The following is a 130,453-nucleotide window of genomic DNA, read 5'->3' as shown; positions in this document are numbered from 1 at the left end:
AATAATGTGTTCAACACAGATCTTTGATAGATGACCATGATTTATAGTGGAAGCTGCAAATATATCTATATTGGAAGAACAAGAGAAAGCTTTTGGGGAGAATTGTAGGATAATGAATTAAAGCTTTAGTGGTAGACAATGTCAAAGACTTATGTGGATTTCAAATATGAGATAGAGTGTATATATAGATGAAAGGGCTGGTAACTTTTCTTTTGAGACACAATACCTTCTGAAGGATCATGCAGCTCTGTCTTCCTACTCATAATGTTGAAACACATGATGCCCCACCATTTCTTAGAGAACCACCCACACAGGATTTCAGAATGAACACCACCCACATCTTGATATTAGTTTGGAGGCAAAGCCATGTGAACCCTTGTTGTTGAATGTCCATAGATGGACCCCGTCAGAGACTTCTCTCCACCACGAACCCCATTTGAGAGTACTGGCCATACAGAATTTGCTTTCTCTATATATTCTACTCATCCTATGGATATGGCATCATCCCACAACCAAATTTTTTTTGTTCTAAGAGATCTTAGAGTACAATTTTCCTTACCATTACTTCTCTGAATTCATAGAAGTCATGGGTTTTCGTTTGCCTGGGATGTTTGCTGCTAAGCAGGGCGCAGAGGCCAAAAATGTGCCTAAAGGCTATTTGGCTGTTTATGTGGGAGAAGCCCAGAAGAAGAGGTTTGTGGTTCCAATCTCATACTTGAGGAATCCTTCTTTCCAGCAGTTGTTGAGTCAGGCTGAAGAAGAGTTTGGATTTGATCATCCAATGGGTGGTCTCACAATCCCATGTACAGAGGAGGCCTTCATTGATATTACTAGTAGTTTGAACAGCTTATGAGGGGAAAATGTGAAATCTCTAACACCATTGACTTGTAAACCAGTCTCCATTTTTGGATTAGGAGAACTGGGTTTTTTTCATCTCCACTCATTGTACAATTTCTTCATGTATACATTGTTCCATGGAAAGTAGAGTGCCAATTATCTCCATCCAAAAAGACCAAATGGAATCTCTTGCTTTTCCTTTGATTTAATTTGTTTCCTCTGGTCTACAGTTTAATATGAGAATTGCCTTGCCTCTATGCACATAAAATTTGATCTAAGCACCCAAAAAACCAAAGAAAATTGAGCAAAGGGTTGATAAATAAACCATTTGGGAATCATCATAATGCTTAGTTTTCTGCTCAAAGTTCACCTAAAGCTAGAGCCTCGATCAAAGATTGCTTTTCAACTATCATATATAGATGATAAATAAACCAGAAGCAGGTACTGATCTCTTCATACTTCCTTTCTTTTTGTTTTTATCTTCTCATTTTTCACTTTCGAAGAGGCTATCCAAGAGATCATCTAAGAGGCCCAGAAAGCCTCACCATAAATAGTTATTCTCCCTGGAGTTATCAAGCTTTCTATGTTGGGTAGGCTGCAGAATTGGAGAGAGATGTTCCAAGGCTGGTGATAAACCATAAGCCTCTAAATAAGAATTTAAGATGGATCAGGTGTTCAATCCCAGACAAGAAAGACTAATGAGATAGACTTCATTATGCCACAATCTTCTCAAAATTTGACATGGAGTCTAGGTGGTACTGGCAAATCCAGGGTGCAGAAGAGGATAAAAATAAAACAATATTCACAGTGTCTCTCGGACATTATGAATAGAATTTGATGTCGTTTGGATTAAAAAAATGCCCCATTAGAATTCCAAAATATTATAAATGACATTTAATCCATATGTTTTCTCTGCAATTGTTTATATTGATGAACTCCTTATTGTTTCTGACTCTTGTAGATTAGCATTGAAGGCTTTTGAATGTGTTTCTCAGAGTAGTTATATGCATATTTACCGTATTTAACTTATCTTCATGGGGCTAAGCCTGTTCTTTAGTTTTATTCAAAAAAAAATGGAAAAGAGAGAGATGAGGAAGGGCCATGTTAGTATTAACCCTTTCCGATTCAACACTGTAACCCATGATCTTGTGGTTTGAAATGGATTCTACTGTCTTGGGCCCTAGTAAGAGGCACTTCATGTGGGTGTCCCTCGCAAGTTGGCATACTGAAGTGGCTCATTGCCAGCGATTTTTGTTGAGGACATGTTAATTTCTGTTCTCCTTTTGCCTCCAGCTGTGAATATTCCCGAAATATGTCTTCTACTTTTCATATGGATGACAACTTATGTCTTTCATGTTTGTCTGAAATTTTCATTCAATATCAGAGCCGAGTGTTTTACAAATTAGAATAATGGTGCTTTAGACAGAGGGAGAAGTCAACTGTTGCATGGATGTGATAGAAAGACCAAAAACCGAGAAAATGAAATAACATCTTTTTGGCTTGTAAGGAATCACAAGGGAGAAAAGTTATTTCTCAGCGATTAAGATGAAGATTTTTGAATGTCAACTAATTGCTTTACAGAAATATTGAAGAAATGTACATTGATGACACTTCAAAAAGACCTATTTCTCAGTGATACAAAATTGATGGGACTGGATTTTGGGGTCAGTGGTGTTAGAGATGAGAGTGCTTGAGGCCGGCCATTTTGAGATTTTCCTCCTTATGAGCAGTTCAAACTGCAAGTTAGATCAATGAAGGCTTCTTCTCTGCATGGGATAGTGAGGCCACCCAGTGGATGATCAAACCCAAACTCTTCCTCAGCCTGACTTAGCAAGTTTTGGAATGAAGGATGCTTCAAGTATGAAATTGGAATCACAAATCTCTTCTTCTGAGTTTCTCCAACATAGACAGGAACATGGCCTTTCGGCACATTTGTGGACTCCGGAGATGGAAGAATGCGTCTCAGGATCTGCTTGGCAGGAATAATCCTCTGAAAACGGATGGCCATGAGTTTCAAATTTAGTTTCTCAAAAAGAGATGGTGGGAAAGGATTTCAAAGAGTTCGGAATATAAGAAAGCTTTGAAACTTGATGGGTGTATACCCATAGAGTAGGTATATTTATAGAGCAAATGCTGTATGGTCAGTATTCTCAAGTGGAATGAGTGATGAAGAGACTCCTGCAATGGGGTCCCTGCGAGGAGATAACTCACAAGGGGTCACATGGTTTTGCCTCCCAACTAATAATAAGATTTTGATAGCATTCATACTGTGATATATTTTCTGGTTCGTTATGTCCTACCGCTAAACAGAACAAACAGCAGAGTCCCACTTGAAATTATTATTTTTGTAATGCATCTGACTGATTGCAATGTATATCCCACTGATTATTTGGACAAAAGCCTAACTTCAGGGACTAACTTACAGACCAGATTTCTCATATTCAAGGACGAAATGCTTCAAACTATAGTAGGCCACCCCTGCTGTATATCAAAGCAGACAAATTATCTCCTCATGCCATAATGTTTCTTGTTACATACAAGGGAGGCATTTGTGCCAAGAACGAGCTTCAGCCATAATTTGGGAGGATAAACGATTGAACAGAGGCACCATACCAACATATCAAATGGTATTGTTCTATGATGCCTATGTCTGGACCCAAATCAGGCAGATACACCAAACCCCAGGGAACCATGAATCGGATAAAGTCTTTCATCGCAGAGGTCAAGCTCAAATGTTTCAATTGTGAGGCAACACACAACAATCAGAAACCTGAATATTTGGAAACTGATAAATGATTAGAATCCTAAATATCTCTGGCTTTGAGTTAATTGCATGGCCATCACGTTATATACTTCAAAAGATAGCTTATCCATTAGATGGTGTGGTATATATAACAGGGGATTTGTTTCACTGCCATGTTGAAGGACAATACAAGCCCTCTACTGAAGACTTAGGAACTTTTAGAAGAATTAATACTAAACAAATTTATTAGTTATTTTTTGTTTCAAGCACTGAACTGCCTTACAAGTGTTGACATTCAGCATGTTGCAGGCACACCATGAGCCCTTAGTCTCAAGTTTGACCTTAGGGAACAAAAAGATTCATGTTTCCCTATGTAGAAAACATTTCAATAGTGTATCTTGTTTCCATCCTAAATCCTCAAATGAAAAACTTGCTTTCAGTTTCCCAAGTTCTTCTGGTAAGAGTCAGTCAAGTGGTTCTTTAAGATATGAGAAGAAAAGGAATGATAAATTTATAATTTTTTTCTTCAATTTCAGAACTATGTCTCTTTTGAGTAATGTGTGCAACACACATATCTTTGATAGATGTCCATGATTTATAGTGGAGACTGCAAATATATCTATGTTGGAAGGATTTTCAGGATAAAGGAATTAAAGCTTTGGTGGTAGAAAATGTCAAAGACTTAGTGTGGATTTTAAATTTGAGATTGAGTATATGTATAGATGGAAGGGTTGGGAACTCATCTGTTGAGAGACAATACGTTCTGAAGGATCATTCTGCTTTGCCTTCCTACTCACGAACACATGATGCCCTACCATTTCTTAGAGAACCACCCACACAGGACCCACTTCAAATCCAAGAGTTGCAAACAGGAGAAGCCTATGGTCGATTTAAGAACTGTGCAAGAACAACCCGTATATAGTTACTATCATCCTATGTTTGATCATGAAAATAAACATTCAAATAAACTGTAATAAACATGAAAATCACATATATTCAGGGTATATATTTCATCTGAATGAAAAAGTACAGCTGCTGTTAACAACATATCATCAACAAAAATCACTGGCACTGAGCTGCTTTAGTACACCAGCTTGCAACAGACCCTTGTGAAGAGCACATGAAATGTTTCCTACTAGTTCCACGCGCAGTTGGACCAATTTTAATACCTGGGTGAAAGTCAAATGGATTATATCATCGCAATGAAATGACAATCTGGCAGCTTGCTACTTTTCCCTAATTTTTGTTGCCTTTCTATACAATGATGCTGAACAGACGTAGGAAGAAAAACAGGCCTAACCCCATATATGGTAAAACTGCATTGCAAAATATCAAAATCAATAATGCCTGGTTGATCTGTAAGTAGTTTCCAAATGTAGTCTTGAATAGAGTAAGCCTCTAGCTTTAATAGCTACAAGGAATGGGGAAAGCGAGAAGATTGATGATAAAAAGAAAGGAAGAAACAAGATCCCGATGCCCACAGTTGGTTTATTCACTGACCATGGTAATTGAAAAGCAAATCCGGGACTGAAGATTTAGATTTTGGTAGACATAAGTGGAAAATGAACATATTCTGCCCAAATATTTATGACAGGCATATGCACATCAGTATCTGCAGTGACGGAGCTAAAAACCATCAAGCAGGCCTAAACTTCTGGGATTTTTTTGTTACTCTTCTCAAATTTCATGTGCATATACTCGGTGACTACTTATGTAAGAAGACCAGGGGAAACAAAATCAATGAGAAAGAGGAAAACCAAGAGATTCTGTTTGAATGTTTTGTATGGAGACATTTGACTCTCAACTCTCTATACAGAAAACTGTATAGAACAATTTACAATGTGAGGAAATGAAACAACCCAGTTCTCCTAATTCAAAATTGGAGAGACTGGATTACAAGTCAATGGCGTTAGAAATTACATGTCCTACTGACTAGCCATTTGCATAACTTCTTCCCCTCTCATGAGCAGTTCCAACTACTAGTAAGATCAATAAAGGCTTCTTCTGTGCAGGGGATTGTGAGACCACCCATTGGATGATCAAACCCGAACTCTTCTTCAGCCTGGCTCAACAAGTTCTGGAATGAAGGGTTCTTCAAGTATGAGAGTGGAACCACAAATCGCTTCTTCTGGACTTCTCCCACATAAACAGAAAAATAGCCTTTTGGTACATTTTTGGCCTCTGCACCCTTGCGCACTTGCTGCAGGATTTGCTTAGCATTAACAATCCCAGGCAAGCGAAAACCCATGACTTGTATGATCGGAGAAAAGTAATGGTAAGTAAAACGGTACTCTGAGATGAGTTATAACAAGAAATCTTTGGCAGTGGGATGTCATATCCCTATAATGAGTAGAATATATATAGAGGAAGCATATTCTGTATGAACAGTATTCTCAAATGGAGCTGGTGGTGAAGAGAAGTCTTTGATAGGGTCCATATATGGACATTCAACACAAGGGATCACATGGTTTTGCCTACCAGCTAATAATAAGAGTTTGGTGGTTTCAATCCTGAAAATTTATTTGCTGCGACTTGTCATGGCCTACTGCTTAAAATTATCAGAACAAAATTGAGAAGTCCGCTTGAAAATGTTAGCTATTTCAACTAACTTGTAGGGACTACATTCATTTCGCTAACCATAGCCTTCCAGTGATATATGTCTGAAGCTTGTTGGTGTTCTGATAAACATGAAAATCACCACTGATTTATTTCTTTAGACATTAGCAGACAATAAAATTGAATCACAAACCATCAATTCATGTGATGATGTTGCTTGGGATAAATTATCCATATAGGATATCATATTATTTAGATGTCCTCGTCAATGTGTTTCTTCTAGTCAAAGTTTGAAGGATTCCAAGAGAGATTATCCAAATTCTATATGAAGGGCTGCTTTTCTGACAACAATTCCAAGCAAATGAAAACTGGGATGTCATATGACAGCAATGGATCTCTGTTTTGAGCTTCACATAAAGAATATGAAGGATTCCTTTGACTATGACTGTTTTTTTTTTTTCCAAAAAAAAAAAGGAGCCATGCCATTCCCTTGTATTCTTCTCTTAACACTCAGAATACTCAGCCATTGCTGTTTCACAGTTTCTTTGTTTGGAATTGGAAAAAACAAAATGCCTAAATGTTCATAATTCATCGATATCAACTAAGCCAGTATCTGTTTTGTCAGGGGAGAATCATGTTTAAGTTTTTTAGTTGGATTGTTCAAGCAATAGAGAGCCCATCTGAAAATGAATTATTATTTACGTAGCTTAGAATGGTCTAATATGGGATGGCAGCACCTATGCAATTAAGTGAATGGTAATGACCAAGTTATCAATGTGGCCAATGAAGTCCCCATTCTATCTCCTCCCCAAGAAGACAGAAATGAATTAGATTTCTCAGGCATGCTTCTAATGCATATACAGATTGAGCTTTGTACAGTTCTTAAATCAACAAGAGGTTTCTTCATCTCTGGGATTTCAAGTGGGTCGTTTTTTGGTAGTCCTCTACTAAATGGCAGGACACATTGTGTACATACACACATTTGCAACAGCTGCAGACATCCCAAAAGGCTACCTTGTGGTTTATGTTGGAGAGGGACAGAAGAAGCGCTTTGCAGTTTCAATATCATGCTTGGTCCAACTTCCATTCTAATAGCTACTACATAAGGCAGAAGAAGAATTTGGATTCGATCATCCAATGAGTGGTCTCAGAATTCCTTGCAGAGAAGATATCTTCCTCAATCCGACTTCTTAGTTGACTGGGCTACATATACAAAAAGAGCCTACCAAAGAAAATGAAAGGAAAAAACACCAATGACAATTTTGTAAGGGAGGCAATGCAATCTCATTTACATTTGCTTTTCTTTGTCCTCGTGTATAAAAATTTTTTTCTAAGAGAAAACAGGTATCCCTGCATGAGAACAGTACCAGGTTGGTTTGACTGTTGAAATAAAAAGCTTCTTTATCCAATTCATATTTTGCTAGGGTCTGGTCAATATCAGGTTGGTTTGAGCCTAGACATCAGCATCATTAGAATAATACCATATGCTATGTTGGTTCAATGAGTCCATTCGATATTTTGCCCCTCTAAATTCAGGCTGAAGACTCAGACTCAGCACCAATTTCTCACTTGTATGGTAGCAAAAGACATCACGTTAGAAGATAACTTGTCTGCTCTGACATTTGGTTCTGTCATAACCTATAACACATCTGGTACTTGTGGTCTTCTATAGTTTGTAGCATTTTGTCCTTGAATATGAAGTCTGGTCTGCATTTTAGTCCTTCTCCACATGATCAATTGGCAAATGGTAGGCCAAGATGTACCAACAAATATATGAAAGCATCAGGGGCAAGACCATGTGATGCCTTGTGATATATCTTGTTTAAGGGACCCCCATTGCAATTGTCTCTCCACCATTCATTCCATTTGAAAAAACTTGCCACATAGCATTTGTTCTATAAATACATCTATTCTACGGGCATATCCACAAAGTATCAAACTTTTCTTGCTTCCCAAACATCTAGAAATCCATTTCTTTCAACTACTTTAGTTTGTAGAACTAAGCTTGAAATTCATGGCCATCCGTTTTCAGAGGATTATTCCTGCCAAGCAGATCCTGAGACGCATTCTTCCATCTCCAGAGCCCACAAATGTGCCCAAAGGCTATGTTCCTGTCTATGTTGGAGAAACTCAGAAGAAGAGATTTGTGATTCCAATTTCATACCTGAAGCATCATTCATTCCAAAACTTGCTAAGTCAGGCTGAGGAAGAGTTCGGGTTTGATCATCCACTGGGTGGACTCACAATCCCATGCAGAGAAGAAGCCTTCATCAATCTAACTTACAGCTTGAATTGCTCATGAGCAAGGAGGAAAATCATATAATGACCAGGCTCAAGGATACCAAAGCTATGACACCATTGACCACAAAAACCAACCCAGCATTTTTGAATTTATGAGTTGGGTTTTTTTCTTTTTTCTTTTTTGGTCTTGAGAACAATGTAAATTTATTCCATTTTTCTGGAAAAGTTGACAATCAAATTTGTTCATCTTAATTGCTTAGCTTTAACTTATTTTTTATGCTATTTGTCTTTCTCAGGCAGCCATTTAGTAAAAGTTATTGCCATAAGTTTCCAGTGTCCAATGAAACCAAATCTACTTAGTTTAAATATTTTGGATTCTATTATTCTGGTAAGGCCATATTCAGCAACTTTCAAGAAAGGACAACTTATGATGATTGTTATTCATAAAAACATATCAAGTTTTAGTATCCTATTCTTGTTGTTGTAATTGATGGATTAGAAATAGTAGTCAAAATGTAAATGTAATTTCAAATGAATGGCCTTCTTTGAACCTTCCTAATTCAAAGTGGTGCCCATTTTGGAGCTTTAATGCTCATCAGAAACCAATTGACATGCTTAAAGAAGTGCCAATGTTGATTTATATCTTTGATTGAGCATCTAGACAGAATTTTAGAACTTGAATCTATGGAGAAGGATAGAAACAGGATTATGTTTGAATCTGAAAACCAAGTAGAGGCATTTCCAATGGTAGGACAAATGGGGACAGGAGAAGGGCATTGTTTTATTATCAATATCCATTCCTTGCCGGTAGCCATTACATTTTCCTTTGTTTATCTTTGTTGTTTAATACCTTGACAAGGACTTTGAACAACGTGATTTCCCCTATGGAAAATTTATTTCAAGCAACATCATCACATGAGCTCATAATTTGTTTTTTTTAGAACACCAACAAGTTTCTATCATATGCTATGGGTGAGCTATGCTTAGTAGATCAATGAATATAGTTCCCACTTGTTGGTTGATATAGATCAGATTACCAGATAGCTAAAAAATTTGAGTTGAGCAATCCAAAACACAAAAATTTGAGCAAAGGTTTGATAAATAAACCATTTGGGAGTCATAATGTTTAGTTTACCACTCAAAGCAAACCTAAAGCTAAACCTTCAATCAAAGACTTGTTCAATTACCATACATAGATGATAAAATAACATTCACAGTATGTCTTGGACATTATGAATAGAATTTGATTGCCTTGGAATTCCTAAATATTATAAATGACATTTAATTGGTATACATTCTCTGCAATTGTTTATATTGATGATAACCTTATCTTTTCTGACTTTTTCTGATTAGCATTGAAAGCATTTGAATGTGTCTCTCAAAGTGGTTATATATACATATTTACCATATTTACCTGATCTTCATGGGGCTAAGCCTGTTCCTTAATTTTAATAAAAAAAAAATGGAAGAGAGAGAGAGAGAGAGAGAGAGAGAGAGAGATGAGGCACTTGTGTTTTAAAATAATTCAAATTTTCCAATTTAACACTGCAACCAATGATCTTATGTTTTAAAATGGATTCTACTGCCTTGGGCCCTAGTAGGAGGCACTTCATGTGAGAGTGTTCCTTGCAAGTTGATGTACTAAAGTAGCTCAATGCCAGTGATTTTTGTTGGGGACATGTTAACTGTTGTTCTCCCTCTGGCTTCCAGCTGTGAATATTCCTGGAATGTCTTCTACTTTTCATGTTGATTACAGCTTATATCTTTCTTGTTTATCTGAACTTTTAATTCAATATCAGAGCTAAGTGTTTTACAATTTAGAATGATGGTGCGTTACACAGAGGGAGAAGCAAACTGTTGCATGGATGTAATAGAAAGACCGAAAACTGAAAAAATGAAACTTCTTTTTGGCTAATAAGGAATCACAAGGGAGAAAAGAAAGAAAAAGGAACATAGTTATTTCTGTGTGATTAAGATGAAGACATTTGACTGTCAACCTGCTTTACAGAAAAAAATAGAAGAAATTTACATTGTTTTCACTTCAAAAAGACCTATTTCGCAATGATACAAAATTGTTGTCAGTGGTGTTAGAGATGAGAGTGCTTGAGGCCGGCCATTTTGAGATCTTTCTCCTTGCTCATGAGCAGTTCAAACTGCAAGTTAGATCAATGAAGGCTTCTTCTCTGCATGGGATTGTGAGGCCACCCAGTGGATGATCAAACCCAAACTCTTCCTCAGCCTGACTTAGCAAGTTTTGGAATGAAGGATGCTTCAAGTATGAAATTGGAATCACAAATCTCTTCTTCTGAGTTTCTCCAACATAGACAGGAACATGGCCTTTCGGCACATTTGTGGACTCCAAAGATGGAAGAATGCGTCTCAGGATCTGCTTGGCAGGAATAATCCTCTGAAAACGGATTGCCATGAGTTTCAAATTTAGTTTCTCAAAAAGTGATGGTGGGAAAGGATTTCAAAGATTTCGGAATATAAGAATGCTTTGAAACTTGGGGGATGTATGCCCACAGAGTAGGTATATTTAAAGAGAAAATGTTGTATGGTCAGTATTCTCAAGTGGAATGAGTGATGAAGAGACTACTGCAATGGGGTCCCTTAAAGGAGATAACTCACAAAGAGTCACATGGTTTTGCTTCCCAACTAATAATAAGATTTTGATAGCATTCCTACTGTGATGTAATTGCTGGTTCATTGTGGCCTGCCACTCAACAGAACAAGCAGCATAGTCCCACTTGAAATTATTATTATTGTAATGCATCCGACTGATTGCAATGTATATCCCTCTGATAATTTGGATAAAAGCCTAACTTCAGGGACTAACTCAGAGACCAGATTTCTTATATTCAAGTACAAAATGCTTCAAAATATAGCAGGCCACCCCTGTTGAACATCTGAGTAGACAAGTTATCTTCTAACGCGATGATGTTTCTTGTTACATCCGAGTGAGGAGTTGGTGCCGAGTACGAGTTTCAGCCAGAATTTCAGGGGAATGAAAGATTGAACAGAAGCACCATACCAACATATCATATGCTATTGTTCTATGATGTCTATGTCTAGACACAAATCAAGCAGATTCACCAACCCCAGAAGACCATGAATCAGATAAAGTCTTTCATTGCGGTGGTCAAACTCATATGTTTCAATTGTGATGCAACACACAACCATCAGCAACCTAAATATTTGGCAACTGAGATGAGGAATCTTAGTGTGACACTTGTCAAATGATAAATGATTAAAAGCCTAGATATCTCTGGCTTTGAGTTATTTGTATGACCATCACATTATATCCTCCAAAAGATAGCTTATCCATTAGATGGTGTAGTTATATGATAGGGGATTTGTTTCACTGCCATGTTGAAGGACAAAACAAGCCGTCTACTGAAGATTTAGTGACTTTTAGAAGAATCAATACTGCCAGTATTTCTAGGAAAAGGAAAGAGAGAACTTAGCATTTGATATGTAAGCAGGGAAAACAATAGGCTTATTGGTTATTCGTAGTTGCATGCACCCAACTGCCTCACAAGTGTTGACTTGCAGCATATAGCAAGTACACAAAGATCCCTTGGCCTCAAGTTTAACCTGAGGGAACAAAGATTCATTTTTCCCTTATGTAGAAAACCTTGCAATATTGTAACTTGTTTTCATCCCAAATCCTCAAATGACTAGCTTTCAGCTTCCCAAGTTCTTCTGGTAAGAGTTGGTCAAGAGGTTCTTTAAGAGATGAAAAGAAATAGAATCATAAATCGAAAAGTCCATGATTTATAGTGGAGACAACATATATATCTACAGAAAAAGAACAAGAAAATGATTTTGGGGGAATTGTAGGATAAAGGAATTAAAGCTTTGGTGGTAGACAATGTCAAAGACTTGTGTGGGTTTTAAATATGAGATTGAGTGTATCTATAGATCAAAGGGTTGGGAACTTTTCTTTTGAGAGACAACACTTTCTGACGGATCATGCAGCTTCGCCTTCCTATTCATAATGTTCAACGTATGATGCCGTACCATTTCTTAGAGAACCACCCATACAGGTGCTACTCCAAATCCAAGAGTTACTAACAGGAGAAGCCTATTGTCAATTTAAGAACTGTACAAGAACAACGTGTATATGGTTACTATCATCCTATGTTAGATCATGAAAATAAACATGGAACAAACTGTAAAAAGCATGAAAATGACATATATTCAAGGTATATCTCAGCTGAATGAAAAAGTAAAGCTGCTGTTAACAACATGACATCAACAAAAATCACTGGCACCGACCTGCTTTAGTACACCAGCTTGCAACAGACCCTTGTAAAGAGCACATGAAGTGTTTCCTAGTAGTTCCACTAGCAGTTGGACTAATTTTAATACCTGGGTGCAAGTCTAATGGATGATATTATCACTATGAAATGACAACTCAGCAGCTCTGCTACTTTTCCCTAATTTTTGTTGCCTTTTTATTCAATGATGCTGAACAGAAGTAGGAAGAAAAACTGGCCTAACCCCATCAAAGTTACAGTATATATGGTAAAACTGCATTGCAAAATATCAAAATCTATATTAACTGGTTGATCTGTAACTAGTTTCCAAATATAGTCTTGAACAGAGTAAGCTGAGACTCTGGCTAGCTACGAGGAATGGGGAAAACGAGAAAATCGAAGATAAAAAGAAAGGAAGAAACAAGATCCCAATGCTTCACTGACCATGGTAATTGAAAAGCAACTCCTGGACTGAAGATTTAGCTTTTGGTTGAAGTAAATGGAAAATGAACATATTCTGCCCAAACATTTACGACAGGTCTATGCACATCAGTATCTGCAGTGAAGGAGCTAAAAACCATCAAGCAGGCCTTAGCTTCTAGGATTTTTTTGTTACTCTTCTCAAATTTGATGTGCATATACATGGTGACTATTTATATAAGAAGACCAGGGGAAACAAAATCAATGAGAAAGAGGAAAACCAAGAGATTCTGTTTGAATGTTTTGTTGTAGAGAGATTTGACTCTCAACTTTCTATACAGAAAAATGTATAGAACAATTTACAATTTGTGGAAATGAAACAACCCAGTTCTCCTAACTCAAAATTGGAGAGACTGGATTACAAGTCAATGGCGTTAGAAATTACATGTCCTACTGACTAGCCATTTGCATAACTTCTTCCCCTCTCATGAGCAGTTCCAACTACTAGTAAGATCAATAAAGGCTTCTTCTGTGCAGGGGATTGTGAGACCACCCATTGGATGATCAAGCCCGAACTCTTCTTCAGCCTGACTCAACAAGTTCTGGAATGAAGGGTTCTTCAAGTATGAGATTGGAACCACAAATCGCTTCTTTTGAACTTCTCCCACATAAACAGCAAAATAGCCTTTTGGTACATTTTTGGCCTCTGCACCCTTGCACACTTGCTGCACGACTTGCTTTGCATTAACAATCCCAGGCAAGCGAAAACCCATGACTTGTATGATCAGAGAAAATTAATGGTAAGTAAAATGGTACTCTGAGATGTGCTAGAATAAGAAAACTTTGGCAGTGGAATGCCATATCCTTAGGATGAGTAGAATATATATAGTGCAAGCAAATTCTGTATGGCCAGTTTCTCAAATGGGGTTGGTGTGAAGAGAAGTCTTTGATAGGGTCCATATATGGACATTCAACACAAGGGATCACATGGTTTTGCCTACCAACTAATAATAAGATTTCGGTGGTCTTACTACCAAAAATTTATTTGCTGCAACTCGTCATGGCCTGCTGCTTAAAATTATCAGAACAAACTTGAGGAGCCCACTTGAAAATGTTAGCTGTTTCAACCAACTGGTAGGGACTATATTCATTTGGCTAACCATAGCCTTCCAGTGATAAATGTCTGAAGCTTGTTTGTGTTCTGATAAACACAAAAACTACCACTAATTCATTTCTTTTGACATTATCAGACAATAACATTGAATCACAAATCATCAGTTCATGTTATGATGTTGCCTGCAATAAATTATCCATAAAGGAAATCATATTATTCAGATGTCCTTGTCAATGTGTTTCTTCTAGTCGTTAAGTTTGAAGGGCTCCAAGAGAGATTATCCAAATTCCATATGAAGGGTCGCCCTTTCTGATAACATTCCAAGCAAATGAAAACTGGGATGTCATATGACAGCAATGGATCTCTGTTTTCAGCTTCACATAAAGAATATGAAGGATTTCTTTGACTTTGACTTTGTTTTTTGGAGAAAAAAAAAAAACCATGCCATTCCCTTGTATTCTCCTCTTAACACTCAGAAACTTGGCCATTGCTGTTTCACAGTTTCTTTGTTTGGAAATGGAAAAAGCAAAATGCCTAAATGATAATAATACATCCATATCAACTAAGCCAGTATCTGTTTTGTCAGGAGAGAATCATGTTCGAGTCTGTCATTGGATTGAAAGGTAAGTTCAAGCTGTGAAAATGAATTGTTATTACATAGCTTTGAAGGGTCTAATATGGGATGTCAGCACCTCTGTAATTAAGTGAATGGTAATAGCCAAGTTATCAATGTGGCCAATGAAGTCCCCATTGTGTCTCCTCCCCATGAAGACAGAAAGGAATTAGATTTCTCAGGCATGCCTCTAATGCACATACAGATTGAGCTTTTGTACAGTTCTTAAATCGACAAGAGGTTTCTCCATCTCTGGGATTTCAAGTGGTCTTTTTTTGGTAGTTCTCTAATAAATGGCAGGGCATATTGTGTACATATACACATTTGCAATTACCACCTGGGGGGTGGATGATAAAGCCTTCAGGAGCTAATGTTTCTCGTTTTTCAGAGATGAACTGGTCCGTAAGCCAGATAAACATATGAATTCCACTGTGGTCTGTCCATTTACTACTGTGATACATGGAGTCTTTCAACTGAGTTCCTTGATTGAAATGCATGAAAAGTGCTTAAGAGGGAAGGCTAAGCATATGTTCAGTTTTATGGGAATTCAGACAGGAGGGAAGAGAAAGACATTACCCTGTCTAACCAATGGTTGAAATAGGAGAAGCATGAGGATTTGTACGAGTTTTTGGTTGTCTTCCAGCATCTGGCCATGTTCTATTTTAGTTCATGAATCATTACTTCATGTCAGAACCTGGACCGCAATATGATTTTGGGATTGATTTGCACTGGACAGTGAGTTAGAGGACATGATATATTTCAACAATTGGGCAACTACATTCCAAGAGCTACTACATATGGCAGAAGATTAATTTGGATTTGATCATCCAATGGGTGGTCTCAGAATTTCTTGCAGAGAAGATATCTTCCTCGACCTTACTTCACATTTGAATGGGCTACATGTATTAAAAGAGCTTACAAAAGAAAATAAAAAGAAAAAACACCAATGACTTTGTAAGGAAGGAAATGCAATTCCATGTACATTTTTTTCTTGGCCCTTTATAAAAATTCTTTTCTAAGAGAAAACAGGTTTTCCTTCATGAGAACAATACCATACATATATGGCACAAAATATTTTACTTGACTGTTGAAATAAAAGGCTTCTTTATCCAATTCATGTTTTTCTAGGGTTTGGTCGATATCAGGTAGGTTTGAGTCGTGACATAAGCATCGTTTGAATGATGATGTCGGTTCAATGAGTTCACTCAATCTGTCACCTCTCTAAATTCAGGCTGAAGACTCGGACTCAGCACCAATTTCGCACTTGTACGGTAGCAAAAAACATCACATTAGAAGATAACTTGTCTGCTCTTATATTTGGTACTGTCATAACCTATAACACATCTGGTACTTGTGGTCTGCTATAGTTTGTAGCATTTTGTCCATTAATATGAGAAGTCTGGTCTGCATTTTAGTCCTTCAAGTTATGTTTTTGTCCACATGATCAATTCGATTCATTATAATCAGTGGGATGCAATACAATGATGATAATTTTGGGTAGGGCTATGCTGTTTGTTCTGTTAAATGGTAGGCCAAGATGTACCAACAAATACATGAAAGCATCAGAGACAAGACCATGTGATGACCTGTGATATATCTTCTTTAAGGGACCCCCATTGCAATTGTCTTTCCACCATTCATTGCATTTGAGAAAACTGGCCTTATTGCATTTGTTCTATAAATACATCTATTCTATGGCCACAACAACCAGGTATCAAAGCTTTTCTTGCTTCCCAAACATCTAGAAATCCATTTCTCTCAACCACTTTGGTTTGAAGAACTAAGTTTGAAACTCATGGCTATCCGTTTTCAGAGGATTATTCCTGCCAAGCAGATCCTGAGACGCATTCTTCCATCTCCAGAGCCCACAAATGTGCCCAAAGGCTATGTTCCTGTCTACGTTGGAGAAACTCAAAAGAAGAGATTTGTGATTCCAATTTCATACCTGAAGCATCCTTCATTCCAAAACTTGCTAAGTCAGGCTGAGGAAGAGTTCGGGTTTGATCATCCACTGGGTGGACTTACAATCCCATGCAGAGAAGAAGCCTTCATCAATCTAACTTGTGGCTTGAATTGCTCATGAGCAAGGAGGAAAGTCACATAATGACCAGCCTGAAGGATACCAAATCTGTCACACCATTGACCACAGAAACCAACCCAACAATTTTTGAATTATGAGTTGGGTTCTTTTTTCCTCAAGAGAACAATGTAAATTTATTCTATTTTTCTCAAAACAAATTGAAAACCAAATTTGTTCATCTTAATTGCATAGCTTTACCTTTTTCTTATGTTATTTGTCATCCTCTGGCAGCCATTTAGTAAATGTTACTGCCATAAGTTTCCAGTACCCATTTGCAGCTTATCAACGAAAACAAATCTATTTAAAGGCTTACTCCATTAAAATCCATCGTGCCTTGTTTAAATATTTTGGATTCTATCATTCTAGTAAGGCTAAATCTTCAACTAAGAGAAAATTCAGCATCATTTCACGAAAGAACAACTTATGATTATGGTTATTAATAAAAAGATTTCTAGTTTTGGTATCCTATTCCTATTGTTGTAATTGATGTAGAAATAGTAGTCATCTAAAAGAAGTGATTTCAAATGTATATGTAAATGTAAATGTAAATGTAATTTCAAATGAATGGCCTTCTTTGAACCTTAAAGACAAGTGGTGCCCATTTTATCTTGTCTATTACAGTTTGGATTCTTCAAAATCATCAAAAACCAATCTACATGTTTAGAGAAGTGCTAATGTTGATTGCATCTTTGATAAAGCACCCAGACAGAATTTTAGAACTTGAATCCATGGAGAAGGATAGAAATAGGATTATGTTTGAAACTGAAAACTGGGTGGAAACATTTCCAAGGGTAGGACAACTGGGGACAAGAGAAGGGTTGTCTGTTTGCTCAGCCTTGTAATCTCATGGGACTTAAAGATAATGTTGTGCTTGCATGGGAGGTGAGATGGTTGTAATAACCCACATTGGATAATGAAAAAAGTTCTTGACGTTATATTTGTATGGACTCTTCTTAATCCTATAAATGCGTTTAAAGTCATAAGGGTCTTAGTCTAGAGCAGACAATACCTACACAATTAGGAGTGAGTAATTACAAATGGTATTAGAGTTTATTCTTGACCTTGATGTAGAAGTTTGTTTGGCCCCATAAGATGTAGAAGTTTGTTTGGCCCCACAAGAACATTGTATTTATATGGAGGAGGGGGTTGTGATATCCCACATTGAATGGGAAAAAAAATTCTTGGTGCTATATATGTATAGATTACTTTTAATCTTGTAGACACGTTTTAAAGTCATGAGAGTATTTACGGTGCAAAGTGGATAATATTTACATGATTAAGAGTAAGGGGTATTTGTTTGTTTGGTTCTACAATTTTGTGGGATCGATATAATGATAATAATATAGGATATTGATATTCGACATCAAACAAGGAAAACTTTTTCCCTAATACTATCTATGTATGAGCTCCTCTCAATCATACAAATGTGTTTTAAAACCCTAAGGGTTCCTTGGGTGTAGAGTGGATGATATTTATACAATTAGAAATAGGTGTTACAAATAGTATTAGAGTCGATCCCTAATCCTTGTGTGAGAGTTTGTTTGGTTTCGCAAGGAATGTTTGTTTGTTTGGCCCCATAATCCCACGAGATATAACAAATTAAAATATTGTATCTATATGGAGGGTCATTGTAATATCTTATATCAGATAGGGGAAAAGGTTTTTATGTTATATATATATATATATATGAACTCTTAATCCTCTATATCTATTTTAAAACCATAAGGGTACTTTAGTCCCAAAATGGATAATATGTCCATGATTAGTAAGAGTGAGTTGATACAAGTTATATATAAATATTTACCATATTTAATTGATCTTCACGGGGCTAAGTCGTTCATTCAGTTTTATTCAACAAAAATTGAAAGAGAGAGATGAGGAAGGGCCATGTTAATGATTCAACTTTTCCAAGTCAACACTGCAACCAATGATCTTGTGTTTTAAAATGGATTCTACTGCCTTGGGCCTAGTAGGAGGCACTTCATGTGCTCTTCATGAGAGTGTGCCTTGCAAGTTGGTGTACTAAAGTATCTCACTTCCAATGTTAACTACTGTTCTCCCTTTTGCCTCCAGCTGTGAATATTCCTTGAATATATCTCTACTTTTCATGTTGATGGCAGCTTACGTCTTTCATGTTTATCTGAAGTTTTATTTCAATGTCAGAGCTGGGTGTTTTACAAATTAGAATGATGGTGCTTTACACATAAGGAGAAGCCAATTGTTGGATGGATGTAATGGAAAGACGAAAAACTGAGAAAATGAAACATCTTCTTGGCTAGTGAGGAATCACAAGGGAGAAAAGAAACAACATGCTTTCTTTTGAAAAGAAGAGAAAGGAACATGGTTATTTCTGTGTGATTAAGATGAAGACATTTGACTGTCAACTAATTGCTTTACAGAAAAATAGAAGAAAACTATATCGTTGTCACTTCAAAAAGACCTTTTTCTCAGTAATACAAAATTGTTGGGACTGGATTTTGGGGTAAGTGGTGTTAGAGAGACGAGAGCTTGAAGCCATCCATTTTGAGATCTTCCTCCTTGCTCATGAGCAGTTCAAACTGTAAGTTAGATCAATGAAGGCTTCTTCTCTGCATGGGATAGTGAGGCCACCCAGTGGATGATCAAACCCGAACTCTTCCTCAGCCTGACTTAGCAAGTTTTGGAATGAAGGATGCTTCAAGTATGAAATTGGAATCACAAATCTCTTCTTCTGAGTTTCTCCAACATAGACAGGAACATGGCCTTTTGGCACATTTGTGGACTCCAAAGATGGAAGAATGCGTCTCAGGATCTGCTTGGCAGGAATAATCCTCTGAAAACGGATGGCCATGAGTTTCAAATTTGGTTTCTCAAAAAGTGATGGTGGGAAAGGATTTCAAAGATTTTAGAATATAAGAAAGCTTTGAACCTTGGTGGATCTATGCCCATAGAGTAGGTATATTTATAGAGCAAATGCTGTATGGTCAGTATTTTCAAGTGGAATGAGTGATGAAGAGGCTCCTGCAATGGGGTCCCTTAAAGGAGATAACTCACAAAGAGTCACATGGTTTGCCCTCCCAACAAATAATAAGATTCTGATAGCATTCATATTGTGATATATTTTCTGGTTCATTGTGGCTTACCACTTAACAGAACAAACAGCAGAGGCCCACTTGAAATTATTATTTTTGTGATGCATCCGACTGATGCAATTTATCTCCTACTGATAATTTGGATAAAAGCCTAACTTCAGGGACTAACTTATAGACCAGGTTTCTTGTATTCAAGGACAAAATGCTTCAAACTATAGCAGGCCACCCCTGCTGAATATTAGAGCAGACAAGTGAGGATCTGGGGCCGAATACTGTTAGAATTCATGAGAGTTTGCCTTTGAAAATGTCTTAGTTAGACTCAGTCTCTGTTTTGCTCCATAATTTTCAGTTTTTCTGTTAGTAGAAGTAGTCATAGCAGCTGAGAGTTTTTAGTATTTTCAGTTTGGTTGTAAGCCTATAAATAGGCATTCTCATTGGTGAAATATTTGTGTGCCTTTCTCCAACTCAGTACTCTAATATTTTCTGCAAGTTTTAGTTCCTTATTTTTCTCCAGATTTTAACAAATACAACCTTCAGCCAGAATTTGGGAGATGAAAGACTGAACAGAGGCACCATACCAACATAACATATGGTATGGTTCTATGATGTTTATGTCTATACCCAAATCAACTAGAATCACCAAACCCCTGAAAATGATGAATTGGATAAAGTCTTTTATTGCAGTGGTCAAACTCAAATGTTTCAATTGTGAGGCAACACACAACCATCAGGAACCTAAATATTTGGATTCTGAGATGAAGAATCTTAGTGACACTTGTCAAATTTCAAATAATTAGAAGCCTAGATATCTCTGGCTTTGAGTTAATTGCGTGGCCATCACATTATATCTTTCAAAAGATAGCTTATCCATTAGATGGTGTAGTACAAATAATTGGGGATTTGTTTCACTGCCATGTTGAAGGACAAACACTAGCCGTCTACTGACGACTTAGAAACTTTTAGAAGAATTAATACTATCAGTACTTATTGAAAAAGGAAGAACATAGCATTTTGTTGGTAAACAGGGAAACTATAGGCTTATAGCACTTATATGCCTATGGAACTTCAGGAATTCCAAGTCCAAATACAAAGCATCTGTTATTCATAAAGTGGGCATTCTTGGTTTGAAACATATGCTCCCCAAAATCCTAAACAAATTTATTGGTTAATCCTTGTGTCGTGAAGCCAACTGCCTCACAAGTGTTTGACTTGCAGCATATTGCAGGCACACCAAGCGCCCTTGGCCTCAAGCTTAACCTGAGGGAACAAAAAGATTCATTTCTTCCTATGTAGAAAACCTTACAATATTGTAAATTTTTTCCATCTCAAATCCTCAAATGTCTAGCTTTCAGCTTCCCAATTTCTTCTGGTAAGATTTAGTCAAGTGGTTCTTAAAGAGATGAGAAGAAAAGGAATGATAAATTGATAATTTGTTTCTTCAATTTCAGAACTGTCTCTGATCCTCTATTTGAATAGTGTGTTCAACACACAGATCTTTGATAGATGCCCATGATTTATAGGGGAGATTGCAAATATATCTATAGTAAAAAAACAAGAAAAAGATTTTAGGGGAAATGTAGGATGAAGGAATTAAATCTTTGGTGGTAGACAATCAAAGACTTATGATTTCAAATTTAAGATTGAGTGTATATATAGATGAAAGGGCAGGGAACTTTTCTTTTGAGACACAAGACCTTCTGAAGGGGACCTACCATAATGTTGAAACACATGATGCCCTACCATTTCTTGGAGGGGACCCACTCCAAATCCAAGATGTGCAGACAGGAGAAGCCTATTGTCGATTAAGAACCATAAAAGAACAACCCATATGGAAATAAACATTGAACATAAACCATAACAAACATGAAAATCAAATATATTCAAGGTATATCTCAGCTGAATGAAAAAGTAAAGCTGCTGTTAACATGTCATCAACATAAATCACTGGCAGTGAGCTGCTTTAGTACAACAGCTTGCAACGGACCCTTGTGAAGAGCACATGAAATGATTCCTACTAGTTCCACTCACAGTTGGACCATTTTTAATACCAGGGTGCAAGTCGAATGGATTATATTATCACTAGGAAATGACAACCTGGCAGCTTGCTACTTTTCCCTAATTTTTGTTGCCTTTTTATTCAATGATGCTGAACAGAAGTAGGAAGAAAAACAGGCCTAACCCCATCAAGGTTACAGTATATATGGTAAAACTGCATTGCAAAATATCAAAATCGATAATGTCTGGTTGAACTGAAAATAGTTTTCAAATATAGTCTTGAATAGAGTAAGCTAAGCCTCTAGCTTTAATAGCTGCAACGAATGGGGAAAATGAGATGATGATGATAAAAAGAAAGGAAGAAACAAGACCCCAACGCCTACAGCGGGTCTATTCACTGACCATAATTGAAAAGCAACTCCTGGACTGAAGGTTTAGATTTTGGTTGACGTAAGTGGAAAGTGACCATATTCTGCCCAAATATTTATGACAGGCATATGCACATCAGTATCTGCAGTGAAGGAGCTAAAAGTCATCAAGAAAGCCTAAACTTCTGGGATTTTTTGTTTCTCTTAAATTTATGTGCATATCCATGGTGACTACTTATACAAGGAGACCAGGGGAAGCAAAATCAATGAGAAAAGAAGAAAAACAAAGATTCTGTTTGAATGTTATGTATGGAGAAATTTGACTAAAATTGTATAGAATAAGTTACAACGAGTGGGAATGAAACAACCCAGTTCTCCTAATTCAAAATTGGAGAGACTGGATTTCAAGTCAGTGGTGTTAGAAATTACATGTCCTACTGACTAGCCATTTGCATATCTTCCTCTCCTCTCATGAGCAGTTCAAACTGCAAGTAAGATTAATAAAGGCTTCTTCTGTGCAGGGGATTGTGAGACCGCCCATTGGATGATCAAACCCGAACTCTTCTTCAGCCTGACTCAACAAGTTCTGGAATAAAGGGTTCTTCAAGTATGAGATTGGAACTACAAATCGCTTCTTCTGAACTTCTCCCACATAAACAGCAAAATAGCCTTTTGGTACATTTTTGGCCTCTGCACCCTTGCGCTCTTGCTGCAGGGTTTTCTTAGCATTAACAATCCCAGGCAAGCGAAAACCCATGAAGCGTATGATCAGAGAAAAGTAATGGTAGGGAAAATGGTACTCTTATGTGTTAGAAAAAGATATCTTTGGCAGTGGGATGCCATATCCCTATGATGAGTAGAATATATATAGAGGAAGCATGTTCTGTATGGCCAGTATTCTCAGATGGAGTTGGTGTGAATAGAAGTCCTTGATAGGGTCCATCTGTGGACATTCAACACAAGGGATCACATGGCTTTGCCTACCAACTAATAATAAGATTTTGGTGGTCTTAATCCTGAAAATTTATTGAATGACGACTTGTCATGGCCTACTGCTTAAATTTAGCAGAACAAACTGGAGAAGCCCACTTGAAACTGTTTGCTATTTCAACCAACTTGTAGGGACTACATTCATTTGGCTAACCATAGCCTTCCAGTGATGTATGTCTGAAGCTTGTTGGTGTTCTGATAAACACGAAAATTACCAGTAATTCATTTCTTATGACATTAGCAGACAATAAGATTGAGACACAAATCATCATCAGTTCCTGTGATGGTGTTTCTTGGAATAAATTAGCCATATAGGCAATCATATTATTCAGATGTCCTTGTCCATGTGTTTCTCCGACTCAAATTTGAAGGCCTCCTAGAAAGATTATCCAAATTCAATATGAAGGGTCGCTTTTTCTAATAACAATTCCAAGCAAATGAAAACTGGGATGCCACATGACAGCAATGATCTCTGTTTTGAGCTTCACATAAAGAATATGAAGGATTTCTTTTGACTTTGACTTTTTTCCATGCCATTCCCTTGTATTCTACTCTTAACACTACTCGGTCATTTTTGTGTCACAATTTTTTGGTTGGATTGAAAGGTTTTTTTGGAAAATGTTAATAAATTCCAAAATCCATTTCGTCGTCCAGTAGCGACAACCGTTTTTTTTTATTGGGTATTGGAGCAACATTACCTATTGATAAATCCCTAACTTTAGGTCTTTTTAAAATTTAAATTGATTTAATTGTGAAATAAAATATCCCGCATGTGTATCTAGGGAATAGTCGCTTCAAAGTGAATTCTCCCTAGATACATCTATTCAATTAAATTCTGAATCTATTCCGAGTATATGGATTTGGTTAAAGATTCAAAACCCAGTTTTTTTTTCTAAAAAAAATATATATATGAAAAAAATTCAATCTATTTGAGGTCAAGCTATTGAGAACTCAGTCGAAAATGAATTGTTATTTACATAGCTATGAATGGTCTAATGTGGGATGGCAGCACCTATGAAATTAAGTGAATAGTAATAAGAAAGTTACCCATGTGGCCAATGAAGTCCCCATTCTGTCTCCTCCCCAAGAAGACAGAAAGGAATTAGATTTTCTCAGGCATGCCTCTAATGCATGAATAGATTGAGCTTGTACTGTTCTTAAATCAACAAGAGGTTTCTCCATATCTGGGGTTTCAAGTGGATCCTTTTTTCATAGTTCTCTAATAAACGGCAGGGCATATTATGTACATATACACCTTTGCAATTACCGTCTATGAGGTGGAGGATAAAGCCTTGAGGAGCTAATGTTTCTCAAATTTTGGAGATGAACTGATCTATAAGCTAGATAAACAGATGAATTCCAATGCGGTGTGTCCCATTACAGATGTGATACATGGAGTCTTGCAACTGAGTTCCTTGATTCAAATGCATGGAAAATGCTTAGGAGGGAAGGCTTGGGACATGTTCAGGTTTATGGGGAATTCAGACAAGAGGGGAAAGAAGAGAGATATTACATTGTCTAGTTCAGGTTTATGGGAATTCAGACATGAGGATTTGTATGATTTTCTCGGTTGTCTTCCAGCATCTGGCTATACTATCTTTTAGTTCACGAATCATTACTTCATGTCAGAACCTGGTCTGCACTATGATTTTGTGATTGATTTGCCCTGGACAGTGAGTTAGAGGACTTCATATATATTTCAACAATTGAGCTACTATATTACAAGAGCTACTACACAAGGCAGAAGAATAATTTGGATTTGATCATCAAATGGTGGTCTCAGAATTCCTTGCAGAGAAGATATTTTCCTAGATCTTACTTCTTGTTTGACGGGGCTGCATGTATAAAAAGTGCTTACCAAAGGAAATGAAAAGAAAAAACGACAACTTTGTAAGGAAGGAAATGCAATCCCATGTACATTTTTTCTCCTTTGTCCTCCTTAAATTCTTTTCTAAGAGAAAACAGGTTTTCCTAAATGAGAACAATACCATATATATATGGTATGAAATATTTGACTTGACTGTTGAAATAAAAGGCTTCTTTATCCAATTTATGTTTTGCTAGGGTTTGGTCACTATCAGGTATGTTCGAGTCTAGACATCAGCATCATTTGAATAATACCATATGCCATGTCGGTTCAATGAGTCCATTCAATCTTTCGCCTCTCTAAATTCAGGCTGAAGACTCGGACTCAGCACTAATTTCTTACTTGTATGGTAGCAAAAAACATCACATTAGAGGATAACTTGTCTTCTCTGATATTTGGTACTGTCATAACCTATATAACACATCTGGTACTTGTGGTCTGCTATAGTTTGTAGCATTTTGTCCATTATTATGAGAAGTCTGGTCTGCATTTTAGTCCTTCTAGTTATGTTTTTGTCCACATGATCAATTCGATACATTATAATCAGTGGGATGCAATACAATGATAATAATTTTGAGTGGGGCTACTCTGTTTGTTCTGTTAAATGGTAGGCCAAGATGTACCAACAAATATATGAAAGCATCAGAGGCAAGACCTTGTGATGCCCTGTGATATGTCTTTTTTAAGGGACCCGGACCCCCATTGCAATTGTCTTTTCATCATTCATTCCATTTGAGAAAACTGGCCTTATTGCATTTGTTCTATAAATACATCTATTCTATGGGCATATCCACCAGGTATCAAGGCTTTTCTTACTTCCCAAACACCTAGAAAACCTTCTCTCACAACCACTTTAGTTTGAAGAACTAAGTTTGAAACTTATGGCCATCCATTTTCAGAGGATTATTCCTGCCAAACAGATCCTAAGACACATTTTTCCATCTCCAGAGCCCACAAATGTGCCTAAAGGCCATGTTCCTGTCTGTGTTGGAGAAACTCAGAAGAAGAGATTTGTGATTCCAATTTCATACCTGAAGCATCCTTCATTCCAAAACTTGCTAAGTCAGGCTGAGGAAGAGTTCGGGTTTGATCATCCACTGGGGGATCTCACAATCCCATGCAGAGAAGAAGCCTTCCTCAATCTAACTTGCAGCTTGAATTGCTCATGAGCAAGGAGGAGAGTCACATAATGATCAGCCTGGAGGATACCAAATCTATAACACCATTGACCACAGAAACCAACCCAACAATTTTTGAATTATGAGTTGGTTTTTTTTTTTTTTTTTTTCCTTTTTTCTTTTTCCTTAAGAGAACAATGTATATTTATTCTATTTTTCTGGAAAACAAGTTTGCAACCAAATTTGTTCATCTTAATTTAATAGCTTTACCTTTTTCTTATGTTATTTGTCTTTCCCTGACAGCCATTTAGTAAAAGTTATTGCCACAAGACCAAATCTATTTAGAGAGTTACTTCATTTGCCCTTCAAAATCTATTAATCTTTGTTTAAACATTTCGGTTTCTATCATTCTGGTAAAACTAAATCTTCAACTAAGGGCATATTCGGTAACATCTTAGGAAAGAACAACTTATGATTATGGTTATTAATAAAAATAAATAAATAAATTGAAGTTTGAATATCCTATTCCTGTTGTTGTAACTGATGGCTTAGAGAAATAGTAGTCAAAATGTAAATGTAATCTCAAATGAATGGCCTTCTTTGAACCTTCATAATTCAACATCATCTAAAAGGCAAGTGGTGCCCATTTTGTCATGTCTATTACAGTTTGGATTCTTCAAACTCATCAGAAACCAATCAGCATGTTTGTAGAAGTGCTAATGTTGATTATATCTTTGATAAAGCATCTGAACAGAATTTTAGAACTTGAATCTATTGAGAAGGATTATGTTCGAGTCTGAAAACCGAGTGAGGCATTTCCAATGGTAGGACAAATGGGGACAGGAGACGGGCATTGTTTTATTATCAAATCCATTCCTTGCCAGTTGCCATTACATTTTCCTTTGTTTCACTTTGTTGTTTAACACCTTGACAAGTACTTTAAATAATATGATTGCCTATATGGATAATTCATTTCAAGAAACATCATCACATGAGCTGATAATTTGTGTTTTTTAGAACCCCAACAAATTTCAAACATACACTATGGGTGAGCTATTCTTAGTGCATCAATGAACATTGTCCCCACCTGTTGGCTGATATAGATCAAGAGTCAGATTAATTGCCAGATAACTAAACAAGTAATTTCAAGTGGGCTTTTCAAATTAGTTTTGATAGTTAAGAAGTAGGCCATGATGATCCCAGCAAATAAATTTCAGAAGGAAGACCACTGAAAATCATATTATTAGTTGGGAAGCAAAACCATGTGAACCCTTGTCATGAATGTCTACAGATGGACCCTAACATTAGAGACTTCTCAACACCAAAGAATATTGGCCATACAGAATTTGCTTGCTCTATATATATTCTACTCATCCTATGGATATGGTATCCCACTGTCAAACTTTTCTTATTCTAAGAGATCTCAGAGTACCAGTTTCCTTACCTTTACTTTTCTGAGTCCATAGAAGTCATGGGTTTTCATTTGCCTGGAATTGTTAATGCTAAGCAGATCCTGCAGCGGGCACATGTGGGTGCTGAGTCCAAGAATGTGCCTAAAGGCTATTTTTCTGTTTATGTGGGAGAAATCCAAAAGAAGAGATTTGTGGTTCCAATCTCATACTTGAAGAATCCTGCATTCCAGACCCTGTTGAGTCAGGCTGAAGAAGAGTTCGGGTTTGATCATCCAATGGGTGGTCTCACAATCCCATGCACAGAAGAAGCCTTTATTAATCTCAGTTGTTATTTGAACAGCCCATGAGAGGAGAAAGATATGCAAATGACTAGGCTCTAGGATGCAGAGTCTCTAACGCCATTGACTCATAAACCAGTCTCCATTTTTGGATTAGGAGAACTGGGCTGTTTCATTTCCACTTGTAAAATTATTTTATACATTTTTTCTGTAAAGAAAGTTGATAGCCAATTCTCTTCATATAAAAGGATCAAATAGAATCTCTTACTTTTCTGCTTTCCCATTGATTTAATCTGTTTCCTCTGTTCTCAACCTAGAGCTCAAATTTCAATCAAGGATTGCTTTGCAATATTGAATTTCATTTCCTTAGAATAACATCATCTGTAACAATAGCACTCTGGTGGTTAAAATGGATCCCACTGCCTAGGGGGTAGTGGGAGACACTTCATGTGCTCTTCAAAAGGGTGTCCCTTGCTAGTTGGTGTACTAAAGTAGCGCATTGCCAGTGATTTCTGTTGGAGATATGTTAACTGCTGTTTTCCTTTTACCTCCAGCTATAAATATACCTTGAATTCCTTTATTGTTTATCTGAACATTAATTAATATCAGAGCCGATCAGTGATTTAAAATTTAGAGTGTATATATTCATAATTCATCTGCATCAACTGAGCCAGTATCTGTTCTGTCAGGAGAGAATCATGTTCAAATCACTTGGTAGGATTGACAGGTGAGTTCAAGCTGGGGGAGACTCAATTCAAACCAAGTTGTTATTTAGATAGGCTTGCATGTCTAATATATGGTTCCTTGCTAAGAAGACTGAAAAGAATCAGATGTCTCAAGCATGCTACTAGTGCATGTACATATTGAGCTTTGTACTGTTCTTAAATCAAAAAGAGTTTCTCCTATCTTCTTGATTTCAAGTGGGTCATTTTTTTGTACAAATATTCATATGCATCTACTATCCAAATATCTTCATACCACTCCTTCCACAATTTATTCAAATATACCATTCCTTCTATATATACTCGTATGCTAGTATTACAATCAACATAGGTGTTCAAATTCTCTACTTCCAAAGCTTTCTCTGTTTTGCAAGCCGAAGCTTGCCCAAGCTTGTTCATTCTTCTGTTGAAGAGATTTACCTATAAAAAATTATGGGTCGTCCACCTTCCAGCTGGTCTTGTTCATGCTAAGAAATTAAATTCTCCACAAATCTATTATGACTGCAAGAGCAGTTTCAGCAGCTGCAGATATTCAGAAGGTTACTGGAACCTACCTACATTCCAAGTGCTTCTCCATAAGGCAGAAGAATTTGGATCTGATCATCCAATGGGCTGTCCCAGAATCCCTTGCAGAGAAGATATTTTCCTCAATCTTACTTCTCATTTCACTGTTGACAATTTTGTAAAGAATGAATGCAATCCCATGTATATCCTTTTCTCCTTTCTGTGTAACTTTTTTTTTTTTTTTTTTTTGAGAGAGAGAGAATATAGGTTACACTACATGAGAAAATGACAGAAATTACGTTGTCATATCTTTCTTGTTTATTTCACCTGATGAATTGTTTTTGAGAGACCAAAATGCTATATTCTCTGCTATAGTTATAGCTCCATCAATTTAAACAACGCAAGGTACCATCAAGATCCAGCAGTACTCACCATTTCTATAAGCTGCAACATGATTTCCTATTAGGATGCATTTAGACAAACAGTGTGTTTTCTGAAACAAATCTCCAAATATATGAACATATATATATATATATATATATGCTAAGTTATATACAGGCTTCTAATCATTTGCAATTCAACGCTTTAGTCGCTAAGATTCCTTATCTTGTTGCCAAGTACTTAGGCTGCTAGTGGTGGTACTTGGTCTAAGAATTGAAATTTTTGAGTTGACCAGTGAAATGAAAGCCTCCTTTATCCAATTCATGCTTAGCTAGGGTTTGGTGAATCTGGTCGGTTTGAGTCTAGACATCAGATCATGGAACAATAACATATGCTCTGCTGGTTCAATGCTTCCATTCTATCTTTCATCCCAACAAATTCAAGATGAAAGGTCACCCTCAGCACAAATACCCCACCTGTGTGGCAACAAGAAAGATCATGACATCAAAAGATAACTTGGCTGTTCTGATATGCAGTAGTCTTAAGTTATAACACAGCTAGTTATATCAGCTGGATGCAATACAAAATAATTTCAAGTGGAGTGGGGCTCTGTTGATTGTTTTGCTAAGAGGTAGGCAATGATGAAGCAACAAATGTATATCAGTATGAATGCTGTCAAAATCTTATTATTAGTTGGGAGGCAAAGCCATGTGATATATCCTCTTCAAGGGACCCCATTGCTGTAGCCTCTTCACCATTCATTCCATTGGAGAATACCGACCATATAGCATTACTCTATAAATATACCTCTTCTAAGGGCATATCCATCAAGTCCCAAAGCTTTCTTGTTTTCTAAACTCTTAGAATCCATTTTTCATCATCACTTTCGTTCAAAGAACTAAGTTTGAAACTCATGGCCATCCGTTTTCAGAGGATTATTCCTGCCAAGCAGATCCTGAGACGCATCCTTCCATCTCCAGAGTCCACAAGTGTGCCCAAAGGCTATGTTCCTGTCTATGTTGGAGAAACTCAGAAGAAGAGATTTGTGATTCCAATTTCATACTTGAAGCACCCTTCATTCCAAAGCTTGCTAAGTCAGGCTGAAGAAGAATTCGGGTTTGATCATCCATTGGGTGGTCTCACAATCCCATGCAGGGAAGAAGCCTTCATCAATCTAACTTGCAGCTTGAATTGCTCATGAGCAAGAAGGAAAATCTGGACAGTACCAGCCTGAAGGATATACCAAATCTCTTAACACCATTGACCACAAAAACCAATGCCAGCAATTTTTGGATTATGAGAATTGTGTTTTTTGTAGTGAAAACAACGTAAATTTCTTTTATTTTTCTGTAAAGAAAATTGACAGCCTTATCTCTTCGTCTCAATTGAATAGCTCTGCTTTTGACTTATATTTTTTCCTCTTGCAACCATATAGTGAAGGAAGGTTATTGCCTTAGATTTTCCAAATGCATTTGCAGCAGATCAACCAGACAAAATCTACATAAAGGATTACTCCATTAGCCTTTATAAATCTCCTCTGGCTTGTTAAATATTTCAGATTCAATCATCCTGCTAAAAAGTCAAATCTTCAACTAAGGGCATGCTCAACAACATTTCAAGAAAGAAGAGCTTATGATATTTCTTAAAAACATTTCAAGTTGATGGTGAGATGTTGACACTGAAGAACCAAGGAACCTTGTCTTGTACATGGAGTATTAGGGCAGGGAAGTAGGTGTAGAATAGAAGCTTGGCTTGCAGAGTTGGTGATGGGTCAACAACTTTCTTGGAAGGATAGATGGGTTAATGGTATGATTCTTATAGATCATACCCTGCAACCTCTGAACAATACTGATTTGGAAAAAGAAAAAAAAGTTAGCTGCTATCTAACAATCCAAGCAATTGGGATTTGGCTGCTTTGGCTGGAATTCTTCCTGATCAACTCTCCAGGAAAGTGAAGTTATTCCCCTCAATTTTCTTGAAGATTTGACAGATTTAAGGCACTAGGAACCATCTACTTAGGTATGTTCTCTTCCCAATCTTTTCAGAATCTGCAGGGAAGGATGACTCGAATCTGCAGGGAGGAAAATGTTGGTTAAAGAAGGCCTGCTGTCTCAGCCAATTGTGACTTTTGTGATGCCTCTATAGACTCAAATCTACATTTCTTTAGGGAATGTCCTATCATTGAAGGCATTTGGATTAGTACTTTGAGGAATATTTGACCAGAACAGCTTCTTCTCTGCGCCAATCAGAGATGGGATCTTCCTCAATCTTAAGAAAAGGATCAGTGGAGATCATGACTTGCTTACTATTTCGCTACAATTAGCTGGAAGGTCTAGGTCCAGAAGAATTCTAGCTTAAACAAGGATTAATTTCAGTGGCCTGTTGACCCATTAGGAGCCATATCTCTGCAAGAAATGCAATTCAACCTTTCTAACAGAACTAATTTTCAGAAAAGGGAGACTGCCATGATAAAAAGGTAGAGCAGAAGTTGATCCTCAAACTTCTATAGTCCTCACCCAAAAGAAGATACATGCAAGGAGTCTTCATGTCATCCAAACAAAAGCTTGTCAAGAGATAAGCCATAGAAGCTGGAAGTGCAAGGTTCTCAAGTTGTTTAGAGAGGCCAATTGGGTGGGTGACACATTGGCTGACATGGCTTACATACAAAGATTTAAGACCTTGCTTAAAATGATTAATAGATTAAAAGTGATGAAAAGATCCAAATTTATAAAATTAACCACTCTCATTTTTTTATTTGAATAGTAACTCAATTTTTGACATAAATATCCTTCAACATTTTGAATATTTACATTTGTATTTTAAAATAAAGGGCCGTTTTTGTGAGAAAAAAGTCAAGAGCATCTTTATCCGAAATGAGTTTTTTTAGGGTGAAAAAATGGAGGGTAAGTTTTACAAACTTAGGATGATTTCATCCATTTTAATCAAATAATCATTTAAAAAAATAATTACATAAATATGAGGAATGATTAAAAATAAAAGCACTACATATAAAAAAGTTGTTTTTTAAACATTATTAAAAAATATAAAAATAAATATATTTAGATAATAAAATTTTATTTCATGTAAACCATTAAAAGTTATATTTTTATTATTTAATAGAATTAGAAATATCAATACATTAATAAATTTTATTCTTATCATATGATTTAATTTATCAATATTAAAGATAAGATGAAGAAATATATTTAAAATTTTATAATTATTTTATAATTTTAATTTTATCATTATTTTATTTTTAATAAGATTAAAATTATATATTTATGATGTCATTAATTTGATCACCGTTCAAGTCCGACCACCAAGTGAATCAATAATTTTTCTGGTGCAATTATCGATATCATTATGAAAATATTGCTTTCATCCCTCCAAATTGAGGTTTGGAGTTGTCTGTTCAGATATTTAACAGTCCCGTCCTAATATGTACCACGTCTAATACTATGGTCTGGCATTTGGTCCCTGAATATGAGAGATCTGATCTGTATGCCAGATTCTGTAGGTATGCTTTTATCCAAATGAACAAAATGGTTATATGTCAGAATCAATCCGGAGCCATACAAAAATAACAATTTCAAGTGGGGTTCTGCTGTTTGTTTTGTCAAGTGGCCAGAAGGAGCTCGAATCTCTAACATCACTGACCCCAAAAACTAACTACACGTACAAATTTCGTAAATTTTTGGTAGGTAAAATTAGCAAAATAAAATAGAAAAATAATGTAAATAAAATATTTATTGAAATTAAAAATATTGTGGGTATAATTTCAAAAAAATAATATTCTTTGCCTTTATTATACTTTTGAATCCACTAATATGAAACCCTTTTCCCGTTTTAGGATTTTTCCTTTAAATTTCAAATTCCTAAATTTTAGTAGATTAATTTAAGGGATTTAATTCCTTAATTTTAGTAAATTTTCATATTCGGAAGGTTTTACCAAGATAATAATAATAATAAAATAATTTTATTATTATTATTATTATTATCATTTTTATAGTTAGAGATTACGAAAACTTATCCAAAAAGATTTTTTCAAATTTTTCTTGAAAATTGTAAATTTGTTGAATATAGTTGAGAGTCGATCTCTTCATACCAATCAATTATATTTGAGACCTTAGCTTTATATAAAGCATGAGCCAACCTTTTGATCTTCGACTCACACCCGTCCAATTTTATTTCCATGTTATAATTTCTATTAATCATCAAAATGGAATATTTTCCATTAATCATCATAATGAAATATTATAATGGAATAGTAAACACCAAATGGAATAGAAAACTCTTAACTGGGTATCGAATACTATTTATGATAAGTGTCATTGTCTTATACTTTAAGATTATGTTTCGTTTGTTAAATATAATATAAGATTTATTGATGGACGAAATAAACTCACTGCATGAGCCAATGCATAGCATACAAAGAAGTTGACAGCCGATTGATCATCAAGTGCTGTATTTAGCTCTAATGCCATCGATATCATCCTGAATCAAAGGTTTCGTCTCTGCAGTACCCGTATAAGCATACATGTTGGCTTTCACCACTCGACTGTGCCCAAGTCCTAGAAGATGACCTACTTCGTGGGTAGCAATAGTCTGCAAATCAAAAGAATCAGCAACTGCACCTTCCACCCAATTCTCTTCTCCATCGAAATGGATGGTTGCATTAGTTAATGATGGACCGGCGTAAGCCAAGATTCCTCCAGGCCCATCAAGGGGTGGTGCAGTTCCCTTATCCCTCACTTGGAAATAAACTCGGATTTTAGCAAATGATTCCTCTCGAACCCTCTCGAAGGTGAAGTTTGAAACAGTGGTCCATGCTTGAAAACCCCTTGTGATTGGCTCCTCTGGGTGGGAGTCTGGGAAGATGATATAGTGGATATGCATCTGATCGCGGGGCCATTTCACGCTCCCTGGGTCGATAGTATACTGGGGGTTAATACTGTTTGAGCTTGTGGGGTGGTCCGGGACCCCGCATCGAGGCTTGGACATCAGGGTGGCTGTTGGGGCGTCTAAGCTTCCAGTGGGCTTGAGATGGTAAAAGGTCTGAAAGGCTTTGAGGGAAGATTCCAAGGTATCATCGAAATCATCACTATCCATTTGGGAATAATGGGTAGAGCTCAAGTAGCCGTAATGTTCAAGGTACTTCTTCACCATCTGGATGCCTTCCGTTTTGTCGCCCTTTTTAGACCCCTCCAGATGCTTGAAAGACCCAAAGCTCTCCAGATGCCTGAAAGGCCCGACGCGAGAGGGGCTTGAAGAAGTTGCCTGAGAAAGGAAAGGGAGGAGGAGAGAAGAAAGAATGAAGAGCAGGAGTGAAACCCTAGGCGCCATGACTGACCACCTTAGCGTTACATGACTCCAATTAGGTGATCATTTTATAGGCAATATTCCTCGGAAAATTATGGAAGGTGAATGATCAGTGCAACTGTATTGCAGCCTGTCTTGATTTCTTAATTCATCCAACTGGGATTATCCAAACATTATTACCATATAAGGACTTGGGTCTGAGGATATTGCTAGATTTTAGTATAAGTGGAAAGGAAAGCTACCCAAAATGTTGGCAACATATGGAGTTTCTAGGAAGAATCAACACAAAGTCATGAAGGTTAATTCAGGATTAGTAATTCTGTCACGAAATATTGAAATTGCTGTTCAAGAATCAAAGGGTTATATTAATTTCTTCTCATTTTCAATTAAAGAAAAACATAAAAAAATTATTATTATTATTATTATTATTATTATTATTATATGGAAGGAAATCATGTCTTCCAATTTCCAAAATAAAAAAATATTTCTATGCATGCAATCTTCCATTATCAACCTTTTATTTTATTTTATTTTAATTATTTAACAGACTATATAAAGGTCCATTAACAGAAGGTTTTGAAGATTTGATAAGAATATTATTCCTCCATAGTTTTTCCATTTTTGAGAATTTCTTGAGGATTGTTTGACCATTTGATCAATTGTTGATGCCTGAGGATTAAATGAAAGGAGGACCAGTCAAACACTGGGGAAAAGTTGTGGAAATGAAGAAAATCAAAATCAATTTTTACCAATTTTTAATTAAAAAAATTGTTAAACCCACATTCTTTTAATAATCTCTTCATAATTTAAAATAAGTTTAAGAGTGATTCTAAAAAAGTTTTTAATATTTCTAACATTTAAATGATAAAAAATTTTAAATATTAGAAAGATTAAAAGTGTTTATTAAAATCACTATTAAACGGGCTCTTAGATTAATTAAAAAAATTATTTTGCTCTATTATTTTACCTAGCTAATTCTTTTATCTCCATCGAATATTCTACCATGAGACCTCGAGCTACAATTCAATATATCCCTTCATCAAAAAACCAATCAGCCTGCTAAAAATCAACTTCCAATCCGTCTCCTATTTTTTCAGCCTATTATGATCTTGATTCTTAATAGTTGATTTCTATGAGGAAATAATATTGGGGTGATCTTGTTACCTCAGAAAATTGAGTGAAATGCTTGACCTGTCCTGACTCAATGTACGGATACATGATGACATCCTGAACTTGACTGTGAGCAAGTCCTAGAATATGGCTTAGTTCATGGGTAGCAACAGTCTGCAAATCAGTACAGTCTGGAAATGAGCCATCCCCAACTCCTCTTCTCCATGGAAATGGATGGTTGCATTATTCAATGATGATTCGGCGTAAGCCAAGATTCCTCCAGGCCCATCAAGGGGTAGCGCAGTGTTCCCTTATCCCTGACTTGGAAGTAAACTCGGATTTTAGCAAATATTTCATCTCGAACCCTGTCGAAGGTGAAGTTTGGTACACCAGCCCATGCGTCAAAACCCTTTGTAATTGTCTCCTTTTTTTCAGATCCCTCCAGATGCTTGAAAGACCCAAAGCTCTCCAGCTTGAAGGACCCAAAGGGTGAAGTTGCCCGAGAAGGGAAAAGGAGGAGGAGGAGGAGGAGAGAAGAAAGAACCAACGACAACAGGAGAGAAACCCTAGGCGCCATGGCTGACCACCTTGGCGTTGCAGCACTTCCATTAGGTGTTTTTATGAACATTGCTCAGAAAATTATGGAAGATGAATAATCTGTATTGTAGCCTGTCTTGATTCTCTCAACATTGCTGTATATAGAGTTAGACTGAGGGTATGTATGTTTCAATGTTGCCGTAAAGGAAAACTAACCAAATAGGTGATTGTCCAGAAAAGAAAAGAAAATATTATTATTATTATTATTATTATTATTATTATTATTTATGTAATCTTTGATCATCAACCTTAATTTAAGAAATTATCATAGAAGTACACATTTGAGACTCACTACATCAGTTCTCTTTGTAACAAGCAGGTTTTGAAGATTGGTTAAGATTCCTCCGTGATTTTTCCTTTCGAGAATTTGTGGACTAGTCAAAGATCCGGGAATAGTTGTTGAAATGAAGATCGAAAATGGAAATCCATTAACCAAATTTTAGGTAAGAAAATGGAAATCAATCAATGATATGTATCTAAAGGAACCCCATTGGTATGCATGAAAGAGAGGTTTGCAGAGCCAAAAAAGAAAACCCATGTCGACAATGATCGGATAGAATCATATCGGAGGGAAATGACTTTGTGGGGTGATGCAGTTGAGCAAGGTGGTGAAGGTTTTAGAGTTGTTTCTATGAAGGCATGTGGTGCTCTGAAAACCAAGGGAGATAAAGAGCAAGCCTGTTCTAAGTAGAAGCCCATGAAGCTTCTTAATGAATCTTACATTCTTAGTTTGAGAACAATGATGCAAGTATCCATTCATGGAATCAAACCTCTGTGTAGAATGCCAGTTGGACATCAATGGCGGAATCCAATATGGCTTTGGGATTGCAGACTATCAATCAAAGTGCTTCATCATATCAAAACGACATCGTATTCGGAATCCCCATCCATACATGCCTCCATTCCTGACTCCAGGTGGAGGGTTCTCGTTTCACTCCAAGGCCACCGAGAAAACGTCATTGTTTACTTTTCTCCGTTTAAATTTTACTAACAAAACGGCAGTGCTTCACTTTCTCCGTTTTCTATATTTCCAATGAAATGGCGTCGTTTTTGAGATTCTCCGTTTTTTTTCTTCCTGAATCAAGCTGTACCCTTGCAGCTAAGTAGCTAACACAGGAACATACAATTTAACTGCTACTCTTTTACTTACCTGAGAAAATCTTTGACAATCCTACTTCCATTTTACATAAGATTTGATGGGTCTAATTGTTTATCAAATGTCCCAAATATCCCAAAAAAATTTCATGAGAAAGAAGAAACAGAAGAGATTCTATTTGAATGTTTTGTATGGAGAGATCTGACTCTCAGCTTTGTCTATACAAAAATTTATAGATTGCAATGAGTGGAAATGAAACAACCAAGTCGTCTTAATTCAAAATTGTGGAGACTGGCTCACAGGTCAATGTTGTTAGAGATCCTCTGCTTTCATCAGCAATTCAAACTACAAGTGACATCAATGAAGGCTTTTTCTGTGCATGGGATTGTGAGACCTCCCCTTGAATGATTGAACCCGAACTCTTCCTCTGCCTGACTCAATAAGTTCTGAAATGAAGGATCCTTCAAGTATGAAACCGGAACCAGAAATCTCTTCTTCTGGTCTTCTCCCACATAAACAGCAAAATAACCTTTTGGTACATTTTTTACCCCTCCACCCATCCGCACTCGCTGCAGGATCTGCTTAGCATTAACAATCCCAGGCAAGCGGAAGCCCATGACTTCTATGAATTCAGAAAAGTAATGGTAAGAAAAATTGTACTCTAAGATGTCTTAGGATAAGAAAACTTTGGCTGTGGGATGCCATATCCTTAGGATGAGTATAATATATATAGAGGAAGAAAACTCTCTATGACAGTCTGCTCAAATGGAACTGGTGGTGAAAAGAAGTCTCTGAATAGGGTCCATCAGTGGACATTCAAACACAAGGGACCACATGGCTTTGCCTCCCAGCTAATAATAAGGTCTTGCTGGGATGCATTCGTGGCCTACTGCTTAATTAACAGAACAAACTTGAGAAGCCCACTTGAAATTGCTAACTATTTATTACTATATGCTGATCAATGACTCTGGATTTGGATCAACTGACATGGTGGGGACTGTGGATTTGGATCAGCCAACTGGTAGGGACTATATTCATTCCATTACCCACTGCCTTCCAGTGGTATATGTCTAAGCCTGTTTGGGTTCTTATAAACACAAAAACTACCTGTAATTCATTTGCTATGAAACTAGCATACACTGAAAAGAAACACAGATGTTCATATGACAATGTTGCTTGAAATAATAGCCATATAAAAAATATTACTGTACAAATGTCACTGTCAACGAGTTTAACAACAAAGAGAATGTAAAATAAAGTCGATTAATCTTCCTGCTCACTCATGGGCAATTGAAACTGTAATTTAGATCTTGATATTCTAAAAAAAATGATGACATTTTGGCTATATTATAGAAAGGAACACCTAAGAGATAGTAACTTGAAATGGGGCTGTTTACTTGTTTTCAGTTTCCCTTGCTTCATTAATCTTCCTACATAACAAGCCCTTTTTTCTTATTCGGGTTGAGTTTGATTCAGGTTGCAGCAGTAGACATTCATAACAAAATGATTTGTTTCATGTAATTGGAATTGAAATATCAAGCATTTGTTAGAATTTCCTAATGCAAGCTTTTGGGAGGCAGAGTAACAACAGTATTAATGTGACAAGGAAAAACTTGTACAGAATGGCTGCTGGAAGATAAAAGAGAGATGAGGAAAAGTAAAGCTATTCAATTAATATGAAGACACTTGACTGTCCACTTGCTTTACAGAAAAATACAAGAAATGTACATTGTTCTCAGTACAAAAAGACCTGTTTCTCAATGGTGCAAAATTTCTGGGATTAGTTTTTGGAGTCAGTGTTGTTAGAGATTCGAAGTCCTTCAGGCCAGTTGTCTTTAGATTTTGCCTATTGCTCATGAGCAATTCAAACTGAAAGCTAGATCAATGAAGGCTTCTTCTCTGCATGGGATTGTAAGAGCACCAAGTGGATGATCAAACCCGAACTCTTCCTCAGCTTGACTTAGCAAGTTCTGGAATGAAGGATGCTTCAAGTATGAAATTGGAATCACAAATCTCTTCTTCTCAGTTTCTCCAACATAGACAGGAACATGGCCTTTGGGCACATTTGTGGACTCTGGAGAAGGAAGAATGCGCCTCAGGATCTGCTTGGTAGGGATAATCCTCTGAAATCGGATGGCCATGATTTTCAAACTTGGTTCTTCAAACTAAAGTGATGGTAAAAAATGGATTCTGAGAGCTTAGAAAACAAGAATGGTTTGGGACTTGATGGATATGCCCTTAGAATAGGTATATTTATAGAACAAATGCTATATGACTAATATTCTCAGATAGAATGAATGGTAAGAGACTATGGCAATGGGGTCCCTTGAAGGAGATATATCACCAGGGATCACATGGTTTTGCCTCCCAAGAAATAATATGATTTCGATACCTTTCATACTGTCATATATCCGTTGCTTCATCATGGCCTACCACTGAATATAACAAACAGCAGACGACCACTTGAAATCATTATTTTTGTATTTCATTATAACATACATCCACCCGATCATTAGGACATATTGGACAAAAAGGCTATATTCTCATGTGATGATGTTTCTTGTTCTATGCAAGTGAAGAAACAGTGATGATATGGTCCTCACTCTTCAGCATTAAATCTAGCAGAAGAAAGTTTGAATGGAATCACCTAACCAACATATCATATGGTATTGTTCTATGATGCTTTATATAAAGAATTCAATAGCAAGACAATGAAAGAACTTCAAGAACTCCAAGTCTAAATGCAAAGCATGCATCGTCCATAAATGGGCACTCTGAGTTGGATTGCAACATATGCTCCCAAAATACCTAGACAAATTTATTGATTATTCTTGGTTTTCTGATCCTTACTGCTTTCAAGTTTCTGATATTTAAAAGAGTCTCAAATTTTACCATTGAAGACAAACTATTCCTGTTTTTCTTATCTAGAAAATGTTAGTACAATGTTTTTCGAGGGTTCTTCATCAAGTTTGACTGAGGGATGCAGGTCTTCAAAATAAAAGCACCGTCATTTATAGTTCAAGGAAAGGGGAAAAGCTCAAATGATGAAAATGAAGAAGACAAAAGGAAGATCATATTCGTAGCTTAATTTTTTTTTTCCCTTGTAAAGTAGGCCTAGGTACATTTAAAACAGCACTATGCAAATCAACCTTTTGAAAAAGCACCCTTGGCAAAGTTTTTTCTTTAAGATAGACATCTCTAACTTCATGACAGAAATTGAGTTATGTTCTGTTTTGATTTTGAATGGATACAGACTATAACAAGAAATGGTTCTTAAAGATGTCTTGGGATAAGAAAACTTTGACAGTGGGATGCCATATCCTTATGATGAGTAGAATATATACAGAGTCCAGAGAAGTCTCTAATAGGGTCCATCTTTGGACATTCAACACAAGGGTTCACATGGGTTTGCCTCCCAGCTATAAGATTGCTGTAGTTTTCATTCTGAAATTTATTTGCCAGGATTCGTCTTGGCTTACTGTGGATTTGGATCAGCCAACTGGCAGGGACTATATTCATTCCAGTAGCTCTAACAGACGTGTGGCATATGATGATGTTGCATGAAATAATAGCCATATAAGAAATCATATCATACAAATGTCCTTGTCAATGTTTTTAACAGCAGAGAGAAACATAGAAGAAATGATGACATTTTGGCTATTTTGGAAAGAAACAACTAATGCATAGCAAACTTGACCCAGTGAAAATAGGGTTACTTTCAGTTTCCTTGATTAATTAATCGTCCTATTTATCAAGCCTTTCTTTCTTATTCAGGCTGAGTGTTGATTCAGGTAGTGGGCATTCTTCATAATGAAACCAGAATGAGAGAGCATCTGTATTTTTATTGCAACTGAATCTGCAAACAATGGAATACCTTATTATATTGAATGGATGCTGGAGGACAAAATAAGATAAGGGAAAAGAGCTATTCTTTTAATATGAAGAAATTCAACTATAAACTCACTTTACAGAAAAATGGTGGAATTTTACATTGATATCACTACAAAAGGCCTATTTCTCCATGTTTCAAAATTGGTGGGATTGGTTTTTGGGGTCAGTGGTGTTAGAGATTCAGAGTACTTCAGGCTGGTGGTTTTGAGATTTTCCTCCTTGCTTATGAGCAATTCAAACTGCAAGTTAGATCAATGAAGGCTTCTTCTCTGCATGGGATTGTGAGACCACCCAGTGGATGATCAAACCCGAACTCTTCCTCAGCCTGACTTAGCAAGTTCTGGAATGAAGGATGCTTCAAGTATGAAATTGGAATCACAAATCTCTTCTTCTCAGTTTCTCCAACATAGACAGGAACATGCCCTTTGGGCACATTTGTAGACTCTGGAGAAGGAAGAATGCGCCTCAGGATCTGCTTGGCAGGGATAATCCTCTGAAATCGGATGGCCATGAGTTTCAAATTTAGTTACTCAGAAAATTGATAGTGGGAAATGGATTTCTAAAGTTTGGAAAACAAGAAAAGCTTTGAGACTTGGTGGATGTATGCCCTTAGAATAGGTATATTTATAGAACAAATTCTATAGGGCCAGTATTCTCAGATGGAATGAATGGAGAAGGGATTAATACAATGGGGTCCCTTGAAGGAAATATGTGACAGGGGATCACATGGTTTTGCCTCCCAACCAATAATAAGATTTCCATATCTTTCATACTTTCATATATCCATTGCTTCATCTTGGCCTACCAGTTGATAGAACAGACAGCTGAGGACCACTTGAAATTACTATCTTTGTATTGCATTCTACTGTTATAACATATATGCAACTGATCATTTGGATATACTGAAACAAACAAGATGTACTCTCATGTGACGATGTTTCCTGTTTTGCACAAGTGAGCAACCCGTGACGATCCGAGCTTCAGCATTAAATACGCAGAGAGGAAAATTTGAACAGAAGCAAGACATTAAAAACATATCACATGATATTGTTCTGTGATGCTCTACACAAAGAAAATCAAAGAATGCATCATTCATAAATGGGCACACTGGATTGTTTTCCAACATATACTCTAAAAATTCTAGACAAATTTTTATGGCACAAAGTTTGACCTCAGGGGACAAAAATATTCATGTTTCCTTATCGGGAAAAGGATTCAAGTTCTCATCTTTACATAGGTCTATCAATACTATAACTTCTTGCAGCTGAATTACTTGGAACGGGTTGCTTCTAGCTTTTGAAGTGCTTCAATGTAGGGATTAGCTAAGAAATAACAAGAGAAGGAATCATAAAATAGTGATTTCTTTTCTTCAACAGAAGTATGTCTCTGATCCTATGTTTGAGACAGTGATTTCCCAGATGATTAGTGCTTTTTAGCTTGAATATCTAAGGTTTAACAATTCTCTAATATCTCAAATCCTACAAACAGTTCTCAATATAATTCAAAAAATTCCAAGGTCTTTGTAGCCATTCCATATCTGGTTTATTCTCCAGCTTATAGTAATTGAAAAGAAAATCCTGGATTAAATATTTTGATTTTGGTTGACTCGAGTGAAAAATAAATCACATAATGCCCAAATAGTTATGATATGGGCACATGCATACTGGTCAATACACCAATCCATGCCTAAACTTCTGAGCCTTTTGGGTTACTCAAATTTTAAATGGAAACCATGGGAAATAAAATCAACAGGAAAAAAAAAAAACAGAAAACCAAGAGATTCTTTTTGAACTTTTGTATGGAGAGATATTACTCTCAAATTTCTCTCAGAAAAATGTATAGAATAATTTTACAATGGGTGGAAATGAAACAGTCCAGTCCCCTTAATTCAAAACTGGAGGGACTGCTTTACAAATTACAAGTCAATGTGTTAGAGGTTACTCATCCTATACACTACAATGTGAATCTCTCTCTTCTCCTCTTATGAGCTGTTCAAACCACTGGTAACATCAATGAAGGCCTCTTCTGTGCATGGGATTGTGAGAGCTCCCATTGGATGATTGAACCCGAACTCTTCTTCAGCCTGACTCAACAAGTTCTGGAATGAAGGGTTCTTCAAGTATGAGATTGGAACCACAAACCTCTTCTTCTGGGCTTCTCCCACATAAACAGCAAAATAGCCTTTTGGCACATTTTTGGATTCTGCACCCTGCTTAGCAGCAAACATCCCAGGCAAACCAAAACCCATGACTTCTATGGATTCAGAAAAGTAATGGTAAGGAAAATGGTACTCTAAGATCTGTTAGAACAAGAAAACTTTGGCTGTGGGATGCCATATCCTCAGGATGAGTAGAATATATATAGAGCAAGCAAGTTCTGTATGGCCAGTATTCCCAATGGAATTGGTGGCAAAGAGAAGTCTCTGATAGGGTCCATTCATCACAAGGGATCACATGGATTTGCCTCCCAAATAATAATAAGATTTGGGTGGTGTTCATACAGAAATTTATTTGCTGGGAATGGTTGTGGACTTGGACCACCAACTGGTAGGGACTATATTCATTCCACTAACCATAGCATACCTGTGGTACATGTCTGAAGCTTGTTGGAGTTCTTATAAACACAAACTACTAGCAATACATAGTCCATGAAACTAGCATACACTAAAAGGGAACACGAATTATCAGCTCATGTGATAATGTTGCTTGAAATAATTGCCATAGAAGGAATCATATAATATAAATGTCCTTGTCAAAGTGTTTAACAATAGAATCAAACATGAAGTAAATGTAAATTAACTTAGTAGTCAAAAAATTATTGAAGGATTTTGATTCTAAATTCATTTGGGATTTCATGGTTTTTGATATTTTCAGTTAAAACGATGGCATTTTAGCTGTTATGGAAGGGAACACCTAACACATAGCGATTAGCTGTTATGGAAGGGAACACCTAACACATAGCGATCTTGACCCAGTGAAATGGGGTTATTTTCGGTTTATGCTGCTTATTTTCTCTTCCTCTTCCTATTTAATAAGCCTTTTTTTTCTTATTAGGGTTGAGTGCTGATTCAGGTAGTGGACATTCATAATAATGAAACCAGAATGAGAGAGTATCTATATTGTCAAATCCCAAGTACTTAAATATTGGGCCATTGGATTTCTAGTATTTGTATTGTAAATGAATCTGCAAATTAATGGACTAACTTGTACAGAATGGCTGCTGGAGGACAAAAGAAGATAAGGAAAAAGTAGAGCTATTCAATTAATATGAAGACATTTGACTGTAAACTTGCTTTACAGAAAAGTACAAGAAATTTACATCGTTCTCATTACAAAAAAGGCCTATTTCTCAATGAAGCAAAATTGATGGGATTGGTTTTTGGGGTCAGTGGTGTTAGAGATTCAGAGTCCTTCAGGCTGGTGGTTTTGAGATTATCCTCCTTGCTTATGAGCAATTCAAACTGCAAGTTAGATCAATGAAGGCTTCTTCTCTGCATGGGATTGTGAGACCACCCAGTGGATGATCAAACCCGAACTCTTCCTCAGCCTGACTTAGCAAGTTCTGGAATGAAGGATGCTTCAAGTATGAAATTGGAATCACAAATCTCTTCTTTTGAGCTTCCCCAACATAGACAGGAACATGACCTTTAGGCACATTTGTAGACTCTGGAGATGGAAGAATGCGCCTCAGGATCTGCTTTGCAGGGATAATCCTCTGAAATCGGATGGCCATGAGTTTCAAATTTAGTTACTCAGAAAATTGATAGTGGGAAATGGATTTCTAAGAGTTTGGAAAACAAGAAAAGCTTTGAGACTTGGTGGATGTATGCCCTTAGAATAGGTATATTTATAGAACAAATTCTATAGGGCCAGTATTCTCAGATGGAATGAATGGAGAAGGGATTACTACAATGGGGTCCCTTGAAGGAGATATGTGACAGGGGATCACATGGTTTTGCCTCCCAATCAATTATAAGATTTCCATATCTTTCATACTGTCATATATCCATTGCTTCATCATGGCCTACCAGTTGATAGAACAGACAGCTGAGGACCACTTGAAATTATTATCTTTGTATCGCATCCTACTGTTATAACATATATGCAACTGATCATTTGGATATACTGAAACAAACAAGCCATATTCTCATGTGATGATGTCTTTTGTTCTACACAAGTGAGGAACCAGTGACTATCCGAGCTTCAGCATCAAATACGCAGAGACAAAAATTTGAACAGAAGCAAGACCTAACCAACATATCACATGATACTGTTCTATGATGCTTTATATAAAGAACTCAAAAGCAAGACTATGGACCTTGAAAATATGTAGTTCAAGAACTCCCTAAGTCTAAAAACAAAGCATGCATTATTCATAAATGGGCACACTGAATTAGTTTCCAACATATACTCCAAAATTTGTAGAAATTTTTTTCTTAGTATTTTTATGGCACAAGGTTTAGCCTCAGGGGACAAAAATATTCATGTTTCCTCATCAGGAGAAGGATTCAAGTTTTGATCTATAGACTATACATAGGTCCATCAATACTATAACTTCCTTCAGCTGAATTGCTTCAAATGACTTCCAAAGTGCTTCAATGCAGGGTTCAGTTAAGAGATGAGAAGGAGTCATAAATTAGTGATTTCTTTTCTTCAATTTCAGAAGTATGTCTCTGATCCAATGTTTGAGACAGGACTTCCCAAAAGATTTTTGCTTTTAAGCCGGAATTTCTAAGGTCTAACAATTCACTAATATCCCAAATTCTAGAGACAATTCTCAACATAATTCCAAAAATTCCAAGGTCCTTGTAGTCACTCCATATCTGGTTAATTCACCAGCTTATAGTGATTGAAAAGAAAATCCTGGATTGAATATTTTGATTTTAGTTGAATTGAGTGAAAAATGAATCACATTATGCCCAAATAGTTATGATATAGGCACATGCATACTAGTTAATCCATCAATCCATGCCTAAACTTCTGAGCTTTTCGGGTTACTCAAATTTTATGTGGAAACCAGGGGAAACAAAATCAACAGGAAAAAAGGGAAACCAAGAGATTCTGTTTGAACCTTTGTATATATGGAGAGATATTACTCTCAACGTTCTTGCAGAAAAATGTATAGAATAATTTTACAATGGATGGAAATGAAACAGTCCAGTCCTCTTAATTCAAAACTGGAGGGACTGCTTTACAAATTACAAGTCAATGTGTTAGAGGTTACTCATCCTATACACTACAATGTGACTCTCTCTCTTCTCCTCTTATGAGCTGTTCAAACCACTGGTAACATCAATGAAGGCCTCTTCTGTGCATGGGATTGTGAGACCTCCCATTGGATGATTGAACCCGAACTCTTCTTCAGCCTGACTCAACAAGTTCTGGAATGAAGGGTTCTTCAAGTATGAGATTGGAACCACAAACCTCTTCTTCTGGGCTTCTCCCACATAAACAGCAAAATAGCCTTTTGGCACATTTTTGGATTCTGCACCCTGCTTAGCAGCAAACATCCCAGGCAAACCAAAACCCATGACTTCTATGAATTCAGAAAAGTAATGGTAAGGAAAATGGTACTCTAAGATCTGTTAGAACAAGAAAACTTTGGCTGGTGGGATGCCTTATCCTCAGGATGAATAGCATATATATAGAGCAAGCAAGTTCTGTATGTCCAGTATTCTCAACAGAGATGGTGGTAAAGAGAAGTCTCTGATAGGGTCCATTCATCACTAGGGATCACATGGTTTTGCCTCCCAAATAATAATACGATTTGGGTGGTGTTCATACTGAGATTTCTTTGCTGGGATGCATTCATGGCCTACTGCTTAATTAACAGAACAAAGTTGAGAAGCACACTCGAAATTATTAGCAACTTGTTATCTTGTTATCAATGACTGGATTTGGACAACCAACTGGTAGGGACTATATTCATTCCACTAACCATAGGTACCTGTGGTACATGTCTGAAGCTTGTTGGAGTTCTCATAAACACGGAAACCACCTGTAATATATAGTCTATGAAACTAGCATACACTAAAAGGGAACACGAATTATCAGCTCATGTGATAATGTTGCTTGAAATAATTGCCATAGAAGGAATCACATTATGCAAATGTCCTTGTCAAAAACAATAGAATCAAACATAAAAGAGATGAAAAATGAACTAAGCAGTCAAAACAGTATTGAAGGATTTTGATCCTAAGACTCATTTAGGATTTCCTGGTTTTTTATATTCGCAGTAAAAACAATGGCATTTTAGCTGTTATGGAAAGGACCACCTAACACATGGCGAACTAGACCCAGTGAAATTGAGTTATTTTCAGTTTCTGTTGCTTACTTACTCTTCCTTTTCCTATTTAATGAGCATTTTTTCCTTCTTAGGGCTGAGTGCTGATTCAGGTAGTGAACATTCATAATAATTAAACCAGAATGAGAGAGTATTTATATTGTCAAATCCCAAATACTTAAAAATTGGGCTATTGGATTGCTAGTATTTGTATTGCAAATGAATCTGCAGATTGATGGAATTACTTGTTTAGAATGGCTTCTGGAGGACAACAGAAGATAAGGAAAAAGTAGAGAGATTCAATTAATATGAAGAAATTTGACTGTCAACTTGCTTTACAGAAAAGTAGATGAAATTTACATTGTTCTCATTACAAAAAGGGCTATTTCTCCATGATACAAAATTGGTGGGATTGGATTTTGGGGTCAGTGGTGTTAGAGATTCAGAGTCCTTCAGGCTGGTGGTTGTGAGATTTTCCTCCTTGCTTATGAGCAATCCAATCTGCAAGTTAGATCAATGAAGGCTTCTTCTCTGCATGGAATTGTGAGACCACCTAGGGGATGGTCAAACCCGAACTCTTCCGCAGCCTGGCTTAGCAAGTTCTGGAATGAAGGATGCTTCAAGTATGAAATTGGAATCACAAATCTCTTCTTTTGAGTCTCTCCAACATAGACAGGAACATGGCCTTTGGGCACATTTGTGGACTCTGCAGATGGAAGAATGCGTCTCAGGATCTGCTTGGCAGGAATAATCCTCTGAAAGTGGATGGCCATGAGTTTCAAACTTAATTCCTTGAAAAATGATGGTCAGAGATGGATTTCAAAGAGTTTTCAAAAACAAGAATTAAGAAAAGCTTGGAGACTTGGTGGATGTATACCCTTGGAATAAGTGTATTTATAGAACAAATGCCACAAGGCCAGTCCAATGGAATAGGTGGAGAAGAGAATACTACAATGGGGTCCCTTGAAGGAGATATGTCACAAGGCATCACATGGATTTGCCTCCCAACTAATTATAAGATTTTGATAGCTTTCATACTGGTATATATTTGTTTCTTCACCATGGCCTGCCTCTTTAATTGAACAAACAGCAGAGGACCACTTGAAATTATTATCTTTGTATTGCATCCGACTGATTATATGCAACTGATCATTTGGATATACTGGAACAACAAGCTATTGTCTCATGTGATGATGTTTCTTGTTTCCTCACAGTGATGGTATGAATTTCAGCATTAAATCTGGGGGGACAAAAATTTGACTAAGTGCCTAACTAACATATCATATGCTATTGTTCTGTGATGCTCTGTATAAAGAACTCGAAAGAAAGATCATGGACTTTGAAAGATGTAGTTCAGGAGCACCAAGTCAAAATAAAAGGCATGCATTATTCATAAATGGGCACACTGAGTTGGTTTGCAACAGATGTTCCCAAAATACCTACCCAAATTTATTGATTATAATCTATTTTTTGTGCCTGACTGCCTCACTGTCTTGACTTGCAAAATGTTGCAGGAACATGAAGAGCCTTTTGGTATATGATATTTAAAGAGCCTTAGATCTGACTTTAGAGGATAGAAATATTCATGTGTTATGGAGGCGGAAGCTTTGATGCAAACATCATTAATTAAGAACACAAAGAAAAAAAAATAATCAACACAAATGGAATACAAGGTTTTAAGGTGGTTCAACCAATCATGTTTACGTCCATGGATGAAAAAGAATCATTCCACTATACAATAGAAAACACTACAGATGACAGAACCAGAACATTACAGTGGACAAAATTAGATACAACTATTGGGTGCCTACGTCCACAGATGAGAAAGAATCATTCCACTATACAATAGAGAACATTACAAATGATAGAATCAGAACATTACAAAAGACAAAACCAGATACAACTATTGGGTGCTGAAACATCCCATGTTTCCCCACTCTTCGTATCCTTACCCTACCACGAGTCATCTCGCTCCACTAGGTACCTCCCGTTCTTCTTCACGTCTCTATCCACCCCATATAGTCTTTATTAACCCATCTCCATCTCATAACTTTTTCCCCACATGACCTACAATATTTATAGAAATATTTTCAACAACCTTCCTTATTCTATAAGGAAGTCTAATATTACAATAATATATCAACCTATTTTTTTACAAAAGAGGAATCTATACTGATTAAGAATTTGGGACACTTCTTAACATCATGTTTCCGTATCTAGAAGGGGATTTGAACTGTCATCTATGCCTAGGCCTATCATACTCTTAACTTCTTCCAGTTGAATCTTCAACTGACTGATTTCTGACTTACCTAGTTCTTCTTTGTAAGAATTTGTCAACCAAAAGCTCAATATTTCATTAAGGATTGCTTCACAATTATCATATCTGATTGAAAAAAATAATAAAAGGATTGTAATGTCCTTTTCCTTCTGTGTTTTTTTCTCCTCAATTGGCCTTTCCTTGACACAGATGCCTCACTATGTTCAAAAAGTGAAGTTTGAAAATGCATGCAAATCAACTGGTTATGATCAATTTTGACATGCAGGTTTATTAACAAGGTTCCCCTGAAAATCCCTATGATAAGTTTGATCATATTTACTGCAATTTTTATGGGGCAGGCCTGTTTTTATTGAGGAAATGTGAACATACTTTAAATATATGTTCATGTTCATGTTCATCACAAGACTTAAAATACAATGACAGCATCTAGATTGGGAGAGTACTGGTGAGGAAGCTGTAAATCTGACCATTATGTGTAATCCATGACAATGTAACTTGTTTGTTCTCACTTGAAGGTGTCCTAACATGTACCACAACTAGTACTGGTGGAGACTGGCTGTGGTAGGCCTTGGCAAACCAACAAATATATATCATTATGAATGCTATGAAAAGCTTATTATTCATTGGGAGGCAAAGCCATGTGATCCCTTGTGATGCATCTCCTTCAAGGGTCCCCCATTGTAGTTAACTCTTCTCCGCCCATTCCATTTGAGAGTGGTGGCTTTATAGCATTTGTTCTATAAATATACCTATTGTAAGGGGGCATATGCCCAGCAAGTCTCATAGCTTTTCTTAATTCCTGTTTTCCAAATTCTTTGAAATCCATTTCCCACCATCATTTTTCGAGGAATTAAGTTTGATACTCATGGCCATACGTTTTCAGAGGATTATTCCTGCAAAGCAGATCCTGAGACGCATTCTTTCTTCTCCAGAGTCCACAAATGTGCCTAAAGGCCATGTTCCTATCTATGTTGGAGAATATCAAAAGAAGAGATTTGTGATTCCAATTTCATACTTGAAGCATCCTTCATTCCAGAACTTGCTAAGTCAAGCTGAGGAAGAGTTCGGGTTTGATCATCCACTTGGTGCTCTCACAATCCCATGCAGAGAAGAAGCCTTCATTGATCTAACTTTCAGTTTGAATTGCTCATGAGCAACTGGGAAAATCTCTAGACAACCAGTCTGAAGGACTCTGAATCTCTAACTCCTCTGACCACAAAGAAATTTTTTATCATTGAGAGATAGGACTTTTGGTACTGAGAACAATGTAAAGTTCTTGTATTTTTCTATAAAGCAATTTGATACAGTCAAATGTCTTCATATTAATTGAATAGCTTTACTTTTCCTTATCCCTTTTTAGTTCTCCAGCAGCCATTCAGTACAGGTTTTTCTCATCACATTCTGGTTTCAGATTTTTGAACTGAACCCCCAAACAGATGTATATGATTGTAACTCTGCTTCCCAAATGCTTGCATTATGAAATTATAACAAGAAAGAAGAAAAAAGTCAGAGAGTCGAGTGCTAGATATTTCAATTCTAACTGCATGAAACAAGTTTTTATAACGAGTGTCCATGGCTGCAACCTGAACCAAACTCAACTCGAATAAGAAAAAAAAGGCTTTTTAAATAGGAAGATTAACTAAGAAAGGGAAACTGAAAACAAGAACCCCCATTTCAAGTTACTATCTCCAAAATACTATCATTTTTCTAAGAATATCAAGATCTAAATTGCAGTTTGAATTTCTCATGAGTGAGCAGGAAGATTAACCTAAATTTATTTTATGCTTCTCTCAGTTGTTAAACCCATTGACAGGGACACTTGTACGGTATGATTTTTTGTGAGGCTATCATTTCAAGAAACATTGTCACATGAGCTTATACTTTGTGTTCCTTTTTAGTATGTGATAGTTTCATAGCAAATGTATCACTGATAGTTTTCATGTTTATAAGAACCCATACAGGCTTAGACATATACCACTGGAAGGCAATGGTTAATGGAATGAATATAGTCCCTACCAGTTGGCTGATCCAAATCCACAGTCCCCACCATGTCAGTTGATCTCATTGACCAGCATATAATAATAAATAGCTAGCAATTTCAAGTGGCTTCTCAAGTTTGTTCTGTTAATTAAGCAGTAGGCCATGAATGCATCCCAGCAAGATCTTATTATTAGCTGGGAGGCAAAGCCATGTGAACCCTTGTGTTGAATGTCCAGAGATGGACCCTATTCAGAGACTTCTCTTCACCACCAACTCCATTTGAGAAGACTGTCCGTTCAGAGTTTTCTTCCTCTATATATATTCCACTCATCCTACAAATATGGCATCCCACTGCCAGAGTTTTCTTATCGTAAGACATCTTAGAGAACAATTTTCCTTACCATTACTTTTCTGAATTCATACAATCATGGGCTTTCGATTGCCTGGGATCGTTAACGCTAAGCAGATCCTACAGCGAGTGCGGATGGGTGGAGAGATAAAAAATGTACCAAAAGGTTATTTTGCTGTCTATGTGGGAGAAGACCAGAAGAAGCGATTTCTGGTGCCGGTTTCTTACTTGAAGGATCCTTCATTTCAGAACTTATTGAGTCAGGCAGAGGAAGAGTTCGGGTTTGATCATCCAAGGGGAGGCCTCACAATCCCATGCACAGAAGAAGCCTTCATTGATGTCACTTGTAGTTTGAATTGCTGATGAAAGCAGAGGATCTCTAACAACATTGATCTGTGAGCCAGTGTCCCAAATTTTGAATTAAGAGGACTTGGTTGTTTCATTTCCACTCATTGTAATCTATAAATTTTTGTATAGACAAAGCTGAGAGTCAGATCTCTCCATACAAAACATTCAAATAGAATCTCTTCTGTTTCTTCTTTCTTATGAAATTTTTTTTTGGGATATTTGATAAACAATTAGACCCATCAAATCATATGGAAAATGGAAGTAGGATTATCAAAGATTTTCTCAGGTAAAAAAGTTGCAGTTACATTCTTGATTCTTTATTAGCTGCAAGGAAGAAAGAAACGGAGAATCTAAAACGACGCCGTTTCATTAGGAAATATGTCAAACGGAGAAGGGTAAGCAACGCCGTTTTATTAAACAATGACGTTTTCTCTGTACCTCCGAAGAGAAACCAGAACCCTACACCTTGCAGCTTTGTTCAGCAGAGGAAGGAATGGAGGCGTTTCTAGATGGAGATGCAGAATACGACGGCGTTTTGATGTGATGGAGAACTTTGATTGATGGTCTGCAATCCCAAAGCCATTGGATTCCGCCATTGATGTCTAACTGGCATTCTACACAGAAGTTCGATTCCATCAAAGGATTCTTGCGTCATTGTTCTCAAACTAAGAATGTGAGAGGCATTAAGAAGCTTCATGCTCATCTACTTAGAACAGGCTTGCTCTTCATCTCCCTTAGTTGTCAGAGCAAACTCATCTTCACATACACCACATGCCTTCATAGAAACAACTCTAAAACCTTCACCACCTTGCTCAACTGCATCAACTCCACAGACCCATTGCCCTTCAATATGATTCTATCCGATTATTGTCGAAGTGGGTTTTCTTTTTTGGCTCTGCAAACCTTCTCTTTCATGCATACCAATGGGGTTCCTTTAGATACATATAGTTTTTGTTGTTCTTTAGTGGCTTCATGTTCCATGAAAAACGTTAAATTTGGTGCACAGATACATGCCCGTGTTGAAAAATCAGGTTGGTTGTCAAGTGTTTTTGTGGGTAGTGCTCTGGTTGATATGTATGCTAAATTGTCGCTTATCAATGACGCAGCAATGGTGTTCGATGAAATTCCTGTCAAGAACACTGTTTGTGCAAATGCACTATTATCAGGTTATGGTGAGGCTAAGCTGTGGGTTGAAGGGCTTGACTTCGTTCGAAAGATGCGTTCATTGAATTTGAATTGTGATCATTTCACATTGTCAGCAATGTTACGCTCATGTGCTGGTCTGTCCGCAATTGAATTGGGTAGGCAGGTTCATGGGAGTGTGATCCGTAAGGTTTCTGATGTGGAAGCTGATGTCTTTTTGCAGAGTTCTTTGATTGAAATGTATGGTAAGTGTGGCTCAGTGGAGAAGGCTTGGCAAGTCTTCAATTTGGCAGGCTTTGGATACAAGGGGGAGAGAAAGAGAGATGTTGTTCTGTGGACCTCAATGCTTGCTGTATGTGGTAGAAATGGGCATTTTGAAAAAGTAATTGAGTTGTACAAAGAGATGTTGAGGGAAGGGATAAGGCCAGATGGGGTGGCATTTGTGACTGTCATCTCTGCTTGTGGACACACTGGCCATGTGAAACTTGGAATTAAGTATTTTGAGTCCATGGTCAGTGACTTTGGATTGGAACCTGGCCCAGAGCATTACAGTTGTGTAGTTGATTTGCTTTGCAGGGCTGGTGAGTTGGAGAAGGCATGGAAGATGGTGAATGAGATGACACTTAAAGAGAATGGCAGTTACAGTATCTCAATGTGGGGGGCTTTGCTTAATGCTTGCAACGAATTTGGAAATGTTGAATTGGGTAAATTGGCTGCTCACAAGGCACTTGAGATGGATCCTCATAATGTCGGGATCTATGTTCTGTTATCAAATATGTATGCTAAATTCAGTATGTGGGATGAGATTGGGCAGCTGAGGGAGTTGATGAAGGAAAGTGGTTTAAAGAAAGATGTTGGACGCAGTTGGATAGAGATTACAAGTTGAATTGAAGGAAACTTGGCAGCAAATGAAAGTACTTATTTTAATCTGGGCTGGAGGTCCTGGAATCTACATAACATTGAAGATATCAGATTCCATTCTTAACTTACTGCAGGCTTATTCATGTCTTAAATTGCTAGTGATTAAATGATTGCAAATCATTGAAGATTTCGAATGGGGAGGGCCAGGAAGGTATAGAATTGGCTCTGCATTTCCTGATAAGATGGCTCTAAGAATTGCCTACTGGGTACCTTCAGGGCTGAGCCTCGAATTGTTTGGTTACACTGAGAATAAAGACAACTTCATGAGGCGAAAATCTCAGCATACACTTTTCTTGTAGCTGCTCAAGCATAAGAGGGCAGATAATTTCTCGGTATAATGATATATAAGGGAAGTTGCCCTTCATATGCTCTTCAATACAGCTCACTACAAACTGCTATTTTCTTTTCTGGGAAGGCGGTAGGTGGTGAAACTTGAATGGTCAGAAGACTCAGAACCATTGAAATGAAGCTCCATAAGATGGCTGAGGAATTCCCCAACCCAATAGCAAGGGAGTCAATGGAGGTCATCAAGGAAATTCTGTTTTTGTTGCTGCAACAAAATGGGTGAAAAGTTGATGATTCCACCTTTCGTCTTCAAGTTACAGGTTTTGTATCAGTACCCTTAAGAATATGTTGTAAATTTATGCCTCCATTACCTTGATAGCTTCTTTAGTATACTTTAACCAGGAAATACCTTTGATACTCAATGAAATAATAAACAAATTCTCCTGAATATCTCTGGTTTCACTAGTCTTCATAGGCTCTATGTTTCAATTCATTAGCAAGAAAGTTTGAAATTTTCAAAAGGGCTACATACCCCTTCACTTCTCTCTTATGTTTTCTTTTTTTTCTTTGTTTTTTAATTTTAGTATGTATTATAGGGAAAGAGGGAAAAAGAAATGATGAAAAAAATGAAAAAAAAAAAAAAGGAAAGAAGAGAAAAATGGAATTGAAGAAGAGGGTTAGGGTTTCGATGGATGAGGCTGAAAGGTTTTATTGAAAAAAAAATTAAAAAAAAAAATGATGGATGAGACAAAGTTGAGTTGAAAGTTTTAACAATTCTCTTACCTAAAAATTGGTTCATTGATTTTCATTTTCTTCATTTCCACAACCATTCCCAAATCTTTGACTGCTTCACAAATTCCCAAAAGGAAAAATTATGGGGGAATCTCATCCAATCTTCAAAACCTGTAGTGAGTCTCGAATGGGAACTTTTTTGATAATTTGTGAAATGAACAAACAAGAAAAAGAAGAAAACAAGGAAAAAATCTCATCTTTTCCTTTCACGAGGCTCCCCAATTGCCTGGTTGTTTAGTTTTCCTTTCCACTGATATTGAAATCTAGCATTGAATATGAATATCCTCGGACCAAATCCATATATGGTAACTTTGGGAGAATGTTAATTGGATTAATTAAGAAATTAAGACAGATTACAGTACAGATTATTCACCTTCCATAATTTTTTAAGGAATGTTCATAAATACACCTAACTGAAGTGTTGTAATGCCAAGGTGGTCAGCCATGGCGCCTGGTACCCTGTAGTTTCTCTCTTGCTCTATCTTGTTCTTTCTTCTCTCTTCCTCCTCCTCCCCCTCCCCCTCCCTTTCCTTTCTCAGGCAACTTCCCCCTTTGGGTCCTTCAAGCTGGAGAGCTTTAGGTCTTTCAAGCATCTGAAGGGGTCTAAAAAGGGAGACAAAATGGAAGGCATCCAGAAGGTGAAGCAGTACCTTCAACGTTATGGATAACTGAGCTCTACCCATTATTCCCAAACCAACACTGATGAGTTTGATGATGCCTTGGAGTCTGCCATTAAAGTCTTCCAGACCTTTTACCATCTGAACCCCACCGAAATCCTAGACATTCTTGAGACTCTGTCAGTCACGCAGATGTCCAGGCCAAGATGTGGAGTCCCAGACCACCCCCCTGGCTCAAACACTATCAACCCCCATGGCCAGAACCATCTCAATATAGGCAACCATTATGCTTTCTACCCAGGAGACGCGAAATGGCCCCCTGACTAGATGCATACACTATATCGTCTTCCATGGCTCCCACCCTGAGGACCCAATTACAAATGGTTTCAACCAGTAGGCTGGTGTCTCAAACTTCACCTTTGAAAGGGTTCGAGATGAATCACATGCTACACTCCGAGTTAGCTTCCAATTCAAAGATAAGGGAGCTAGGCCCCCCTTTGATGGCCCTGGAGGAATCGTGGGAAGCAATCATGATGCAGGATGATATGTCTATTGTGAAATAACTAGAAAGTGAAAGTTATATCACGAATCATTAAGAAAATACCCATGTTAAATTAATAAAAAAAAAAAGTTAAATTACCGTTATAACCTCATTTTGATATTTTTACCCTTAAACTTTTTATCTAATTATAATATTGTTGATGGGAGTTCATTGTGCGGGTTTTTCTTTGTTCAAAATAGAGCAAGAGCAGGTTGTCATGATGGCGTGCATCACCTTCTACCATCTGAACCCCACTGGAACCCTAGACGCCCCAACAGCCACGCTGACGTCCAGGCCAAGATGTGGGTGTTAGATTAATTTTTGTAATTAATCTATAATTTGGGCCACACATGTAAATAATTAAAATGTGTGTGCTATCATTTAATTAAGCCTAAATATAGTGATCTAATTAATAATTGATTAATTGGCTTAAGGGTATAATTGTCATGAGATTATTGTGTAGATACCATTAGACAATTATTATTTCTATGAGGGGCAGAAATATAATTGTGATAAAATTAAAACTGCCCTAGCGGTTTATAAATAGGGTTATGGTCCCCATTCTACGACTACGCATTCCAATTTCTGAAAATCCTCTCAGAGAGAAATTGACACAGAATCTAGTGGCTAGAATTGGAAGACCATCTCAAAGGGTTTTCTTCCTATAAGGTTTCTTCTTCAATGGATTCAGGTATGCTTCCGCTATTATTTTTCTACTCATTGTTTTTAATCAGGAGATTCCAGTATATATAAATTAGGGTATTCACCTTGTTAAATATTCTAGTATATATGAAGTTAGGGTATTTACCTTGTTAACTATTCCAGTATATATGAAATTAGGGTATTCATCTTGGTTGATTTTAACAAGACTATTCCAGTATATATGAAATTAGGGTATTCATCTTGGTTGAATTTTAACAAGTGGTATCAGAGCCTACTCCTTGATTAATTCTTTGAGTTATTATTTTAATATATGTCAATGGATTAAGATTTATGAAATATTGAGTTGATAAAATTTTATTATTATTATTATTATTATTATTATTATTATTATTATTATTATTATTATTATTATTATTTAATAGCATTTTATGATATTAATATTTAAGTTATTGATCTAGCATTTTAAATAGGCTAATTAAAGCGGAAAATCACCAAAGTGACATCTTCCGTGTAGATTAGTCTGTTCGGGGTGTTAGATATTTGTGTGTATGTGATTCATGCGGGTATTGACTGGCCCAAAGGAAAGTTAATATTTGGTCAAATTGCATACATACTTGTGGTGATAAATATGTGATGATTATAAAGGTAACTTAATGTGAATAATAAATCAATCCAAAGATAGATTTATTATTTGACATAACTTATCATCAATGTTTGATCACTACAACAAGAGTACCACTTACAGTTAATATTACTGTCCAAAGACTTGATATTAATGTTGTGCTAGGTATCTTGAAATGTCATAATTTGCTTTTAAATTTAAAGATTATGTGTTTAATTGCTTATTTTATGTGAGCATGATGGTTTATTTGATTCATTTTATTTTGTTATGGATTCAGCTTTTATATCAACTACTTCTATATCTGCCAACATCAATAATGTCCCTATGTTAAATGGGACTAATTTTAAGGACTGGAAAGAGAATATGATGATTCTCTTAGGCTGCATGGATATAGACTTGGCCTTGAGAATGCCCAAACCCGATGAACTTAATGAGCAAAGTACTCAAGAGGATGAGGTTTATTGGGGTAAGTGGGAACGTTCAAATAGGCTAAGTCTTATGATCATGAAGTGCGGCATTCCAGAAGCTTTCAGGGGTGTGGTAACCGATGAGGTTACTAATGCCAGTGACTTCCTTGCGGAAATTCAGAAACGTTTTGCCAAAAACGATAAGGCTGAAACGAGCACGCTTTTAGCAAGCTTGATTTCAATGAAGTATAAAGGCAAGGGCAATGTTCGGGAGTACATCATGGAGATGTCTCATCTTGCTTCAAAACTTAAGGCTTTGAAACTCGAGTTATCTGATGATTTACTCGTGCATTTGGTTCTCATCTCTCTTCCTGCACAATTTAATCAATTCAAGGTCAGTTATAACTGTCAAAAGGATAAATGGACTCTTAATGAGCTCATTTCATTCTGTGTGCAAGAGGAAGAGAGATTGAAGCAAGACAAGACCGAAAGTGCTCATCTGGCTAGCACTTCGAAGGATAAGGGCAAACGAAAGAATAAGGATATTAAGGTTGCTGCTTCTAATGGTCCAGAACAAAAGAAACAGAAAGTTGAGGTAACATGTTTCTTCTGTAATAAGCCTGGACATACTAAGAAGGAATGTACCAAGTATGCTGCTTGGCGTGTTAAGAAAGGTATGTTTCTTACTTTGGTCTGTTCTGAAGTTAATTTAGCTTCAGTATCTAGAAACACATGGTGGTTAGATTCTGGTGCTACTACTCACATTTGTGTTTCTATGCAGGGTTGCCTGAGTTACCGAAAACCAAGTGATGCTGAAAGATGCATCTATGTCGGAGACGGTCAGTCGGTAGAAGTAGAGACAATAGGGCACTTTAGATTATTATTGAAATCTGGTTATTTTTTGGATTTAATAGATACTTTTATTGTACCGTCTTTCAGACGGAATTTAATTTCAGTTTCTGTTTTGGACAAATCAGGTTATTGTTGTTCATTTGGAAACAATAAATTTACATTATCTATTAATTCAAATGCTGTAGGAACCGGTTTACTTAATGTTTATGATAATCTATATTTGTTGGAAACTGTTCTGTCCTATAATGAAACCTTGCATGTGGAATCACGAGGTACAAAACGTAAATTGAATAAAGATAATTCGGCCTCATTGTGGCACAAACGCCTAGGTCATATCTCTAAATCTAGAGTTGAGCGACTTGTGTCCGATGGGATTTTGGATTCACTTGACTTTTCAGATTTTGATATTTGTGTTGAGTGTATTAAAGGAAAACAGACCAAAACAAAGAAATTAGGTGTCAATAGAGCTACAGACGTCTTAGAATTAATTCATACAGATATCTGTGGACCATACCCTACGGCATCTTGGAATGGTCAACAGTACTTTATAACATTCATAGACGACTACTCAAGATATGGCTACCTATTTCTTATACATGAGAAATCACAATCATTGGACGTGTTCAAAACATTTAAAGCAGAAGTTGAGTTACAACTCAACAAAAGAATAAAGAGCGTCAGATCTGACCGTGGTGGTGAATACTATGGTAGATATGACGGATCAGGTGAACAACATCCAGGACCATTTGCTAAATACCTAGAGGAATGTGGGATCGTCCCTCAATACACCATGCCAGGATCACCTAGCATGAATGGTGTAGCAGAAAGACGAAACCGAACCCTTAAGGACATGGTAAGGAGTATGATTAGTCATTCTACTTTACCCGAAAAACTCTGGGGTGAAGCACTCAAAACGGCAGCTTATATCCTAAATCGGGTGCCAACTAAAGCGGCTGCTAAAACGCCTTATGAGCTTTGGACGGGTCGAAAGCCCAGTTTAAAGCATTTTCATATTTGGGGATGTCCAGCTGAAGCGAGACCTTATAAGCCTCATGAAAAGAAATTGGACTCTAAAACAGTTAGCAGGTACTTTATTGGCTATGCAGAGCGATCAAGGGGTTTTAAATTTTATGATCCTGCTATTAGGTCAATTTTTGAGACGGGAACTGCAACATTTTTTGAGGATGTTGAGTTTGGGGGGAGAAATCAGGCTAGGAATATTGTCTTTGAGGAGGAAGAGGGATCTACTATTGCTTTTGATAATGTACAGGTTTCACTACCTATCATTGATCAAGAAGTAAATTTGGATCCTCAACCAACAGACAATATTGTTCAACCCTTAATTGCAAATGAGGACATTGCTCCTGAAGAACAAACTCAACAACCTCAAGAAAATATGCCATTAAGGAGATCCACTAGAGAGAGGAGAAATGCAATTTCGGACGATTATATCGTATATCTCCAGGAACGTGAGGTAGAAAGTGGAATGATGGAAGATGATCCAATCAACTTCCAGCAAGCCATGAAAAGTTCCAACTCTCAGAAATGGATTGAAGCCATGAATGAAGAGTACAAATCTATGCAAGACAATAAAGTTTGGGAACTTGTCCCATTACTAGTTGGTACGAAGCCCATTGGTTGTAAATGGATATTTAAAACCAAGCGGGATTCAAATGGTAATGTAGAAAGATATAAAGCACGTCTTGTAGCTAAAGGCTTTACTCAAAAAGAAGGAATTGACTTCAAAGAGACCTTCTCTCCAGTTTCTACGAAGGACTCTTTCAGGATAATCATGGCACTAGTTGCACATTATGATCTTGAGTTACATCAAATGGATGTTAAAACAGCGTTTCTCAATGGTGACATTGATGAAACAATTTATATGGTACAACTAGAAAATTTTGTGTCCGAAGACTCAAAGAATATGGTTTGTAAATTAACTAAATCCATTTATGGGCTCAAGCAAGCTTCTCGTCAGTGGTACTTCAAGTTTCATCAAATTATTGTCTCATATGGTTTTGAGGCAAATCTTATGGATGAATGTGTGTATCACAAATTCAGTGGGAGTAAGTATATTTTCCTGGTTTTATATGTCGATGACATATTGCTAGCCACAAATGATATTAGCATATTGCACGACACCAAGAGATTTTTATCAAAACATTTTGAGATGAAAGATCTTGGTGATGCCTCATTTGTCTTAGGAATCCAGATACACCGAGATCGTTCTAGGGGTATTTTAGGATTGTCACAAAGGACCTATATTGATAAAGTCCTCCAAAGGTATGGCATGCAAAATAGCAAACCAGGTGATACCCCTGTCGCTAAAGGAGACAAATTCAGTCTTAATCAATGCCATAAAAATAGTTTAGAAAGTCAAGAAATGCAGAAGATTCCTTACGCTTCGGCTGTGGGGAGTCTAATGTATGCTCAGGTATGTACACGTCCGGATATTGCGTACATTGTTGGCATGTTAGGCAGATATCTAAGTAACCTTGGAATGGATCATTGGAGAGCAGCCAAGAGGGTTATGAGATATTTACAGAGAACAAAAGAGTACATGCTTACATATAGGAGATTGGATCAGTTAGAGTTGATTGGGTATTCCGACTCCGACTTTGCTGGATGCCAAGACAGCAGAAGATCCACATCAGGCTATATTTATCTGTTGGCTGGTGGAGCAATTTCATGGAGGTTTGCCAAACAGACACTCGTAACTTCATCCACCATGGAAGCAGAGTTTGTAGCATGTTATGAGGCATCCAATCAAGGAATATGGCTACGAAATTTTGTCACTGGGCTGCGTGTTCTGGATGGTATTGAAAGACCACTGAAGATATTTTGTGACAATAAATCAGCAGTTTTATATTCCAATAACAACAGGAGTTCTACAAAATCAAAATACATTGATATCAAGTTCCTAGTTGTAAAAGAAAAAGTACAGAGTGGACAGATATCCATAGAGCATATTGGAACAAACTCCATGATAGCGGATCCGCTTACAAAGGGATTACCACCCAAGGTCTTTCATGAGCACACTGCTCATATGGGTGTTGTCTCATTTGAGGATATCCAAATTTAGTGGGAGTTTGTATTATTCATTGTATATTGCTCTATGTTATGTTTAGACTTTATCTATACATTTGGATTGTGTTCTGCAGAAATAAAGTATTCATTTTATTGCACTCTGTTAAATTATGCGCTAAAGATTTGATCTCAATAAAGTTAAGTTGGACCAGTTGGAAATAGGCATGAATAGATCACATTGCATGTAATTTCCATGCTATGCACTCATGATTGATCTATGTCATTTAGCTGTGCAGATATATGTGACCATTGATTGGTCTAGTAACGATTGATGTAACAAAGGCCACCTTGATCCTATGTCAGTATAGTTAATGGACGAGATTGTTCGGATATACCCTAAGGACATGATAGCAAATTTTGAGCTCATAAGGTTAAACACATTTATTTGATTACATATGCATATGGCCCAGTGGGAGATTGTTAGATTAATTTTTGTAATTAATCTATAATTTGGGCCACACATGTAAATAATTAAAATGTGTGTGCTATCATTTAATTAAGCCTAAATATAGTGATCTAATTAATAATTGATTAATTGGCTTAAGGGTATAATTGTCATGAGATTATTGTATAGATACCATTAGACAATTATTATTTCTATGAGGGGCAGAAATATAATTGTGATAAAATTAAAACTGCCCTAGCGGTTTATAAATAGGGTTATGGTCCCCATTCTAGGACTACGCATTCCAATTTCTGAAAATCCTCTCAGAGAGAAATTGACACAGAATCTAGTGGCTAGAATTGGAAGACCATCTCAAAGGGTTTTCTTCCTATAAGGTTTCTTCTTCAATGGATTCAGGTATGCTTCCGCTATTATTTTTCTACTCATTGTTTTTAATCAGGAGATTCCAGTATATATAAATTAGGGTATTCACCTTGTTAAATATTCTAGTATATATGAAGTTAGGGTATTTACCTTGTTAACTATTCCAGTATATATGAAATTAGGGTATTCATCTTGGTTGATTTTAACAAGACTATTCCAGTATATATGAAATTAGGGTATTCATCTTGGTTGAATTTTAACAGTGGGGTCCCGGACCACCCCCTTGGCTCAAACACTATTAACCCAGATTGTGCTTTCTCCCCGGGAGACATAAAATAGCCCCCGTGATCAGATGCATATCCACTAATTAACGTTCCCTGGCTCCCAACCTGAGCAACCAATTACAAATAGTTTCGACGCATGGGGGCTGCTGTTCCGAACTTCACCTGGGTTCGACAGGAAACAAGTGCTAAACTCCGAGTTACGTTTTCCCACCATGATGGCCCTCGAGGAACCCTGGCTTCCGCCAGCCCATCATTTACTAACCCAACCATCATTTTCGATGAGGAAGAATCGTGGACGGTTGGTGCAGTTGCTGGTTCTGTCGATCTGGAAACTGTTGCTACTCATGAAATAGGTCATATTCTAGGACTTGCGCATGCAACCATTACTACTGGAGTGGCCATGACTTTGGCTTAGGATGACATCGATGGCATTAGAGCTAAATGCAGCACTTAATAATCAATCGGATTTATCAACTTCTCTTCCTTGGATGGCATCAAAACTTTACAATTCTTGAAAAATCCTATAACTAATATTAGACCGGGTAATAAAAATGACTAAATTAAATTTATTAATAATAAATTCACTTTAATGATATTAATTGATATTAATAAATTATTTTAATATAATAAAAAAATCAAATATTTTAATTTTTTCTATACAATTAAAAAATAAATTCCACCAAACTCTCTTCTTAACTTTCATGTGTTTTCTTTCATTCTTTCTCAAAACTAAGAAAGGACAACAAAGATATATGTGGTAGTGGTCAAGCACAATTGCCCTTTTAGTACCAAGTACGACCATTCTTTGAATTTAATTTTTTTAAAAGGGTGAGAAGGGAATAAAAGTTAATATTTCTTTCTACGTTCTAAAATTCAATTCACATGCATGGGCGTTATTAAATTAGATTTTTTTCCACTTTTACAAAAAGGGAAAAAAAAAAAAAAGAAAAAAAAAAGGAAAAAAAAGGAAAAAATTAAATTTATATATATATAAAGTCAATTATTCTTTTTTTTTTCTTTCCTAAAACAAAATTATACTTTTTTTCTTTTCTTTTCTTTTCTTTTCTTTTCTGTAAGGAAAAAAAAGTGATGTGGTAATTTGCTCAACGAAGAAGAGAAGAAGAAAGGAAATCTTGCCATTGAATACATATTCTCAACCAAGTCCAAATATGGTAATAATGTTGTGAGAATCTTAATTCGATTAAGAAAGAAAAGGTAATTAAGACAGTTTACAATACAGATTATTAAAACACCTCATTGGAGTGAAGGAAAGCACGAGTGGTCAGCCATGGAGCCTAGAGTTTCTCTCATGCTCTCCTTCATTCTTTCTTCTCTCCTCCTCCCATTCCTTTCTCAGGCAACTTCCTCAGGCCCCTCACGCGTCGGGCCTTTCGGGCATCTGGAGAGCTTTGGGTCTTTTAACCATCTGGAGGGATCCAAAAAGGGAGACAAAAGGGAAGGCATCCAGAAGGTGAAGCAGTACCTTCAACGCTATGGCTACTTGAGCTCTACCCATTATTCCCAGATGGGTAGTGATGATTTCGACGATGCCTTGGAGTCTTCCCTCAAAGCCTTTCAGACCTTCTACCATCTGAACTCCACTGGAACCCTAGACGCCCCAACAGCCACGCTGATGTCCAAGCCAAGATGTGGGTTCCCGGACCACCCCCCAAACTCAAACAGTACTATCAACCCTAATTATGCTTATATATTGAGCGTAAAATGGCCCCCTGATCAGATGCATATCCACTACGTAGTGTTCCCTGGCTCCCAACCTGAGCAACCAATTACAAACGGTTTCAACGCATGGGCTGCTGTTTCGAAGTTCACCTTCGAAAGGGTTCGAGAGGAATCACGTGCTGTACTCCGAGTTACGTTTGGCCACCGTGATGGCCCTGGAGGAACCCTGGGTTCCGCCGCCCCATCATATACTGACGCAACCATCATTTTGGATGAGGACGATTCGTGGACGGTTGGTGCAGTTCCTGGTTCTCACGATCTGGAAACTGTTGTTACTCATGAAATAGGTCATATTCTAGGACTTGCACACAGCCAATATAAGGAGGCCCTCATGTACGCATTAATTGATGATGGAGTGATCAAGAAATTGGCTCAGGATGATATCGATGGCATTAGAGTTAGATACAGCTGATCAATCGGATATCAGCTTCTCTTCCTTGGGAATATCTTAAGGCTATGTTTGGTTCCCGGAAAATGCTAAGGAAAGGAAAAAAAATACAAGGGAAAATGATTTTTTTTAGTTTGGATGACATGGAAAATACAATGGAAAAAAAATATGAAGGAAAATATTAAAGAAAATATTGTAATATTTTCCTCACTGTTTTCCTTAAAAAATAATGTGGAAAATATAAGAGAAAAAGAGCAGGGAAAAGAGGAGGAAAATTTTGTCGGCTCTTGTTCACCGAAGCTTCATCTCTAACTTCCTCTTCGTCAGTGGCTATGGCTTCTCAACGTCGTCGACCCTTTCAACGACCACCACTATCACTCCGACCACCTTCGAGTGCCTCTGAAAACCTACCAATTTCAGACACCCGAGTTCCCATTGATGAAGTGCGTTATTCAAATCAAGTTCCCATGGATGACGGATCCATGTCTTCAAGCCAGGTATGAATTGAACTCTTTTCTCTTAACCTCACATCATCTCTGTGTTTGATGTTGGTTTAATTTTATGATCTCTTTCCCTCATTCAGCCTTTTCCATACAACTGACTAGAAATTAGGGTTTAAGGTTTCCAATGGGAATTTCGAGTTTGTTTGGATTGATATTTGCTTTTTATTTTTTTTTTCCCCTTCAAATGAGGGTTTGAATTCGATTTGAGTTATTTCTTAGGGCTTTATGGACCAATGATTTCAGGTTTCAGAATGGGGATTTTGAATATTATTAGGGTTTTGATTCTCTTTATTGTTAATTGCAACTTTGAATGTTAATATGAAGAAATGATAATTTGTAATTTTGGGTATCATGTGTTGTTGTTATTAGCCTTCCGATAAGATTGAAAATGTTTATTACTTATTTATTGTCAGTAATATATGATTTTCCGGGAAACACGAGGTTGAATTGGGAATTCAAAAGGCGTAAGGATAGGGTTGGACTAATTCTCATGAACTTCTCATCTATTGTGGGACCTTAGAAATTGCTGGACTTGGATTATACACTGCCATTAGCTCATGAAGTCGTAAGGGAGTAGACGTACACAACCCAACTGCATGTTCTCTGGTGGAGGTTCTGGGACCTTTCACTTGATTGAAAAATAAATAAATAAATTCATTATGCTCCATTAATTTTTAGTTGCGAAAGATTCAAGGAGACTATAGCTTGTGATTTTTTTCCTTCTCATTGATGTCTTGATCTTTATGAATTGTGCTAATTTATCTTACCTATTCTATTTACTTGATATTGCTAACTTTACGTATGTATTTGATTGTACTAAGCATAAAAATGGCATTTACCCATTTTGCTTAATTCTTTTTTATATCTAAATTGTTAGGAAATTATTGCATCCTATGAAATCAATCTTAAATAACCAAGTCTGGAATCTTAAGCCACTGGTTTAGGGTGTGAGGGCTACAATGAATTGTTTAGACAACCCGAAAACCAATTAGACAACAGGCAGAAGTAGGAGAACAAGAACTACAATGAAGAAATAACTTATGTATTTTCTATGTTAATTTCTTTACTTCTGGAAGGAAGTTCCAATGCAGCAGCATCTAGCTAGCTAGATAAAATGGCAAAAATTCATGATGACATCCAAGACGATTTTACAAGAACTAATATAAGAACTAATATAAGCAAGAGCCAACATAAAGGACCTTCTGTCAGTTTGGTTTGAACTCATGTGAACCTTACGTCCTATTCATGATGGCACCTCAACTTTTCCTCTGCAATACTTCCAAATTTTCTAGTCCAAGGCCTCAAATCATTGGTGAAGCAAATCTCCTTCCCTTTTCCAGCTAACAACATTAATTTCCTGTTCATCTGATACAAGTTTTTTAGTCTTTCATTTATACAACTTGATGACTTCTAAACCTTTTTTCTTTTTGGTCTGTCAATAGGATGACAAAAATACGTGACACAACAAGACTGATTTAGGTTTTACAATCCAACATTACATGTTGTTAAAACTCCAATTCTTAGAGTATGCATATTGAATTTCCCCTCTCAACATGCAGATTGGGGTCCAATGTGAGCAGGGGTGTTAGCCTAATGCACATTAAGGAGTCTTTCCCTAACCCTAGTAACCCTTATTTAGAAGTAACATTTGGGTAGCTGCAACACCCAAGTGGGTAAATTAGTTGCAACCAACAGGTAGTTTTGTGGGACTAGCATTTAGGTGCCAAGACACTTTCTGCTAGAGGGCCATGCTGGGACTTGGGGGACTTGCAGAAGCATACTTTTACATGGGAAAGAATCAGAACCTCTTTCAATATTGGTGTCTCAGAGAGTATATTGTTGTGGATAAAAGGATGGATTATGATGGAACTTTTTGGCAGCTAGTTTTATAATCTAAATTATGGAAGGGTGATTGCAACATCACCCAAAAATATTTTTTTCTGGTGGCTATTTGTACGTATAAAAAAATGTGTGCATATGTTAGTATCATGAAGTTCCAAATAGGTAGGATAGGTTTATCATAGATGTTCAGTCATTTGTAAATTTTAACTGCCAATATAAGGGATTGCACAATTGCACTAATCTTATTCAGGTTGACCATGAAGAAGTTGGGAAATAACATGAACACATACTACTGAAATAATGAAAAGGAGTATGAACTGTTTGATATTCTGAAAAGACTTCATTTAAACATGCACTTGGGAAATATAAGTTCACCCTTTCCAAAAACCTGAAAACTCAATCTGCACTTGTTGGTGACTCTTTCGAGGAATTGTAATACAGTCACACTCTGTTTTGGTTATCAAGAATATAATCTCTTCTTCCCCCCATGTATATAAAAGCTTCATTTTATAAAAAACAGGCTTCTTTAATCTAATAGCTTAAATTCTTAGATAATAATCCATATGTATCAAGCCTACCCATGCTAAAAGCCCTAACAACATGCTAAAATCCCATTCTTCATGTAAATATAGGAGGCCTGCAGCAATCTCCTTGAGGATCCTGAACCTCTGTCCTCAATCTCCTTGAGGAAATTTTCTTTACAGCAACTTCTTCTCTAGTCTTTGGCAGCAACTTCTACATTCTTGATGGATTAAATGTAGCTCACAAAGCCACACACGTATTCACTCTAAGCCTAGCCCATTAAGTACAATTTTTAAAAACTGTTCAACATTAAGTAAAAAGGTCCAATTAATTCAGTGTCTTGATTCATAGAACCAGGTAGTTTTGTCTCCTTGTTCCAACATTATATAGCAGAGCCATGTTGCAATTAACATCAAGAAAATAACTAGTGGGCAGAAACATCCCTTAATTTTCATGCAATATTTTCCTCGAAATTTTCATAGCTAGAAATCATAATACTTCAATTCCTCTTACTTTACCTAATGACTTTACTAAATCATTCCTCTTACTTTGCTATCATGTAGACTTATAATGAAGAATGGCAAAGACTTAGAAGATGGGCTGCAACTTGTGTAGCTATGTATGCTGCATATGCGGCAATTCTTGTTTCAGTTTATCATCGCTCAAACTATTTGGAGAGATCAATCTCTAATGAAGGAGATTATGAACGACATGCTTTGATGGAAAGACTTACACTAATGGATAATGAAGATTGTTATAATCAACTACGTATGGGAAAGGATGCATTCGCAAGACTAGTAACCATTCTTCGGGGAACAGGTCGTCTTAGAAATAACGCACATAGTAATGTAGAAGAACAAGTTGCCAAATTCCTTCACATTGTTGGTCATAATTTAAGGAATAGAACTATGAAATTTTATTTCAAGCGTTCTAGTGAAACTATTAGTTGCCACTTTCATCAAGTTCTTAGAGCTATAATATCTTTAGATGATGTCTTCTTAAAGCAGCCTGATGGATTAAAGTGCCCTTAAGAAATCAAGGACAATACCAAATTTTGGCCCTACTTTAAGGTAAACTTACTTATCTAACAAACATCATTAGAATATTATTTATATTTCAAAATAAACTAATAATTTTGTTTTTTTATAGGATTGCATAGGGGCGATTGATGGGTCACATTTTCGTGTAAAAGTGTCAAATGATGTTGTGCAAAGGTATCGAGGGCGAAAGTACTATCCAACACAAAATGTTTTAGCAGCATGTTCCTTTGACTTGAAGTTCACATATGTTTTACCTGGTTGGGAAGGATCTGCGTCAGACTCGAGAATCCTAGATAATGCATTAGTGAGAGATTTTGATAAATTGATTGTTCCACAAGGTAATTATTGGTAATTAGATAATAACATAATTTATTAGCTCAAGTGACTATTACTAATAACAAAGATCCTTTGTCTATGCTTCTTAGGTAAATATTATTTGGCTGATGCGGGTTTTCAGCTAAAAACTGGATTTCTTACCCCATATAGAAGCACTCGTTACCATTTAAAAGAGTATAGTGTTCATCAACCAGAAAATGCTCGAGAGGTTTTCAACCTTCGACACTCGTCCTTGAGAAATGCAATTGAAAGAGCATTTGGTGTTTTGAAGAAAAGATTTCCAATAATAGCTAGTGGGACAGAGCCACATTACCCTGTTGACACACAATCTGATATTATACTAGCATGTTGTATCCTCCATAACTATCTCATGGGTGTTGATCCAGATGAAAGATTAATAGCAGAGGTCGATAGAGAGCTTTTTAGCGAAGAAGCGGAATTTGAATCAATGGTCTTGAGTTTAGCTGAAAAATGCAAGGAAGGAGAAATCTTAAGGGAGAAAATAGCCATGGATATGTGGAAAGATTACAATAGAAACCGTTGATGAGTTCTTTTATTTTATGGTTCTTTTCTTGTATAGTTTTTTGTGTTTCATATTAAGTACGATGATTGTATTTAGAACTATAACTCCTCTAGTTAAAATCACACTTTGAATGAGTTACAAAGAAGTTATTATTATATCTCCTCCTCTTGACTTTTCATTTTAAACATATATATATGTATTATTATTTCAGATGGAACATAGTGCAGGCTTTGAAGTACACAAAAGTGTAAGTGAAAAAAGAAACTTGACTTGGATTGATGAAATGGACAACTTTTTGGTTGATCGATTAATGGAGCAAATGCATAAAGGGCAAAAGATAGGAGGAGTCTTCACCAAGACAGCTTATGCAATGGTTGCACGAGAAATTGGGGAAAATTTTGAATTGAGTTGTAACTCTGAGCACATAAAAAATAGAATGAAAACTTTAAAAAAAAACTTTTATGCTGCTCAAGAAGTTTTACAAAATGGTAGTGGATTTGGTTTCAATGAATCAACTCAAATGATCGAAGCTACCACGGAAGTATGGACTACTTACACTAAGGTGAGTTAATTATTATTTTTGAGTTATTAGAAATAAAATTTTTGCATGTAATGTAGAGTTATAAAATTCTAATAGACATTATCACAATTGAACTCGAGTTTTGTTAATATTTGTTTTTTCTGATGTTAAAAGGCACACCCAGGAGCATCTCAGCTCAGACACAAACCTATTAGAAATTATGATAAGTTGTCCATTCTTCTTGGAAAAGATCGAGCAACAGGAAGTCTTGCTGCAGGTGCAAAAGAAAGACAACTTCGTTGGGCCCAGGAACAAAATTTGGATGACACAATTCCATTAGGATCATCACAACATGGGATCAGAGATGAAACATTTGCTTATGTTGAAAATGAAGCAACAACTGAGACATCTTTCTCATCTGCAGATGCATCTGTTTCTGCACCAAAGTCAAACAAAGAAACAAAAAAGCGAAAAGCAAAATATGCTGACATTGTAAGTGAAGAATTAAGATCAATTAGAGTTGGAATGGATGCAGTTGTTGCGGCTCTTGATAGAAGCAACCTTCAAAACTATACAGAAGAGCAATTGTTTGAAGAGATTGCTAAGGTTGGAGGCATGAGTGATGTATCTCATATGAAAGCATATCAAGCTCTTACGGGTGATGTGAGTGCAGCTCGAGCCTTCCTTGCTTGTCCAATTGATAGGCGTAAGCTTTGGTTGTCAGTTAAATTTGGACCTACTTTTTTTGATGCCTAATTTGAGATAGAGATTCTGATTCATTTTACTTTTCCAGCTCAGCATCCATGTGGTTTCTTTGCGTTTCAGATAAAGTTTTTGCTTCTTAGTATTTGGAATATTCAGGAATCTTTCGGTATTTGGATAGAGAATGCCTTTTAATTAAACTGTTATATAACTGAATTGTTGAATATGACCAATATGCATTGTATTTTCAGGAATGCTGATAATTGTTTCCTTCTTCGTACAGTCATTTTGAATAAGCATTACAGCCTTTTTCTGGGGAAGAGACCCAGAATCATGCTTTGCTTTTGAAGTAGTTTTTTGTTCTCCTTTGAGTTTCTCCTTTACATCATGGAATGAGATGTCAAAGTGACATGGGGTAGGAAGCTTCATATCACCTGTTCCTGTTCTTTTAGGGCCTTCTCTATATTTTCTTTTTTTCTTTTTTCTTTTTTTTTTTCTTCTTTTTCCTTTTGTTGTTGTTGCCGTGATGTCCTTGAGAAATCCCTCGTTTGTTGGATCATATTTGAAGGAAACCTGAAGCTTATTCAGAATTGTGATGTCTTTTTGTATGGAATTTTGTTTCAGGTAGAGGTAAGGCCGAATTGGTCAAACAATTTTTAAAACTGTGGTAATCTTGCAAAGATTTTATATATATAACCTAGATATCATGGAATCTTTGAACCAGGTTTAACTACATTCCTGTTTGACTCAGTTCTGGTTTAACTGCAATTTTCTATACCTCGACTGGCCATTCAATAAAAGACAATGGAAAATGATACTTTTTAGAACATTTCTGAGGTATTTCTTCTTCAAACACAATTGGTATACACCACAACCATCCACTGAGTGCTGATATTGATTATTTACCCTATCATTGGTTTTTGAAAAATTTCACGAAAATTGCAAAGAAAAAATAAAATTAATATATTATTTTTATTTACTTTTTCTTTCATATCTTTTATGATTAACCAACGTGAAAAAATTCATTTTATTTGTATTGCTTTGTCCTTTCCTTATTATTTAACATAGCTTCATATCATGTTAATTTGTAAGAAAAGTGTGAATAATTTGTTGCTAGATTTAGGAGCGGTAAAATGATTTAGCAGATGTAAAATGGGCCTCAGCTCTTAATTTTGAATTTTATATTTTATATAGTAGTTTTTTATTTTTACATTATATGAACATATTTTATTTCTAAATTTTGATTCCGAAAATCCTTTTGAATTTTTTAAGAGCTTTTTATTAGCTATAAATGTTTCCTTGAAAATAAAAAATAGTTATTACTCGTATATTTTATTTGTATTACATGAAGAAAAGTTTATACATAAATTTTATAATTATTAATAAATAAAATAATAGCAAAGACTTTTTATGAGCAATGTTTTATGTCGAAATATTCACATTTTTCAACAGTTTTTTTATTGGATTAATTTATTATTATTCAACAAATTGATAACCATTTAAGAAAATTGTTGATTTTATTTTCCTTCCATTTTTCCTTACTTTTTTATTTGTGGTTAACCAAACAAAAGAAAATGAATTCTTTTTTTTTTTTCCCTTGAATTTTCCATGGATAACCAAACAAGTGAAAAAAATTATATTCCTTTCCTTACCTTTTTCTTTCCTTCCATTTTTCCTCTCAATTTTCTTTCCCTCGCATTTTCCGGGAACCAAACAGAGCCTAAGTATTTCTCTACTGCAAATGAATTAAAGAATAAAAGACGAAGTATTGCCGTACTCTCCATCTGAATAAAAGAATAAATAAATAAATAAATAAAGCCTTATTACTAGAGATATGATTTAAACAAAGACTTTTCTTCATTCTTTTTTTCCACGCATAAATTGTGAACATATCTTTCATTCAAACTTTCCCCACAAGTATAATCATGAAATAACAAAACTATCATCATCTCCATCTTTTAACTTCATTCAAACTATGGTTCTATTTTATAAAACCTAATATTTAAGTTGATTTTAAATTAAATTATAATTAAATTATCAACTTAAAATTTATTACTTAATTTTTATTTTAAGTATTAAAATCATTTGATAAAATTAATTTAAAATATATTCTGAATCATCAAATGAACATATTTATCTCTATAAATTATAAATAGAGTAAAGAATGTCTAATAATAATAGAGTCATGGAGTAATAAAAGATATCATTAATATAATTAGAATAAATGATGATAAAAAGATAAAATAAATATGTTGATTTAAGAATAAGTGAATTGTTTTTACTTATTACTTAAAAGTTATTTTTTACTTTAAGTCATACCATTAAATTATTTTATCAAACATGCTTTAATTTACTGAATGACTTAAATTAAGTTATTAATTAGTTAGTTTAGCAAACACCCTTTCTTTTTAATTCCATTTTTGTTTTTTTTTTTCTTCTTTCATTCTTTCTCAAATTTATGTGGGATGATTACTTGTGGTCTTACTTATATTAATATTATTTTGGAAATATTACTATCATTTTGGGTTATATAAATTACCATATTTTATTTATTAAACAATGGATTATCTATAAGCAGTTCATAATGTATATAAACAATTCAATGGACACTTACAACATGAATTCAATCTGTAAAAGACTTGTAGTCTACTTACTTCAGCCATCGGATCAAGTTGCTGGAATCGGTTCAACCTTTGGTTTCCAAACTCTAATCTCTCTTTTTTAGATGGTGTTTCTGAAGATAAAAACAGAGTGAGTTCGAGACCATTTTCTGAAAACTTTATAACAGTGGCTTCCATCAAACCACGTTGCTCTTGCCACCATGTTGAGCAGTTGGTGGAACGTGCTCCTTAACCGCAGCGGAAGTGAGATGGTGGAGGACGTGGTCAAAGTGTTGGACCACATCATGAAGTGAGAACGTGTATTCAGCTTACATTCTCCCACTTGATCCACACCTTTAACCTAATGTCCTAATTTAGTCCATCAATTGTCCCATTAAGTAACAAATACATGAATCATGGCGATAAGTCCTCTATTTAACGAGTGTTACCTTCCATGTATTACAATGTACTCATTTCTTAACATTATACTTTATGTGGCAATATTACTTAATGAATAAACCCTATGTTCATTCTTGGTCCAATGAAGTTGAATTTTCTCAAAATTAAATAAAAAATGCGCATTAATATGAGAAAACATCATAATAAGAGTTTGTACAATAGAAACTACATAAGGGAACTAAGTCCCATGTTCACTACATGATCCTTGAATTTCAATGGTGGCATGCCCTTAGTCAAAGGATCAGCGATCATCAATTCAGTGCTAATGTGCTCAATAACCACTTTCTTTTCTTTAACACGTTCTCTTATGGCTAGATACTTAATGTCGATGTGCTTGCTTCGACTTCCACTTTTATTGTTCTTTGCCATAAAGACTGCAGCTGAATTGTCGCAATATATACTCAATGGCCTAGATATTGAATCCATAACTCTAAGCCCGGAAATGAAACTCTTAAGCCATACACCATGTGAAGTAGCCTCAAAACAAGATATGAACTCAGCTTCCATAGTAGAAGTAGCAGCCATGGTCTGCTTAACGCTCCTCCAAGATATAGCTCCACTGGCCAATATAAAAATGTATCCAGATGTTGATTTACGTGAATCAACACAGCCAGCAAAGTCTGAATCTGAGTAGCCAACTACCTCTAAATTGCTTGTTCGTCTGTACATAAGCTTGTAATCTTTGGTTCCTTGAAGATATCTCATCACTTTCTTTGCAGCTTTCCAGTGGTCTATACCTGGGTTACTCTGATATCGTCCTAACATTCCAACAGCAAATGCAATGTCAGGCCTTGTGCAGACCTGAGCATACATCAAACTTCCGACTGCAGAGGCATATGGAATGTTCTTCGTTTGTTCCCTCTCAAGATCGTTTTTCGGGCATTGGTTCAGATTGAACCTATCACCCTTCATTATAGGAGAAACACTAGGTGAACAATTCTTCATCCGAAATCTCTCTAAAACTTTATTGATATAGGTTTCTTGAGACAAACCTAAGATACCTTTAAATCTGTCTCTATGGATCTTAATGCCAATGACATAAGATGCCTCACCCATATCCTTCATGTCGAAATTTTTAGAGAGGAATTGTTTCACCTCATGAAGTAAACCCTTATCATTGGTTGCAAGTAAAATGTCATCCACGTATAAAACAAGAAAACAAACTTTACTCCCACTGACCTTAAGGTATATGCATTGATCCATAACATTTTCAACAAAACCAAATGAAGAAATTATGTTATGGAATTTTAAATACCATTGGCGGGATGCTTGCTTTAAACCGTATATGGATTTCTTAAGCTTACAAACCAATTGCTCACCATCACTAGAGGGGAATCCTTCAGGTTGTTTCATGTAAACCTCCTCCTCTAGCTCTCCATTAAGAAATGTTGTTTTCACATCCATTTGTTGCAATTCTAAATCAAAGTGGGCTACTAATGCCAATATAATGCGCGAGGAATCTTTCTTAGATACAGGAGAAAAGGTTTCCGTGTAATCGATTCCTTCTTTCTGAGTGAACCCTTTGCAACAAATCTGGCCTTGTATCTCTCAATGTTGCCTAATGAGTCTTTCTCTGTCTTAAAAACCCATTTACAACCAATGGTTTTTACACCATTAGGCAACTCAACAAGGTCCCAAACATCGTTGCACTTCATGGAACTCATCTCATCCTTCATGGCATTGTACCACAATTCTGATTCTTTACAACTCATGGCCTGTGAAAAAGATTCGGGATCATTTTCGGCTCCTATATTGTAGTCACATTCCTGTAGATACACTACATAATCATTAGGAATTGCTGACCTCTTAGTTCGAGTAGACCTTCTTAAGGTTGCACCAATATCTTCTAAGGAAGTATGAGGTTCAACTTGTTGTCCAGAAGTATCAAGAAACTCCTGATCAACTTGATCTACTGGAATGTTGTCAACAGCTTGTGGAACTTCAACGACTGGTTGAACTTCAATGATTGTTCGTTCTACACCCGATTGTACTTGAGGGGTGTTATGAACAATAAACAATCTATCACTTGAAGTGGAAGGTTGAGAATCTGTATGATCAATATCAGAAACTATGTTTCTAAATTGATTGCTCCCACTAACCAAGTCATATTCAAGAAATTTAGCATTTCTTGATTCCACAATCCTAGTGTTGTGAGATGGACAGTAAAATCTGTACCCCTTAGACTTTTCAGCATATCCAATGAAATACCCACTAATAGTCCTTGGGTCCAGTTTCTTCTCTTGTGGATTATAAATTCTCACTTCAGACGAGCATCCCCAAACGCGCATATGTTGCAAACTCGGTTTCCAACATTTCAATAACTCAAATGGCTTCTTTGGGACAGCCTTGGTTGGAACTCGGTTTAATATATACACTGCTGTCTTAAGTGCTTTAGTCCACAAGAATTTAGGAAGTTTTGAGTTGCTAAGCATACTCCTTACCATGTCCAATAAAGTTCGGTTTCTTCTTTCTGCTACACCATTTTGGTCTGGAGAACTAGGCATGGTGTATTGGGCAACAATCCCATGCTCTTGAAGAAACTTCACAAATGGCCTAGGTCATTGTCCATCTCCCAAGTATCTACCATAATATTCTCCACCTCTATCTGATCTCACAATCTTAATTTGTTTACCATATTGTTTCTCTACTTCTGCCTTGAAGACTTTAAAGGCATCTAAAGCTTCATTTTTATTATGAAGTATGTAGAGATGCATGTATCGTGAGAAATCATCTATGAAAGAGATGAAGTATTTCTGACCATGAGAGTCCATGTCAAGACTACATATATCAGTATGTATGATCTCTAGTATGGTGGAACTCCTAGTAGCACCTCTCTTTGACTTATTGGTCTGCTTACCCTTAATGCAGTCCACACAAGTCTCAAAGTCAGTAAAATCTAGAGTACTAAGTACCCCATCATTCACCAATCTTTTGATTCTATCTATGGAGATATGACCTAATCTCCGGTGCCACAATGTAGATGAATCCTCTTTTACAACACATCTCTTAATGCCAGTTTGTACATGTAATGAATTATGAGCGGTATCATTTTGTAAGAATATACAATAAAGACCATCAGACAAGATACCATTCCCAACACATTCAGATTTATAAATCAAACTGAAAGATGTTTCTGAAAAATGAAAGGAATATCCAAACGGTACAAGTCTAGAAACTGAAATCAAGTTTCGTGAGAAACTTGGTACATAAAAGGTCCTTTGCAATTCCAAAATAAAACCACCATATAAAGTTAAATAACATGTCCCTATTGCTTCCACATGCGAGCTCATCTTGTTTCCGGATAAGATGAATTGCTCACTTGTCACTGGCTTCCTTAGGTTTTGCATACCCTGCAAGGAATTTGAAATGTGGATTGTAGATCCAGAATCAATCCACCATGTGTTGGTGTTTACATTAACCATATTAGATTCATAGCAAACAAATGAGGTAGGGTTACCTTTCTTCTCAAGCCAATTCTGAAATTTCAGACATTTCTTTTTCACGTGTCCTTTCTTTTTACAGAAAAAACACTTTTCGTCTTTCTTAATGTCAGATTTGGGAGGAATTTGTTGCTTTCCTTTCTGACTAGCTTGAGATTTTCCTTTCTTTCCTTTCTTTTGCGTCACCAGCATGGCACTTTCTCCCTGTTCCATCAATAGCCTTCCTTCCTCTTGAACACACATGGTCATCAATTCATTGATAGACCACTTATCCTTATGTGTGTTGTAAGAGATTTTGAAAGGTCCATACTGAGGTGAAAGAGTGTTAAGGATAAAGTGCACCAAGAAAGATTCAGACATTTCTACCTCGAGTTTCTTCAATTGAGCCACAATGTCCCTCATCTCCATGATATGTTCACGCACACCTCTTATACCGGTGAGCTTCAGGGATGTGAACTTCATAATTAGGGTGCTTGCCAAGGCTTTATCTGAAGTGACGAATTGCTCGTCAATAGCCTTTAGCAATTCACGGACATTCTCATGTTGCTCGATTGAACCACGTATACCAGCACTAATTTTTGTCTTAATGTACATCATGCTAAGGCGATTAGATTTCTCCCAACGTTTGTACAATAATATTTCTTCAGGTGTGCTGGTATCAATGATCTTATGTGGTTCATCTTTCCTTATAGCATAATCTATGTCCATGCACCCTAATTGAAGAAGAATTCTCTCCTTCCATATCTTAAAGTTATCTCCTCTAAGTTCGGGAACCTCACAACGAATATCAGATATGCTAGGTAAAACTACACAAAAGGATTACAAGCTTATTAAAAATTTGAGGCTTTAATATAAATTCATGCTTTACCAATGTAGAACATGCTTAAAAATGAATCTAATTTTATTAAAAAATTGCCTGTGGGCTAAATCTTTAATTCAATCAGATAAATTATCTTTATGATAGACTTTATCAAACTATTTTATTGAATCATGAAATTTATTATGAATATAGTTTGATATTTTCTGTCTATAATCTTTATGATAAAACTTATTAAATTAATTCTTCCTAACTCCTGTAGGTAAATTAGGAAAAAAATTAATTTTAATATTTTATCCTAATTAATTATATAAACATAATGAAAACCCTGTGGGGTAAAATCATCATATTTATATAGTTAATTACAATTAATGTCCATAATGTGATCCTTATTAATATATAATTTTTTATATAATTAAGGATGTTGTGGCTATTCCTTAATTATTTAAAAAATCATATGGATTCACTAGACATTAAAACTATATGATATAATTTTAATATATCTAACTAAATTTAGGCAACAATTGCATGCATACTATATGATATAATTTTAATATATCTAACTAAATTTAGTCAACAATTGCATGCATACTATATGATATAATTTTAATATATCTAACTAAATTTAGGTTATATTTTTTACACATACAAACATATAAATTAAAATAAATAATTTAATTTGCATGTATAAAAATCACACATAATTTAGAATAATTTAAAAGGAATTCATATTATGAAAGGGTGCCTAAATCCATATAAAAACAATTAATTCAAAACCAATAAAATAATTCAAACCAGGCCATTAGAACCTAAACCGACCCAAATATCATATTTAACCCATGGCCCAATACACAAAGACCTTTAATAATTTTATTAGGTCACTGCACATGTAATAAGCCTAATGGGCCCAAAAGTAAAACCCAATCTCTAGTTTATTTATTTATTAATTTATGGGTTCCAACATTCAGCACGTTGGCATCATAACCACCCCTAGTCTCCTGCAGCCGCATCATCCGCGGCACCAAAACAACGTCGAACTGATCTTTAAGCTACGCCGACAGCGGCGCACCCTACAGCCCAAAACAACACCTCAAATGGCGCTTCTGGAACGCTTGAAAATGGTGCCTACAGCGGCGCTTGACTAGCTCCTGAATGACGCTTGCAGTGGTGCCTGAATGGCACTCGGAACAAGCACCTGCATCGGCGCTTGAACAACGCCTGAATGACGCTCGAAATAGGTGCCTGAATGGATCTCGGAATAGGCGCTTGCAGCCCCTTTGACCAGTACCAGCAGCGGCGCTTTAATGTGGGGCCTGTAGTGGCTGAAACTGCAGCCCCAACAGCACCTGAAATGCGCTTGTTGACATTGCAACCAGCATGGAAAGCATCAATTTTAATGCAGCATTTTCAGGCAGCCTCCAACATTAACAACCAACCTTATACTTTCTGGGCAGATCCACATGGCCGATCGCGGCAGCGTCAACGGCTAGCACAAATGGGAAGGGGTGGTTCCGTCAGAGTGTAACCCCAACTCCACTAAATGGGTTCTAAACATTTGTTCTATTATCTATTATTTTTCCGGTCAGCAAGCAAGGTATTTCTGTTTATGGAGTGTTTTTAAGAGATCAACATATGGATGTTTCTTTCAAAAACATATTGTATAACTGTATCTTACATCCATAAAAGAAACCATTAACTAAGCAAATCTGGTGTAAAAGAGATACCAAGGCAGAAGCAAGATTTATTGCTCTGATACCAAATGTAAGCAGTTCATAATGTATATAAACAATTCAATGAACACTTACAAAATGAATTCAATCTGTAAAAGACTTGTAGTCTACTTACCTCCAGCCATCGGATCAAGTTGCTGGAATCGGTTCAACCTTTGGTTTCCAAACTCTAATCTCTTTTTTTTAGATGGTGTTTCTGAAGATAAAAACAGAGTGAGTTCGAGACCATTTTCTGAAAACTTTATAACAATGGCTTCCATCAAACCACGTTGCTCTTGCCACCATGTTGAGCAGTTGGTGGAACGTGCTCCTTAACCGCAGCGGAAGTGAGATGGTGGAGGACGTGGTCAAAGTGTTGGACCACATCATGAAGTGAGAACGTGTATTCAGCTTACATTATCATGAAAGGATAATTTTTTTATTAGAAAATAATTCAATGTTATTCAGCTTTGGAAAGCAATAAAGCAAATTATTAGAATTAATGACTCACCATAAACACATTATATAGGATAAATCAACCAAAGAGTTTTCTTCTTTTTTTCCCCCGCACATAAATTATGAACACATCTTTAATTCAAAGAATTGTTTTTTCCTAAACTTTCCCCTTTCTCCATCTTCTTTTTTCCTTTTTAAATAAAATAGAAGTATGAAATAACAAAACTAACATTCTCTTCATCTTTAATTCAAGATGGTGTTCTATTTTTTGGTTGAATAAAAAAAAATAAATATTTTGACTTTTTTTATTTAGTTAAAAATAATATATTGATATTAACTAATATAACTAAATTGAATTATTGATAATAAATTCTCTTTAATTATATTGAGTGATATCAAGAAATTGTCTTTAACTTAATAGAAAAAAATCAAATATTTTATCTTTTTTTATTCAATTAAAAAACAAATACAACTTAACTCTTCTTAACTCCATTTTTCTTTCTTTTGTTTTCTTTCATCTTGTTTCCTTTCTTTTTTTTTTTTTTTTTTCTCTAGTGCGTGGTACAACCATTCTTTGAAAAAAAAAATTCCTTTTCTTTAAGGATGAGAACGGAATAAAGAAAAAAAATGAAATTAAAAAAGGGGGTTAGGGTTTGAATAAATACAATTAAAAGGTTAAAGAAAGTGATAAGTTTGTCATTTCATATTAATAATCTATTACCAAAAAAATGAAGTAGATGTAGGGAAATATTAGGTGGATGTGTTTCACAAAGGGAATGTTATTTAAACGTTTTATTCTCTTAAATTGAATACAAATTTAAAAAATGAAAAAAATGAAATTTCATTCTACATTCTAAAATTCAATTCAATTCACATGTGATTTATTAAATTAGATTTTTGACACTCTTACAAAAAGGATAAAAAAGAAAAAGAAAAAAGAAAAATTAAATTTATATATATATTATAAAATATGAGATTTTGTACCATTATGATAATTTGTGGATGATCATTCATAAATATCTTGTGTAACTCCCTATAAAAGGGAGAGACCCCTAATGAATTTCAATAGAGTTTTCCCATGCTTTATATTATCTTCCTACATTCTAATTTCTCTTTCTTATTTTCTTCTCCTTTCACTTTATAAATTTACAACACATTTAGTCTCTACAAAAGAAATAGAAAGATTTTTCTCTATTCAGAGAAATTGAAAAACGTTCTCCTTTTTAGAGAAATAGAAAGACTCTTTTCTCTTCTTTCTCACAAAAAGGTATGTGATAAACTTATATCATGATTTTCTATTTTATTACCCTTTGGTCTTTTTTTTCATTTATTTTATTCGAGTACATAAATAAGTACAATCCCTAGCTATAACCAGAAGTTATGAAAATATGTACAATCCTATAACCAAAAGTTATGAGATAAATTATAAATTATAGGGTAAATTCATAACTAGAAGTTATGAAAAATATGTGCAATCCTTATAATCAGAAGTTATGAAAAATATGTACAATCCCTATAACCAAAAGTTATGAGATAAATTATAAATTATGAAATAAATTCATAACCAGAAGTTATAAAAAAAAAATGTGCAATTCATATAACCAGAAGTTATGGGGAAAAATTACAGAATTACAAATACATGACCAGATGTTATGTATATGATCCCCAATTATTTATTTTTAATTATACGGTATAACTGGAAGTTATACCAAACAATATTATAGCCAAAAACTATGAAATAAATAAATGTTCATAACTAAAGTTATGCACAAATCTACCCAATGAATAGTTCATAGTCTGAAGCTATACACAAATTTATATAATAAAAAAATAGTTCATAGCCTGAAGTTATGTACAAATTTAAATATTTTCTTATTCTGACAAAATAATCATGACCTGAAGCTATGAAAGATATTGACTTTTAATTTTTATTTTGTACTCACTTATTTTTCACAACAGAAATTATGGAAAACAATTTTTATTAACAATAATTTCATAGCTAGAAGCTATGCATACAATTTATAATTCTCTTGTATAATTAGAAGTTATTCAAAACAAAATTGTCAATGAATCTTGGAGCTATGATCAAAGAAGGAAATCAAGCATCCCTATAGGATCGCGCAAAAACACTGATTTTCCTTCATTATCATCTCCATGAAGATTTAACAAAAAATGAGTTTTTGATGAGAAATCACCAATCTCGTCCAACTAGATCTGAATCATTCCCTGAAGTAAATGCAATATTGTCCCAAACTCATGGACGATGACGAGGACATGGTCATGGTCGTAGTCGTGGAAGAAATCTCCAATACCATGGTTCTTATATAAATAATTTACCAAATTATCAGAAAATGAAAGCCTTATTGCACCACCAGAAGTGAAATAATATTGAGGTAAAACAAGAAAATGAGAAGTGTTTACAAAACAAACCTCCTAAGAACCATGAGAATAAGTGTTATATATGCGGTATGAAGGGGCATTGGTCGCGTACCTGTCCTACGCCCAAACATTTGGTCGACCTTTACCAAACATCAATAAAAGAAAAAGAAGTTGAAATGAACAACTATGTACCTAGAAGATACATAATTTTTTTAATTTTGTTATATAACCAGAAGTTATATAAATATTATTATTCATAACCCGAAGTTATGAAAGTAAGAAAATTAATATTCTTTGTGCTAATCAAAGGTTATGCCAAAGTTGTTAATATGTACTTTCTTATAGCTAGAAGCTATAGAGAACAAAATTGTTAACTAACAATTTTGTACAACTTTATGAAATTTATATAACCAAAAGTTATAATGAAATATATTATAACTTGAAGCTATGATAACAAGCATATAGATAATATTTACATATTATCAAAAGATTAATATTTTTGTATATCAAGTTATACAAATAGTTAAGTGTTTGATAGTTTTTATAAATTTCTATTATTAGAAGTTATACTATCATTAGTAGAAAAATTTACATTTATTATTGCATGTTGCCATATATGGTATTTTTATTAATGCAATAATTTCATTATCAAAAATAATTTTGAAATTACAATAGGTTCAACTATTGTTCTCAATATATTATGTTATAACTTTACATATATGTTTAGATGGATTTGTAATATTTCAATTAAAGTTCTGAGACAACAAGATGCTTTAAATCATGATATGTTTTCTTGAAATTTTGATTTATGAATTAATTTTTTCACATTGATTTAGATCATAATAATATTTTGAATAAAATTATTGATCTATCACTACAATTAGTTTGGTTATTGAAATACTTCCTTGTTATTTCATGTATAAATTGCTCCACACTTACAAAATCAAATGTGTGAGATTATTTAATAAATATATAACTTTAAATTATCTTTTCATATTTGTTTTATTGTGTTATATATGCTCTCATTGCTTTTACCCAAGTTATTAAGTTAAGTCATCATCGATGACTAATATTTTTCCATTGATTTTAACTCTTTCTCTATGATAATATTTCTTCGACTCTATAAAGACAAGGTCTTTAAAACAATATTTTATGACTTGTTACTTTGATGTAACTCTTGTCTCATTCATTGCACAACATTGATGACAAACAATGTTAATACTATATTAGGTGATAGAAACCTGATTAAAGGCTCTAGAAGAGCTTATACTATGTCACTAGTAGTATTTGATTCCATGTAAATGACACTTTATATGATGATAGATCCAGAAGAATCGTTTAAGACCAACTTGGTCCACCGGGGTAAAAGATCATATGGATGTACATTATAAAACCAGAAGTTTTTATTTAGTGATTAGTCTACTATACACTTAAAAGGTAGAATGACTTGTTGTGCAAATTATCATTTTAATGAGACAATCATCTCGCCGTTAGGGGGAGAAGAGCCAGTTCCAGAAGAACAGCATGAAATTATTTGGAATGCATTGACTTTGACTCATCTTGATCCCCATACAAATCAACGTGAACTAGAAGTTCAAATGATCACTCATTTGCAAAATCTTGCAAATCAATTACAAGATGCATTCATTGATACAAAGAAAGTGACAAAGTCATATATCCCGGCTGCAAATACTCCAGCACGGATTGATGTCCCTGTAGAACAGTTAACAAATTAATCTAAGATACACCTGAAGCGTGGTAGACCTATCAGCTCAAATGATGTAACTCTCTGGAAGAAGAGTACCCAAGAAAAACTTGGCACTCTAAAAGAGGCCATAAAAAATAACTGATCAGTTTAAATTTGATAAAATCTATAGCCTTAGAAGAGGCACAAATAATACAAGAAGCCCCTGAAGAGGCACATATATTGAACAAGAAGCCCTTGAAGAGGCACATATTGAATGAGAAGCCCTTGAAGAGACATAGGTACCTGAAAATTGTGAGATCTCAATAAGTTATGTATACATGAGAGAAAAATGAGATCAAAATAATACTATTATTAACAATATTTTCACTCTCCAAGTGGCCTCCGATATCATAAGAAATGATGAAGATCTTGAACCACGAAATGTGGAAGAATGCCGACATAGAAATGATTGGCCAAAATGGAAAGAAGCTATACAGACAAAGTTAAACTCATTAACAAAACGAAAAGTTTTTGGACCTGTAGTCCAAACACCTAAAGATGAAAAACCTGTTGGGTACAAATGGGTATTTGTACAAATGGGAATCAAAGCAACAATTGCTTGGATATGCAGATGCAAAATATCTTTCATATCCATATAAAGGTAAGTCACAAACATGGTATGTGTTGAATTACAATGGTATTGTTATTTCATGGAGATCTATCAAACAAACAATGGTGGTCACATCATCAAATCATTCAGAAAATTTTGCAATTCATGAAGCAAGTTGTGAATGTGTATGACTAAAGTTAATGATCCAACATATTCAAGAAACATGTGGACTACCTTCCATCAGAGGCAATGCAACTGTGTTACATGAAGATAATGTTGCTTGTATTGCACAAATTAAAGGAGGATTCATAAAAGGTGACAAAACTAAGCATATCTCCCCAAAATTCCTCTATACTCATGAGCTCCAAAGAAATGTGAGATCGATGTTCAATAGATTCGGTCATGCAATAATCTAGCAGATCTATTCACAAAGGCGTTACCTTCGACCACATTGAAAAAGTTAAAGTATGACTTTGGAATGTGAAGATTGAAAGATCTACCATTTAAAATGTTGAAGAAATCATAATCATGTTTACATGAGGGGGAGAATGATAATATGGATACACTGCACTCTTTTTTCCTTCATCCAGGTTTTGTCCCATTGGGTTTTACTGACAAGGTTTTTAATAAGGCAGTTATAGTAATCCAAAAGAATATTGTACTTTTTTTTTCCTTCACTAGGGTTTTTCCCATAGGGTTTTTCCTAGTAAGGTTTTAATGAGGCATATTCTTATGATCATCCAAGGGGGAGTGTTATAAAATATGAGATTTTGTACCACTATGGTAACTTGTGGATGATCATCCATAAATATCTTGTGTAACTCCCTATAAAAGGGAGAGACCCCTAATGAATTTCAATAGAGTTTTCCCATACATTCTATTATCTTCCTACATTCTAATTTCTCTTTCTTATTTTCTTCTCCTTCCACTTTATAATTTTACAACAATATATTCATATTTTGATTGACTATTTATTTATTTTTAAAAATACATTATTACAATTTTTCCTTTTTTGTGCAAGCACCTCATCTAATCACAAATATTACCTTTAGTACTTGTAATCACTTGAAATCTTTCGTTTTTTTTCATGGAATACAATTTTTTTTCTTTTCTTCCTCAAAAAGTTTTGAATTTAAATTTAATTTATCAAAACAGATCCCACATATTTTTCAACATAGTAATTGAAACTATTTAATTTTCATATTAAATTAGTATCATTTTTGTATATTTGAATAATGAGAGTATAAAGGTAGTTGGTAGGATTTTCTAGGTAGCTTATTAAATAATAAATTATATTTGATATTTACTAATATATTATATAAAAAAATTGTAATATTTATATATGTATTAGATGCATGTGATTATTTTTTTATAATTTTTTAAAATTCTATAATGACATACTTACACGTGTAATTTTATTGTTGGGTCAAATGTGGGTAGTAGTAATTTGTTCAACGAAGAAGAGAGGAATAAAGGACAATTTTTCATTGAATAGTTGAATGCATGGCCACAGATACTCCCCTATGTGGTGAATGGTGATAACGACCGAAGTGGGACCATCTTAGTTGGATTGAAAGGGCAAGTTGTAGAGGCTACAAAAACAGATGATTGGGGTGCAGTAAAGCTCAAGTGGTCAGCCATGGCGCATAGACTTTCTCTCCTGCTCTCCTTCCTTCTTTCTTCTCTCCTCCTCCTCCCTTTCCTTTCTCAGGCAACTTCCTCAGGCCCCTCACGCGTCGGGCCTTTCAGACATCTGGAGAGCTTTGGATCTTTTAACCATCTTGAGGGATCCAAAAAGGGAGACAAAAGGGAAGGCATCCAGAAGGTGAAACAGTACCTTCAACGCTATGGCTACATAAGCTCTACCCATTATTCCCAAATGGGTAGTGATGATTTCAACGACGCCTTGGAGTCTTCCCTCAAAGCCTTTCAGACCTTCTACCATCTGAACTCCACTGGAACCCTAGACGCCGCAACAGCCACGCTGATGTCCAGGCCAAGATGTGGGTTTCCGGACCACCCCCCAAACTCAAACAGTACTACCAACCCTAATTATGCTTTTATAATGGGTATAAAATGGCCCCGTGATCAGATGCATATCCACTACATAGTGTTCCCTGGCTCCCACCTGAGCAACCAATTACAAACGGTTTCGACGCATGGGCTGCTGTTTCCAAGTTCACCTTCGAAAGGGTTCGAGAGGAATCACGTGCTAAACTCCGAGTTACGTTTACCCAACGTGATGGCCCTGGAGGAACCGTGGCTTCCACCAAAACATCATTGACTGATCCAACCATCCATTTCGATGAGGAAGAATCGTGGTCGGTCGGTGCAGTTGATGGTTCTGTCGATCTGAAAAGTGTTGCTACGCAGGAAATAGGTCATACTCTAGGACTTGCGCACAGCCAAGTTGAGGAAGCCGTCATGTACGCAACCTTTAGCTATGGAGTGACCAAGAAATTGGCTCAGGATGATATCGATGGCATTAGAGCTAAATACAGCACTTCATGATCAATCGGATATCAACTTGTCTTCCTCGGAAATATCTAAGAGATCTCTCTGACGAAGCTTGAAGAACCTATTACAAGGGATGTGATTTAAAACAAGTCAAAGGAAAGCAATGGAGCGCATTGTTAGAATTAATGAATCACCATAGACACATTATTTAGGGTAAATCAACCAAAGAGTTTTCTTCCTTTTTTTTTTTTTTTTTTCCACCACATCAATTGTGAACATATCTTTAATGAATTTTTAAAAGACATCCCCCTAAACTTTCCCCATATCCATTCTTTTTAGATAAAGTGTAAGTGTGAACTAACAACACAATCATCTTCATCTTTGACAAAACTTATTATTTATTATTTAATAAGTTAAATTGACTTTAAGATAAATTATATTTAAATTATTGACTTACAACTTATTACTTAATTCTTATTTTAAGTATTAAGGTTATTTGATAAAATTAATTTGATATATTTATTATCATAAATTATAATTAGAGTAAAAGAGATTGAGTGATAATGAAGGTTATGGAATAATAAAAGAAATGATAGAGGTAATTAGGATAAATATGGATAAAAATATAAAATGAATATATGAACTTAAAAATAAATTGATTCTTTTTTTTTATTACTTAAAGTTGATTTTGAATTTAAGTTATATCATTAAGTTATTTTATCAAATATATTTAATTTTCTTAATGACTTAAATTAAGTTATTAAATCACTTTAAGTTACTAAATTTACTAAATATTGCACTAACTCTCTTCTTAACTCCATTTTTCTTTTTCTTTTTTTTTTCTCTTTTTTTTTTTTTTTTGTTTTCTTTCATTCTTCCTCAAATTTAAGAAAAAACAAAAAACATGGTCTGTGTTTGTTTGTTTGATTTTTATTTTTTTAAGTATTCAAAATAAAATTGAAGAGGAAGATGAAAATGATGAGAAGGGATTGAATAAAGAAAAAAAAACTGAAGGAAAGAAAAAAAAAAAAGGGTGAATATGATTGATGGGTTAAAGAATATGATAATTTTGTAATTTCATATTTATAATTTATTATTAAAAAAAAGTAGATGTCAGGAAAGTTGAGGCGGATGTATCCACAAACCTCATCCAAATATGGATTTCAGTCAAGGGACATGCAATCAAAAGTTTTTTTTTTTTTTTGTTTCTCTTAAATTGAATGCAAGTGTAAAAAAAGAAAAGAAATTTCATTAATCATAAGGAAGAAAGAGCAAAAATTACATCATAATTGGATATATTATTGCTGAATATTTGATTTTGAAATTCTAAATTAAATTAAATTCATTACACTTGAAAATAAATAAAATTTTAATAATGCATGAAGATGGTATAAAAGAAAATATCTTACATAAAATTAACCTTACTTTCAAATAACATTAGCATTTTAGTATAATATATGCAAATATATAATACTTTTCAAAATATTTAAATATTCTTAATTTTACTTAAAATTTTATATTAGAGTTTAAATTAAGTTGCCCAAAAGCATGGGGGCAGTGAAGTAAAATTACCCTAGGATACCTCATACTTATCACTTTAACAGTAAAAAAAATGTCAAAGCTCTAGTGCATTGCCTATCAATGAAGATAGGTAATATCAGTGTTGTTGATACCAAGTCAACTGAGGATGGATTCCTCCATTGGGCAGTGGCCGTGTGAGCTCCTGTTCAGATGCTAGAATCTGGGCTTCTTGCATCCTTGTACAAAGATGTCCGGACAGGTTGCTCGGACATACCCTCCTAAGCCCAAGTCAGACGTTAGAAAGAATGGAAACCCTTAGATAGGGAGAGAGATCATAGAACTCACAGTCTCCTCCTTTTTGTTCTATTATAGTGGGATTTTTATAGTGTTCAAAGGTGGAGAGGGGTTCAGTAGTGCTGAGTTGGCCATTGTAGTGATGATTGCGCAGTAGTGAAAGGGCAATCATCATATTTGCAGGACGGTTGGGGGCTATGTTAGACGGCGCATCATGACATAGTTTGTCGTCCTTTCAATCTTGCTGATGACCTAAGACATGACGTGCCTGTCTATTGAAGTAGACGTAAGGATGAGAAGGATCCCATCAGTCAATCTGGTATCAACTAACTAGGGTCTCGCATATCAGAGAAGATTTGAGGCTATCAGGGGGATACGGGCTGCTCAGTGGCACAAATGGTCCGGACAGAATGTTCCCTCGAGTGCCTTGAAGGTTGTCCGAGTAGTGATGAAGAATTGCCATGTGGCCCAACTAGGATAATGCCATGTGGAGAGATGCGTGGCAGTATTCGTGGGTGGACACGTGGGATATGGCCCCCACAAGTGCGATACGACAAAATAAAAATTTGACTAAGTGCCCAACCAACATATCATATGGTATTGTTCTCTGATGCTGTATATAAAGAACTCGAAAGAAAGATCATGCACTTTGAAATATGTAGTTCAGGAGCACCAAGTCAAAATAAAAGGCATGCATTATTCATAAATGGGCACACTGAGTTGGTTTGCAACAGATGCTCCCAAAATACCTACACAAATTTATTGATTATACTCTATTTTTTGTGCCTGATTGCCTCACTGTGTTGACTTGCAAAATGTTGCAGGAACACAAAAAGCCTTTTGGTATATGATATTTAAAGAGCCTCATATTTGACTTTAGAGGATAGAAATATGTAGTTCAGGAACACCAAGTCAAAATAAAAGGCATGCATTATTCATAAATGGGCACACTGAGTTGGTTTGCAACAGATGCTCCCAAATACCTACACAAATTTATTGATTATACTCTATTTTTTGTGCTTGACTGCTTCACTGTCTTGACTTGCAAAATGTTGCAGGAACACGAAAAGCCTTTTGGTATATGATATTTAAAGAGCCTCAGATCTGACTTTAGAGGATAGAAATATTCATGTGTTATGAAGGCAGAAGCTTTGATGCAAACATCGTTAATCAAGAACACAAAGATAAATAATAATAATAATAATAATAATCAACACAAACGATACACAATGTTTTAATGTGATTTGGCCAATCATGCTTATGTCCACGAATGAGAAAGAATCATTCCACTATACAATAAAAAAATATTACTGAGGATAAAACCATATACAACTATTGGGTGTCTACGTCCACACATGAGATAGAATCATTCCACTATACAATAGAGAACATTATAGAGGACAAAACCAGATACAACAATTGGGTGCCTGAAAAATCCTATGTTTCCCCACTCTTCGTATCCCTACCCTACCACGAGCCATCTTGTTCCACTAGGTACCTTTCTCTCTTCCTCACATCTCTATCCACCCCGTATAGTCTTTATAAGCTCATTTTCATCTTATAACTTTTTCTCCTCATGACCTAGAATATTTATAGAAATATTTCCAACAACCTACAACCTTCCTTATTCTATAAGGAAGTCTAATATTACAATAATATATCAACCTAAAAATATTCTATATAATTTTATTTTTTTTACAAAAGAGGAATCTATACTAATCAAGAATTTTGGACACTTCTTAACATCATGTTTCCGTATCTAGAAGGGAATTTGAACTATCATCTATGCCTAAGCCTATCCTTACTCTAACTTCTTCCAGCTGAATCTCCAACTGACTGATTTTTGACTTACCTAGTTCTTCTATATAAGAGTTTGTCAACCAAAAGCTAAATAAGGATTGCTTCACAATCATCATATCAAATTGAAAAAATAAGAAAAGGATTGAAATGTCCTTTTCTTTCTGTGTTTTTTTCTCCTCAATTGGCCTTTCCTTGACACAGATGCCTCACTATGTTCAAAAAGTGAAGTTTGAAAATGCATGCAAATCAATTGGTTATGGTCAATTTTGACATGCAGGTTTATGTAACAAGATTCCCCTGAAAATCTCTATGATAAGTTTGACCATATTTACTTATATTTTTATGGGGCTAGGCCTGTTTTTATTGAGGAAATGTGAACATACTTTGAATATATGTTGATGTTCATGTTCATCACAAGACTTAAAATACAATGATATATGAGGGAAGTTGCCCTTCATATGCTCTTCAATACAGCTCACCACAAACCGCTATTTTCTTTTCTGGGAAGACGATAGGTGGTGAAACTTGAATGGTCAGAAGACTTAGAACCATTGAAATGAAGCTCCATAAGATGGCTGAGGAATTCCCCAACCCAATAGCAAGGGAGTCAATGGAGGTGATCAAGCATCCGGAGAGCTTTAGGTCTTTCAAGCATCCAAAGGGGTCTAAAAAGGGAGACAAAATGGAAGGCATCCAGAAGGTGAAGCAATACCTTCAACGTTATGGATACCTGAGCTCTACCCATTATTCCCAAACCAACACTGATGAGTTTGATGATGCCTTGGAGTCTGCCATTAAAGTCTTCCAGACCTTTTACCATCTGAACCACATCGAAATCCTAGACATTCTTGAGTCTCTGACAGCCACGCAGATGTCCAGGCCAAGATGTGGCATCCTAGACCACCCCTCTGGCTCAAACACTATCAACCCTCATGGCCATCACCATCTCAATATAGGCACCCATTATGCTTTCTACCCAGGAGACGCGAAATGGGGGTTTTTTTAACTTTTGCGGCAATTTTAAAAAATGGTAGTTGTGAAAATATTGATATATTTACGGCAGTTTTGGCCACGTGGAAGGTGTCTTTTGAAGAGACACCTTCCACAATTTTCAAAATCATGAAAGAATTGAATTTAAGCTAAAGGTGTCTCTTGAAGAGACACCTTCTACAATTTTGGAAATTTGATTTATATTAAAAGTGTCTCTTGAAAAAACACTTTCCACGTGGCAAAAAATCCAATATGCATTAAAGGTGTCTCTTGCAAAGACACTTTCCACGTGACAAAAAATCCAATATGCATTAAAGGTGTCTCTTGAAGAGACACTTTCCACAATTTGACAAATTTGAATGTCTTATGAATTTGATTTTAAAGTTAAAGATGTTTCTTGAAGAGACACCTTCTACAATTCCTAAAAATTTTAATTTATACAAAAGGTGTCAAAGGTGTCTCTTGAAAAGACACCTTTTGGAATTCCAAAAAATTAGATTTATACTAAAGGTGTATCTTGGAAAGACACTTTACACAATTCCACAAAATCCACTATGTATTAAAATTTGTGGAAATGATTTTAAAGCTAAAGATGTCTCTCTTCAATGTATGAAAATTGTGGAAAGTGTCTCTTCAAGAGACACTTTCAGTATAAACCCAATTTTTTTAAAATAATGGAAGGTGTCTCTTCAAGAAACACCTTCAATATAATTCCATTTTTTGGGAATTGTGAAATGTGTTTCTTGATACCTTCCACAATTTTAAAAATATTGGATTTATACTGAAAGTGCTTGTTCAAAAGATACATTCCACAATTTCCATTCAAACAGTGGAAAATTTTGAATTTATGCTCCATAATTACAAAAAAATGGAATTATATTCCAACGTCTTTCATTCAAACAATTTTTCAGTGAAAATTTCGAATTTTGAAAAGAGACATTCTACAATTCCCAAAAAATAAAATTATACTAAAGGTGTCTCTTCAAGAGACACTTTCCACAATTTCCATACACAGTAGAAAATTTCGAATTTATGCTGAAGGTGTTTCTTGAAGAGACACCTTCCACAAAAGAAAAAAAAAATCTATCTCTTAATTAGTATTACCTACTGTACAACCAAATGTTTAAAGTTTATAACTTGTATACATTATAATCAATATTTTGACATACAATCCAAAACCAATGAAAACAAGTAAACCAAATGTCAAAATCAGCACCTTTCCAAAATAGTAACAATACTATTTTGTGTAAAATAAGTCCAAAATAGATAGAATACTATAGAACTTACGTTAATAAAAAGTTAGTTAATCCAAAATATAACAAGTAAAAACATACATCTTGAGTATTTGTCCAAAATAATGATATGCAAAATACTAATAGTATCCAAAATATAAGTCATATGTAGTAACATCCTCAATGTGTACCGCACGAATGAGTCTTCCTCTTCCGTAGTGGACATCCATGATGTGCATGCTCCACTATTGGCTCTATGGGGCTAACATTTAACCCTCCATGAGCTCCAGGACCACGTCTCCTACCACGTCCTAGACCATGTCCTCGACCACGATTAGTCTTTTGTCCTTGTTGATCATCATTTTCTATATGAACTAACTCCTCATGAACCAATGTAGCCTCTATCGATGGTGGTGATGATGCAACAAGTGGTACTACAGGTGGGGTGGAAGGCACCTCCATAGGTGTAATAGGAGTCTCCTGAACAGGTGGCAGGCTAATGTCAGTCGATGGTTCATCTCTAAGAACAAATGTATGCCTAGTCCCTCTCGTATGAGCCCTTCGCCCTCTAGTCCGTACACCTCCTGATCGAGTAATGGATGATATCGGCTACTGATGAGGTGGTGGAATACTCCTCGTATGAGGCCCTCCTCTCCTAGTCTATACACCTCCTGATCGAACAATGGATGATATCGGCTGCTGATGAGATGGTGGACTACTCCTCGTATGAGGCCCTCCCCCTCTAGTCCGTACACCTCCTGATCGAGTAATGGATGATGTCGGCTGCTGATGAGGTAGTGGACTAATGCCAGTCGATGGTCGCACTCAGGATACAATTGGTGTAGGCCTAATCTCCCTCGTACGAGGCCCTCGTCGTCTAGATCGTACATCTCCTGATGAAGGCTGGAGCTATGTAGTAGCATCAATACTAAATGGAGCATCTAAGCGATCCATCTCATGTATGGCCTCTAATACAGTAGTACATAGCCTGCGAATGCGAAAATCATCTGGAGGTGCAATATCATATATCTGGTGTATGCTGGTAGTCTGTAAGTCAAATAAGAGTTAAATTAAATTCTTATAAAAATAAAATAAACTTTAATAAAAAGATAAAACATGAAAATTACCAATAGCTCGTGGAAGGACCCGGTCCGAGTAAGAAACCAAATAGTAATGGAGCGATACCACACCATGTATGGATCATGATATCCCAATGAACCTATAGCCATCTCGCCTCTAGAAATATGTTCATGCCTAGAGCTCCAATGTCGAATGTAGTCTCCATGTCGAGTAGTCCAATCAACATCATGTCTACCTCTCAAATCACATTTGTGTAAGATTGACTCATTATCACATGGTTGAGGAATCCCTTGACGAAATCCAAACTACCGCAATACTCGATCAGGTGTATGCATTTCAATTATGTGGAAAAATATCAAAGGTGAGATAGTGCACCATATATCTTTCCCAATAGTACAATAATAAGGAAAACCAACATTCATGTCATCAACATAAGGCTGCCATATAATCTGTACCCAAGAAACATTAGATATAATCAGTGGTTTAGAATTTGTTTAGAGAAACAAGTATAAGAAATGAATCACACTTTTATCACCTGATCTGTTGTAAGTCGATCAAGATGGTGCCTATATTGAGCTAAGACGTGCATGCTAATCGAAGTAGTCCAAAACTCATCTATCCACTTATAAAATTAAAACAACAAAGCATAGTTAAATAAAAAAAAATGTTAGAATTTAAGTTTATGCATGTATCCTCATAATAGTAAAATTTGTCGTAATTTTATAATATATATCGAATGGCCAATGGAGGTGGAGGCAGCTGGTCATCATGTGGAGCTATACGTAAACGATGAGGTGTAATAAATGGGAACCTCTCCCATACCTATAACTGGAGCAAAATCAATGGGCCAGATATATCATGTGTATCAATATGAGAGACTCGACACAACTGTCGATAAAGCCAGGCTAAACAGGCACTACCCCAACTATACCTACCAGCAACCTCAAAATCCTCTAGAATGGGTAAAAACATAAGATGCACCTTATCGCTAGACTTTCCTGAAAATAGAAAACCTCTAATGAGCTGTAAGATATTAGCCCTAGTATAACGCTAAATAGACTCCTCATCAGCATTTGGTGACAAAGTAGGGAACCTCTGACTCAACCATGTAAGATGAAGGCGCTGGCCATCTATGTCTGTATCTCCAAGAGTGAGTCCTAATAGAGAATAACATACACGCCTCCAATCTAAACATGTGCTACCAGTAACTACATCTCCATCTACTGGTAGTCCAATCAACATGGAAATATCCTGTAGTGTAATCATGCACTCCCCCTGAGGTAAGTGGAAGGTATGAGTCTTAGGTCGCCATCTCTAGACAAATGCAGTAATAAGATGTCAATCTAAGGAAATGAATCCTAAGAGTGCAACACCATAGAAGCCTGCTTGCTGCAACAATGGAATAATACGCCCATCGAGTACACTAGTGCGATGGAAGATCGTCTCACGCCATCTACAATGAAGCTCCTTAGAGTCAACACCTGTCCATGCTACAGATGACCTATGTGTGGCCTGTCCATGTAGAACTATCGAATCCAAGGGTCCCGACTCCATCGTGCGGTGATACCTACATATACCAAATAACCATTAATTCTTGTTATCATTAGTATGATTACAAATTTATAAACATTACATAAAAATATCATATTATCAAAATGGCTAATCTTTCATACTTTAATTGTCATGAGGAAGGGGGTTGGAGGATTGCCCTCCATCTTTTGTGGGACAGTTACGACGATTATGGCCCGCTATTTTACATAAGCCACATCGAATCCTAACGCTTGGTTCCTTCAAATCCATTTCATTCCTTATCCTTGATGATCTAGGACGCCCCTTATCCCTCATCGAAGTTGGGTCAGGGTGGATAATAGGAAAATCAGGATACGGCCAATAAGATTCATGAGGAATGGGATTAAATTCAGGAGCGTAACAACTAGCATGGGCATCCAGTATATAGTATTTTTCAACTAATTGCCAACTATCAATCCTCATATAAGCAGAAACAGTTAGCACATGTGAGCATGGAATGTCAAATGATTGCCACTTATTACAACTACATGTACCTTCATTCAGCTTAACAACTTGTTTGTTACATCCTTTATCCATATGAAACCCATGGAGAGCAGTAATTACTTCAAATGTTTCATGAATTCGATGGAAAATGGTGGCAGTGTGTCCACTAGCTTTGGCCTCAGCTCTTCTAAATTTTTCAATTGCATACACAGTATACACATCTCCAACTGCCATTCTAACACGTATATCTACTCTACGAGTCTCAAAGTATGACACACATCGATAAAAAGTTAATTGAACAAGTGCAGTGATAGGTAACATTCGCGCTCCCTTAAGCACCCCATTAATGCACTCAGCAATATTTGTGGTCATCCACCCAGACCGATATCCTAGATCATATGCTTGAGTCCATTTTTTAGTGTCTAACTTTGAAAACCAAGCCACACTTTTTTCATCCAATCGTTTTAACTCCTCCATGTATCTTTCATACTTCTGCGGTTGATGTTGACATCCAGCTCTATACGCCAACTCTTTTAAGATCTTATTCTTAAATTTGTCATTAAAATTGCTCACTACATGCCTAAAACAGTATCGATGTTGCGCATGAGGGGGGCTCCATCCAACTGATGGATTTCTAACAACAGCATTTATTCCTGCATGGCGATCTGAAATTAAGCATATCCCTTCTCTTTGAGTGACGTGAAACCTCAATGCAATAAGAAACCAAGACCAACTATCCTGTGATTCTTCCTCAACAATTACAAACGCAAGGGGGAATACATGACCATTTCCATCAATTGAAGTAGCAATTAAAAGCTTCCCCATGTATTTTCCATATAGGAATGTACCATCAATTTGTATAATTGGTCTGCAATGCTTGAACCCTTCAACACTAGCCCCAAATGCCCAAAAAACACGCATAAACCGCACATTCCCAAAAATCCCTCCTAAAGGTATTGTCTTCCAAACAATCTTTGTTCCAAGATTAGTTAGCTGAAGGATGTTCATCCACTTCGGCAATGCTTGATAAGATTCATCCTAATCACCAAGTACTCTAAGCATTGTTTTTCTCTTAGCTTCCCAAATTCTCCTATAATGGACATCATATCCAAATTTATCCTTCACTATCTGATGTAATGTAGCAATAGAGGTAGTGTGATCCCTTTGAACTACATTTTAGATCTCTCTTGCAATCAATGTAGAGTCCAATTGAGAGTGGTCTTGTGATAATTTAGGATAAACACAAGTATGAGGACCTGCGTACTTGGTTATCTCAAACATTCCATGGCTTTTACGACGACATGCACGAAGCCTCCAATTACATCCTTCCTGCCACTTCTTACATCTCACTGCCCACAATTGTGGTTCTAATTCACAAACCACCAAATGTTGATTCCGACATATTGCATAACGTTTTACAGCATATTGCAAGTCTTCTTTACTCTCAAATCTCAATCCTTTAAACAACTCATTAGATTCATTCCACAATCCGGTACGTGATGTGAGAGACTCAGCAGTCATGCTATTTATTGCATCCTAATTCAATTGTTTGAACATTGGGGGAAGGCATAATATGTTCACCATCATCTAAAGAAGCCATATTTGTTGAAGGTTCATCATCATAATGCATCTCATTAATCTCGTCCTCATCATAAAATTCCACATCATCATTTTCATTTGTAAATGGGATGTCAACATAGTTGTTTGTCGCTCCCATAACTGACTGAGTTACTACTGCCAAATTCCCCCCCCCCCCCCCCCCCCCCTCCCCTCCCATTTCATCATTGTGTGCTAAATTCTCATCCATTTCATCAATCTGCAGTGCCAAATTCCCCTTTGCTGGTATTTCCACATCATGACCCATAATTTCTTGATCAAATGATGGACTTAACTCAGATGAATGATCTCTTGGACGTGTCTGCAAATACATTTCAATAGCATTCAATGGTGGGATTTATGCTACAACATGAAACATTAACCTTACATCATCATCATCATCTTTAATTGGTAATTGTATATAGTTAATGTTTCCATTTCCAACCGACATAAGAATTATATACCGAAATATCATGGATAACATGGTATGAACGAGATCGATCGACATAACATGACACAACTTATCCTCTAACTCATCATATTTGATCAAATTGTTTACTAAGACACCTTTTTTAGGAAGACAACTGTAACACACCCCATTTGGCCCATCAATTATTTCACCATCCTTGTAACACACAATTGTAAGCAAACTATCCATTGATGTACCTAAAAAGAATCAAATAAAATATATATAAGACTAAATCAAATTAAATTTATTTTAATTTATCATATTCAATTTAATGTATTTTATATAATTTAATAATCAATACACTTATCAAATTTATATTTTTTATTAACATGTACAATATTACTGTTGGGAGGATTCGAACCCCCAACAAAAGGTTCAACATGCATCCCCAACTCCACTAAGGCAAACTTGCCCCATGACATATAATATGCACTAAAGAAATATATATCAAAAGTTAGAATATAAATACAATATTAAAAAAACACTTTAAATAAAAAATTAATTATAACTATTTTATAATTGAATGAAAATTTTTTCATTTAATTGATTAGTAAAAATATATCATAATTTTATTCATAATGTTTTTAATATTATTAATATATTAAAATTTTATATATTTATCATCATTTATTTTATAATATATCATAATTTTTTAATATTAAATAGATTTTAAAATTAAACATGTTATAATCACATTTCACAATATTATCATCAAATAATATTTTATATAATCAATATACACTTATCAAATTTATAGTTTTTATTAACATGTACATACAAAATTGAACTTTTTTTTGCCACTGTTGGAGGGATTCGAACCCCCGACAAAAGGTTCAACATGCATCCCTAGCTCCACTAGGGCAAACTTGCCCCATGACATATAATATGCACTAAAGAAATATATATCAAAAGTTAGAATATAAATACAATATTAAAAAAAACACTTTAAATAAAAAATTAATTATAACTATTTTATAATCGAATGAAAATTTTTCATTTAATTGATTAGTAAAAATATATCATAATTTTATTCATAGTGTTTTTAATATTATTAATATATTAAAATTTTATATATTTATCATCATTTATTTTATAATATATCATAAATTTTTAATATTAAATAGATTTTAAAATTAAACATGTTATAATCACATTTCATAGTATTATCATCAAATAATATTTTATATAATCAATGTACACTTATCAAATTTATAGTTTTTATTAACATGTACATATTTTTGCCACTGTTGGGGGGATTCGAACCCCCAACAAAAGGTTCAACATGCATCCCAAGCTCCACTAGGGCAAACTTGCCCCATGACATATAATATGCACTAAAGAAATATATATCAAAAGTTAGAATATAAATACAATATTAAAAAAACACTTTAAATAAAAAATTAATTATAACTATTTTATAATTGAATGAAAATTTTTCATTTAATTGATTAGTAAAAATATATTATAATTTTATTCATAGTGTTTTTAATATTATTAATATATTAAAATTTTATATATTTATCATCATTTATTTTATAATATATCATAATTTTTTAATATTAAATATTTTTTAAAATTAGACATGTTATAATCACATTTCACAATATTATCATCAAATAATATTTTATATCATTTAATAATTAATGTACACTTATCAAATTTATAGTTTTTATGCATACAAAATTGAGCTTTTTTTTTGCCACTATTGGGGGGCAACAAAAGGTTCAACATGTATCCCCAGCTCCACTAGGACAAGCTTGTCCCATGATAAATGATATGCACTAAAGAAATATATATCAAAAGTTAGAATATAAATACAATATTAAAAAAACACTTTAAATAACAAATTAATTATAACTATTTTATAATTGAATGAAAAATTTTCAATTAGTAAAAATATATCATAATTTTATTCATCGTGTTTTTAATATTATTAATATATTAAAAATTTATCCAAACATGTAACTGATTCCGTTTACCTTGGAGTTTAGTCTAATTTTCACTATATCCGTATGGATATCAATCTAACCGGATGAAAACAAATTCAATCTTATCCAAATCTAAACCGTATCATAGATATCCACACCACTTTATTCCTTCAACTGATGTATGTGGATTGCCTACTAAAGATCAAGAATGAATAAATTATTAAACAAAACAACCAAGGATTCGTATAAAAATAAAAATATTCCTTCAACTGATGTATGTGGATTGCCTATTAAAGATCAACATACCTTCTTGCAACAGTTCAGAGCAATGAAACAAATAAAAATATTTCTTATTTATTTTTAATTTTAACAAATAAAAAGATAGTATTTTTTATTTTTTATTTTAACAAATAAAAAGTTAGTATATCCATTTTGCCCAATGAAGAATCTCCTTGGATTTGAATTTGAATTTAAATTTGAATTTCAATTCTTGCAGGTACTAATCTAATCAGGTTATTATTTTTTTATTTTTTTGCAACCCCCGTTTGATTCCTAAGAAAATCCAGCCCCCATTCGCTTTCCGGGAAAATTCATCCTCCTTTGATTTTCGAGAAAATCCATGCAAAACCCCCAAGGAAAACAAACAAAAAAATGCTTCTTTTTTTTCCTCCGTGCTTTCGGGATTTGTTCTAGGGGTCTCTTTGCTTTTATGCCATTGGATTTAAATTTCACGAACCCTAAATCCACGATTTTTTAGCCAAGCTGAAAAACACAATATTTCTCCTCAAATCATGATCAGATTACCAAATAGCATCTTATGTTTTTTTATAAAAAAAATTGGACAGATTTTGTATCCTGTGCGCGGGCTAGACTGGTAGGAAATATTGGGAAATTTATTTTTTTTCAACTTTCCTACATTTTCTTGGCAACCAAACAGAATCACAACAAGTCGAACCACAAAAAAAAAAATTAAAATTTTCTCCATAATTTTTAGTCTACTTAGTTTCATTGTAAAAAAAAATGAAAACTTATTTTTTTTACAACTTTCCCACACTTTCTCGGTGACCAAACACAACCACACCACCAAATATAACCACGAAACTTACAGAAAACACCAGGGGCAATGGTTTCTCAGATCTGCACTTCACTTCCTTCCTATTGGTGTTGAGGCAAGGATCTCCACCCCATGATCAGCGTGCGGGATAATGGGTTTTCGGGCAGAGGAGTTTTGATGCAGAGAAGAAAAACGGGAAGGGAAATGGAAATGGGGGAATGGGTTTTCATATCTCATCCTACGTGTTATCCTACGTGTTCAAAAGTGCCGTAGAATTGGAATTATTTTCCAATCTACGGTATTTTAAATATTATTTTTCCTAACGGCAGTACATTTATCAAGAATCCCGCGAAATGGTCCCCTGACCAGATGCATACACTATATGGTCTTCCATGGCTCCCATCCCGAGGACCCTATTAGAGCATACCGGCATTTCTGTAATAAGGGTTGGTATTACCCTTTATTATTACCCTTTGGTTGTTATTTTTCTTTCTTTGTTTTTTGTTTATTTTTCTGAGCTGAGGGTTGGTTACGGTTTGTTACTCTGGCTCCCATATAAACTAGTCTTTTGTTAAGAGGCTGAGAACAAAAAAATTAATGCATTCACTCTGTTTTCTCTCCCTTTTATTCCTTCCTTTTGGTAAAACCAGTATTATTGTATCAAAGCAATTCCTTTTGCTCATTCTCTGATTTTTTTTTTGATGGCTTAGGGTAATCAACCCAATCAACAAGCTGTGATAGGATTATATGAAGTGTCAGCAATGGAGGATGTTAGTAGCCCTTTTTTCTTCATAATGGTGATCATCCCAAACTCATCTTTGTCTCACACCACTTAACTAGGAGCAATTACAACACATGGAGCAGAGTTATGGCCATGGCATTAACAACGAAGAATAAGATTGGTTTCGTTGATGGAACCATTCCTCGTGCAGCTCAAACCGGTCTCCTCTTTAATGCTTGGAATCGCTGCAACAGTATGGTAACCTTGTGGATTATTAACTCTGTTTCAAAGGATATTGCAGATAGCTTGATGTATATTGCTACAGCAGCCGAGATCTAGACCGATCTGTGCGATCATTTTCGGCATGACAATGCTCCTTGAGTTTTTCAACTCAAGAAACATCTTATAGCGCTTCAACAAGGAGCTCTTGATATTAACACTTATTACACCAGGTTCAAGGTTCTTTGGGAAGAACTCAAGAATTTTCGACCATTACCGGTTTGTCATTGTGGAGGTTTATAAGCGTGGTTAGAATATCAACAGCAAGAGAATGTGATTCAGTTTTTAATGGGCTTAAATGATTCCTATGCCCAGACGAGGGGTCAAATTTTAATAATGGAGTCTCTTCCACCTCTATCAAAGGTTTTTGCATTGGTTATCCAGGAAAAACGACAACGATTATCAACAATGGAATTTCATCTTTATCGGCGCCTCTTCATCTAGGTGATGTAGGTTTTGCTTTGGTTAATGCTCATACTAGGAATTCAGCTCCAAAGGGAAAACGTGAGTGACCTCAATGTAGCCATTGTGGACTGCAAGGTCATACCATTGATCGTTACTACAAATTGCATGGATACCCACCTGGGTACAAGCCCAGATCCAAGACTCAATTGGGCCAGGCCCAAGCTAATCAAGCCACTTTTATTGTCTTTGAGGACTTAGGAACCACAGATATGACGCTCAATAGTCTCTCCCCTAGTTAGTACCAACAACTAATCGCATTTCTGAGTTCACAACTACAATGTAGCTCACCTACCATTTTAGAATTTCAGCAATAGGATGGTCCCTCGGTTTCTAGTTTCAGTCGTAAATTGACTTTCTCTTCTTCTTATAATCCATTCCTTCATAATTTCTCGGTTTTGGATACTGGGACAACACACCATGCCTGTTGCTCCCTCGATTTGTTCAAGAATTTTTTCTCGTCCTTCAATTCAAGCATTACTTTTCCCACTGGTGAATTTGTTACTATTACTCATATAGGATCAATCGAGTTATTTAACCATTTCACTCTTGAAAATGTCTTGTATGTCCAACAATTTCGATTCAATCTCAATTCAATTAGTGTTCTCACTCAGTCTCATTGTTTCTCTATCAAATTTGAGTCTAAATCTTGTTTTATTCAGGACCATATGCAGGGGCATATGATTGGGATGGGTAGGCACAATGGCAATCTCTATGTTTTGGATCCAGCCAATCTTTTTCCCATACTAGCTCGCACCTCAGGTCTTTGTAATAATGTTTCTAAGACTAATCATGAACTTTGGCATACTCATTTAGGCCACCCTTCCTATGTAAGACTTAATTTGTTGAAAATTATATTGAATTTCAAGCATATTGTTGATCGTTCACTTCATTGTTCTATTTTTCATTTGGCTAAGCAAAAGCAGCTGCCCTTTTCCATTTCCAATTTTGTTTCACAATGTCCCTTTGTTTTGCTGCATATAGACATATGGGGTGTTTTTCATTTACCAACACATGATGGTTTTTGATATTTTCTGACAATTATGGATGATTATTCTCGCTTTACTTGGGTGTACTTGTTGAAATCAAAATATGATGTCAGTAATATTTTTCCTACCTTTTGTACTCGTATTCACACACAATTTGGGACCAACATTAAATCGGTTCGTAGTAATAATGCACCGAACTTGCTTTTTCGGATTAGTTTTGTAAAAAGGGGATTTTGCCATTCCACTCATGTGTTGACACTCCTCAACAAAATTTTTGTGGTAGAGCATAAGCATCAACACCTTTTGAATGTGGCCCGAGCATTACTGTTTCAACCCAATATTCCTCTATCTTTCTGGGGTGATTGCATTTTAACTGCTACTTACTCATAAATAGAATTCCATCTCCCATTCTTTCCAATAAAACCCCATTTGAAATTTTGTACAATTGAGTCCCCTCATATAGTCATCTTCGTGTCTTTGGATGTCTATGTTATGATTCTACACTAGCACGTCATCGTACCAAACTCTCACCTAGAGCCATTCCTTTAGTATTTCTTGGGTATCCACCGGGTTACAAAGGTTATAAATGGTTAAATATTTCCACTAATACCATATATATTACTAGGAATGTTATCTTTCATGAAACATCGTTTCCTTTTCAATCCAACGACTTGTCATCTTCTATTTCTGATTTTCTTTCTGACAGTGTCCTTCCATCATCCCATGCCAACACCTTTCATTCACCTTTTCTTTCTTTTACTAATTTAAATCCATCCACTTCCACTGAGTCCCATGTTTCTTCCACTTCTTGGCCAACTCGTGTAACTAGACCACCAACTTATCTTCAAGACTACCACTTTTATTCCACCACACTTGCTTCCACATCTGCCTTATATCCACTCTTTGGTGTTCTCGGTTATGACAAACTTTCCCTCTCACATCATGCTCTCATCCATGCCATTTCTTCTCATATTGAGCCAACTTCTTACACTCAAGCTGCTATGATTCCGGAATGGCAGCAGGCTTTGAAAGCTGAACTCCATGCTCTTGAGGAGAATGGTACTTGGTCATTAACAGCTTTGCCCCCTGGAAAACGGGCTATGGGATGTCAATGGGTGTACAAGCTCAAGTTTCGAGCTAATGGGTCTCTTGAGCAGCATAAAGCTCACCTAGTTGCCAAAGGGTACACTCAACAAGGTGTAGATTACATTGATACTTTCTCACCTATAGCAAAATTGGTAACTATTAAACTTTTATTGGTTTTAGTTGCTATCCACGGTTGGTTTCTTGTTCAATTAGATGTCAATAATGCTTTCCTTCACAGTGATTTAACCGAAGAAGTTTACATGAGCTTGCCTAAAGGGTATCCACATGAGGGGGAGACACTACCATCTAACAATGTTTGTAGATTACACAAATCAATCATCTATGGCCTAGAGCAAGCTTCAAGGCAATGGTTTGCTAAATTTTCTGGTGTTTTATTGGACAAAAGATTTACTCAATCAGCCTCATATCATTCATTGTTTACCAAGCGCAATGGTGAGTCATTCCTTGCATTGTTGGTGTATGTTGATGACATTGTCATTGCCAGCAATGATTATAGAACTATTGAAAAGCTGAAAACCTTCCTTGACAGTCAATTCAAGCTGAAGGATCTTGGACAACTCAAATACTTCCTCGGTCTTGAAGTTGCCAGGTCACGAAAGGGTATCTTTGTTAGCCAAAGACATTATGCACTTTAATTATTATCAGATTTTGGCTTTTTAGGTTGCAAACCTATAAGCACGCCCATGGAAGCTAACATTAATCTCTCACAAAATGACGAAGAATTATTGGAGGATCCCATCTTGTATAGACGTCTAATTGGCAAGCTTTTATATCTTAGAATCACACGACTAGATTTGGAAAACTTAGTGAATTGTCTCAATCAATACTTGGCCAGCCCTAGATCAACTCATCTGCAAGGAGTTCATCGAATTCTACAATATTCAAGGGTACAGTAGGGCAAGGTCTTTACTTTTCTCTACATCATCAGCTCATTTTAAGGCTTTTGCTGATTTGGATTGGGGAGCCTACAAAGATACAAGGAGATCTGTTAGTGGTTTTTATGTCTTCCTTAGGGACTCCTTAATCTCATGGAAATCTAAGAAACAGAGCATTGTTTCTTGATTTTCAACTGAAGCAGAATACCGAGCAATGGCCAACGTGACTTGTGAGCTGATTTGGTTGATTGCTCTTCTTCGTGATTTTGGGATTCAAATCAAAGAACCTACTACACTGTTTTGTGACAATGAAGTGGTTCTTCATATTGCGGCTAATCTTGTTTTCCATGAAAAGACAAAGCACATTGAAATTGATTGTCACCTTGTCCGAGAGAAGATACAAGCAGTTTGTCTCAAGACAATGCACATGTCCTCGCAGCACCAGATTGGCAACCTTTTCACTAAGGCTCTATTTCTAGTACAGTTCAAATATCTCATCGGCAAGATGGGAATTCATAATCTTCATTCTCCATCTTGAGGGGGAGTATTAGAGCATATTGGAATTTTTGTAATAAGGGCTGGTATTACCTTGATTATTACCCTTTGGTTGTTATTTTTCTTTCTTTGTTTTTTCTTTTTCTTTTTCTAAGCTGAGAGTTGGTTACGATTTGTTACTCTGGCTCCCATATAAACTAGCCTTTTGGCTTTATTCTATTGAGAGGTTGAGAATCAAAGAATTAGTGCATTCACTCTGTTTCCTATCCCTTTTACTCATTCCTTTTGGTAAAATTAGCAATAGACCCAATTACAAATAGTTTCAACTAGTAGGCTGGTGTCTCAAACTTCACCTTCGAAAGGGTTCGAGATAAATCACATGGTACACTTTGAGTTAGCTTCCAAGTCAAAGATTAGGGAGCTAGGCCCCTTTTGATGGCCCTAGAGGAATCGTGGCATGCAATCATGATGCAGGATGATATGTCTATTGTGAAATAACTAGAAAGTGAAAGTTATATCACAAATCATTAAGAAAATACCCATGTTAAATTAACATAAAAAAAGGTTAAATTACTATTATAAACTCATTTTGACATTTTTACCCTTAAACTTTTTATCTAATTATAATATTGCTAATGGGAGCTCATTGTGTAGGTTTTGTTTTTGTTCAAAATAGAGCAAGAGCAAGTTGTCATGATGGTGTGCATTACCTTCTACCATCTAAACCCCAAGTAGAGCAAGTAGTCATGTATGCAACCATTACTACTGGAGTGGCCATGACTTTGGCTCAAGATCGATGGCATTAGAGCTAAATGCAACATTTAATGATCAATTGGATATATCAACTTCTCTTCCTTGGATGGCATCAAAACTTAACAATTCTTGATAAATCTTGTAACTAATATCAGACCCTTTGATTATAGGTAATAAAAATGACTAAATTAAACTTATTGGTAATAATTTTACTTTAATTATGTTAATTGATATTAATAAATTATTTTAACATAATAAAAAATTCAAATATTTTATTTTTTTCTATTCAATTGAAAAATTCCACCAAACTCTCTTCTTAACTCCATTTTTCTTTCATTCTTTCTCAAAAATAAAAAGACAACAAATATATATAGTACGTGGTCAAGCACAATTGCCCTTTTAGTACCAAGTACAAACATTCTTTGAATTATTTTTTTGTTTTAAGGATGAGAAGGGAATAAAGGTTAATATTTTTTTCTACATTCTAAAATTCAATTCACTTGCATGGTCTTTATTAAATTAGATTTTTTCCACTTTTACAAAAAGGAAAAAGAAAAAGAAAAAAAGGAAAAAAATTTAAATTTATATATATATTCATATTCTGGTTGAATATATTTTATAAAGATGCAAGTCAATTATTCTTTTCTTTTCTTTTCTTTCCTAAAACAAAATTATCCTGTTTTTGTTTTCTTTTCAGTAAGGAAAAAAAAAATGATCTGGTAATTTGATCAACGAAGAAGAGAAGAAGAAATGAAATCTTGCCATCGAATACATATTCTCAACCTAAGTCCAAATATGGTAATAATGTTGTGAGAATCTTAATTCGATTAGGAAAGAAAAGGTAATTAAGACAGTATACAATACAGATTATTAAAACACCTAATTGGTGTGATTATAAAAACACCTCATTGGAGTGCAGTAAAGCACGAGTGGCCAGCCATGGCGCCTAGAGTTTCTCTCCTGCTCTCCTTCATTCTTTCTTCTCTCCTCCTCCCTTTCCTTTCCCAGGCAACTTCCTCAGGCCCCTCACGCGTCGGGCCTTTCGGGCATCTGAAGAGCTTTGGGTCATTTAACCATCTGGAGGGATCCAAAAAGGGAGACAAAAGGGAAGGCATCCAGAAGGTGAAGCAGTACCTTCAACGCTATGGCTACTTGAGCTCCACCCATTATTCCCAGATGGGTAGTGATGATTTCGACGATGCCTTGGAGTCTTCCCTCAAAGCCTTTCAGACCTTCTACCATCTGAACTCCACAGGAACCCTAGACGCCCCAACAGCCACGCTGATGTCCAGGCCAAGATGTGGGTTCCGGGACCACCCCTCAAACTCAAACAGTACTATCAACCCTAATTATTCTTATACATCGCGCATAAAATGGCCCCGTGATCAGATGGATATCCACTACACAGTGTTCCCTGGCTCCCAACCTGAGCAACCAATTAGAAACGGTTTCGACGCATGGGCTGCTGTTTCGAATTTCACCTTCGAAAGGGTTCGAGAGGAATCACGTGCTGTACTCCGAGTTAAGTTTGGCCCCATTGATGGCCCTGGAGGAGCCCTGGGTTCCGCCAGCACATCATTATCATATACGGACGCAACCATCACTTTAGATGACACAGCCTCGTGGACGGTCGGTGCAGTTCCTGGTTCTTACGATCTGGAAAGTGTTGCTACGCATGAAATAGGTCATATTCTAGGACTTGACCACAGCCAATTTGAGGAGGCCCTCATGTACGCATACTTTGGTGATGGAGTGACCAAGAAATTGGCTCAGGATGATATCGAAGGCCTTAGAAGTAAATACAGCTGATCAATCGGATATCAACTTCTCTTCCTTGGGAATATCTTAGATATTTCTCTACTGCAAATGAATTAAAGAATAAAAGACGAAGTATTGCCGTACTCTCCATCTGAATAAAAGAAATAAAAAAAATAAAAATAAGCCTTATTACAAGAGATATGATTTAAACAAGTCAAATGAAAGCAACAGAGCACATTGTTAGAATTAATCAATCACCCTGGGGTAAATCATCCAAAGACTTTTCTTCATTCTTTTTTTCCACGCATAAATTGTGAACATATCTTTCATTCAAACTTTCCCCACAAGTACAACCATGAAATAACAAAACTATCATCATCTCCATCTTTTAACTTCATTCAAACTATGGTTTTATTTTATAAAACTTAATACTTAATAATTTAAATTGACTTTAAATTAAATTATAATTAAGATGGTGTTTTTACTTAATTCTGAATAGAACTTTAATGTTTAATAGTGCTAAGTATAAAATTGTTTGTTTTTGTAATATTTTATTTCTATTAAGCATTAAAAGGTAAAGAAAAATCAGCATGTTATTTTTTCTATCTATAAAAAATCAAATATTTTGATTTTTTCTATTCAGTAAAAAATTTATAATAAGTCATAAAAAAGTAAAAAATCAACTTAAAACTTATTACTTAATTCTTACTTTAAGTATTAAAATTATTTGATAAAATTAATTTAAAATATATTCTAAATCATCAAATAAACCTATTGTGAACCCCGCATTTCTACTCATGCGCTTTCACTTGATGGCGAACTCGCTTTTTATTTGAAAATGATTTATTTACTAAGAAAATGACTTTGAGTCATCACTTATTTTTGTTTTATTTTTAAAGGGTAAACAAAATAAGAAAGAAAACCTTAAGTGTGACTCCTTATTTGGAAAAGGTGGTTTGTGAAAAACTGGATTGGGTTCAAGTCAGGTTACTTATCGGGAAGGTACGGTAAATACCGTAGCACCCCTCTAAGTCCCTAAAAACGGGTCTTTACTAATGAGATGAAACAATCATGACAATTAATAAGGAGATCAATGGGTATCAACATGATCACATACTGAAAGCCAAAGCATACATGGATGATGGTTAGAACGAGAGAGGATGCATACCTTGGCAGCAAATGACAATACGCTACCAGAAAATGGGGTTAGTGCCCGATCAATGAACATAAAACATGGTTCACATGCCACTAAATAGAGTGAGAAATCATCAGATATCACAATTCAATCCAATTTATTTTTAAATAAAGCTTCTCTGATGTTGGGCCCCTACCAAAGCCCAATTTATTTTTACATGAATCAATCCCATAAATCCCATCACTTGGAGTTATGAAATTTAATTCTTGCTTTTTTTAAAACATTTTAAAAAATCAGAGAAGATGTGAAAATTGCTAGTTAGAAAGAAAAATGGCAGCAAAATTTTATTGAAAGTGGAATTTTGATGAGCCTAAACATTAAAGAGTGATGAGGAAAAGTGAATTGAATCATTTGAAAGCTGGATTTTTCAAAAATCAGTTTTGAAGTCATACATGCAGGTATGGGCTGTGAAGAGGGGCTTAGGGAGGTGGACATGCAAACCAAAATTAGGCAAGAGTGGGATCTTAAGCTTGGGGTCTTGAGCTGGTCACTGAACCATATCACTGAATTTGAAATTTCTGATTCTATCTCACTTGGGTTTTGCTTTTCATAGTCTCGGCTAAGCGCAAGGGAACCACACCATACCAATAGTCCTTTCCACGGTACTTCATCTCAAGTGTTGAAATGCATCGAGCATCTCATTTATTTCAAATAGGTCAATGTCAGCAACCTCAAGACCAGCATTTCTTGCAGTAATTTGGATTGTAACAGCTGGACCTACACCAATGACACCAGGCTCCACACCCATAGCAGCATAACACCTGAACAACCCCAGGATAGGAAAACCCCTCTTCATAGCCAAACTTCTCTTCATGTGGAGGGCTCCTCTAGCATCATCATTCACCTAGCTAGCATTCCCAGCAGTTGTAGGCCCATCCCTTGCAAGTGCAGGCTTCGGCGTTGCTAGTGATTTCATATCCATATCAAGCCGGATGCCGTCATCCATAGAAATTATAACAGGCTTCACCTCTCCAGATTTTTAGATCCACAGTCTTAGTAGAAACTGGAATTAATTTTTCTTTGAGTTTGCCAACTGCACTTGCAGCAGCTGCACGCCTATGAGATTCAACAGCAGCCTAATCTTGCTCGTCTGGCCACCCCATAACGTTTTGCAACATTTTCAGAAGTAAGACCCATGGGAAGGAAACAATCTTGGGCTTAGAATTCTTGAATTCCTTAAGAACATCATAATAGGCTTCAAAAAGGCAACGCATGAGTTGGTTGCCATATTCCACCAAAATGACTTGCACTGATTCCGGGAGTGAACTTAGGATTTGAAGGGAGCTCCAATTGTGCTAAATCTTCTTGAGCCACTTCCTCCCATCGTTATTCTACTCACTATTAACAAGTTCCACACCAAAAGATTCCTTCATGGTATCAAGATTTTCATCAAAATCGGGTGATCTAAGCGACTGAGAAAGAGTGTATAAAAGTGGTGTCCAACATTCCTGCATTTGGACCAAGAGTAACTCCCACCATATCAGCAAGTTCATTGATTCGGCATCGCCATATGACTGTCATAAAAGTCTTCAGATGTGCAATGCAAAGACGGAAGGCTATAGTGGAGTAAGAGGCTATTCCAAACACATGGAATTTCTACTGAATACCAAGTTGTGTATGTTGAGATATTAGGAATGCTTTCCGTACATCATTCTTTCCTTATATTATTTAGTATTGAGATATTAGGAATGTTTAAATATTAGGAAAGTTGAGATATTAAGAATATTGAGATATTAGGAATATTGAGATATTAGGAAAGTTGAGATATTAGGATATTAGTTGTTATTTCCTTATATCATTCTTTCCTTGTATCATTCCTTCCCATTCTTAGAATGGTGATTACCCTCTATATATACTCTGTACATGAACGAATGAAAGTATGAATGGAAAAAACTACCATTTATCAATTTGAAGATGGTATCAGAGCCATGGAACTGAAATCCTGGATATTTTGTCGCTATGGTAGTCCGACAGCGATCATCCATCCTAAGACAAACCCTAATATTGATAAGTCAACCTTCAAATGCACTCACTGCAATAAGATTGATCCCACCAATCTGAATATCCCACAATTTCAAAGCAACGACTCTTGGTATGACCAGGAAAACAATGAGGAACCGAGGGTTTGAACCATGGACCTTTAGATCATGTTTAGGCTATCAACACTTTGTTATTAATGATAATAATCGTGATCAACGGAAGAAGGATTCTAAGAAAACCTCGATTGCAACTGTTGCCGAAATAAAAACAGAGGCTAATGTTGCTGAGAAAGCCTCTGCATTGGTAGCCGCTACAGATCATGGTGGTAAGTTTTTAAATACTTTTACACATGTTATTAATAGTGCATGGATAATTTATTCTGGTGCTACAGATCATATGACTTTTGATTCTAGACAGGTTTCACCCCTTAGACCTTCCTCACAAAAAATTGTTTCCACAGCCAATGGTAACACAACCCCAGTCATTGGGGAAGGATCCTTAATTCTTACTGATACTTTGAATTTGGATCTATTTTAGTTGTTCCATCTTTATATTACAATCTTTTGTCAGTTTCTCAAATCACCGCAGCCTTATCTTGTATTGTCATTTTTTGGCCTGGATTTTGTGTGATTAAGGACATCCAAACAAGACAGACGATTGGTTGTGGTATTAAGCGGGGAAAACTCTATTACTTGGACTTGCAGACAAAGGATTCAAATAAGTTGAAACAAGCCTTGATGGCAGATGGATCTGAGGGGGAGAAGAAAAAGTCTGAAATTTGGTTATGGCATCGACGTCTGGGACATGCTTCTTTTGGTTATTTAAAAAAATTGTTTCCTAGTTTGTTTGCAAAGAGTGATATTTCTGGTTTCCGTTGTGATATTTGTGAATTGGCTAAAAGCCATCGTATTTCGTTTCCGTTAATTTTGAACAAAAGTCCGTTTCCTTTTATGGTTATACATTCTGATGTTTGGGGCCCATCCAAAGTCCCAACTTTGAGTGGCTCACGTTGGTTTGTTACTTTTATTGATGATTGTACCAGAATGACATGGTTATGCTTGATGAAGACCAAAGATGAAGTGAACTTGTTGTTTCAAAAATTTCATAAAATGATTGAAACTCAGTACAATGCAAAGGTTCGGGTTCTGCGTAGTGATAATGGTGGAGAATATCAAAGTTCTGATCTTCAAAAGTATTTGGAAGGACATGGCATCATTCATCAGACTACTTGTTCCAATACACCCCAGCAAAATGGAGTCGCTGAACAGAAAAATCGGCACTTGTTAGAGGTTGTTCATGCTTCCTTGATAGCAGCAAAAACACCAATATCTTATTGGGGAGAAGCAATCACATCTGCAGCATACTTGATCAATCGGGTACCTTCTAGCTCAATTAACTTCCAAACACCTCTCCAAGCTCTTACTAATGCCGTAGTTGCCCCAACTGTCCCAAATCTACCTCTTCGTGTTTTTGGTTGTGTGGCATTTGTGCATCTACACAAACACCAACGCACCAAGTTAACTTCCCATGCATTGCAATGTGTGTTTGTTGGATATGCATTACACAAAAAGGGATATTGATGTTACCATCCTCCAACTCGACAAATGTATATTACAATGGATGTGGTGTTTCATGAATATTCGATGTATTTTTCATCTGAGTCTGAACTTCAGGGGGAGTACCATAAGGAAATTCAGACTCTCGATTATGATTATCATATCTCTAAGGATAATGAATCTGGACAATCTGAACTAGTGAACCAAGAAGCGGGTGAGTTGGATATGAGTGGTCAACAATTTGGGTCCGAAGATGTCTTCACTGAAATACCAAACCAATCGTCGTCTGTTGAAGGTGTGCTTAATTTGGAACCTGATCCATTCATGAAATGGTTACCACACCGTCATAATAGAGGTATTCCTAAACCCACATATGAACCTGAATTGTTTACCAAAGTCAAATATCCCATGAGCAACTATGTGTCTAACCATCGTTTGTCTGAATCAAATAAGTCATTTGTAAATCAATTATCTACTGTAGCTATTCCTAACAATGTGCAGGAAGCCTTAGCTGATCCAAGGTGGAAAGCAGCCATGAATGAAGAGATGAAATCATTGTAAAAGAATGAAACATGGGAACTCATAGAATGTCCACCAGGAAAGAAGCCAGTTAGGTGTCGTTGGATCTATACTATGAAGTACAAGGCAGATGGTAGTATTGAACGATTTAAAGCAAGACTGGTAGCAAAAGGGTACACTCAAACTTATGGAATTGACTACACAGAGACATTTGCACATGTAGCTAACATCAACACAGTTCGAGTATTACTGTCTTTAGCTGCAAACCTAGATTGGCCATTACAATAGTTCGATGTGAAAAATGTCTTTCTGCATGGCGAGTTATCTGAAGAAGTATATATGGATCTTCCACCAGAATGCATGGTGTCAGAAAAGCAATGTCAGAAGGTGTGCAAATTGAAGAAGTCATTGTATGGGTTGAAGCAATCCCCGAGAGCATGGTTTGGAAGGTTCACAAAGTCAATGAGAGCTTTTGGCTATCATCAAAGTAATTCAGATCACACCTTGTTCCTAAAAAAGCAACATGGTAAGATTACCGCGCTCATCGTATATGTGGATGACATGGTAGTTACAGGAAATGATCCTGAAGAAAGAAAAGTTCTGCAAAATTATCTATCTAGAGAATTCGAAATGAAAGATCTAGGTCCTCTGAAATACTTTCTTGGGATTGAAGTTTCTCGATCAAGTGAAGGAATTTTTCTGTCTCAAAGAAAGTATGCCTTAGATCTTTTACAGGAGACTGGAATGTCGGGATGTCAACCTGTTAATACACCAACAGAAGAAGGTCTGAAATTGTGTGTTGAGTCTAATCAAGTATCAACCGATAAGGGAAGATACCAGAGACTTGTGGGGAGATTAATGTACTTAGCTCATACAAGACCAGATCTTGCTTATGCATTGAGTGTAGTGAGTCAATACATGCATAATCCTGGAGAGCAACATATGAATGCAGTTATGCGTATTTTGAGGTATTTGAAGAATGCTCCTGGGAAGGGAATTTTGTTCGCTAAAAATGTTAATCATCAGAGTATAGAAGTATATACTGATGCTGATTGGGCCGGTGTACATCTGGTTACTTTACCTTTGTAGGTGGTAATCTTGTGACATGGAAAAGTAAGAAGTAGAATGTCGTCGCTCGTTCAAGTGCAGAAGCAGAATTTAGAGGTATGGCTCTAGGACTTTGTGAGGCATAATGGCTAAGACTTCTCTTACAGGATTTAGGTTACCTATCTAGGCAACCAATCCAATTGTTTTGTGACAATAAAGCCGCATGTGACATTGCTCATAATCTAGTACAACATGATCGTACAAAGCATGTTGAGGTGGATAGATTCTTCATTAAGGAAAAGTTGGATGATAAGATTGTGGAATTGCCTAAGATTCGATCAGAAGATCAATTGGCCGATATCCTCACCAAAGCTGTCTCAAGTCAAGTGTTCTCAAATTATTTAGTGTTGAGATATTAGGAATGTTTAAATATTAGGAAAGTTGAGATACTAAGAATATTGAGATATTAAGAATATTGAGATATTAGGAAAGTTGAGATATTAGGATATTAGTTGTTATTTCCTTATATCATTCTTTCCTTGTATCATTCCTTCCCATTCTTAGAATGGTGATTACCCTCTATATATACTCTGTACATGAACGAATGAAAGTATGAATGGAAAAAACTACCATTTATCAATTTGAAGAGTGTATAGCCTCAGAAATCTGATTAGTCTCTCCATTGAACTTGAGGATGAGAGAAGTAAAAACATAGATGGACACCAAACAACATGCAGTGGTCGACAAAGCAGCCCATAATCTTTGCATTTAGCTTCGTCTTGCTAATTAAGCCAAAAGAAGTCTGCATGGGTGCACCACAGGTTTGACATTCCTACCAAGCTCGCCAAATAAATCACGTGATGCGCAAGTCAACACATGATAGGACTAGTTCAAATTTTTGCTTCTTCCAGAATACTGATATTGGATTAAAGCTGACTCTAATTCTGGAACTGAACACAAACACTGTATTGTGGAGTTTAGATGCTCCCCATATTGAATAAACCGACATTGTAACCCATAATTTCCACTTAATTAATATAATTCTGGTCATCCATACTGACATTACTCATGCTTCTTCAGCCAACACCCTATTCCAGAGCAAAAGAACAAAGACCTTGGCATGATTTTAAACTCAGTCGAATGGGATGCGTGGGATAGAAATCAACCTCTGCTGTTGTAGAAGCTGACTGAAAAGCTTTCAGTGACTGATCAACAACCTCTTTCTTCTCGTTCTCATACTTAAACTCTGCCAGAGATCGATAATAGTCGCCTTTTGCCTGTACTCCGTGATCCACTTCGCATTCATACCCCTCTTCCAAGTCCTTTTCCTATCCATTGTTTTTAGCACCAACTTGGAAGAAAAGTTGTGACTGCTATGTCTTTATAATGAGTGACAAACTCGCAGAGTTCTCATGCTAAATCCCTGTTTCTTTTTTAGACGTTTAGGGGATTGATGAAATACCCATATGGTGATGCTGAATGGCTTTTGAATCCCTCAAGTTGTTGATGCCTTCTATGGAATTTTCGGATTCAGATTCCGTAGCTGACAATCCCCCCTTCGTATCATCATCATTCTCCATGGTTGATAAACATTCTCATGGCAATCGATGCAAATTCCATGTTTCCACATCTGTTTTATGATTTTCAGTCATTCCCATTCCCTCCCTCTCTTCCATGCATGCAGTAGAATGGGGGATCAAATGAGTAAAGTTCTGAAGCAACCTATAGCTTGAATGCGGGTTTGAGTGGTTGAGTGAGTGGGTGGGATAGAGAGAGAAATGGATTGGATGATGTGATGAAAGATTTAGAGGATGGTGAGATGAAGGCATGAGTTAAATGAAGTATGAAGGTTAATATGATAGGAATGTGGTGAGGTTATGTGGTCGGGTGAAGTTGAAAGTAATGGGTATGAGAGGTGGTTGGTGGAATAGGTACTGGAAATGCAATGAGAAAGGTGGGTTTCATGGATATTGAGGGGTGAAGCTATGGGTATGATGGTGGAATAAGCAACTGGTAATGAGTGTAGGGAGCATGAAGGGTGGTAGGATGAGTATGACGGAATGTGAAGGTTGGGAGGATAACGAGATGGAAGTGGCCATGCGAGTTGATACCATGTGCATGTAGAGAGCATATCCGTCATGGGTGGGGTCAGCGTGGCTGACACCATATCCAGAATCCAGAACAATTCCAACTGTACGTCCACTGGCATAAAGAGAAAGAACAGCCTGGATGTCAACCTACATAGCAGCTCACTCCATATTTAGGTAACTTATTTCAAAGCCTTGAGCTCGGATTTCATCAATGTAGCTGGCCATAAAAACTGCAGCATCCCTAAATATGTCCACCTTGGTAATGGTAGACCCAAAAATGGAATGGGCCCTACAAGCTTCAGCTCATTGGGATGTGCCTTTACAACATCAAGGAACCATTGCAGCTCTCTCTCTCTCTCTCTCTCTCTCTCTCTCTCTCTCTATCTCTCTCTGCGGGGTCGGGTCTTGAGCACTAATTGTTGAGATATTAGGAATGCTTTCCTTATATCATTCTTTCCTTATATCATTTAGTGTTGAGATATTATGAATATTTAGATATTAGGAAAGTTGAGATATTATGAATATTGAGATATTAGGAATATTGAGATATTAAGAATATTGAGATATTAGGAAAATTGAGATATTAGGATATTAGTTGTTATTTCCTTATATCATTCTTTCCTTGTATCATTCTTTCACATTCTTAGAATGGTGATTACCTTCTATATATACTCTGTACGTGAATGAATGAAAGTATGAATGAAAAAACTACCATTTATCAATTTTAAGATGGTATCAGAGCCATGGAACTGAAATCCTGGACATTTTGTCGCTATGGTAGTCCGACAGCGATCAACCATCCTAAGACAAGCCCTAATATTGATAAGTCAACCTTCAAATGCACTCACTACAATAAGACTGGTCCCACCAGTTTGGATATCCCACAATTTCAAAGCAACGACTCTTGGTATGACCAGGAAAACAATGAGGAATCGAGGGTTTGAACCATGGACCTTTAGATCATGTTTAGGCTATCAACACTTTGTTATTAATGATAATAATCGTGATCAACGGAAGAAGGATTCCAAGAAAACCTCGACTGCAACTGTTGCCAAAATAAAAACAAAGGCTAATGTTGCTTAGAAAGCCTCTGCATTGGTAGCCGCTACTAATTATGGTGGTAAGTTTTTAAATACTTTTACACCTATTATTAATAGTGCATAGATAATTGATTCTGGTGCTACAGATCATATGACTTTTGATTCTAGACAGGTTTCACCCCTTAGACCTTCCTCACAAAAAATTGTTTCCACAGCCAATGGTAACACAACCCCAATCATTGGGGAAGGATCCTTAACTCTTACTGATACTTTGAATTTGGATTCTGTTTTAGTTGTTCCATCTTTAGATTACAACCTTTTGTCAGTTTCTCAAATCACTACAGCCTTATCTTGTATTGTCATTTTTTGGCCTGAATTTTGTGTGATTAAAGACATCCAAACAAGACAGACGATTGGTTGTGGTATTAAGCGGAGAAAACTCTATTACTTGGACTTGCAATCAAAGGATTCAAATAAGTTGCAACAAGCCTTGATGGCAGATGGATCTGAGGAGGAGAAGAAAAAGTCTGAAATTTGGTTATGGCATCGACGTCTGAGACATGCTTCCTTTGGTTATTTAAAAAAATTGTTTCCTAGTTTGTTTGCAAAGAGTGATATTTCTGGTTTCCGTTGTGATATTTGTGAATTGGCTAAAAGCCATCGTGCTTCGTTTCCGTTAATTTTGAATAAAAGTCCGTTTCCTTTTATGGTTATACATTCTGATGTTTGGGGCTCATCCAAAGTCCCAACTTTGAGTGGCTCACGTTGGTTTGTTACTTTTATTGATGATTGTACCATAATGACATGGTTATGCTTGATGAAGACCAAAGATGAAGTGAACTTGTTGTTTCAAAAATTTCATAAAATGATTGAAACTCAATACAATGCAAAGGTTCGGGTTCTGCGTAGTGATAATGGTGGAGAATATCAAAGTTCTGATCTTCAAAAGTATTTGGAAGGATATGGCATCATTCATCAGACTACTTGTTCCAATACACCCCAACAAAATGGAGTCGTTGAATGAAAAAATCGGCACTTGTTAGAGGTTGTTCGTGCTTCCTTGATAGCAGCAAAAACACCGATATCTTATTGGGGAGAAGCAATCACATCTGCCGCATACTTGATCAATCGGGTACCTTCTAGCTCAATTAACTTTCAAACACCTCTCAAAGCTCTTACTAATGTCGTAGTTGCCCCAACCGTCCCAAATCTACCTTCTCGTGTTTTTGGTTGCGTGGCATTTGTGCATCTACACAAGCACCAACGCACCAAGTTAACTTCTCATGCATTGCAATGTGTGTTTGTTGGATATGCATTGCACAAAAAGGGATATCGATGTTACCATCCTCCAACTCGACAAATGTATATTACAATGGATGTGGTGTTTCATGAAAATTTGATATATTTTTCATCTGAGTCTGAACTTCAGGGGGAGTACCATAAGGAAATTCAGACTCTCGATTATGATTATCATATCTCTAAGGAAGATGAATCTGGACAATCTGAACTAGTGAACCAGGAAGCGGGTGAGTTGGATATGAGTGGTCAACAATTTGGGTCCAAAGATGTCTTCATTGAAATACCAAACCAATCGTCGTCTGTTGAGGGTGTTCTTAATTTGGAACCTGATCCATTCATGAAACGGTTACCACACCGTCATAATAGAGGATTCCTAAACCCACATATGAACCTGAATTGTCTACCAAAGTCAAATATCCCATTAGCAACTATGTGTCTAACCATCGTTTGTCTGAATCAAATAAGTCATTTGTAAATCAATTATCTACTGTAACTATTCCTAACAGTGTGCAGGTAGCCTTAGCTGATCCAAGGTGGAAAGCAGCCATGAATGAAGAGATGAAATCATTGCAGAAGAATGAAACATGGGAACTCGTAGAATGTCCATCAGGAAAGAAGCCAGTTGGGTGTCGTTGGATCTATACTGTGAAGTACAAGGCAGATGGTAGTATTGAATGATTTAAAGCAAGACTAGTAGCAAAATGGTACACTCAAACTTATGGAATTGACTACATAGAGACATTTGCACCTGTAGCTAAGATCAACATAGTTCGAGTATTACTGTCTTTAGCTGCAAACCTAGATTGGCCATTACAACAATTCGATGTGAAAAATGTATTTCTGCATGGTGAGTTATCTGAAGAAATATACATGGATCTTCCACCAGGATGCATGGTGCCAGAAAAGCAATGTCAGAAAGTGTGCAAATTGAAGAAGTCGTTGTATGGGTTGAAGCAATCCCCGAGAGCATGGTTTGGAAGGTTCACAAAGTCAATGAGAGCTTTTGGCTATCGTCAAAGTAATTCAGATCACACTTTGTTCCTAAAAAAGCAACATGGTAAGATTACCGCACTCATCGTATATGTTGATGACATGGTAGTTATAGGAAATGATCCTGAAGAAAGACAAGCTCTGCAAAATTATCTATCTAGAGAATTCGAAATGAAAGATCTAGGTCCTCTGAAATACTTTCTTGGGATTGAAGTTTCTCGATCAAGTGAAGGAATTTTTCTATCTCAAAGAAAGTATGCCTTAGATCTTTTACAGGAGACTGGAATGTCGGGATGTCAACCTGTTAATACACCAATAGAAGAAGGTCTGAAATTGTGTGTTGAGCCTAATCAAGTATCAACCGATAAGGAAAGATACCAAAGACTTGTGGGAAGATTAATGTACTTAGCTCATACAAGACCAGATCTTGCTTATGCATTGAGTGTAGTGAGTCAATACATGCATAATCGTGGAGAGCAACATATGAATGCAGTCATGCGTATTTTGAGGTATTTGAAGAATGCTCCTAGGAAGGGAATTTTGTTCGCTAAAAATATTGATCATCAGAGTATAGAAGTATATACTGATGCTGATTGGGCCGGTGCAGTGGATGATAGGCGATCCACATCTGGTTACTTTACCTTTGTAGGTGGTAATCTTGTGACATGGAAAAGTAAGAAACAGAATGTCGTCGCTCGTTCAAGTGCAGAAGCGGAATTTAGAGGTATGGCTCTAGGACTTTGTGAGGCATTATGGCTAAGACTCCTCTTACAGGATTTAGGTTACCTATCTAGGCAACCAATCCGATTGTTTTGTGACAATAAAGCCGCATGTGACATTGCTCATAATCCAGTACAACATGATCGTACAAAGCATGTCGAGGTGGATAGATTCTTCATTAAGGAAAAGTTGGATGCTAAGATTGTGGAATTGCCTAAGATTCGATTAGAAGATCAATTGGCCGATATCCTTACCAAAGCTGTCTCAAGTCAAGTGTTTTCAAAAATTTTAGACAAGTTGGGCATGTGTGACATCTATGCACCAACTTGAGGGGGAGTGTTGAGATATTAGGAATGCTTTCCTTATATCATTCTTTCCTTATATCATTTAGTGTTGAGATATTAGGAATGTTTAGATATTAGAAAAGTTGAGATATTATGAATATTGAGATATTAGGAATATTGAGATATTAGGAATATTGAGATATTAAGAATATTGAGATATTAGGAAAGTTGAGATATTAGGATATTAGTTGTTATTTCCTTATATCATTCTTTCCTTATATCATTCTTTCACATTCTCAGAATGGTGATTACCTTCTATATATACTCTGTACGTGAACGAATGAAAGTATGAATGAAAAAACTACCATTTATCAATTTTAAGCAGCTCTCTCTCTCTCTTTCTTTCTCTCTCTCTCTCTCTCTCTCTCTCTCTCTCTCTCCGTCTCTCTCTGCGGGGGTAGGGTCTTGAGCACTAATGTCCAGGTTATGGAGAAAATGTTAAGGAGGGATGACGGCTCAGGTACATACCAAATGTACATCAAGATGATCCCCATTATGCGCATGACATATGCAGTAATTTCAAGTAACATCACATGGATATGACATCTGTTTGCATATTTGCCAGAGCAACAACAATCATTCAGTCATTTAATGAAGCTGATTATGCTTATTAGCTTGATTAAGAGAATGCCCCGACATCGAAATGTGTAATCTCCCCCAAAGAGCTGAATAAAAGTAGAAGGAACCAAGAAGGGGAGCATCGTTAAGGCAACCCACAAGGTAACCTTCGCAGACCACCAACCAAAATGCTACAATTCTCTAGGCTTGTGCGACATGGATATACCAGTTGTTGAGAGGAACATTGTGAAATAGAAAGTAAAACATCTAAGGTTTAACGTGCAAAATTCCTTCTGCTCCCAAACAATCTCGCACACCCTTGCACCCTTGTAGTTTCTCCATCTCTGTCAGGGCACCATGGCCATATCCCGAATTGCCCATGCTAGTAGATTAGTAATGAAGAACATCAAACCATATACATATCTAGCCATCCAAGGGTTTGGACGGTTCTAAAATTGGCTAGACCAGGATGCTTCCATGGCTTCAGGATGCCGCCCATTGTCGCTATTTGCACCACTCTCCATTTATACCTGAATGTCGGCAACACTCCTCATCGCAGAGATCATAAATGGTGTGAGGCGAAGACGGGTCCTATTTCACCAGACTCTCTTTACCTGCACTGCTGAGAAAGAACCAGTCTGACACCAATGACCATTGTCTTCTTTACCTGGACTCTCTCAGAAGCATTTTGATCAAAACGACCAACCCAAACATGATGCCCAACTTTCTTAAAAAATACCAGAAACAGAAGAGAGGGTGAAGAAAAACAGAGCATGCACAAGAGAAGATAATACCACTAAATCCAACTCCATTTTATGAGGATCAAGGAGCTTTTAAGAGCTGGTGGGAATTTTTGAGTGGTTTTAACACATGAACAACGGCATAACCACCATGCAACTCATTCAGGTGAAACAGAGACCAAGCAAACAGAATGAGAAACAGTCTTAACACATTAGATAGCAAAAAAAAAACATCCAAATATCAGCAAGAAGCGTAATATGACTGTAACAATGGAAAACCTGGGGTGTGAGATAGTTAAACCTAAGTGATTCTTCTCGAGGAAAAGTTGCTTAGCTTACAGCAGGTAGCAATCTCCCAACTCTGTTTCTTCGTTTCCTCTGTAAAGACTCTTTTTCAACAACCTCTCCTCTGTAACTAGCTTAGCTCTCTCTTGCTTGCAACCCCTAAGCTAAAAAAAAAAAATATCTCTCCTAGCAACCCAAATCAACCTCTCCAACCAGCCGACAACTTTCTCAATCTCACTTCCTCCATAACCTCTCCTCTCAACCCAAAAACAAGAATTTCTCATCGCCTCCTTTTCCTAGTAAACTTTCTCTCAAGCAAAGAAAAAATGCCCTAGAAAATCTTCTCTCTCGTTTGCTTGCCTCCCAAGCTAAAATGAACACACCCTCAAAATCTCTCACCTCTCCCAAAACTGAATACCCTCCTCCGTCTACCCCTCTGGCTTGCTCTCCAAGTTAACCTATCCAACCAGCCTGCAACTCTCTTTGTCTCACCTCTTCCATTACCTCTCATCTCAACCCAAAAGCAAGAATATCTCATCGCCTCTTTTTCCTGGTAATCTTGCTCTCAATCAAAAGAAAAAATGCCCCAGAAAATCCTCCATCTCGTTTGCTTGCTTCCCAAGCTAAAATGAACACACCCTCAAAATCTGTCACCTCTCTCAAAATTGAATACACTCCTCCATCTACCCTTCTGGCTTGCTCTCCAAGTAAACCTCTCAAAAAATATCTCTGAAACCAGTAACAAAATCACCTCCCCCTCTAACGTCCTACAGCTTTCTCATAATATCAAGGTGTCTCTTCCCCATTGCATCCTCTACCCACTAACGTGATTCTCCACCAGCCAATCAGGAGGCAGCACGTGGCCACCCAGAATCGTGACACCTGGCAAAATAAGCTGTAGAAAATGCATGAAAATGAGCCCCAAAATGGGGTCAACACATATTTATCTCCATAAATTATAAATGGGGTAAAGAAAGTCTAGTAATAATAGAGATTATGGATTAGTAAAAAAGATCATTAATATAATTAGTACATATGATTGTAAAAAGGTAAAATAAATATGTGGATTTATAAATAAGTGAATTATTTTTACTTATTATTTAAAAGTTATTTTTAACTTTAAGTTATACCATTAAGTTATTTTATCAAACATATTTAATTTACTGAATGACTTAAATTAAGTTATTAAGTCTCTTCTTAACTCAATTTTTTTTTTCTTTCATTCTTTCTCAAATTTATGTGGGATGATTATTTGTGGTCTTAGTTATATTTAAAATCAAATATTATGTTGGAAATATTACTATCATTTTGGGTTATATAAAATATTTTATTTATTAAACAATGGATTGTCATGAAAGGATAATTTTTTTATTAGAAAATAATTCATTTTTGGAAAGCAATAAAGCACATTATTAGAATTAATGACTCACCATAAACACATTATGTAAGATAAATCAACCAAAGAGCTAGTTTTATTCTTCTTTTTTTCTACACATAAATTATGAACATATCTTTAATTCAAAAGAATAGTTTTTCCCTAGACTTTTCCCTTTATCCTTTTTTTTTTTCCTTTTTAAATAAAATATGAGTGTGAAATAACAAAACTATCATTTTGTCTTTAATTCAAGATGGTGTTGGTTTTTTCGTTGAATAGAAAAATCGAATATTTTGATTTTTTTTATTTAACTAAAAATAATATATTGATATTAACTAATATAATTAAATTAAATCTATTGATAACAACTTCTCTTTAATTATATTAAGTGATATCAAGAAATTATCTTTAAATGAATAAATAAATAAATAAATCAAATATTTTATCTTTTTTTATTCAATTAAAAAACAAACACAACTTAACTCTTTTCTTTAACTCCATTTTTCTTTCTTTTGTTTTCTTTCATTTTGTTTCCTTTCATTTTTTTCTCAAGTGCGTGCAACCATTCTTTGATTTTTTTTTTATTTTTTTTTTTTTAAGGATGAAAAGGGAATAAAGAAAAAAATGAAATTAAAAAAGAGGGTTAGGGTTTGAATCATTACCATTAAAAGGTTAAAGAAAGTGATAATTTTGTCATTTCATATTAATAATCTATTACTAAAAAAATGAAGTAGGTGTAGGGAAATATTAGGTGGATGTGTTTCACAAATGGAATGTTATTTAAACTTTTTTTTCTCTTAAATTGAATAAAAATTTTAAGAAATAAAAAATAAAATTTCATTATACATTCTAAAATTCAATTCACATGCAATTTATTAAATTAGATTTTTTACACTCTTACAAAAAGGATAAAGACGAAAACAAAAGAAATAATTAAATTTATGTATAAGGATATAGTCAATTATTCTTAAATATCCTTTGAACAAAATTGTACTTTTTGTCTTTTCTTTTCTTTTCTTTTCTTTTATTTTCTTTCCTAAATTTAAGGGGGGGAAATGTCATGTAGTAAGTGTCAAAAATGAATGTTAATATTCAATCAAAAAATGTCACCACCGACGGCTAAGCTGAGCACCAACTTCAAATCTTTCCTTTTCACACTTGAAACAAAAATTATAGTTTTCCTTCTTCAAGACTAAAACTTTATCTTCAAATTTAATTTATAAAAACAAAAAAAAAATGATATAAAAATATTAATAATAATTTGAAAACAAAAAATTAAATTATCTTAATTTAATTAATAATAAGCCCTTAAAAAAAATCATAAAATTTAAATTTTAAAAATCATTATTTAACATAACATTTCTATCTATAAAATTTATATTTAAATAAAAAATCACAAATATTACTTGTACTTGTAATCATTTAAAATCTTTCCTTTTTTCATAGAATAAAAATAAAAATTCTTTTCTTTCTCAAAATGTTTTAAATTTAAATTTGATTTATCAAAACACATCCCAATATATTTTCCAACACAATAATTGAAACTATTTAATTTCCATATTAAATTAGTATTATTTTTGTATATTTGAATAATGAGAGCATAAAGATAGTTGGTAGGATTTTGTAGGTAGCTCATTAAATAACAAATTATATTTAAATATTTAATAATATATTATAAAAAAATTATAATATTTAGATATGTATGATATGTATGTAATTATTTTTTATAAGTTTTTTTAAATTTTATAATGACATACTTACACGTGTAATTTTATTGTTGGGTCAAAATGTGGGTAGTAGTAATTTGTTCAACAAAGAAGAGAGGAATAAAGGACAATTTTTCATTGAATAGTTGAATGCATGGCCACAGATACTCCCCTTTGTGGTGAATAGCGATAACGACCGAAGTGGGACCATCTTAGTTGGATTGAAAGGGCAAGGCGTAGAGGCTACAAAAACAGATGATTGGGGTGTAGTAAAGCTCAAGTGGTCAGTCATGGCGCCTAGAGTTTCTCTCCTGCTCTCATTCCTTTTTTCTTCTCTCCTCCTCCTCCATTTCCTTTCTCAGGCAACTTCCTCAAGCCCCTCACATGTCGGGCCTTTCAGGGCATCTAGAGAGCTTTGGGTCTTTTAACCATCTAGAGGGATCCAAAAAGGGAGACAAAAGGGAAGGCATTCAGAAGATGAAACAGTACATTCAACGCTACGGCTACATGAGCTCTATCCATTATTCCCAAATGGGTAGTGATGATTTCAACAACGCCTTGGAGTCTTCCCTCAAAGCCTTTCAGACCTTCTACCATCTGACGCCCCAACAGCCATGTTGATGTCCAGACCAAGATTGATACAAAGTAAAAAAGAAAAGGAAACGTATGCAATTTGTAAAGCTCTCTCTGTTATTCATCTGATAAAATAATGGCCTATAAATAGGCAGTACATGTAGAACAGAAAACAACTAAGTCTACCACACTAAGACATTAACCTCAACTCCTATAAACTAGGCAAAGAAAAAGCTACTTTCTTGTAACCACTAAACAAATGACTAAGGATTCGGTCAAACAACAAACTTCCAAAAAACAAATAATGGAGCTTTCAAATAAATAAGTAAATAATATTAAAAATAAATCTCTAACACCCTCCCTTAAACTGATATATGTATAAATCAGTTTAGAGAAAATGACTTCAACAATCCAACAGCAATACTAAGCTTCTTCTTAAACAATATCCTTTGAAGAGCATACTCCAAGCATTCTTCTAAGCTTCATAAAGACGGGAGGCTTGAGAGGCTTGGTTAACAAATCTGCAGTTTGATCTTCACTCTTACAAAACACCAACTCAATAACACCATTCTTGCATAAATCACGTAGAAAATGGAATCTCACATCAATATGCTTGCTCCTTCCATGTAGAACAGGATTCCTTGACAACTTAGTTGCAGAAACATTATCACAGTAGATTAAAGTTGGACTTTGTTGCTGATTGTGTAGAACTCCAAGTGACCTTTGTAACCAAATAGGTAGGACATGAGCTTGATGTTGCTGCAACAAACTCAGCTTCAGTAGTTGATAGTGCCACTATTTGTTGCTTCTTTAATGACCAACTTACAGCTCAAGAGCTTATTATAAACACAGAACCAGATGTACTCTTCCTATCATCAAGGTCTCTAGCATAATCACTATTTGAAAAACCAATCAGCCTTGATTTTCCAGTAGTTTTATACATGATTACAAAATATGTTGTACCTTTCAAGTAACGAAAAATTCTCTTTGCAGCTAAGAGATGAACTTCAGATGGATTCTCCATGTATCTATTGATTAGACTCACAGCATACATGATGTATGGTCTTGTGGATGTCAAATACATGAGACTCCCAACAATCTGTTTGTATAAAGTAGCATTCACCATTTTTCCTGCTCCATGTTTTGTGAGTTTCAGACCAAGTTCAGTTAGAGTCAAAACTGGATTGCAATCCTTCATTTGGAACCTGTCTAAAATTTCAAAGACATGTTTCTTTTGTGAAATAAAGATACCAGTAGGAGATTGCACTACTTCAATGATAAGAAAATAGCGCATCAACCCCAAATCTATCATATCAAATTCATTCATCATAGATTTCTTAAAATCAGCAAGCATGACTCCATCATTACTAACATAAATAAGATCATCAACATATAAGCAAACTATAAGCATCTTCCCATCTACTCCAAATTTAGTATAAAGTGTAAACTCATAAGGATATTTAAGAAAACCTTCCTTAACAAAGTAGGCATCTATACAACTATACCAAGCTCTAGGTGCTTGTTTTAGTCCATATAATGCCTTTTTTAACTTGTATACTTGGTTTTCGTGACCTGGCTTCACATATCTAGGTGGTTGATCAATGTACACCTTTTCTTCCAATTCCCCATGCAAAAATGTTGACTTTACATCCAACTAATAAACAGGCCATGAATTTTGGGCAGTAGTGGCTAACACCAACCGAATAGTGTCTAGTCTTGCTATTGGAGCAAACACTTCTTTGTAGTCAACACCGAATTCTTGTTTATACCCCTTTGCAACGAGTCGAGCCTTGTACTTATCAATTTCTCCATTCTCATTCAATTTTGTCTTGTAAACCCACTTGACACCAATAGTCTTGTGTTCTTTTGGAAGATCAGTCAGCTCCCAAGAATTATTCATTTCAATAGCAGCAATTTCACTATCCATCGTCTTTCGCCATTTTGATTCTTTGACAGCATCTTCCAAAAATTGTAGGATCACAATCTGAAAAAAGAGCAAAGTGAGTAATAGGATCCTCAGATTGTTCAATTCCTGTTACCTCATAATCTATCATCCATCCAAGCCTCTTTCGAACAGGATGAAGACATGATTCAACTGTTGAATCAGTGGATTCTGCTGCTGTTGGTGAAGTTTCAGCGGCTGTTGGAGCTTCATTTTGTGAATTTTTAGGGACATAAGCTGCTGGAATTTGTGGTTGTAGGGGTTGTTGTCTTTCTTCATCAAGAATGACTGGAGTAGGTTGTTGTCTATTCCAATCCCAAGTGTTCTCCTCATCAAAAATGACATCTCTACTGGTGACAATCTTCTTCGTGAGTGGGTTGAACAATTTATATGCTTTAGATGTTTCACTTACATTGAGAAAGACACATTTTTCCCCCTTTATCATCAAGTTTTTTCCTTTTCTAATCTGGGACATGTGCATAAGCAATACAATCAAAAATCTTGAAGTAATCTATAGCTGGTTTGCGCCCACTCCAAGCCTCCTTG

At 35.8% G+C, this 130,453-nt stretch overlaps 17 protein-coding genes and 1 pseudogene across 17 annotated transcripts; 11 read left to right on the top strand and 7 right to left on the bottom strand.

Annotated features, from left to right (window-relative positions):
- The first annotated feature begins 407 nt into the window (after positions 1 to 407).
- Positions 408 to 1,032, top strand: LOC100265736 (auxin-induced protein 15A). The gene has a single exon (XM_010649133.3). The coding sequence runs from the start codon at positions 587 to 589 to the stop codon at positions 851 to 853; it is 267 nt and encodes an 88-aa protein (XP_010647435.1). The 5' UTR covers positions 408 to 586; the 3' UTR covers positions 854 to 1,032.
- Positions 1,033 to 22,766: 21,734 nt separating this feature from the next.
- LOC100247037 (auxin-induced protein X15) lies at positions 22,767 to 23,054 on the bottom strand. The gene has a single exon (XM_002276168.1). It carries the CDS (start codon positions 23,052 to 23,054, stop codon positions 22,767 to 22,769), a length of 288 nt encoding a protein of 95 aa, XP_002276204.1.
- A 4,689-nt stretch (positions 23,055 to 27,743) lies between these two features.
- On the top strand, positions 27,744 to 28,031 carry LOC100252164 (auxin-responsive protein SAUR21). Its single transcript, XM_002276149.4, has one exon. It carries the CDS (start codon positions 27,744 to 27,746, stop codon positions 28,029 to 28,031), a length of 288 nt encoding a protein of 95 aa, XP_002276185.1.
- A 5,959-nt stretch (positions 28,032 to 33,990) lies between these two features.
- On the bottom strand, positions 33,991 to 34,912 carry LOC104878770 (metalloendoproteinase 1). Its single transcript, XM_010649414.2, has one exon. The coding sequence runs from the start codon at positions 34,910 to 34,912 to the stop codon at positions 34,025 to 34,027; it is 888 nt and encodes a 295-aa protein (XP_010647716.1). The 3' UTR covers positions 33,991 to 34,024.
- A 3,032-nt stretch (positions 34,913 to 37,944) lies between these two features.
- On the bottom strand, positions 37,945 to 38,370 carry LOC100267560 (indole-3-acetic acid-induced protein ARG7-like). The gene has a single exon (XM_010649174.3). It carries the CDS (start codon positions 38,306 to 38,308, stop codon positions 38,024 to 38,026), a length of 285 nt encoding a protein of 94 aa, XP_010647476.1. The 5' UTR covers positions 38,309 to 38,370; the 3' UTR covers positions 37,945 to 38,023.
- Positions 38,371 to 43,563: 5,193 nt separating this feature from the next.
- Positions 43,564 to 45,314, bottom strand: LOC100252008 (uncharacterized). Its single transcript, XM_059735745.1, has 3 exons — positions 45,044 to 45,314; positions 44,165 to 44,245; positions 43,564 to 43,835 (listed from the first exon to the last, which is right to left on the bottom strand). The coding sequence occupies exons 1-3, from the start codon at positions 45,312 to 45,314 to the stop codon at positions 43,564 to 43,566; spliced, it is 624 nt and encodes a 207-aa protein (XP_059591728.1).
- Positions 45,315 to 46,845: 1,531 nt separating this feature from the next.
- On the bottom strand, positions 46,846 to 48,637 carry LOC109122367 (uncharacterized). The gene is made up of 3 exons (XM_059735744.1): positions 48,418 to 48,637; positions 47,529 to 47,579; positions 46,846 to 47,117 (listed from the first exon to the last, which is right to left on the bottom strand). The coding sequence occupies exons 1-3, from the start codon at positions 48,635 to 48,637 to the stop codon at positions 46,846 to 46,848; spliced, it is 543 nt and encodes a 180-aa protein (XP_059591727.1).
- Positions 48,638 to 52,276: 3,639 nt separating this feature from the next.
- LOC100248668 (auxin-induced protein X15) lies at positions 52,277 to 53,022 on the top strand. The gene has a single exon (XM_010649207.2). The coding sequence runs from the start codon at positions 52,550 to 52,552 to the stop codon at positions 52,832 to 52,834; it is 285 nt and encodes a 94-aa protein (XP_010647509.1). The 5' UTR covers positions 52,277 to 52,549; the 3' UTR covers positions 52,835 to 53,022.
- Positions 53,023 to 53,234: 212 nt separating this feature from the next.
- Positions 53,235 to 55,616, top strand: LOC100253764 (pentatricopeptide repeat-containing protein At3g12770). Its single transcript, XM_010649213.3, has 2 exons — positions 53,235 to 53,850; positions 53,926 to 55,616. Exons 1-2 carry the CDS (start codon positions 53,418 to 53,420, stop codon positions 54,846 to 54,848), a joined length of 1,356 nt encoding a protein of 451 aa, XP_010647515.1. The 5' UTR covers positions 53,235 to 53,417; the 3' UTR covers positions 54,849 to 55,616.
- Positions 55,617 to 58,183: 2,567 nt separating this feature from the next.
- LOC132253529 (uncharacterized) lies at positions 58,184 to 59,867 on the top strand. Its single transcript, XM_059735721.1, has 2 exons — positions 58,184 to 59,484; positions 59,592 to 59,867. Exons 1-2 carry the CDS (start codon positions 58,671 to 58,673, stop codon positions 59,618 to 59,620), a joined length of 843 nt encoding a protein of 280 aa, XP_059591704.1. The 5' UTR covers positions 58,184 to 58,670; the 3' UTR covers positions 59,621 to 59,867.
- Positions 59,868 to 62,045: 2,178 nt separating this feature from the next.
- On the top strand, positions 62,046 to 62,876 carry LOC132253545 (secreted RxLR effector protein 161-like). Its single transcript, XM_059735743.1, has 2 exons — positions 62,046 to 62,478; positions 62,824 to 62,876. The coding sequence occupies exons 1-2, from the start codon at positions 62,046 to 62,048 to the stop codon at positions 62,874 to 62,876; spliced, it is 486 nt and encodes a 161-aa protein (XP_059591726.1).
- Positions 62,877 to 65,090: 2,214 nt separating this feature from the next.
- Positions 65,091 to 65,954, top strand: LOC104878771 (metalloendoproteinase 1-like). The gene has a single exon (XM_010649415.1). It carries the CDS (start codon positions 65,091 to 65,093, stop codon positions 65,952 to 65,954), a length of 864 nt encoding a protein of 287 aa, XP_010647717.1.
- A 308-nt stretch (positions 65,955 to 66,262) lies between these two features.
- On the top strand, positions 66,263 to 70,853 carry LOC132253544 (uncharacterized). The gene is made up of 5 exons (XM_059735742.1): positions 66,263 to 66,427; positions 69,361 to 69,616; positions 69,830 to 69,867; positions 69,947 to 70,175; positions 70,263 to 70,853. The coding sequence occupies exons 1-5, from the start codon at positions 66,263 to 66,265 to the stop codon at positions 70,715 to 70,717; spliced, it is 1,143 nt and encodes a 380-aa protein (XP_059591725.1). The 3' UTR covers positions 70,718 to 70,853.
- On the top strand, positions 67,554 to 71,980 carry LOC104878622 (uncharacterized protein At2g29880). The gene is made up of 2 exons (XM_010649216.3): positions 67,554 to 71,258; positions 71,391 to 71,980. Exons 1-2 carry the CDS (start codon positions 70,908 to 70,910, stop codon positions 71,970 to 71,972), a joined length of 933 nt encoding a protein of 310 aa, XP_010647518.3. The 5' UTR covers positions 67,554 to 70,907; the 3' UTR covers positions 71,973 to 71,980.
- Positions 71,981 to 92,718: 20,738 nt separating this feature from the next.
- LOC104878773 (metalloendoproteinase 3-MMP) lies at positions 92,719 to 93,153 on the top strand. The gene has a single exon (XM_010649417.1). It carries the CDS (start codon positions 92,719 to 92,721, stop codon positions 93,151 to 93,153), a length of 435 nt encoding a protein of 144 aa, XP_010647719.1.
- A 3,346-nt stretch (positions 93,154 to 96,499) lies between these two features.
- LOC104878774 (uncharacterized) lies at positions 96,500 to 98,383 on the bottom strand. The gene is made up of 2 exons (XM_010649418.1): positions 97,513 to 98,383; positions 96,500 to 96,606 (listed from the first exon to the last, which is right to left on the bottom strand). Exons 1-2 carry the CDS (start codon positions 98,381 to 98,383, stop codon positions 96,500 to 96,502), a joined length of 978 nt encoding a protein of 325 aa, XP_010647720.1.
- A 10,746-nt stretch (positions 98,384 to 109,129) lies between these two features.
- Positions 109,130 to 109,999, top strand: LOC104878775 (metalloendoproteinase 5-MMP). Its single transcript, XM_010649419.2, has one exon. The coding sequence runs from the start codon at positions 109,130 to 109,132 to the stop codon at positions 109,997 to 109,999; it is 870 nt and encodes a 289-aa protein (XP_010647721.1).
- Positions 110,000 to 111,987: 1,988 nt separating this feature from the next.
- LOC109122295 (uncharacterized) lies at positions 111,988 to 123,810 on the bottom strand (annotated as a pseudogene).
- Between the last annotated feature and the right edge of the window lie 6,643 nt (positions 123,811 to 130,453).

This window comes from Vitis vinifera, chromosome 3, assembly GCF_030704535.1.
Source record: "Vitis vinifera cultivar Pinot Noir 40024 chromosome 3, ASM3070453v1".
Taxonomy (NCBI): Eukaryota; Viridiplantae; Streptophyta; class Magnoliopsida; order Vitales; family Vitaceae; genus Vitis; species Vitis vinifera.
The sequence above is the reverse complement of the archived record's forward strand: the minus strand, read 5'-3'. Positions and strand labels throughout refer to the sequence as shown.

Excerpts from the sequence above, each read along its gene's own strand:
- LOC132253529 (XM_059735721.1), top strand. The coding sequence starts at position 58,671 with ATGGATTCAGCTTTTATATCAACTACTTCTATATCTGCCAACATCAAT. Across the intron at positions 59,485-59,591 it reads TGCTTGGCGTGTTAAGAAAG|GGTTGCCTGAGTTACCGAAA; the intron begins GTATGTTTCTTA and ends GTTTCTATGCAG.
- LOC100252008 (XM_059735745.1), bottom strand. The coding sequence starts at position 45,314 with ATGGCCATCCGATTTCAGAGGATTATCCCTGCAAAGCAGATCCTGAGG. Across the intron at positions 44,246-45,043 it reads CTTCATTGATCTAACTTGCA|TGTATGCTAGTTTCATGGAC; the intron begins GTTTGAATTGCT and ends GTTCCCTTTTAG. Across the intron at positions 43,836-44,164 it reads GCTTCAGACATGTACCACAG|AAGTCATGGGTTTTGGTTTG; the intron begins GTATGCTATGGT and ends CTGAATCCATAG.
- LOC100253764 (XM_010649213.3), top strand. The coding sequence starts at position 53,418 with ATGTCTAACTGGCATTCTACACAGAAGTTCGATTCCATCAAAGGATTC. Across the intron at positions 53,851-53,925 it reads TGCCCGTGTTGAAAAATCAG|CAATGGTGTTCGATGAAATT; the intron begins GTTGGTTGTCAA and ends TCAATGACGCAG.
- LOC100248668 (XM_010649207.2), top strand. The coding sequence starts at position 52,550 with ATGGGCTTTCGATTGCCTGGGATCGTTAACGCTAAGCAGATCCTACAG.
- LOC132253545 (XM_059735743.1), top strand. The coding sequence starts at position 62,046 with ATGCAGAAGATTCCTTACGCTTCGGCTGTGGGGAGTCTAATGTATGCT. Across the intron at positions 62,479-62,823 it reads TGGGCTGCGTGTTCTGGATG|AAATAAAGTATTCATTTTAT; the intron begins GTATTGAAAGAC and ends TGTGTTCTGCAG.
- LOC109122367 (XM_059735744.1), bottom strand. The coding sequence starts at position 48,637 with ATGGCCATCCACTTTCAGAGGATTATTCCTGCCAAGCAGATCCTGAGA. Across the intron at positions 47,580-48,417 it reads CGGGTTTGACCATCCCCTAG|GTGGTTTCCGTGTTTATGAG; the intron begins GTGGTCTCACAA and ends TATATATTACAG. Across the intron at positions 47,118-47,528 it reads GCTTCAGACATGTACCACAG|AAGTCATGGGTTTTGGTTTG; the intron begins GTACCTATGGTT and ends CTGAATTCATAG.
- LOC100267560 (XM_010649174.3), bottom strand. The coding sequence starts at position 38,308 with ATGGGCTTCCGCTTGCCTGGGATTGTTAATGCTAAGCAGATCCTGCAG.
- LOC100252164 (XM_002276149.4), top strand. The coding sequence starts at position 27,744 with ATGGGTTTTCATTTGCCTGGAATTGTTAATGCTAAGCAGATCCTGCAG.
- LOC104878771 (XM_010649415.1), top strand. The coding sequence starts at position 65,091 with ATGGAGCCTAGAGTTTCTCTCATGCTCTCCTTCATTCTTTCTTCTCTC.
- LOC104878775 (XM_010649419.2), top strand. The coding sequence starts at position 109,130 with ATGGCGCCTAGAGTTTCTCTCCTGCTCTCCTTCATTCTTTCTTCTCTC.
- LOC104878622 (XM_010649216.3), top strand. The coding sequence starts at position 70,908 with ATGGAACATAGTGCAGGCTTTGAAGTACACAAAAGTGTAAGTGAAAAA. Across the intron at positions 71,259-71,390 it reads TATGGACTACTTACACTAAG|GCACACCCAGGAGCATCTCA; the intron begins GTGAGTTAATTA and ends TGATGTTAAAAG.
- LOC100265736 (XM_010649133.3), top strand. The coding sequence starts at position 587 with ATGGGTTTTCGTTTGCCTGGGATGTTTGCTGCTAAGCAGGGCGCAGAG.
- LOC104878770 (XM_010649414.2), bottom strand. The coding sequence starts at position 34,912 with ATGGCGCCTAGGGTTTCACTCCTGCTCTTCATTCTTTCTTCTCTCCTC.
- LOC100247037 (XM_002276168.1), bottom strand. The coding sequence starts at position 23,054 with ATGGGTTTTCGCTTGCCTGGGATTGTTAATGCTAAGAAAACCCTGCAG.
- LOC104878774 (XM_010649418.1), bottom strand. The coding sequence starts at position 98,383 with ATGCGTGTTTTTTGGGCATTTGGGGCTAGTGTTGAAGGGTTCAAGCAT. Across the intron at positions 96,607-97,512 it reads AGTTGTTAAGCTGAATGAAG|GACTCACTCTTGGAGATACA; the intron begins GTACATGTAGTT and ends ATTCTCTATTAG.
- LOC104878773 (XM_010649417.1), top strand. The coding sequence starts at position 92,719 with ATGGCTGAGGAATTCCCCAACCCAATAGCAAGGGAGTCAATGGAGGTG.
- LOC132253544 (XM_059735742.1), top strand. The coding sequence starts at position 66,263 with ATGGCTTCTCAACGTCGTCGACCCTTTCAACGACCACCACTATCACTC. Across the intron at positions 69,617-69,829 it reads AACCATTCTTCGGGGAACAG|AAATCAAGGACAATACCAAA; the intron begins GTCGTCTTAGAA and ends AGTGCCCTTAAG. Across the intron at positions 70,176-70,262 it reads TAAATTGATTGTTCCACAAG|GTAAATATTATTTGGCTGAT; the intron begins GTAATTATTGGT and ends TATGCTTCTTAG.